The 144179-nt window shown below is 36.4% G+C and overlaps 5 protein-coding genes and 2 long non-coding RNA genes across 8 annotated transcripts in view; 3 read left to right on the top strand and 4 right to left on the bottom strand.

The window, feature by feature from the left end:
• Positions 1-27015, top strand: part of LOC102809148 (uncharacterized) — a 230846-nt gene extending 203831 nt beyond the window's left edge. The window contains exons 17-20 of the mRNA XM_085492918.1: positions 22265-22366; positions 24441-24536; positions 24923-25009; positions 25351-27015. Of these exons, the coding sequence (XP_085349044.1) occupies positions 22265-22366; positions 24441-24536; positions 24923-25009; positions 25351-25356 (291 nt within the window). The 3' untranslated portion in view covers positions 25357-27015. The remainder of the gene's footprint in view (positions 1-22264; positions 22367-24440; positions 24537-24922; positions 25010-25350) is intronic.
• Positions 27016-38644: 11629 nt separating this feature from the next.
• Positions 38645-44325, bottom strand: LOC146731545 (zonadhesin-like). Its single transcript, XM_085492917.1, has 5 exons — positions 44202-44325; positions 40811-41101; positions 40168-40421; positions 39506-39801; positions 38645-38816 (listed from the first exon to the last, which is right to left on the bottom strand). Exons 1-5 carry the CDS (start codon positions 44323-44325, stop codon positions 38804-38806), a joined length of 978 nt encoding a protein of 325 aa, XP_085349043.1. The 3' UTR covers positions 38645-38803.
• A 24279-nt stretch (positions 44326-68604) lies between these two features.
• On the bottom strand, positions 68605-70899 carry LOC144346510 (uncharacterized). Its single transcript, XM_085492916.1, has one exon. It carries the CDS (start codon positions 70897-70899, stop codon positions 68605-68607), a length of 2295 nt encoding a protein of 764 aa, XP_085349042.1.
• A 380-nt stretch (positions 70900-71279) lies between these two features.
• On the bottom strand, positions 71280-85397 carry LOC146731544 (uncharacterized). 2 transcript variants are annotated; one of them, XR_014927001.1, is made up of 3 exons: positions 85295-85397; positions 80504-80574; positions 71280-71570 (listed from the first exon to the last, which is right to left on the bottom strand). It is a non-coding gene; the product is annotated as an uncharacterized LOC146731544 (long non-coding RNA). The 2 variants fall into 2 exon arrangements; XR_014927000.1 differs by lacking the exon at positions 71280-71570 and adding an exon at positions 76935-77166.
• Positions 85398-91855: 6458 nt separating this feature from the next.
• On the bottom strand, positions 91856-100103 carry LOC100371192 (enoyl-[acyl-carrier-protein] reductase, mitochondrial-like). The gene is made up of 9 exons (XM_085492915.1): positions 99919-100103; positions 98803-98903; positions 97551-97682; positions 97258-97401; positions 94396-94498; positions 94142-94244; positions 93556-93629; positions 92866-92999; positions 91856-92423 (listed from the first exon to the last, which is right to left on the bottom strand). Exons 1-9 carry the CDS (start codon positions 100101-100103, stop codon positions 92254-92256), a joined length of 1146 nt encoding a protein of 381 aa, XP_085349041.1. The 3' UTR covers positions 91856-92253.
• A 6408-nt stretch (positions 100104-106511) lies between these two features.
• On the top strand, positions 106512-122104 carry LOC146731543 (t-SNARE domain-containing protein 1-like). The gene is made up of 10 exons (XM_085492914.1): positions 106512-106632; positions 107680-107873; positions 111667-111741; positions 112413-112478; positions 112664-112738; positions 113688-113762; positions 114776-114931; positions 116624-116779; positions 121539-121665; positions 121872-122104. Exons 2-10 carry the CDS (start codon positions 107775-107777, stop codon positions 122102-122104), a joined length of 1062 nt encoding a protein of 353 aa, XP_085349040.1. The 5' UTR covers positions 106512-106632; positions 107680-107774.
• Positions 122105-135830: 13726 nt separating this feature from the next.
• On the top strand, positions 135831-138548 carry LOC146731542 (uncharacterized). Its single transcript, XR_014927006.1, has 2 exons — positions 135831-135922; positions 138369-138548. It is a non-coding gene; the product is annotated as an uncharacterized LOC146731542 (long non-coding RNA).
• The last annotated feature ends 5631 nt before the right edge of the window (positions 138549-144179 follow it).

Genomic DNA, 144179 nt, shown 5'->3' with positions numbered 1-144179 from the left:
ATGTGATTGACATGGCATAGTATGTGGTTGTTATGCACACCATGTCATATTTGACATAGTGCAATAATGTTTCATTATGTGATTACCATGGCATAGTATGTGGTTGTTATGCACATCATGTCTTATTTGACATGGTGCAAACAATTTTCTATTATGTGATTGCCATGGCATAGAATGTGGTTGTTATGCACATCATGTATTATTTGACATGTTGCTATCATGTTCCATTATGTGATTGACATGGCATGAGATGATGTGTTCATGGTCTGTCTCAGCTGTCCGGCTGTTTTATTAAAATGCTAAACTGCTTTTTCTATTGTGTACATGCAGCTTCAGGACTGTAGGTAGGACTTCGTGTCAACTTTTTACTTTTTCGACTTCTTCTTGAAAACTAAAAGCCTGAGTGATTTGATACTTGGTATATACATGTATGTATTTTTGGTAGACCTCTCTGATTGCTTTGATATCATACATATAGGTACTACAGGTAGACCTCTCTCAAATTTGTTCTTTTCATGATGATATCTTAACTATCTAATTTTGGTGAATATTTTTTGAATAAAGTGATATTTTTGACTCCTTGTTAAAAACCGCATGTCTGATTGCTTTGATACTATACATTCTGTACATATTGTTCGTTTTCTAATGATATCTTCAGTTCTTTAATTGCAATGTGCATTGCTAACAGTCGAGCTATTTCAGCCAACAGGCACATAGTGGTATAATTGGCATGTTGGAATGATGTCATGTTATATGGTTGTCGTACACACCATGTCTTAATTGACAGGTTTCAATCATGTCCTAAACGGTTATTAAATTCCTGAATCCTAAATGTCATGTTGCAGTGATTTCACACTGTATGGTGGTTGTACATACTGTCATATTTAATTGGTATGTTGTAATGATATACAGGAACCAAATAGCAAGCACATATTGTGAGACACGATCACACTTGTTGAGACCAGTGGCATCCCTTCAGTCAGATTCGTTCAAATTTAAATTTCAAAAATATAGTAAATCAAGTTTATTCTCAACACAATTTGAGAGAAAAGAGCAAACATTTGACCATTGTAATTGTGTTTAGGTTTGTCAAGGTGACAATAACTTCCTAGATGGCGCTCTAATTACCATTGATTTGATTTATTTGTGGGCATGTCTGTGATTACAGGTAGACATATTCAAATGTCCCCAATGTCTTTAATACCGGATCCTTCCTTTGTTTTTTATGCCAATAACTTGTCAAAGGAACACCATGCATAGCATTATTGATGAAATGACTAGTTTGGCATGCTTTGTTATATTTGACTGTCAAATTAATTAATTAATATATGTATTTTATTTCTTTGTTGCGGGCTTGTTTTAATAAATTGTAACAAATATGGTGTGCAGTGTTTTTACAAATGTTTATTTTGACTGAACCTGATTTTAAATTGTTTAATATCATCACTGCTAAGTGCTGTGGGCTGTGATATCATTCCATAATGTTGGAGTTCCAAAACATTTCATTTTATTTACTGCTCTGATTATGTTGGCAATAAAGTATGTGTTAAGTTAATATGCCGTAGAGGGCGTGCTTGTCTTGTTTGAATGCGGTCATTTTACTCAGGATTCGTTGATACCTTGATTATTTTCTTGTTGTGATGTTTTTGCTACTGTCATATTTATACGCACTCAAAAGTGCTGTAAATTTATCACATGCCATCAATAGTTATTGTACTGGTGTTGAAGTTGCCTTGTATGATAATTTTACCTAATCTGTTGTATTTTGTAATTTCTTGTTTCTACCAATGGATTACCATCTATATTAATATACAAATAAGATTTTCTAGTGGTACATATGCAGAACACATGTAATTGTCTTCAAGTTGCTTGAAGTATTGTTTATCCAATTTACACCAAATAGTCAATTGTCATGGAATTAGAAGTACCTTAATGGACTGTCAGATATGTATACAAATTTCTGCTGAGTTTCTCCATGCCTTTGTTTCCTTCATGTTTTAAGGTATACATAAAATATCATTCAGTTTTTCTCTCATTTAACCAGTTTGCAGGTAAATCTGTATATATGTTTTTTTATTTTGTTTCCTATATCTATATTTTTTGCTTATTTTGTTTTCATTATTGCTTGATGGTATATATCTGTATCTCATTCCAGCCACATTCCAATGACCAAAAGAGAGCAATCTCTGGCCAAACTTATTATCACTATTAGTTGTGTTCTTCTTTGTAGTCACGTTTTATTGGTGTGTGACTATTCTTAGATATTTTCAGTTGTCTTTCTAAATCCCTGATTTCTCTAGATTATATGAACTCACTGAATTATCGATTGCTGTTGTAGAAGATTTATGATGGTGAGGTTCTAATTTTGTTTATAGTGTGTCTGTAGTGGAGTAACATCATTGATTGCTGTTTTGATATTGTTCATGAATGCCGTTGTGCCTTGATATTTGTTGTTTTGTATTCCATTATATTTCATGATGTGGTTACTGATGTTATTCATTGAAATGTGGAACACTTTGTTTTTGTTGTTTCACTTCTTGATTGGAGATACGTGTTTACATTCTTCATAACCACTAGTGCTGCTGTATGCCAGTGTGTACATAGGACATTTCAGAGGAATATGTTTGTGTTTGGTATATTCTATTTAACACAAAGAATAATTCACATTTCACACTTATTACAGTAAGATTAATCTCCTTCAATTGTTATTCCATTCCAGGCTCATCAAGTATTTCTGAAAGTTTGTTGTTTGTAATTACTTGTTTGATGGTTGTGAGTCGGCATCATTTGATTCTTTGCTGTGGGTGTTTTTCCTACATACAATGTATGTTAATTGTGAGTCACTCATTCCAGGGTGTTGTACTAAGCGTGATATACTTCGCAAATTGATGTGCTTGACTCATTATGACTTTTTGGCATCTGCTCTGCAAGGATTGTTCTTAAAATCACTTTTGTGTGTCTGCGTGATATTTTCTTCATGTATCATCTCTTCTGTGATTTCTTTTTTGAGTGGGTCTAATTCACTACGTTCAATTACCCACCATAGACTCCAGTCAGTCAAAATGACTATTTTGAACTGTGGGCATTAATCAGCGATTCTGCCAATGACGGAGAGATAGAATCTAGGTCAGGGGAAGCCCCATGACCCCAAGATTCTTTTCCCTTACGTCAGGAACCACGTGACCGAGCCCATATGGCGGTGCCATTAGGGATGGATACTCACTCTGCTTTTTCTTCGCATAAAGTGGAGATCAAGTCTTGCATCTGTGCCTGGATCGTCTGCTTTTTTCCTGTCCGGGTTTCTGCTTGGGTTGTTGCCGCTGCGCGGCATCGACATTGTAGCTGGTAGGATAAGTTTTCCTTGTCATTTTTACCCTCGTGTCATTTTCTCCTTTGTGTGTAGTTTTTTCACAACAAAGAAATAAAACCCGGGCATCGTAGCTTAATCATTTGTTTCGTTACGTCTCCTTTTCCTACTGTAATTCGCTTCCCTCATGCATGTCGTCTTCATTTTATGCTTGATCTATGTGTTTAGAAATGAATAGATGTAATGACAGCACCAGGGCTCGCTGCCGTTTTTTGGTCTTCTCGTTTTTCAAGTCGACTGTGCAGTGGTTATTATATTCAGAATTTACCAGCATAGAACCCGCATCCGAAATACTTTTGCCGTAGCTGTGTGCGGGGTTTGGGGTTTTTGCCTTGAAGGAGTGTGTTTTTCACTGGAGTTCTGAGGCCCGAGATTTTTTTTCAGAGCCATCAAAATCGCTGAGACTGACCGCGTCGCTCGTATTTTCACAGCAAGGTCGCGCGACCAGTAAAAAGATCGGTTAAAGTGAGTTGCGTGTTTGGCATGAGTGGAAAGTCCTCACGCCCGATGTCGGAGGTACCAATATTTTTTCTCGGTCTCCCCCCACTGATCGGAGGGCATCCTCACAGTTTTTTCAGGCGGTGGTTTACCCGATTTTACCGGCTACAGCGAGGCTGTGCCCCTGGAGGCTTTCCTCTTATGGGTTTTGACTCCCTTCTTATCGACCCACGGGCGTCCCCAGAGAGAACCGACCCTGTCATGAGACGCACAGTCGAACACATATTTAAGTGGAAAGGAGACAGTTCGCTCGCTTCGGATACAGTCGGTACCTTGAGCGGTCCCTCGAGTCTTCCATCTGTAACGACTCGGTGAGCCACGCCTTTGGGGTGATGCGGAGTATCATCAATCCTAGTGATATGATGTAAATACCCTCGCGCTTGATCCTAAGGCCTAAGGTTGCTTCAACGCTTATGGGATCACAGGCGTCGGGATCCAAAGCAACCCCGTCGGCACATCTCTCCCTGTCCGTCCGAATGCGGAGTGGGGTGCAGAGCGCGCAAACAGCGTTGATGGGCAGATGTTGGTCAGCCGCGGAGGAGGTAACACAATCCATCACGCCCTGAGGGCAGAGTTGCTTTAGTGCAATATTGTGCACGCCCAGGACTCTTGAGACCTCAGAGGCAGAACGCACCATCCTCCTAGACCAGGCGACACATTTACTGGTGGGCCACCGGACATCTACGTGTGACATCCCCTAGTGTCACCTGGCTCTCTTGGCTGGGGCCACTACTGTGCAACAAGACGCGGCCTTAGACGCATGTGTTTTCGCCGGCAAACTGAGTCAGGGGGTACGTCCCCATCTCAGTGACGCAGACTCGTCATCTTCCACCCTCTTTGTTCGGGGAAAGGCTAGTACAGTCTCGGAGCTTCGAAGTGCAATGAACCAGAGGGTTCAGATCGAATCCGCTAGCCAGTTGATCCTGCCAAGGGTAAGCGGAGGGCACCCCAAGCACATAAAACACAATGCCCTAGGGCGTCGTCCGCTAGCCAGAGTCAGCCAGGAGGCAAGCGCTCATACCCTTCAACGGGAGGGAAAATTAGTGGCGCGCCCCCAGGGAGGAAAGCCTCCTCAGGCGGTCGTCCACCCTGGCAGCGGGGGAAGCATGTTCGACACTTTCCTCTGCGACTGGGGGAACAGGCATGTGTTCGGCGAGTGGCCAGGTCACATTTAGTGACTATCGCAGGCCTTGGGGAAACTCACCTCATGTGAGAAGAGAGCATCCCGCCCCTCGCAACTGCCGAACCCATGGCCACATATCCCTGTCATACACAGATTGCGCTGGTGTAGTCCAGTTGGGAGACAGTGGGTGACCGATCCCTGGACCTTTCCAGGTGGTGACATTAGGTTACGGAATACTGCTGAAATCTCCATCTCCCTGCTGTATCCTCTCTGAGACCTGATTAGTTTTGGGGTAAATATTTGTGCATATTAATTACCTAATTTGCATAATTAGTTATTTTTTTCAATGAATGTTCCACTGATATATAAAGAACCACTAATTGGATTTTATTGAAACTTAATTAATTAACACTTATCAATTACTGATCATCACATTTGAATAAAATTTGGTACATAAATGCTTTAGGACAGTAGACAGGCCCTATTAATTTTGGGTTGAAATTTGTTCATATTAATTCTCTAATAATAATTCAGTTTTTTTGTTCTAATAACATTTCAATAAAACTTGGTACATAGATATTACATTACACAGGCCTTATCAGTTTTACACTCAAATCTGTTACCTGATTTACATAATTAGTTTTTGAATTAATTTTTAATGTGTCTTCAATACTCTCAGCACACGGGAGTTCTTTCTAAGCTTTCTTTGACTAATATTGCGGATGATAGATTTTAATTCTGGATCTAAAGAATCCATTGAAAAATGTGTATCATTTTCTCATATCGTTGTTTCAACTGCCTATAATCATGATAAATTCAAAAACATGTTGTTTATAAAATGCTTTTTTTTTTTAGCCGAAACTAATATTTTACAAGAGCTACTTTAATATCCACTAATAATTGGTATTTCCCGAGTTCTGATCTGCAATCCAGATTTGGTGAAATTTGTTTACCCCTAATCATTTTTATACATATTATGTAATTTCATAGTCAAGTGAACGTGTGAAATTCGAGATAATGATACATTTAAACAAAATACAAAATTGTTAACTTCCTAAGCTAAAATAGACATAAGTAGACTATTATGACTTTACTAGACTGGCAAAGTCGTGACTTCTTTTTTGTTTTGCAAAAAAATATATTTCATTGTCAGTTTAGCCTTTTTAACGTGATCGAAAGAACTAACGTGACTGCGAAAGAAATCCCGACTGAACGCATCTGCTGTACCATTACTTTCACCATCCGACTTTCCACCATCCTACAGCCAGATCTGAAGGCCTTTGCCGCATTCTGGCCACGCTGTGTGGCGCGGATCGCGTGGACGGGTTTCATGTTCTCTGCACGTAATAAGCTCGGTTATTAAGCATCCTTTTTGGGGGGATGCCCGGTGGCCGAGGGGAAGACGTGTAGTGGCGTGAAGCTAGGGGATTAGGTGCCGTAGGCGAGCGCCGGTTCGAGTCACGCACGCAGTACGTGTTTACTATAAATAGACATAGTCGTTACCTTGCCGTTTATTCGGTGTTATTTGCTTACTATGAATAATTAATATCAGTCAAATGCCCGCAGATGCGTCCAGTCGGGATTTCTTTAGCGGTCAGCTTAGTTTTCACGCTCACACTAAAAGGACTAAAACAACAATTAATTATTTCTTTTTGTAAAACAAAAAAGAAGTCCCGACTTTGCCAGTCTATGGCTTTACTTGTATGGCATTATACTACAGTACAATCACTCACAATAATTTTCAAACTATGAATCTATTCTATCAGGTGGTTTGCATATTGTGGTGGGTTACCATTGCTGCCTCCTTGTCTTGCTTGCTGGTTATAGAATACACGTAGCTATGTCGAACGGGATGTGGTCGATAATGGCCCATTGTTTTCTTATGGATGTACAGTTGTGTCATTTAATTAATAAATTACCTGGTTTTCTATTTAATTTTGTAGTTGTTGGAGTAATTAGGACTTACTAATTGGTATTTAGAATCACAGTTTTCACAACCTAACAGATCGCAAATAATTTGTTCTTGATTTGCTAATAATTCCGCTCTGCTTTTGATTAAAATCTGAACACATAAAAAAATTGGTATTTCCTCTCCATCTTTCATCACATGAGATAGTACTGCCCCAATTCATAGGGTGATGCATCATATGCAGTTTTCATTGGTAGGTCAGGGTAGTAGTGAGCAAGTACTTTATCAAAAGTTATTAAACATTTTGCTTACATAAACATGTTTCCTATTCCACCGGTATTTGCGTTTTTTCTCTAAGAACCTATTAAGTTGGTGCACCACTGTCACCAGATTAGGTAAGAAATGATGGAACACTGCTAAATTGCTGGTGTTGAGTCAATGCTATATACAAGGATTTTATCTGTCAAGTCTCCTTAATGTGTTTATGGTCATCAAAATCCAAATGGTAGTTAGCTTGATGTAAACAAATTCAGGTGAACTTTTGACCTCCCGCAAGCTCAGAAAATGAATCTGGGCAATGGGTTTTGCTCAGCTTATAACATAGAATTGTCAGTTAGCTTGTAGTCACCACATATAGGTACAGTCTCATTCTTTTGTGCGACTGGCACTATCAGGGTTGCCCCTTCACTATAATATTATTTTTACATTTGATTCCCACTAAATCACACAGATGCACCTGAATCATTTGTAGAATTTATCTGCCACCTGTAGGGTAATCTGAATTGTTTGCCTGCATTTGTTGTCAATAGTTCTGAATATCATTTCCGTCACTGTCAGCATTCTAGTCTAGGATATAAGCTTTCTTACCATTCGACATGTTCCACATTATCTGTAAATTGCCTCTTTTTTCTTGCAGTTGTAGGTTCTGCATCTTTAAATCTACACTGCTGTGGTTTATGTCCCTTTTCTTCCACATCTATAACATGGTTTAACAGTTGTAGGTGGCTTATTAAATTTATAAATAACTTTATTTATTGAAGTTTCAATATAACCTCTCCTTTCACCAGTATTAAAGATTATTTTGGATTACATCAATGCAACACATCATTTAAATAGTAGCAACACGCATGAGATGTGCTAGCCTTCTTTATTCAGTAACATAGCTATTGACAGATCTACCTACATGTTGGTGTTGTTTGAAAAAAATGGAATCTCTCTGCTACAAATATTTTCCCAAAATATCCACAAATGTTTTGTCTATTGCTTTGTTGATTTCTCAGAAGGGCAAACATCTTAGGACCCATAAGGCAAAGTAAACCTGGCAATTTCTTGCTCTGCAATATCCTTAGCTGTAAAGTAATGCTTCAGTCTCTCCATATATTTACGATTGCAAATCTACCTAACATTGAAAATGAGGATAAAATGTTATTTTTGGAATGAAAAATACTACTTTTTTCACATACTGGGGTCAAGACAAATGAGGCCAAATGTTTTTAGCGACTGGCTTAATGTTACCCCAACGTTTCAATAAGATTTGTTGGAAACTTGTCTCTTTATTTAGTTTCAAGCAGTGTTCCCTATTTAGTAAATATCGGTGGATTAATCACATTTATCATATTATCACTTGTATGCCAGCTGACTGTGGCCATTCTCAGACTGACCAGGGAAACTACTTTAATATTATCATGCCTGGCGTAACAAAGCAAATCATTCAAGGGAATCCAGAGATGTATCCGGCTACGTAAAATCATTCTATGTCCCTTAATGCAATATGAACTCACCCAGAGTGGACCTGACCACAAGTCGAAGCCAGCAAGATTTGAAAGCAACTGTTCAATCAAAGCCCAAGTAGTTAGCCAATTCGCTAGCGAGTTTACAAATAGGCTGCCCCAATACGTCTGTTACATGCTGTAAATGTTTGAACATTGAATTTATACCCCATGAATATGCCATTTACCAAACATAAATAATTACCCCTAATTTCACTTTTTAGCTCCGCTGTCGACTTTGTCGAGCGGAGCTTATCATATGAGTGATTGAGTTGTTATGCACACCATGTCTTATTTGACATGGTGCAATAATGTTCCATTATGTGATTGCCATGGCATTGTATGTGGTTGCCATGCACACCTTGTCCTGTTTGACATGGTGCAATAATGTTCTATAATGTGATTGCCATGACGTAGTATGTGGTTGTTATGCACACCATGTCTTATTTGACATGGTGCAATAATGTTCCATTATGTGATTGCCATGGCATAGTATGTGGTTGTTATGCACATCATTTCTTATTTGACATGTGGCTATAATGTTCCATTATGTGATTGCCATGGCATGGCATTGTATGTGGTTGCTATGCACACCTTGTCCTATTTGGCATGGTGCAAAAATGTTCTATTATGTGATTGCCATGGGATAGTATGTGGTTGTTATGCACACCTTGTCTTATTAGTCCCCGTTCGGACGCAGTCCGAAAACGGGGACTTATGTTTTGCCCTGTGTGCGTCCGTGCGTCCGTCCGTGCGTCCGTGATCACCTGTATCTCGAACATGCATGGACCGATTAAGTTCAAACTTCACTCATACATCACACATTATATGGGACATATGCACATGCATTTTTTTCATGATCTGATTAACGATAGCCGAATAGCGGCCATTTTAAGGCCGAAAATGCATCAAAATCGCACATTTTCACCATTACGGACCCGGATCTCAGTTATGCATAGACGGATTTTGTTCAAATTTGGTACATACATTAAACATAATAGGACCTTGATGCACGTCATTTTTTTTTGGATCGGGTTCGAAATGGCCGACTGGCGGCCATTTTGTTTTAAAGAATTCAGTTCTGGATCCGTATCTGAGACATGCTTGGATTGATCGAGTTCAAACTTCACACACACAAGGTACATCATGTCACAAATATGTATGTGCATTTATTTCATGATCTCATTAACGATAGTTAAATGGCGGCCGCTTTAAGGCCGAAAATGCATTGAAATCACACATTTTCACCATTCCGGACCCGGATCTCAGTTATGCATGGACGGATTTCATTCAAATTTGGTACATACATTAAACATAATAGGACCTTGATGCACGTCATTTTTTTTTCGGATCAAGTTCGAAATGGCCGACTGGCGGCCATTTTGTTTTAAAGAATTCAGTTCTGGATCCGTATCCGAGACATGTCTGGATTGATCAAGTTCAAACTTCACACACACATGGTACATCATGTCACAAATAGAGTTGTGCATTTGTTTCATGATCTGCTTAACAATAGTGGAATGATGGCCATTTTAAGGCCGAAAATGCATCAAAATCACGTATTTTCACAATTCCAGAACCGGATCTCAGTCATGCATGGATGGATTTTGTTCAGATTTAGCACAATGTGTTGTACATATGCAGGTGCATTTCGGTCATGATCTGCTTTGAATGTATATGTCACTCAAATATGAACGGAACGGGGACGTGTCATTGACAATGACTTGTTTGACATGGTGCAATAATGTTCCATTATGTGATTGCCATGGCATAGTATGTGGTTGTTATGCACATCATGTCTTATTTGACATGGTGAAATAATGTTCCATTATGTGATTGCCATGGCATTGTATGTGGTTGCTATGCACACCTTGTCCTATTTGACATGGTGCAATAATGTTCTGTAATGTGATTGCCATGGCATAGTATGTGGTTGTTATGCACACCTTGTCTTATTTGGCATGGTGCAATAATGTTCCATTATGTGATTGCCATGGCATAGTATGTGGTTGTTATGCACACCATGTCTTATTTGACATGGTGCAATAATGTTCTGTAATGTGATTGCCATGGCATTGTATGTGGTTGTTATGCACACCATGTCTTATTTGACATGGTGCAATAATGTTCCATTATGTGATTGCCATGGCATTGTATGTGGTTGCTATGCACACCTTGTCCTATTTGACATGGTGCAATAATGTTCTATAATGTGATTGCCATGACATAGTATGTGGTTGTTATGCACACCATGTCTTATTTGACATGGTGCAATAATGTTCCATTATGTGATTGCCATGGCATAGTATGTGGTTGTTATGCACACCATGTCTTATTTGACATGGTGCAATAATGTTCCAATATGTGATTGCCATGGCATGGCATTGTATGTGGTTGCTATGCACACCTTGTCCTATTTGACATGGTGCAAAAATGTTCTATTATGTGATTGCCATGGCATAGTATGTGGTTGTTATGCACACCTTGTCTTATTTGACATGGTGCAATAATGTTCTATAATGTGATTGCCATGGCATAGTATGTGATTGTTATGCACAACATGTCTTATTTGACATGGTGCAATAATGTTCCATTATGTGATTGCCATGGCATAGTATGTGGTTGTTATGCACACCATGTATTATTTGACATGTTGCTATAATGTTCTATTATGTGATTGACATGGCATAGTATGTGGTTGTTATGCACACCATGTCTTATTTGACATGGTGCAATGATGTTCCATTATGTGATTGCCATGGCATAGTATGTGGTTGTTATGCACATCATGTCTTATTTGACATGGTGCAAAAAATGTTCTATTATGTGATTGCCATGGCATAGAATGTGGTTGTTATGCACATCATGTATTATTTGACATGTTGCTATAATGTTCCATTATGTGATTGACATGGCATAGTATGTGGTTGTTATGCACACCATGTCATATTTGACATAGTGCAATAATGTTTCATTATGTGATTACCATGGCATAGTATGTGGTTGTTATGCACATCATGTCTTATTTGACATGGTGCAAACAATTTTCTATTATGTGATTGCCATGGCATAGAATGTGGTTGTTATGCACATCATGTATTATTTGACATGTTGCTATCATGTTCCATTATGTGATTGACATGGCATGAGATGATGTGTTCATGGTCTGTCTCAGCTGTCTGGCTGTTTTATTAAAATGCTAAACTGCTTTTTCTATTGTGTACATGCAGCTTCAGGACTGTAGGTAGGACTTCGTGTCAACTTTTTACTTTTTCGACTTCTTCTTGAAAACTAAAAGCCTGAGTGATTTGATACTTGGTATATACATGTATGTATTTTTGGTAGACCTCTCTGATTGCTTTGATATCATACATATAGGTACTACAGGTAGACCTCTCTCAAATTTGTTCATTTCATGATGATATCTTAACTATCTAATTTTGGTGAATATTTTTTGAATAAAGTGATATTTTTGACTCCTTGTTAAAAACCGCATGTCTGATTGCTTTGATACTATACATTCTGTACATATTGTTCATTTTCTAATGATATCTTCAGTTCTTTAATTGCAATGTGCATTGCTAACAGTCGAGCTATTTCAGCCAACAGGCACATAGTGGTATAATTGGCATGTTGGAATGATGTCATGTTATATGGTTGTCGTACACACCATGTCTTAATTGACAGGTTTCAATCATGTCCTAAACGGTTATTAAATTCCTGAATCCTAAATGTCATGTTGCAGTGATTTCACACTGTATGGTGGTTGTACATACTGTCATATTTAATTGGTATGTTGTAATGATATACAGGAACCAAATAGCAAGCACATATTGTGAGACACGATCACACTTGTTGAGACCAGTGGCATTCCTTCAGTCAGATTCGTTCAAATTTAAATTTCAAAAATATAGTAAATCAAGTTTATTCTCAACACAATTTGAGAGAAAAGAGCAAACATTTGACCATTGTAATTGTGTTTAGGTTTGTCAAGGTGACAATAACTTCCTAGATGGCGCTCTAATTACCATTGATTTGATTTATTTGTGGGCATGTCTGTGATTACAGGTAGACATATTCAAATGTCCCCAATGTCTTTAATACCGGATCCTTCCTTTGTTTTTTATGCCAATAACTTGTCAAAGGAACACCATGCATAGCATTATTGATGAAATGACTAGTTTGGCATGCTTTGTTATATTTGACTGTCAAATTAATTAATTAATATATGTATTTTATTTCTTTGTTGCGGGCTTGTTTTAATAAATTGTAACAAATATGGTGTGCAGTGTTTTTACAAATGTTTATTTTGACTGAACCTGATTTTAAATTGTTTAATATCATCACTGCTAAGTGCTGTGGGCTGTGATATCATTCCATAATGTTGGAGTTCCAAAACATTTCATTTTATTTACTGCTCTGATTATGTTGGCAATAAAGTATGTGTTAAGTTAATATGCCGTAGAGGGCGTGCTTGTCTTGTTTGAATGCGGTCATTTTACTCAGGATTCGTTGATACCTTGATTATTTTCTTGTTGTGATGTTTTTGCTAATGTCATATTTATACGCACTCAAAAGTGCTGTAAATTTATCACATGCCATCAATAGTTGTTGTACTGGTGTTGAAGTTGCCTTGTATGATAATTTTACCTAATCTGTTGTATTTTGTAATTTCTTGTTTCTACCAATGGATTACCATCTATATTAATATACAAATAAGATTTTCTAGTGGTACATATGCAGAACACATGTAATTGTCTTCAGGTTGCTTGAAGTATTGTTTATCCAATTTACACCAAATAGTCAATTGTCATGGAATTAGAAGTACCTTAATGGACTGTCAGATATGTATACAAATTTCTGCTGAGTTTCTCCATGCCTTTGTTTCCTTCATGTTTTAAGGTATACATAAAATATCATTCAGTTTTTCTCTCATTTAACCAGTTTGCAGGTAAATCTGTATATATGTTTTTTTATTTTGTTTCCTATATCTATATTTTTTGCTTATTTTGTTTTCATTATTGCTTGATGGTATATATCTGTATCTCATTCCAGCCACATTCCAATGACCAAAAGAGAGCAATCTCTGGCCAAACTTATTATCACTATTAGTTTTGTTCTTCTTTGTAGTCACGTTTTATTGGTGTGTGACTATTCTTAGATATTTTCAGTTGTCTTTCTAAATCCCTGACTTCTCTAGATTATATGAACTCACTGAATTATCGATTGATGTTGTAGAAGATTTATGATGGTGAGGTTCTAATTTTGTTAGGTTTATAGTGTGTCTGTAGTGGAGTAACATCATTGATTGCTGTTTTGATATTGTTCATGAATGCCGTTGTGCCTTGATATTTGTTGTTTTGTATTCCATCATATTTCATGACGTGTTTACTGATGTTATTCATTGAAATGTGCAACACTTTGTTTTTGTTGTTTCACTTCCTGATTGGAGATACGTGTTTACATTCTTCATAACCACTAGTGCTACTGTATGCCAGTGTGTACACAGGAAATTTCAGAGGAATATGTTTGTGTTTGGTATATTCTATTTAACACAAAGAATAATTCACATTTCACACTTATTACAGTAAGATTAATCTCCTTCAATTGTTATTCCATTTCAGGCTCATCAAGTATTTCTGAAAGTTTGTTGTTTGTAATTACTTGTTTGATGATTGTGAGTCGGCATCATTTGATTCTTTGCTGTGGGTGTTTTTCCTACATACAATGTATGTTAATTGTGAGTCACTCATTCCAGTGTGTTGTACTAAGCGTGATATACTTCTTAAATTGATGTGGCTGACTCATTACGACTTCTTGGCAATCTGTTCTGCGAGGATTGTCCTTAAAATCACTTTTGTGTGTGTGTAATATTTTCTGTGTCTTCATGTATTAACTCTTCTGTGTTTTTTTAGCTCCCGTGAAGCTAAAATTTGTTCCACTGATAACTCAGAATCTACAATTTCAATTCAATTACAATTTGACACACATCTAATATATGATGATCAGATGTGCTTATTAGATTTTGGTACAGTCAGTTCGACGAAAACGCAGGACCCTTCCTGATTTTCATTAACGCAGGTTCAATTTCACTTTGTGCGTCATATTCATCAATTGACAAAATCATAGGCAGAATCCCGTACAACTTTCTGCAATCTTAATTGAAAAATGTGCTGCTTACATGTACAGTGTTCTCCTCGGGCCTTTCAAGCACTGTGGGCCCGCGTTCTTAGACAAATAGCCGCGCCGCTTTCGTTTCGCCGGTAATTCTTGAAATCCTGTTTACGATTGTGTTGTTTACAAGTGTCAGCATCGTCTTGCAGATCTTTAAGACAATAAATTGTAATGATCGAAATGTAATCCTGCTATTTTTAGCCTTACAGTGATAACACATCTACAAGAAGTCCATGGAGCGGGGCCTGTAAAGTAATAATTTGCCCATAGCGTCAGAGAGATCTATCCCGATTTGCTGCACTGCGGTTAATTACGGTTTTTACTACTCCATCGCCGGTGACACTAATTACCAAGAATTAAAAGAAAGTGAAATTAAGTCGCATTGGGAAAGAAACGTAAATAAATCGAAGCAAAAATTATTCAACTGCAGACGAGCCGGCAGAAGAAAAAAAGAACCCTCATTTATAAAGTGCGTCATTACTGAGGAATGTCACTGAAGCGATGTAATGCATGTTGTGACATCGCGTCCGATGCATGCTGGGTTACAAAGGGATTCTGATTGAGGTAACAAAGATGGCAGCGCAGAGTGCATGTTTTTACGCGATGTTTATAAATCTATATTTTACCACTATTTACGGATCGAAAGTGTACTGAAAGTCGGACACTTCACTGCGAATATATTGCTCTCGGACAACTGCTACGATAAAAACCAACCAGGCGGTGTCACAAATAACACAAAATACTAGATGTAGCCCAAAACTCTGGAAAAAATAACTTGAAATAAATAAATTAACTCTAAATAAATAAACTCTGGAAAAATTAACGTGAAATAAATAATTTTTTCTGTAAAAAAAAAATACGAGAGTTCTCTATACAAGGAGCTGTTTTTTACATTGATAGCGCTCTAACCTGTTTAATATTTGTTTGTTCTTTTTAAAGTGATCTTTCAGATTTTGTCTCCATTACAGTTAAACTTCACAGTGCCCTTTGGTAACAAGTATAGTGTCCCCACATGTTTTTTCAAAATGCCAATATCAAAATCTAATGTTTCCATATATGTCATAGTTTCTCAGACATCCGATTTTTGAATGCCTTGGCGCAAAATGTATCACTTCCCACCAATCTTGTAATGATATTGTTCAAATGATCAGGCTTTTTTTATTTTGGCTTAGGTGCACACCAGCAAAAAGACACCAGTGCCGACATTGTTACTGTATCAACTTAAAGTACGCCCCTATGCAACTTTGAATGAACTGTAAATGCTGCGTTCACTCTAAGAATCTAAAAAATACAATCGCAAAACAGTATCACGCAATATCTGTAGTTTAGTTTGGATTGTTGTGTAATGTCGAACACTGACCGTAACCTGTCAAAAATGAACCAGTGGTAGAATCGTACGACATTTAAATAATAGTTTTTAATCTATTAAACTTAGTAATAGATACCGTTGACAATATGTAAATAGTGACAACAGCAGTGGAACTTCAGCCAATTCAGGATATGAGCCAGGCAGACTAATTATCACAAGCTCTGCAGCTGAGAATTTACTCAATTTATTTTGTATTTCTGTAGTAGTCAGGGTGTAATGTGATTGTCATACACATAGTGGTATATTTGAATTGTTGTCATGTTTTCAGGTGGTATATTTGGCATATTGCCAGGATGTCACGTTATGTGATTGTCATACACATAGTGGTATATTTGAATTGTTGCCATGTTTTCTGATGGTATATTTGGCATATTGCCAGGATGTCACATTATGTGATAGTCATACACATAGTGGTATATTTGAATTGTTGCCATGTTTTCAGGTGGTATAATTGGCATATTGCCAGGATGTCACATTATGTGATAGTCATACACATAGTGATATATATGACTTGTTGCCATGTTTTCAGGTGGTATAATTGGCATATTGCCAGGATGTCAAGTTATGACATATTGCCAGGATGCCGTGTTATGTGATTGTCATACACTTAGTGATATATATGACATGTCGCCATGTTTTCAGGTGGTATAATTGGCATATTGCCAGGATGTCAAGTTATGACATATTGCCAGGATGCAGTGTTATGTGATTGTTATACACTTAGTGATATATATGACGTGTCGCCATGTTTTCAGGTGGTATAATTGGCATATTGACAGGATGTCACGTTACGTGATTGTCATACACATAGTGATATATTTGACTCGTTTTCAGGTGGTATAATTGGCATATTGCCAGGATGTCACGTTATGTGATTGTCATACACATAGTGAGTTATTTTATTTATTGCCATGTTTTCAGGTGGTATAATTGGCATATTGCCAGGATGTCACATTATGTGATAGTCATACACATAGTGATATATATGACTTGTTGCCATGTTTTCAGGTGGTATAATTGGCATATTGCCAGGATGTCAAGTTACGACATATTGCCAGGATGCCGTGTTATGTGATTGTCATACACTTAGTGATATATATGACATGTCGCCATGTTTTCAGGTGGTATAATTGGCATATTGCCAGGATGTCAAGTTATGACATATTGCCAGGATGCAGTGTTATGTGATTGTTATACACTTAGTGATATATATGACGTGTCGCCATGTTTTCAGGTGGTATAATTGGCATATTGACAGGATGTCACGTTACGTGATTGTCATACACATAGTGATATATTTGACTCGTTTTCAGGTGGTATAATTGGCATATTGCCAGGATGTCACGTTATGTGATTGTCATACACATAGTGAGTTATTTTATTTATTGCCATGTTTTCAGGTGGTATAATTGGCATATTGACAGGATGTCACGTTATGTGATAGTCATACACATAGTGATATATATGACTTGTTGCCATGTTTTCAGGTGGTATAATTGGCATATTGCCAGGATGTCAAGTTATGACATATTGCCAGGATGCCGTGTTATGTGATTGTCATACACTTAGTGATATATATGACATGTCGCCATGTTTTCAGGTGGTATAATTGGCATATTGCCAGGATGTCAAGTTATGACATATTGCCAGGATGCAGTGTTATGTGATTGTTATACACTTAGTGATATATATGACGTGTCGCCATGTTTTCAGGTGGTATAATTGGCATATTGACAGGATGTCACGTTACGTGATTGTCATACACATAGTGATATATTTGACTCGTTTTCAGGTGGTATAATTGGCATATTGCCAGGATGTCACGTTATGTGATTGTCATACACATAGTGAGTTATTTTATTTATTGCCATGTTTTCAGGTGGTATAATTGGCATATTGACAGGATGTCACGTTATGTGATAGTCATACACATAGTGATTGCATTGTCGCAGAGCGTAGAATGGTGTTTCCCGTGACAGAATTTACAGCGATATTTAGACTTGCACTCGTGTACTTTATGGTGTCCTAAGCAATTAAAGCACAATATGTCTCTTTTCACTATAGCCATACGTTTATCGGGCCCAATTATGATTTCACAAGCATGTGCTGAGTGGGCGGCTTTGCAGTATGCACATTTGATGGGTCTAGGCTTGAAATCGGAAGATCTGTTCGACTTGTATCCAACATGAAAGGATGTTGTAGAGGATGAATATCTTTCAGTGGCGTGTTGTTCATTGAATTGGATTACCCGCTTGTCTAGCTTGGATTTCCCTGTGTATGGCTTTCTTCAATTCTGTTATCGACCAGGCGTTATTACCATGTTCGCGTGAAATCTGGGTTCTTGTATTTGCAGGCAACTTCTCGAAAATAATCGGAACAAGTAGATCGCCATAGGAATCCTCCTTTTTACCAAGAGATCGCAATCCACGAATGTAGGTTTCTAGATTGTCGTAAAAATTGGTCATACTTGATAAAGAATTATCGGGTGTTTGTAGCTCCCATAATGCCTTCATGTAGCTAGAAATAATCTTATGTGGTTGACCATACCTTTGTTCTAAGAGTGTCAGTGCTTCTGAGTAGTTTGCGTTGGTTAACTGCAGACGTTCAACAGTTCTTGCTGCTTCACCACTTAGTTGTGTCATCAAGTACTGGAATTTTTGGATGTTTTCCAGACTAGAGTCATTATCTACGGACGACCTAAAGGCGTCAATGAACGTGGTCCATTTCAGTATGTTACCTTCAAACGTTGGTAACTGTAACTTGGGTAGGTTGACCGTTCTTGTTGTTCTTGATGTTATCGAAGTATCGGGTGATGTGGGTGTCTCTGTTACCGGTCTTTGTTCAGTGTTTCTCTCTAGAAAGCTTTGAAAACGCACCAAAGTTTCATTTATCTTGATTCCGTAGTCATCTGCTTCTTCGAATACTTTGGCGTATACTTCATCGTTTTCGGCTTCATCCAGTATTTTGTCATCGCATTCTTGAATAGTCTTTAGACGTTGCCTTATATCTTGTATTGTTGCAGTCATCAAATCTTTATCGGATGTCAGGAATTCGTCTTTTTGCATGAGTTCTTCGGCTTTGTGAATCTGTTTGGTCATCTGTCCTCTGTTGCCCTTACGCTTCTTGCTTGCTTTCTGGCCGTCAGTTTCTGCCATATCGATGATGTCTTGGTTTACTCTCTGTTTCAGTTCAAGATCCTGGTCTCGGCACCATAAATTCTAATGTGGGAAAAGGTTCGACGTATGTGTGTGTGCGAGAGAGTAAAAACAAGGCGATGTTGACTGTTTCAAACCTGAAGAAGAACTGATTTATTTCTCAGTAATACAGAGATAAATAACACGTGTTGTTTATACAGTTGAAGTAAACAACTACTACTAATACTAAATATAAATTCAGACATGAAAGGCGGCATTAAAACTATCTACACACAGGATGTTGCGTAATCTATCTACTAATACCAGCCATGAACAATATGCGGTAAGAGTTTGTTTGATGACGGCAGCGTTTGAGATAATACGACTACACAGATTTTCCGACAGATTAAGCGAACTATATTTTCTCTATGACAACTACAGTGGGCAGATTTGTTCGCATGTTGGTGCACCCCCTACAGTTTATTGATGATCAATGATATATGAAATACTGTTTGATGCCATTGTTGGTTAGTTTCTGGTTCTATTGTGTGGAACCATACACATGTATTACCAAATACAAATGTATACATGAACATATTGATTGGCGCCCTCTATAGACAGGATTCCCAAGATCTTGGAATTAGTACCCATTTATCAGTTTCTGTGGGCATACCTTAGTACAGTAGAAGCTTGGTAAATTTGTATCATACTGTATTTTGCTATAGAATATTCTGGAGTTGTATAAAATTATTTACTGAAACAAAATTTATTGTGTTTAACTTGTTTAAAATCAGAAACCATCAAAAGAACATACCCACATTTTCAGATAAATTTCCTGTACCAGATTCTGTACTTAGAGAGTGAAATCGACCCAGTTTTTACCCCTCACAGTCAACCTCTATATGACATCAGAGGTTGATATCACTCATAGTATTGTCAATGTTTGGTTTTTACCCTTACAGTCCACCTCTATATGACATCAGAGGTTGATATCACTCATAGTATGGTCAATGTTTCGTTTTTACTCTTTAATGAGTTGAACACTGAACACTAGTTTATAATACTATAATAGCAACCTGCAGTAAATGCACCCTTACTAACTAGCTATAATATAAATTTGTGTTAGCTAGTTCATCTACTTATTGATTTGATTTAGGTTTTAATTACTGCATCTACTTAATGTTTTACTGTGGGAACCATGTTGTACCTGACTGCCACCCTCGACATGCACATCCAAGCAGGCTATGTCAATTACATATCCAACTGAAACACCCTACAACCGCACCTTACAAGGTCATACAATTGTCATCACTGCTTCTGACTGACTGTGCAGTATGTGCGTATCTCCAATATTCTGTAAACACATCTCACTTGAGACAGAGCTTTGCTTTTCAATTCATCAATGGTGACTACCTAACCGGCCAGAAGCTCTCACACAGGAGTTGCGTTTACACTCTCCTCAGGGTGGTGTACTTCACATCACCCAATTCACCAGCCATAGCTTCCGAAGTGGAGCTGTCGTCACCCCTGTACGATGAATGAGCGATGCTTACAAAATTTATATTAAGACACTGGAATAAGGATACAACATTACTCGTACCCTCGACTATCAAATTATTCATATGTTCAATTTTCACAAAATCACAGACATTAGTCATGCCAGACAGACCCTATGGTTACTTTATTCGCACCCCTTTTGTTTATAATTAATTCATATCAGTTTTTAAATTACCATATCGCATTCCATTTTGACTTCATGTATCGTTCTATTTGCTCTATCTGTATGTAGTTTACCATTTGTTGCACACAATGTGCATCTCTCTTCACAAAACTGTTGAAAGCATTTAATTTGACTTTGTTCGTCATTTCACTTGCATTTGGTATTCGCTTTATTATTTATGCACTCGCTGTGCACAGAACTTGTATTTTGAGTACTTTTTAAATATTGTTACGTTTGTTGATTGTTTTGATTTTGTTCTAATTTCAATTTTATTCTTGTTTTATCATTTGATTACCATCCATGCTATCATCTCATCAAGATGGAATTAAATCTTGTTTGCATGACTTGAATTTACTAACACAGTCATGCTTGTTGTTCTCTTCATAATTTTGGGGCTGTCACTGCAGCATAAAGGCATACTTGGGGGTACCACAGTGTTCTTGCCGCAGTGTTATTCTAAATTGCAACTCGTACTGTGGCAACAAGCCTTACGACGCATACTTGTAAGCTTGCCGCAGTGATCGACCACCAAACTCAGGTACCACATTTTCCATATCACGATGCAACTCAAACCTGCGAATTGCATCATTGGTTCGGCTGCTACGATGACTGCAGGCGAAGGTGTGATGCTTCCCCAATACCTACCTCCCGGCATCCTTGTCTCCCTGTCGTTTCTTTGGGTTTTATCCCACTTGATTTAACTAGTCCCTTCAGTGTTAACTGAGTTATATAGTTTAATCAATAGTTGAATAACAAAATTAACTTTGAAATATAAAGAGGTATTTATTTACGATATTCATCTGAACATTTGTTTCACACAAGCCTATTTTCCCATTGAACTTATTTTAAATCAAATGGATAAGAAGTAATTCGCTTTGGTTATGTTATTGGAAATGACATTGGTTTATTTTTTCCAGTTTATAATCTGAGAAATGAAATAAACCTTTAAAGGTTTCATAATCTAACATTATCGAGGAAATTTCAATACTTAACTTTAGATTGTGGTTTAGATTGTGATTCACACAGATTGACTTAGTGTATTGTACATTGTGAATGTGGAATAGTTAATACATGAACAGGTTTCAGATCATTTTGTCTCCTGACAGAAACATTGAAATATCATTATGATAACACTATTCTTGCCCTATACCTTGTATCAGTGTAAATAAGATAATTATCACATTGTGTTATATCTTTACAGAATTTATGGACTCCATTACATTACGCTAGTTATTTTGGCAAGAACATAGAAGTCGTGAATGTTTTACTCAGAAACAATTGTAATATTGAAGCAAATTCATCGGTAATTATCTGATTTGTATTTTTTAGTACGGGTATGTTTGTGTGTAAGTTATTACAGTTTTAACCGTATGTCTGGTGATGTATTGATTTCTGTATTTAGCATTTTTATTACAAGGCTCCCATGAATGTAAATATAGGTTTTGAATGTGTTTTCTACAGAAACAATGCAAAATAGAAGTAAACATTAAATAAATACTACTCATTAAATTAGAAAGTGTGTAAAAGTATAAAATATCCCTACTGTAACATCACATGGCAACATTATACGACTTGTTCATGTATGTGTGTGTGTGTAGGTATGTGTTGTTTGTGTAAGAGAAGTTCCATAAAACGTATCACAATTTAATATGATTATTGTATCCATACCATGTGGTCGGTATAGAAACACGGACAATCAATATTTTGAAAGTTGGAAAAAAAATTATCACATGAAAACTTCTTTCAAGAATAGTGGATAAGTGATGTAGTAGGATCAGTACACTAAAGTTCAAATTTGTCCTGACTTTGGTGCCAAAATATGTGTCTACCCTTACCCTTAGTGAATGTAGCACATATACTCAGTGAGGTCAATGTCACAGTTCACTATTAATTCACGATTGAATGTGACATTTTGGGGATCTTAATGAAGGTTGACAGGTGTTTGTATTTGATTCTGCTAATGCCATTATAAAATCAGGATGTAACTTTCAGCGTTAGGAACTCAAGGAGGTTAAAATGTCAATTGTCAAATTATTCAACTGGTTGATGCAGAATCTAAACCAAACATAGATTTGAAAATGTACTGCGTTTTAACATTAATCATGTCTATAAACTTGTATTCTGAGCAATGATGTTGCTTTCTCTTACCCCTATCTCCATCATCATCTCGCCTAACTTCGCCATCATCTCGCCTGCCTTCACGTCATCTCGCCTACCTTCGCCATTATTCGCCTAACTTTGCCAGCATCTCGACTAATTCCGTCCACAACTTACCTTACTGCATCAATATTTCTCCTGACTGTCCATTCTCCTGACTGTCCTATTTGTTTTAATTAGATCAAACATATTAACACAAAGAAATAATTCTAGAATGACAATTTCCATTTTTTATTTCAAATTAACTCTGCCCTTATCTCCACCAATATTCACCTAATGTCAATTCCGCTCCTAAATCTGCATTTACACATCTCACAGATCTCCATCAGCATCTTGTCCGACTGCGTCCATGGTTCTCAAATTTGCTTGCATTTCACCTGGGACTGCCCGAATCATTTTAATCAAACATATTTACGCTCATTGTTTTTAAATGTCAACACTGAGAAAAACAGATTCTTGAATGGCGATGTCAATTTCCGATTTCAAATTAAAATTTACTATGTAGATCATAGTCATAGTGATACAACACATTCTAACTATAGTTAGTTTTAGTTTATATTGATTGCAATGTCACTCAATGTTAATGGTAAATGTTAAAACATAGAAACTTGATTAGTGTAGCCAAATTGTAGTGAAGATCCCTGCCATACATTTGTATAGTTAGTTTTAGTTTATATTGATTGTAATGTCACTCAATGTTTATGGTAAATGTTAAAACATAGAATCTTGATTAGTTTAGCCAAATTGCAGTGTAGATCCCTACCATACATTTGTATAGTTAGTTTTAGTTTATATTGATTGTAATGTCACTCAATGTTAATGGTAAATATTGAAATATAGAAACTTATTCGTTTAGCCAAATTGCAGTGTAGATCCCTGCCATACATTTGTATAGTTAGTTTTAGTTTATATTGATTGCAATGTCACTCAATGTTAATAGTAAATGTTAAAACATAGAAACTTGATTAGTTTAGCCAAATTGCAGTGTAGATCCCTGCCATACATTTGTACCTGTATTGTACCACTTTGAAATGAATATAACAAAACATTAAAATGTCATTCCACCAATTATTTTTGAAAATGTTGTATCTGTTGGGTAAAAGTCATCAACTGAGTTTGCACTTCCATTACGTGTTGGTATGAATCACATAAAATTACCGCTATACAATTATTTAAACATTACTAACACAAATCATTGTATATTATGCTGTATTACACAGGATGGGGAGACAGCTTTGTTCCTAGCAAGTGAGGCAGGAAACGCTGACATCGTCAAACTGCTCATCCAATCAGGCGCCAATCTAGGAGTCACCACAGTAAGTAAAGTATTTTGGTTTTTCACCTTTGTTCAATATTTTATTCAACCACTAATATAAATTTGCCATTTAGTCAAACTGTGTTATTATCATGATATACACATGTTCTATTGCCACAGGCTGTGCGTAGTTTAAATCATTCTAATGTCGGAAATATGTTGACCCGGTTTTATTTTTGTCAGTGGTTGAAACATGTTTTCATCAGCAACATGTTCACAGTATTCAACTACAAAACAGTGTACATTAAGCATTTGTGATTTAAACACATCACTTTAATTTCTGCTGAAACCAGACTTGAAACTTGTATCAACATGTCATGCACATATATATTATGTACAAATATTTGTTACATTAAAATAAACTGACATACGTATTTGTTTTACCAGGAAGGAAAGTCTTGTGTTGATATTGCGCTGGAAGGAAATCATGAAGAGACTGTAAAAATACTCCGTGCTGCAATAAGGGAGAAAATGGTGAGAACAATGTCATTGTTATGTAATCAATACTTCATACATATGATCAGTATCAAAATAATTTTTGTGAAAAGACGCGGAAAGAGTTTTATGAGTTTAAAATAGTGTAGGTAATACTTCGAACATTTAAATTTAAACAGTGAATTTCTAACCCAACAGGGGCTGAATTTAACCTTGGCTAGACGATCAAATAAATATTGCGATTAAATTAGATATTACATCAAATTATTAATAAATATAATACACAACATGATCAAATCAGTGACAGAACTAAGACTGTTTCTTGGTGTTATGTTTCATCATTGACCTATTTTGTTTATCATTGTTTTTTTTCTCTATAGAACTGAAGATGCACAACACATACATCGACTTGGTGTAAAATGAAGCCATCTTCGATTTATGGTGCTGAATGATTTAATGCTAATTTGTTTTCAACATCAGTTACGTCTAAATGTATTGAAATATTAGCATAAATATTTCAACAACAATGACAGGTCTCATGCCACTAATCAACCAATTGCTGTTCGTAGAAAATTACTCGTCTAATGATATTCCATTATATATAAGATCAACAAGGACTTTATTAAACCTTCTTATTTCTCTTAAGGACTCATGCCACTAATCAATCAATGGCTGCTCGTAGCCCCTCAATTTAAATGCCTTGCAAGAATCAATGACATTTTTTAAATATTTTTTTCTGTTTGAGGGCGTGATCACCTGGGTCAAAGGTGAGACCAGCATGTGGTCTTTTGTTTACTACTTAGCGACTTTTATTCTGTATGTATTTGGATGTTCTAATCATGGTGTATTTCCAATGATTTCTTTAGGTGCAATCCAACTACAGTAGGTGTCTCTTGTTTACCTGAGAATTGCAAGAGTTTGAGCTGGCCAACATGTTAGTTTCGTTGAAGTGGCTGATTACTGGCATGTTGATTTCCCATTTTTGGAGCCATTTTTTCATCATTTTCATATAGCAATCTCGTGGTATGAGCCCTGACAACTTGTATATTTAGTAGATTTCAATTTTCCAATAACAGATATTATTCATTAACACTTTATTACATGTATATTGTTTGCAATTTTGTTTTTGCAAAATACTCAGTTTTGAATAAAAAACAAATATTATCAAATTATGAGGTGATGATTTTTGCAGTTAGAATTTATTTTGAATATGAATGCATAAATGAATACATTTATCTGCTTAGTTACCTATTCCCATCATTCACTGTATGTCATACTCTAATACACATTTAACAATATATGTGTATAATGATAACAAGTTTTAATTATTTTAATTATTTAGAAAAGTTCATTCCAGTGATGTATTTTACCAGTGAAATATTCTAATAATGTACTTTATTTTATTCTAATGAAATGTATTACATTCCAGCTTTAATTGATGTACATGTATTGTTCATGTATGATTGTAGTTTTTATATGAAATGAATAATAGGACATAATAGTAAACTAATTCTCATAATTTCATTTTGGACGTTGCATTAAACACATTTTGACACTATTATTTCTCACAAGTCAACAATTTCAGTTACAAAATACTAAATGGGAAAACAATCCTATTTATCATAATTTGAAGTGTGTAGCAATCAGTGTATAACCAGATATTCTACTGTGCATTGTAGCAATTACCCTGACCATTTGTCTGTTATCGCTATTGCCAACACGATATCTCGTGTGGGTGATAGTGATAACACTGAGATGAATGGTCTGGAGTACATAACAATTAGTCAAATACAAAAATGTACCGAAATTGATGAAAACAAGTTTATTTGTAGAAATGATCATATATTCACATTGTGTGTTCATTTTATCATGGTTTCAATTGCTGTAAATTATTCTGTAATAAATATTATATAGAGATAGAAAATTGTTGTAGTATTGATAGTGTAGTTTATATGATATAAAACAAATTCAAAACGTATTTCAAGTTATGTCTGTGTGTGTGTGCTTTAAGCTATTATGGTGTAATAAAGGTGGTTGTTATTGGAGTCAAGTGTGTTTATTTTTTCTCTCTGTGTAAAATTACTTTATTTGTGCAGTTTAAATTTTTTCTTTAGCTTTGTGTCCACCATAATTTGGCAATCAGTTGACTTTTTCTGCCCTAGATTTTGTTTACTCTAATGTCAAATTTGACTTGTCCTTTACCCCTCCCCCTCACGATGCATTGGAAACCTGAGCAGTAACAGACGTTTTAACAGTTTGAATTTGATCGGCTTGAGCTGCCATGAAAGGGTGTAAACGTGAGGTGGGATGGTCACCCTCCCACAATGCATTGCACATATGTGCAGTACTGTACATGCTCACCAGTGTGAAATTTGAATTCAGTGGATGCTGGCGTAAAAAATCAGAAACATGATAAAATGAGACACATGAGAATCCTCCAAGTCTTATGCCACCTATTTGCCTATCAGCGTTCAAATCGTTTGATAAGCATTTTATTTGAAACGCGATGTATGAGGGTGTAATTCAATTACGTCAGCTATTAGTCTTTTGTGTACCGGTCGTTTTGTTTATTGCCAAATATCTGTGAGCTGTGGATCTGGGTAACTCTTGATTAAACACTTCAAGACAAGCGGCTTTTCGAAGAATATTGAAGGATGTTTACATCCATTTTGTAGGAGTTTGAGCTGGCCAACATGTGTTTTTGTCTGGCCAGAATTCTGTTACATCCATTTGATTTCACTAGTTAAAACAATATTTTGATCTTTGTAACTTTTTGACTTCCGTGTGCAAAGCACAAAATGGAAGTCTGTGCAGTTACCCTATCTGTATGTGTGTGTCTGTCCATTCCACTAATATCTTGAAAACCATACTCTGGTTTTTAATGAAACTTGGTGCATAGATGCTCTGGGCTAATGCGCAGATTTGATTAGGTTTTGGTTGAAAACCATGCATATTAATTACCTAATTTGCATGATAATTAGCTAATTTTTAGCTGTTTCATGACTTTTTCACAGATATCTAAAGAGCCATTCATTGGATTTTGATGAAACTTGTTACATAGATGCTCCAGACTAATGCTCAGGTATCTTGGGTACTAATCATCACATTTGAATGAAACTTAAATAAATACATAGGACAATGCACAGACAAATACGTGAAATATTAATTACCTAATTTGCATAATTAATCAATTTTCTGCTTTTGATATTTAATGTACTACATGTATTACTTCATTACTTTTCAATGAAACTTGGTACATAGATGTTCTAGAACAATTCAGAGACTTGATTAATTTTGGGTAATAATGTGTGCATAGTAATCAACTAATTTGCATAATTAGTTAATTTTTGGCTTTTACACTGATATCGTAGGTACTAATTATCCCATTTCAATGAATCTTGGTACATAGATGTCCTAGGACAATGCACAGACCTGATTAGTTTTGGGTTAAAATCAGTGCATTATATTAATTACCTAATTTGCATAATCAGCTAATTTTCTGCTTTTACACTGATATCACATGTACTAATTAATTCCATTTCATTGAAACTTGATACATTGATGCTCTAGAACAATGCACATCCCTGCTCAGCTTTTGGTTAAAATCAGATCATATTAATTACCAAATTTGCATAATAATTCATAATTTTAGGTGCCCTGAAACAATATGCAGACCTAAATCAATGCATAATAATTGCTTAATTTGTATATAATTCATTTGGGTCATTGCAATAACCCAGAGACATGATTAGTTTAATGTTGATAAACATGCATATTGATTATCTATTATTAGTCCATTTCTGATATCTAAAAAATCAGATTTTAAATTGAATTCATCACAGAGGTGCTCTGGAATTAGACTAAAAACCATGGATGAAAAATTCAAATGTATTTTTTGTATGTATTATAATAAATTTTGATAATGTGAATCACATTGTTTTCAATTTGTGCATCTCAAATTGCAGAGCTTGCTAAGCTTCTCATTTGAAAGGCAAATCTTAAATTTTGAATTAATTTCATTGTGTCTCCAATACTCTCAGCGCACAGGAGTTCTTTCTAAACTTTCTTTGATTTTTTGCGAAATTCACCAAAACGCTAACAATATCGTCTATGGAATTTTAATTAGTGGTATGAGCCCCACAATTCATTGTACATATGTGACGTACATTCTCAGTAGTGTAAAAATTTGACAATTTTGGAACTTCAACCACTCGCGTTCTGGGGCTGTGCACTACGCTTGCCACAAATAACACCATACTCACAAATATGCGTCAATGACTACTGAAAACCTAAATTAGACTCTAATTTATAGGTCAGGAAAGATTGACAAATGACGCCTAAATTAGAGATTTCACTGAAAATGAATTAACCAGTCCGACATAAGCGGGTACGAAATTTGTACTAATGTTTGTTAATTTCAATTTATTAAAAACATTTAAAACATCTCAGTTACATAATAAAGTAAACCTGCACTCACTAACAAATATCAATACAGTATATATACAATATTTACAAAAAAAAAACAATTATAAAATACAGAATCAGACGATATTACGTCACAGTGCTACATTTTACTTGGCAGTCATAGCCGCGTGAGGGCGTTTTCTAAAACAATGGTGGTGTACGTAGCTATTGGGAAGCATGTAATAAAACCTATAGAATTCAACACACACAATTTTTGAACAACAACAAATTCATTTTAACAGCACATACATATAATATTGGGCATTGTGTATGTACAACGTTGAGCAAAATAATGTCAATCCTTTTGAGAAAATGACACATCTAGTGTTTGCATTATGTTGAACTTCCACGTCTAACTTTTGTACACTCGCCAAGATACGCTCAAAACACCGTGACGGGTGTTCGTGATATTGCTACGTTGTTGTAATTCGTTTATAAATAAAGACATCACAGTATTACTTGTAGTTTCTGCATTATTACGAGTACCTGTGATATCAGTATTTCAGAGAATACCGTGACTTCCAACAGCAGATAATTTCAATAAGGTAATTGTAATTTGTACGAGATATACGGTGGGTCACAGCGCCCTCTATTATTGTAGATGGGCTGTCATTTGCCGCCAGGGAGTACATTGTGCTTGTAACGTACGAGCTATTAGTAAATACTGTATAATGAAAATATATAATTTAAGTGTGTATATATATATATATAATTGCAAAGGTTCAATCGATAAGATATAAAACATGTGTGTGTCCGCCGTCGATGCATCAACACTCAATGATAGTCAAAGTTTCCTGGTGACAGACACTATACTACCAGCTGAATTTGTATTTTCATTGCTCAGAGCATATTATATACGACAATCTAAAACTACACCCGACGTGAAGTGTATCGCAAAGAACACGTTCAAACTTAAGAACTTCACTGTCCATGTGCAATGACTTCAAACGTAAGGTTTTGCGTACGGAAGATATTTCGCATGACACAGGCACCCGTACGGTACGATCACATTGACCATTGCACCCAAGATTTGTTAATTGTAGAACGCTACTGATTTTGGCGGTAGCCTGGTGATAATTTTACAGCATAGTAATTTTAAATGAATACAAATGTTCACCCGATACACAGGCGGGTAAGTTACAACCCCAGCAGCTAGCTTTTACATTTCTTCAGTTGAAGCCGAACTTTCCCGAATTAACCCGAATAGCCGCCTGGGTCGACATGACCATTGCTACTGTGTGTCACCCTGATCTTAGTTAACATGTGTACACCGTGAATAATTACAATGTAGACATTTACAACATGATTGATAACCGAAAGAATGTACATTTCAAATATTCCAACGTTTGAATACTAGAACATTACCGTGCCATAACAGCTTGTAAAAACGTTAACAAAAAACGACACTGTAAGTGTTAATTTTACACCGTGATAAACAAGAGTTGGAATTACTAGATAATTTAAATTGCTCTGACCGTGGAATGCTAGAATTAAACAAAGACAAAGTCAAGCCGTAACACATATATAACAGTATGTGTTGACATGTTATTTTGTGATTTTTGAGGAAATAACTCCACACCTCTCTACAATACGGTGGAAACACCGTGGGTAGTTTCTCATTATTGCAATAAATTACGAGCTGCAACACAGCCGTTGATTGACCACTCATGCGTCTGTTCTGGAGAACGCTTCAGGTTTCAATTTATTGTCCATTGAGTTTTGAATAATTTTAATTAAACGTCCACTAAATATTTTCAGGATTTCAGCCTTTATGACTCATCAATTAGAATTTCTTAAAATTTGTTACTGCTTTACTAGTACCATAGGTTTCATGTTCCCTCAAACAATCAATGATATTGGTGTCATTTGACAAATGACCCTCTGAAACCACGGGATCACTTGACAAATGAACCTCTGAAACCACGAGATCACTTGACAAATGACCCTCTGAAATCTCGGGGTCACTTGACAAATGCCCCTCTGAAACCACAGGGTCACTTGACAAATGATATGTCAAGTTGATATGAACATGCCAAATGCAATTGCACCCATAACTCAGTGCGATATATAAAGCAACGATTTGTGCAGAGTTCACCATTACCTAAGAATCCTGAAATAGTTCTAAATGTGTTCAATATAGGTAACATTTCAATGTAAATCAGACAACTTTGCATGAGTTTTTAACAACTTTATAAGGACTTTGTTTATCATTTTACTTTTTGGTAGTGCAACAATATGCTTATATAAATGGCTTTATTTTAGAATTTTACAGTTTTTTTTTTCAAATGTAACTGCGGGGTTCCTTACGAAATGACTTACAAGCAAATACACACATTATCTTTTTTTTTACATTTTACGGCCGGCTCATATAACAGTCTACTAATATAGGAGGCTTCAAATGGATTTTATTCATGTTTCATACTATATAACTATAACTATATTCTAATCAAATCTGCCAACTTTGCAATCGCTTTGCAAAACTTTGCACGCCGTTTTTAACAGCTTAGAGTAATTAAACGCAAACTGAAAAAACTGTTTTTGCATTGAAAATACGAGCATATTTTAAAACTTTCCATAAACATGAAAATTTTCAATAATTATTACGAATTTCCAAAAAAAAAAGTTCGTCATCAAAGTAGGAAATATTACACAAAAATTGATTTATTGGCTTTTACTTTTGTGATCGATTGATCAGCTGATCACTCAGCTATGATAGTCATTCTATATTTATATTTAATATGTATTGTATGTGACTGTGTTGACGAATATTTTGTGTAAAATTTCGAAAATGGCCTTTAATGTTGAGAAAAATACAATAATTTGCGTGTAACGTCAATATGATATTGTTGACTGTTCTCTGCAATGGTGGCATCAGTCTGTTTAAAAGAATTTGCCAAGTTGTGGAAAGCGATTTAAAAGTTGGTAAATTTGACCTAAGGGATTGTCCTACAAAACCTTGCAGTTAAAAGTCAAAAAAATAATAAAAAGTCGAGAGAAAGTCCCATATGAATTACCCGGCTGTTGTCATCTCAGCTCAACATAAAACACAATAAATTTCGTGCAAATTTGTGAAAAGCGATTGAAAAGTTCTTAGATTTGATTGGAATTTCCACATAAATGGTATCGTATCGAACCCCGCAATTAAAAATTTGGAAATATGTTCAAAAGTCGAATGAAAAACCAATATTTACGAGCGGTTTTATTATGTTAAGAAATAGCGTTCAAAGCTGTTGTCATCTTAGCCTAACATATAAGGTAATAAATTGCGTGCAAATTTGTGAAAAGCGATTGAAAAGTTGGAAGATTTGATTGGAAGTTCTACATAAATGGTATCGTATCGAACCCCGCAGTTAAAAGTTTGGAAAAATGTCCAAAATCTAATGAAAAACCAATATTAACAAATGGTCATACGAACCGAACGAATAATGTTAAGAAATATCGTTGTGGAAAGCGATCGCAAAGCTGCTAAATTTGTTTTTGTAAGTTTACCTAAATGACTGTCTTTTCAAACTCCGTGGTGGAAAGTTCGAAAAAGCGATGAAAAGCCTGGTAAACGACCCACGAATAGTCGAATTGTCGTCCGATGCAAATAGAGGTCATAGATCAAATCCGAAACATACAAACGCCATCAATATTAGCTTAAATACTTTGTGAATGATGATTAGTTCTTGTGTTATCAGTAGAAAATCCGAAAATTGACTAATCATATTATGCAGATTAGTTAATTAATATGCATTGATTTTAACCGAAACCTAATCAAATCTTTGGATTAGCCCAGAGCATCTATGCATGAAGTTTCATCACAAACCGAAATATGGTTCTTGAGATGTCACTAGAACGGTAGAGACACACAGACACACAGACGCACTAACCGCAAAGAATCCCATTGTGTACTTCACAAAAGGAAATCAAAAATACCAATAGACCAGAAAAAGTGAATCTATTACTGGGAGTATTTGGTTATTTTTTTTCTTCTATTTTTAATTTAATTAAAAAAAAATACTTTTGAAATATGTCATTGCTTTCTGGTTCTGGAGAAAATTCCACAACAATAACAATTCTGTATTCTGAGATGAGCGTAATTTGACATTTTTTGGTTGTGATATTAAATTTTTTATCAATTTTGATTGGCTGAATAAATGAATCATCAAATTTACAGTATATACTAGAATGCCAATGTTTAAGGGTTGAATATTAGAAATCATGGGGGAGGGCTGAAAATTTGATGGAATCAAATTTCAAGCTGGACACCGAGGAAAAAATATTTTTGTAATTTCTGTTAAAAGTGATACTTTCGATTTCTTGTTGAAAAGTGCAAGTCCGATTGCTTTGATATTACACATAGTTACTACAGATGGGCCTCTTTCATTTCATATGAAATCATTCTAATTTTCTAATGATATCTTCAATTCTCTTATTGAATTGTGCATTGCTAACAGCGGAGCTGTTTAGCTTTGTGTTGACCAGATTTTGACAATCTTTTGACTTCTGATTTGATTTTTACTCAAATGTCATCTCATACAATGTGAACTTTTCTCCCATATTGCATACTGTACATGTGCAGTAACATGCTCAGTAGTGTGAAATTTGTGTTCAGGTTCAAATTCTTTAAAGTTTATAGGTCTGAAATTCGTAAATAGAGTTAATCTAATAAATAACTGCACTGTACCCATTTACAACGCAATTAATATCCATGATAACTGAATGTGTGTACATTTCAATTATACCTACGTCGAAATGAACACTACTACATGTGTTAAACCATAACATCATATAAAATAGCGTGGAATCCAGCCATTCGAAGTGCCCTTCCCAGTGAACTCAAGAATGGCACGGTGAATTTAATATGTAGACGGCACAGAATTCTGTGTCATCGCTAATCGGGTGTTTCCACAACTTCAGTACATTACTATGGGAGCCCGCACAGATATACGTAAGACCGGCCCTCAGCCCTCCAGACAGATTCACTAGTCTATTATTCATGGATTTTCAAAGTATAATAGCGATAATAAGCTGCATCTCGTCCATATGTGAAACCGTACACTCACTAAGTGGTGAGATTTATACCGATATGTATATATATGAGTTGAATTTACTCGAGTATTTAATTTATTCCAACCACGGAATTCTCAATCAGAGCTCAATTGCCACATCTCACCTAACTATGTTAACATCTCATCTAACTCTGCCAGCATCTCACCTAGCTCTGTCAATATCTCACCTAACTCTGTCAACATCTCACCTAGCTCTGTCAACATATCACCTAACTCTGTCAACATCTTACCTAGCTCTGTCAACATATCACCTAACTCTGTCAACATCTCATCTAACTCTGCCAGCATCTCACCTAACTCTGTTAACATCTTACCTAGCTCTGTCAACATATCACCTAACTATGTTAACATCTCATCTAACTCTGCCAGCATCTTACCTAACCCTGTCAACATCTCATCTAACTCCGCCAGCATCTCAGCTAACTCTGTCAACATCTTACCTAGCTCTGTCAACATATCACCTAACTCTGTCAACATCTTACCTAGCTCTGTCAACATCTCACCTAACTCTGTCAACATCTCATCTAACTCTGCCAGCATCTCACCTAACTCTGTTAACATCTTACCTAGCTCTGTCAACATCTCACCTAACTCTGTCAACATCTCATCTAACTCTGTCAACATCTTACCTAGCTCTGTCAACATCTCACCTAACTCTGTCAACATCTTATCTAACTTTGCCAGCATCTCACCTAACTCTGTCAACATCTCACCTAGATCTGTCAACATATCACCTAACTATGTCGACATCTTCCCTAACTCTGTCAACATCGCACCTAACTTTGTCAACATCTCATCTAACTCTGCCAGCATCTCGCATAACTGCTCACATTTAATCCAACTATGACCTCATCCCATATCGCTGCCCACACCTCATCTGACTTTACGCAGATCTTCTAATATATCTGCGAAGAGAATGTAATCACTAACTAAGACAAAGTTAATTGCATAAAACGTATATCACAAACACCAATACAGTAAGAGTTGAAATTAATGATGAATGAGTTGGAACTATTTTACTGCTGAGCGCATTCAAAGCGCGATTCTACCCATGAGCCTTTGCGTTTTATTGATCATTGTTATCGTTGCTTAGGGGTAAATTACTGCACGTTCATGAGTGTTTTTGATAGATATGCAGAATTTGATTGCATGCTGCCCTCTATGTTTTATCATTGTCAATACTGTGTACTTACATTTTCATCGTGGGATCACGCCTATAAATTATAGAAAAAACGTTAGCTGTAGCTCTCAAAAATGAGTCTATTTAAATAGTTCATTCTGATAATCTCTAAGTGTATCAGAGAACAATGGTTTACTGTATAATGGCTAGATATAATGTGAGGATTGACTGCATTGCAATATAAAGCAGGAGCTGGGTGCTTTTTATTACTAAGTTTGGTGATGTCATGTTATCCAGACAGTAATTTGACAGTTTTGCTGTTATGTAACTTTTCCACTTTATATCCTGCAATAAAGATTTAATAATAATAATAATAATAATAATAATAATAATAATAATAATAATAATAATAATAATAATAATAATAATAATAATAATAATAATAATAATAATAATAATGAACAATGTTTAAAGTTTTGGTCCGGGAATAATTACATGTACAATACACCTGAAATTAGGCATTTAATAATTACCTATGTAGTCCTTTGTGATGTGTTCCTATTTGAAATAAATACACGTAATTAAATAGCGACGTGTGGTCTTGTTACGATCATGGTACTCAGAATCACAGGCATTTGAATCGATGAATTTGATTGTAGATGAAATTAAGTATATATGAAAGTTAAATAATCTATTTTTTGTAATTAATTCTTTCGTTCAAAGTCAAACTCATTGATTCAAATGCCTGTGCTCCGTACCCATTAATCAGAAGTTAACGTTGTTCGTTTGTTTGTTTCGGTTTTTGTGAACACGTGACTCCTCTTCGGAATTTAGAGGATTATTTATACATTTGATATTTCAAGACGATTTGAAGTATATCATGGCTGCAATAAAAGTCTCCGCGTAACGTCGAAATCTACTCGATGAAGTGATCACATTTATATATGGTCGCTATTTGTTTCGCTAACAGCGCCATCTTGTGCATTAGCTTGCATACTCGTTCGTTTTTATGGTAGAAATTCAAATTATTAGGTCTGTTGATGATGCGTTCATCTCAAATACAATACAATATTGAATTAAATGGAGAAGTTATTATTCCCAATAAATTCCCCTTATTTTAGTGATTCCTCAATATTGTTATTGATGTTCCGAAAACTCTAATTATGCCTTGTCATTGCATGAACTCACTTAACTAAGTTTGTATTTTGTTTGTATTTGTATTTTGCGTAATACTGACTCCATCTCACACAACTATGCACACATCTCATTCATCTGTCCACATCTCACCTAGCCTACCCACATCTAACCTAACTCCAAAATCGCAAAATCGCATAACTCTTATCACAGCTCAATTAACACTTCCCGAAGCTCACACAACTTTGTCAAAATCTAACCTAATTTTGACCACATCTCATTCAGCTGCCCACATTTAACCTAACTCTGCCCATCGAAACTAACTCTGACTAAGATCTCACTTCACGCTAACATACCTCCTCTTGCTTTTCCCACATCTCATCTATTTCTGTTCACATCTCGCCTAACTTAGCTCACATTCAACCTAACTCTTTTCACATCTCGTCTAACTATGTCCCTGATCTGATCACCTTCAATGTAACTTTGCCAAAATATCACCTAACTCTCTAAATCAGGCGCCAATATACGAGTCATGTATGTAAGTAAAATATTTTTGCTTTGGCTTCATGTCAGAACAGCTATGTATCAAGTTTGAACATTTAATATACAGTTATAATACATTACTTGTTTAATGTTCACTGGGATTCACTATCAGTGAATATCAAAAGTAAATCCACACGAACACGCAAATTTATATGAGAACCAATTGTATCACTGAATACTTTATGCATTTTAAACTAGACAAATGCTAGTGAAAAGTGAAACACTATATTTGCTTATAGAATTCTGTCACTATGAATAATGTGTTGCACAAGAATTTCAAACAGCGCCTCCAACTACACTTGTTGAAAACAATACAGTGGACCAAATAAAGCTGGACCAGGTTGAAGCACCAGCATACTAGGAAGTAAATTCTAACCTCATGCATTAATATATCAGAAAAGATATTTTTACACGAATTCATTAACAAATATGTCACAAATCATGCATCATTAGATGATTTCCTACTTATCATAGATGAGATTTGAGCCAAAAACAAGATCCGAAAGGTTTAAACGATCAAATCTTACCTGATATTATTGATCGATAAAAATGTCAAATTGGAAGTTGATGTCTGCTTGTTCAAACGAACCACTGAGTGTGCATTTTACCTCTCAAATTTAATGTTATCGCCTCTTAGCCTTATGAATATCAGTGAGCAGGAACATATTTTAAAGAGCAGATTGTCAATAAAATAGTTGCGCGAACTGCTAAAAAAGGGGCGCTGCCATTTCAGTAAGCCAAGACAAAAGTAGTACTTGGCAAGGCTGTAATATTGTAATGAAAATAAGCAAGGGTTTCCAGTAAGACAATACGAGTGTGTTGATTATCACAGATTCTTTGGACATGAGTTTGTACATTTATAGGACCTTGATTTAATTCGACTTTTGGTCTCTGTATTATATTTTGAACATTATGACTGCATCCACGTGTGTGCAAGGATTCAATTTTCATATATATATATATTGAAATTTACGCTATACGGCTTGCCTTTATTGTGCTCCGTTATATTGCATTGATCTGACGTTGTGCCACCAGGTGGCAGATTTAAATACCATGCTAGCATGTAAGAATACATTCATATGGTGTCAGCAGTCAGCAATACGTACACTAATAACCTACTGAAAGGGCCTAACCGATACCCAACCCTCTCAAAACATCAACAGATATCTGACATCTCTCAATAATTCTGAGTGGCGATTCCTTCAATGACATCTCAGGAATCGAAGAAAGATTTGTCACATTAACAAATGTAACAATATTGCTCCAAATGCAGTTAAAGACCGTCACCCAGCAACGCAGACATATTCGGCGGCTTAGGTAGGAACATGTTAAAATGAGAGACAAATACTATAGATCTAATTCAATATCTCGAATAATATATTTATTTTGACAGAAACATGTTCCTATCAGATTACTATGCTAGCCAAATTTTAAATATAACTTCGCTCTAAATAATGTATATAATAAGACTACAAAGAAAAAAAGGTAATCAATCAGGTAATCAATTAGGAATCATCGTTAATACTGGCATCTGAAAAAAAGAAAATAATAAGATTAATGTACATTGTGTCTATTATCTTATTGATAAAGGACAACCCGCAACTAAAACACACATACAAATGAATTCTTAAAATGCAAAAAGTGAAAACAAGAACATCAATTAGATCAGGTTACCACAACCACATGGCTCATACATATGAAACGCCAAAATATATGGACTAGTAGGTTTAAAGTAAATATTCCTTTCTACTAAAAAAAGATATTGTCACTATTGAGATTGAGGTCAACAAGAAGTATCAAACATCAATGCAAAATGATACTAGTAGTTTTCAAGAAAAAAATCCAAAAATGACTAAAAATAAAGATGTGATGATATTCTCATAAAATTAGGGTCGCGTTTCTAGAAAAAAGCATGAACAAATAATCCAAATGTTGCTCATTTTGGACAACACAGTATTCCACAAATAACTGACTACCATAGGTTGTCCTCACAGCATCACATACTATTTTAGCATAGGTTACCGAACGAAATGTTGAGATACGATGGAATGTTTTTTCATCAGAACCAAATGTAAACTACTAAAAGGCGCATTTCCAAGATCGTTTTGTGGGAAAACTTTCTTCGTTAACCATATTTTTTCTTTTCTGAATTTTGAAATTGTGAATAACTCAACCTCTCTCGCTGAATTTCGCGGATTTATAAGAATTTGTTTAACTTACTCGCGATCTAACACTCTCCAGCTCTCGCCGGAGTCATTTACACTCGTTGTTAGGGTTCCATCGCGTTTCTGGAAATCATTACGCGGATCACCATCTGAATTACCAAGGAGACCACACACTTTACCACTATAGTCAGTATTGGATATAACAGCACTGAACGCATGCTTACGACCATCCCATAATATATCCATCAAGTAATGATTTACGGAAATGCTGACTGTTGAATCATCAGAGTCTATTCTTATGCTGCTTGGTTTTGCCACAAGTTTAGCAACCCAAAATGGCTTGTCATTTACCTAAAGAAAGAATAAGATTCATCAATTTCTTATTAAATTTGACAAAAAAAACACCTTTAAATACATTTCTTACAAATCGCTCACTTTATCGTTGAAACGTTTCTATGCTGTAAATTGGGGGGGTTGTTACACAGTAGATATTGGTTCAGTCAATATTCGTTAATCACTAAATTATACATTATTTTCATTCATTTACGTCATTATGACATCATAGAATCACTCGATGGCACGATTTATAACAACAAGTGTAATGATAAGATATTTCTAAATCAGTGGAAGACGTGGAGAAAATTCACTTTATTGTAAAATTATCTACGTGAGCCAAGTAATCGTTATTTTGCACTGGTCAAATGAAAAAAGCTTTACCAGAATATTGTTGTTCCTATCAACACTAACACGCTCCCCGTCCACAGTCACATTAAGAGTTACTGCTCTAGTTCTAATCTTTGAATCGACCATATCGCGTGGTTCAAATTCGGCGGTGATTTCAAACTTTGGATTTTCATGGCAGTGCTTAGCCAATGTGTACCAACACAGACCATGGAAGTTGTAGCTGCGGCCATCAAACGTTTTCATATGAGGATCTCCACGTGTACTGCCAGGGAAACAGGAAACATCATCTTAAAAACAAGAAAAACATCATATATTAATGTAGCTGATCAGTAGGAGAAACAGAGGATGACAGCATACTGTAGAAAAAGAAATTAAACAATGAAAATTATGATATCAAATATATGTTGTTTGTAGCGATGGACATTCTATCAACCTTATCAAGTGCGATGAGAAATAGTTATGGATAGGGGGTGCCTTTTCATAATTGATCTTGACATTTTAAATACATACATAAAACAAACAATGGCGCGCATCAAATATATAATCGAGAAGTTGAGTTGAGCTATATGAACACTGACAACTGTGACACAGCTACAATAAGTAGATATAATCATAATATGTCGTATATATGGGTGTAATGGTACACGTATGAATATATTTCCAGATTAATACCAACCTATCCCGTGTTGTTCCACGGTGCCTCCTTCTGTAGCTGACACCTCTGTAACACCACTGACATCAAACGGAGAAACGAAGTCTTTTGGTGGTGACCAATAAAGTATTGCAATTTTCTCATCGGATGACATTGTTTTTGTGCCTGTGACAACTGGTACAGCAGCTAGGTATACACTGTCGTCAATAGCATAGTGAATAAGCATTGGCAGAAACGGAGCTGTAGAATCGGCTCTCATGAAAGTTATCTTGTAGTTACAGTCTCCAAGTCTTTCATGTGAGACGACCACATTGTCTGAGGGGGTGACAAAAATACAAGTAAAGCTAAAAGAATATAAAACTTAACTGCATCACAATTTCATAAAAAACTGCATTTCTGATATTGAAATATTTCAGAATTAGTGAATAATCAAAGATGTCGTGAGATGGATTTAGACAGCACTATTAGTAGCTTGCGGAGATAACCTGCCAAAACAATCCTAAGCGTAATCTTTTTTGGCGAATACATGTCAGTTATAGCTTTATTAAACATTGTTCCCACTGTAACACCTAATTCCAGGGATTGTTAATCAAATAAAGGTATAGTTAAAGTATGTAAATTGCAAACCCTGACATCCCTGACCCGAAGCCTAGCCCATCTGAATTTTGCTAACTGCGTCTTTAAATTTTCTGAATAACATTCATGTAAATACAATACCATGCATTAAATTAAAGGGTTTAGATTACATATTATTGCATAAAATAAATTATAAATGAATTTCACAGAGTAATATTTACTTACATTTTGGAGATCGCGAAATACTTAAATTTTCATTTTCCTGAAGAAAAATAAAATAAAGTCACAATACTATGAATGAGTGTTACATAACTGTTTAATGTATTGCCTCTACGTGTATGATTATTAATTTGAGTGAGTAATTGATCAATCAAGTTCAATCAATATGCCCTAGAATTGTATTGGCTGTGTTAAAACTAATGTTTGCATATGAAATCATCTTTAATAATAACTTAAGTAAAGGTGTAGAAAATAGTTGAATAGAAAAACAAAAGTAAGTAAGCTCAGGCAAATTTCGAAAATGTAAACAGATAAAAAACGAGAGTCTTTTCGAGCAGACGTGTATATTACTATGACAAAGTTACCATCAAAAACGAACATCTTCATATTCAGGTTGTCGAGGTTGCATTGTTAGGTATAAAAACTAATGTGGCAGCTCAATACAACCTAGACATACTAATGTATAGACAGGCACGTTAGAAAAACGCGCCTCGCCATCCTATTTCGATACACTCTCCGCTCCGATACAATGCACTGACCTAAAGGGGCAGTTTGAATTAACGTGCAATTAATGAATGCGACTTCCAATAACTAGATGGAGTTTGAACTCCAAAACGGCGTCACGGACAACTTTTGGAATATATATTCTGCACACATATAAAGCCATGATATCATGGTCGGAACGACTTATACCAACTTATGTTTTTTTATCAGGACGAGTTATATCATATCAATCAGTTATTACAGGCATAATATGAACACATAAACAGACACAAAGTGAAATTCAAACTCAGCAAATGCGCATTATAAGCAGAAGCATTTTCCATTGAGCTACAATGAGATAACGTGCAACAAATGCGTAATTCTAGTGATTAGATGAACGTGCACAATTGGAGTCTCTGGCATCACAAACAACTTGTAGAATGCATTCTACACACATATAAACCATGGTATTATGGTCAGAACGAATTATCCAGTTATGTTTTGATTAAAGTGACAGATGGTGTAGAACATAATGTCATCATGGAAATAAAGACCCTTCAGTGGTATCATAGTTGTCGACCCAGGGCTGAGTAGTATGGAACCACACGAGAAATGCAAAAGCATTCTTTCCCCTGAGCTGGCCGTAAAAACATCCCAGGGGGGCAGTTGATACATAGCTGGGTAGGTAGGTGCCCCTGAGTGCTCAAAAGTGTGACCATTTCTTATACCTGGATAGTGGCAAAATATATACCCATATTTATACCATTACTGTCATCACTGTTTATTCCAGATAAAACAGTTATCGATATTTATACCTATCTTGACAAGAAATAAGACCGATACTCATACCTAAGATTCTAAGATCACACTCCACCTCTATATGACATCAGAGGTTGATATCACTCATAGCATGGTCAATGTTTGGTTTTGACTCCTTAATGAGTTGAATAACTGGACAACTTGCATGTTCATACACCCTCACTGATCAGCTATAATTCAAATTTGGGTTAGCTAGTTCACCTACTTACTGTGTTTATTCAGGCTTTAATTACTGAAACTATTTATTTTTTTACTGTGAGAACTATGTTGTACCTGACTGCCATCCTCGACATACACATCAAAGCATGCTATGTCAACTACATATCCAACTGAAACACCCTACAACAGCACCTTACAAGGTCATACAATTGTCATCACTGCTTCGACTCTGTGCAGTATGTGCGTATCTCCAATATTCTGCAAACACTTCTCACTTGAGACAGAGCTTTGCTTTTCAATTTACCAATTGTGACTACCTAACCGGCCAGAAGCTCTTACACATGAGTTGCAAATCACCTTGCCCAGGGTGGTGTACCTAACATCACCCAATTCTCCAGCCATAGCTTCTGAAGTTGAACTGTCACCACCACTGCAGTCGCAGGAATTCAAGATTGGTTAATTAAGTGTCTTGGACGATGAAGGAGCGATACTTTCATTTTTTTTAAGACACTGGAATGAGGGCACAACATTACTCATACCCTTGAACTATCAAATAATTCATATCAACAATTTTCACGAAACCATGGACATTAGTCATGCCAGACAGACCCTATGGTTACTGTATCTATTGTTCGCACCCCTTTGTTTATAAATAATTCATATTAAATTTCATTATCGTCATTTTATTTGACTTCATGCATCGTTCTATTTTTATGTAGTTTATCAATTGTTGCACACAATGTGCATCCTTTCGTGCACATCATTTAATTTGCATTTAATTTAATTTAATTTAATTTAATTTGTCGTTTAATTCGCATTCGTGATTCGCTTTATTATTTAGTGCAAAGAACTTGTATTTTGAGTACTTCAGATACATTTTGCAATATTGTCACATTTGTAGATTGTTTTGGTCTTTTTCTAATTTGAATTTTATTCTTGTTTTATCATTTGATTACCATCCATGCTATCATCTCACCATGATGGAATTAACTTTTGTTTGATTACTTGCATTTACTAACACTGTGATGCTCGACGTTCTCTGTGTAATTTGAAGGTTGTCACTGCAGCATCAAGTTATGCTTTGGTACCACGGTGTTCTTGCCGCAGTGTTGGTTTGAATTGTGACTCGTACTGTGGCAACAAGTCTTATAGCGCCTACTTGTAAGCTTGCCGCAGTGACCACCAAACTTGGGCACCAAGTCATGATGTAACTCAAACCTACGAATTGCATCATGGGGTTTATCGCTCGGGTGTGACGCTCCCCCATACCTTTCTACTGGCATCTCTGTCTGTGTCATTTATTTGGCTCTTACCCAACTTGATTTAACTAGTCCCTTTATTGTTAACTGTGTTAGATAGTTTATTCAATAGACGAATAACAAAATTAACTTTGAAATATAAATAGATATTTATTTACGATATGCATCTGAACATTTGTTTCAAACAATCCTATTTTCCTATTGAACTTATTTAAAACAAATGATTAAGTTATTGAAAATTACATTGGTTTATTTATTCCAGTTTTTAATCTGAGAAATGAAATAAACCTTTCAAGGTTACACACATTTTTGTACTAGGTTTCATAATCTAACATTATCGAGAAAGTTTCAATATTTATCTATATATTGTGCTTGACAAAGATTGACTTAGTGTATTGTGCAATGTGAATGTGGAATAGTTAATACATAAATAGGTTTCAGATCTTTTTGTCTCTTGAAAGAAACATTGAAATATCATTATGATAAACACTATTTTTTCTTTATATCTTGCATCAGTGTAAATAAGATAATTATCACATTGTGTTATATCTTTATAGTATTTATGGAGTCCATTACATTACGCTAGTCATTTTGGAAAGAACATATAAGTCGTGAATGTTTTACTCAGAAACAATTGTAATATTGAGGTAAAGACATCGGTAATTATCTGATTTGTATTTCTTAGTACGAGTATGTTTGTATGTAAGTTGTTAGTTTTAACAGCATTTCTGGTGATGTATTGAGTTCTGTGTTTAGCATTTTTATTAAAATGCTCCCATGAATGTAAATATAGGTATGAATGTGTTATCTACAGAAACAATGCAAAATGAAAGTAAAATTTAAATAATCACTACTCATTAAATTAGGAAGTGTGTAAAAGTATAAAATATCCCTACTGTAACATCACATGACGACAGTATACGACTGTTCATGTATGTGTGTGTAGGTATGTATTGTTTGTGTCAGCCTTAAGTACAAGAAAAGTTCAATAAAACGTTTTACAATTTATTAATTATGATTATTGTATCCATACCATATGCAATAACATGGGCAATAACAATTTGGAAAGCGGAAAAAAAATTATCACATGAAAACTTCTTTCAAGAATAGTAGATAAGTGATGTAGTAGGATCAGTACACCAAAGATACATTTTTCCCTGACTTTGGTGCCAAAATATGTGTCTACCCTTACCCTTAGTGAATGTAGCACATATACTCAATGAGGTCAATGTCACATTTCACAATTAATTCACGATTGAATGTGACATTTTTGGGATCATAATGAAGGTTGACAGGAGTTGGTATTTGATTCTGCATGTAACTTGTCTGACTGCGTCCATGATTCTCAAATCTCCATTTCACCTGGGTCTGCCCAAATCATTTTCATTAGATCAAACATATTTACGCTTTCTGTTTGTAAGCATCAACACTGAGAAAAACAAATTCGTGATTGGCGATATAAATTTTCATTTCTTATTTCAAATTAAAATTTACTATGTAGATCATAGTTTTATTAATACAACACATTCTAACTATAGTTAGTTTTAGTTTATATTGATTGTAATGCCACTCAATGTTAATAGTAAATCTTAAAACATAGAAACTTGATTAGTTTAGCCAAATTGCAGTGTAGATCCCTACCATACATTTGTATAGTTAGTTTTAGTTTATATTGATTGCAATGTCACTCAATGTTAATGGTAAATGTTAAAACATAGAAACTTGATTAGTTTAGCCAAATTGCAGTGTAGATCCCTGCCATACATTTGTATAGTTAGTTTTAGTTTATATTGATTGTAATGCCACTCAATGTTAATGGTAAATGCTAAAACCCAGAAACTTGATTAGTTTAGCCAAATTGTAGTGTAGATGCCTGCCATACATTTGTATAGTTAGTTTTAGTTTATATTGATTGTAATGTCACTCAATGTTAATGGTAAATGTTAAAACCAATAAACTTAATTAGTTTAGCCAAATTGCAGTGTAGATCCCTACCATACATTTGTATAGTTAGTTTTAGTTTATATTGATTGTAATGTCACTCAATGATAATGGTAAATGTTGAAACATAGAAACTTGATTAGTTTAGCCAAATTGCAATGTTGATCGCTGCTATACATTTGTACCTGTATTGTAGGACTTTGAAATGAATATAACAGAACATTAAAATTTCATTCCAGCAATTATTTTGAAAATGTAGTATCTGATGTATAAAAGTCATCAACCGAGTTTGCACTTCGATTACGTGTTGGTATGAATCACATACAATTACCGGTATACAATTGTTTAAACATTACTAACACAAATCATTGTATATTATGCTGCATTACACAGAATGAGCGTACGGCCTTGTTCCTAGCAAGTGAGGCAGGAAACGCGGACATCGTTAGATTGCTCATCAAATCAGACGCCAATCTAGGAGTCACCAGAGTAAGTAAAATATTTGGACTTTTCACCTTAGTTCAATATTTTACTCAACCACTAAAGTAGATTTGCCATTTAGTCAAACTGTGTTATTATCATGATATACACGTGTTCTATTGCCACATACAGTGCGTTGTTTATATCATTCTAATGTCGGCAATATGTTGACCCGGTTTTATTTTTGTCAGTGGTTGAAAAATGTTTTCATCAGCAACATGTTCACAGTATTCTACTACAAAACAGTGTACATTAAACATTTGTGATTTAAACACATCACTTTAATTTCTACTGAAACCAGACTTGAAACTTCTATAAACCTGTCATCCGTGTATATATTATGTACAAATATTTGCGCTGGAAGGAAATCATGAAGAGACTGTAAAAATACTCTGTGCTGCAATCGGGGCAAAATGGTGAGAACAATGTCATTGTTATGTAATCAACACTTCATACATATGATCAGTATCAAAATAATGTTTGTGTAATATTTCAGACATTTAATTTTAAACAGTGCATTTCAAACCCAGAAGCGGTGAATCTAATCTTTGCTAGACAATCAAATAAATATCGTGTTGAAAGTAGATATTATATAAAATTATCAATAAACATAATACACAGAATTGTAAAATCAGTGAGAGTAAGAACTAAAATGGTTTATGGGTGTTATGTTTCATCATTGACCTATTTTGTGTATCATTGTTTATTAGTCCCCGTTAGGACACAGTCCGAAAACGGGAACTTATGTTTTGTCCTCTGTGCATTCGTGCGTCTGTGCTGCCGTTCGTGCGTGCGTGCATCCGGACCTGTATCCTAGAAATGCCTGGTCCAATCACAATCAAACTATTATCGAATTATGAGGTAGTGATTTTTGCAATTACAATTTATTTTGAATATGTATGCATAAATGAATACATTTATCTGCTTAGTTACCTATTCCCATCATTCACTGTATGTCATACTCTAATACACATTTAACAATACATTTATCTGCTTAGTTACCTATTCCCATCATTCACTGTATGTCATACTCTAATATACATTTAACAATACATTTATCTGCTTAGTTACCTATCCCATCATTCACTGTATGTCATACTCTAATACACATTTAACAATACATTTATCTGCTTAGTTACCTATTCCCATCATTCACTGTATGTCATACTCTAATACACATTTAACAATACATTTATCTGCTTAGTTACCTATTCCCATCATTCACTGTATGTCATACTCTAATACACATTTAACAATACATTTATCTGCTTAGTTACCTATCCCCATCATTCACTGTATGTCATACTCTAATACACATTTAACAATACATTTATCTGCTTAGTTACCTATTCCCATCATTCACTGTATGTCATACTCTAATACACATTTAACAATACATTTATCTGCTTAGTTACCTATTCCCATCATTCACTGTATGTCATACTCAAATACACATTTAACAATACATTTATCTGCTTAGTTACCTATTCCCATCATTCACTGTATGTCATACTCTAATACACATTTAACAATACATTTGTATAATGATAACAATACATTGTGATTATTTACATAAGTTCATTTCAGTTATGTATTTCTACCAATGAAATATTCTAATAATGTACTTTATTTCATTCTTATGAAATGTATTACATTCCAGCATTAATTGATGTACATGTATTTTTCATGTCTGATTGTAGTTTTTATATGAAATGCAAAATAGGACATAATAGTAAAAGAATTCTCACAATGTAATTTTTGACGTTGCATTAAACACATTTTGACACTATTAAGTCAACAATTTAAGTTACAAAATACCACATGGGAAAAAACATCCTATGCATCACAATTTGAAGTGTGTAGCAATCAGTGTATAACCAGATATTTCCATCTACTGTGCATTGTAGCAATTATCCTGACCATTTGTCTGTTATCGCTATCACCAATACGTTTTCTTATGTGGGTGATAGTGATAACACTGAAATGAATGGTGTGGAGTTTGTAACAATACAAAAATGTACCGAATTTAATGAAAACAAGTTTATTTGCAGGAATTATTTCTTATTCACGTTGAAAAAACCATAGTCAAATTTACAAGTGTTTTGTAAATTTTTGTAAATTATTCTGTAATAAATATTTTACAGATAGAAAATTGTTGTAAACACTGACTAATTATACGTCAATCTATTTGTAGTATTAATAATACAGTTTATATGATCAATCATTTGACTAAAGAAATAAAATATAAAAAAATATTTCAAAACGTTTCTCAAGTTATGTTTAATGCATGTCTGTGTGTACGCTTTGAGCTATTACGGTGTAATAAAAGTGATTGTTATTGGAGTCAAGTGTTTATTTTTCCCTCTGTGTAAAATTACTTTATTGTGCAGTTTACAGATTGTTTAGCTTTGTGTCCACCATAATTTTGCAATCAGTTAACTTTATCTGCCCACAATTCTTTTACTAAAATGTCAATTCTTACAATGTTCTCTCACAATGCATTTCGCATATGTGCAGTAACATGCTCAGTGGCATAAAATTTGACTTCACCTTAAAAATTTAATATGACCGAAATTAGATTACCCGATACACATAAGAACCCTTCCGACAATGCATTGCACATTTCTGAAGTGACATGCTCAGTTGTGTGAAATTTGAATTTGACTTCAAATGACTTAATTTGTCTAGAAAAAAAAGTCTGATATTTGTTAAAATGAAAAACATAGAAACCTTTGCATATAAACCTCCCCAGAATGCATTGCATACCTGAGCAGTAACAAACGTTTCTAAAATGTGAATTTACTTGAGCTGCCATAAAAGGACAGAAATGTAAGGTGGGGGGAAGAATGGTCATCTTCCCACAATGCACTGTACATATGTGCAGTGACATGCTCAGAGGTGTAAAATTTAATCGGAATCTTGATAAGATGAGACACGTGAGAATCCTCGCTCAAGCCTCGTGCCACATATTAGCCTATTAGAGTTAAAATTGTATGGTTGTTAGACAAACGTTTTATCTGAAACGCAATGCATGAAGGCGTACTTCAATTACGTCTGCTGTGTGTCTTGTGACTTGTGTGTCTACCGGTTGTTTATTGCAAAGTATCTGTAACCTGTGGATCTAGGTAACTCTCAATTAAATACTTCAAAACAAGCTGCTTTTCGGGGAATATTGAAGGATGTTTACATCAATTTTGTAGGAATTTTAGCTGGTTAAAACTGTGTGTTTTATTTTCTGGGCAGAATTATGTTACATCCATTTGATTTCACTAATTAAAATAATATTTTTATTTTTGTAACTTTTTACTGAGAAATTCACCAAAACGTTAACAATATCGTCTATGGAATTCTAATTAGTGGTATGAGTCCCATAATTCATTGCACATATGTACAGTACATGCTCAGTAGTGTAAACATTTGCGTTTGGCGTCAACTAGTACTTAGAATTTGAAAATATCGGTACGTCAACCAGTCGCGTTTAGGGGCTGTGCACTATGCTAGCCACAAACAACACCATCCTCTTGAATAGGCGTCAATGACTACGGAGAATCTAAATTAGACTCTGATTTAGGCGTCGGGAAAGATTGAAATGTTCGAAAAAATGACGCCTAAATTAGAGATTTCACTGAAAATGGATTGACGAGTCCGACATAGTCGAATACGAAATTTGTACCAATGTTTGCCTCCCATGCAAGACCCTTTTTTAAGACACGGGAAAGTAAAAACATTTTTTTTTTGCCATGCTGGTCCTTGTCCTTATGCACCCATAATATTTACAGGTCGGCATCTCTCTGGAACACAGCTTTGTGTAGGACCGTGAATAAATTCAATGGTTTCCAAATAGTTTGCTGGCAACTAGCAAGAATCTTGACTCCCCAGAGGGTTTTTGAGTGAATACCCCATATGTTGTCATAGATTAATCAGACGATATTACGTCACGGGGCTACATTTTAATTGGCAGTCATAGCCGTTTGAGGGAGTTTTTATTTAGAACAATGGCGATGTACGCAGCCTTTGGGAGGCATGTATTAGTATACATTTACAAATACATTTTAATTAAAAGTACATAATATTAGGCAACTATAAAAATTCGCAACATTGACCTTTCCTTTAAGGTTAGCCCGAAACAATTTCAACTGGCACGAACTCAATTTGCCAGATACATGTACTGATCGTGCAACTGTGTCTAATCGTCGTCACACGCATCATACATACGTGTATAGGGAAGAAATGTGTTTACCAAGTACCTTCCATGGTATTAGGTTTTACAAAGGATTGTGCGGTAGGACATTAAACTGTAGAGGGCGTTTGAGGTGGAACTCAGTAGAGCCCTATGTTAAAATCTGCCTTTTTCCTCTCCTGTTTTCAAGTAACTTGTCTTTGTTCTGTTTTAAATTATGGTTATATTGTTGGACATTCCATTACTTTTACTGGGAAGATTGTTTTGAGAATTTTTGGCTGCAAGCTGTCTAACTGTCGGAACCATAGACATATGTATGTGTATACAATTTCTACTCATTCATTCATCCTAATTTATTCTATTTTTTTCCGTATCACAATTGAAAAAAAAGAACATGGATCTGCTGTCTACTAAAAAGTGTTGGTTGATTTTAGATCAGTTTCCGAAGATGTTTTAAGTAGAGGATTATCTATACAGGAAACGTTCCAGTAAGGAATTGTTAAAATTGTTTGATTGACATATTAAAATCCTTGAATAGAACATGTCTATAGTCACCAAAAACAGCGGTGCCATGTTTCTAAGCACTCAACGAACTCGAAACAAAAGAAGCCGTCCAATCCCTTGTGGTTCCAAGTGAAAAAAGGTCGTAGTCAAAACATTCAGCCCATTCATCTATAAGAGGCGCCCAGGGAACAAAGTTTTGGGACGTGAATCGTGAAAAACATGGCGATAAAGGTCAACACTAATGCTAATGCTGTTATGCTAATGGCGTTCACGATTTACAATAGTTCGAATTCCTTTTTTGAATTTCCTCAGTGATAGCTACGTAAATTGGGACCAAAACGTTATCACAAGATTCCAGGGACGTCAGTGACGACCATCAAAACGTAATGAAAGGCAAGTAAACACGGGAAACATAAACAATTGTTTCAAAACCTGGTATGAAATACGGAACTGAACCATTGTTTACTTTTGAGGGGGTGGAAACTACTCGCTTTTGAGGGTGTCATAATAAGCGAGGGTGAAAACCGTATTTATGCTAGGAAAAAGTGAAGATCATTTTATCATATACTTTAGCACAGCGTAATTTTTTGTTTAATTGTCTAACACTTTTAGGTTCATGTGCAACATGTTAGAGTGTACATACTTAAGTGGCCGTCCCTCAACAAATGTTTTAGCCCAGATATTTTTCGTGTCAAAATTCGTGTCCGAATTACTAAACGAAGTACAGGAAGGCGAAGCTGAAATATCCTAGAAGCAACACATACCAAATATTATATTTGGTATATTTTATTCGTCAATCGTCAAATCAAGTTATTCATATTTTAAGATTATAGTGTAATTAATGTTGGAAGAAAGTTATCTATAAATCCACAATGTAACTAGCTTCTTATGTGTTGGTGTTCTTGAGAAACGTCAGTTTATCTCAAAAAACAGAAAGTCAAAAGTATTTGTATATGTAGATAGTTGATGTTAAAAGAATTTACGAGTGTGAATAAGATCGGTGACGGCGATGATAGTTATATGGTCGTATTTGAATAGGAAATAAATAGGGCGCCGATTAACGAGTAAAAACAATGAGAGTGGGCTGTTGATAACCCGGGTTAATAAGCACGTTCAGTCCGGTGACGAAGATTGTCACGTGGTCGCTAGCGTATTAGGTAATTATGGAGGTTCACACAGGGAAATGATGAACTACTCACGTCAATACATGGACGTCTTTGGGGCGGAGCGACTATGTCCCAGTACAAGGCCATCCCTTGCTCAAAATAATGGTAATCATACAATTAACACAGTTTGGTAAAGTAAAGCAATACTACCTCATTAAATTGAAGTATCAACGATCCGAAACCCCGAAAATCACTAATACAGTTTTCCGGCCGATCAGCCTGCACTATATATATGACAAGGGATGAAACAAAATATGCACATGTAACCCGGGCTTACTTTGGGCATTTTAGACGCATGCTATATGGCATTGTTGCCCATTGTTCGTCTTGTTCGTATGCAGTTTTGTGATATTGTGCCCTCTTGTGGTAGACTAGTGCTAGCCTTGCGGTTTTCGATATTTTGTGTGATTTATTATTTATTTGTATGCATTTCGACTTTGTAATTCCATAGTTTTGTAATTCATTGCGTACTATGTATTATACATGTCAAATTATGAAATTGTTTATTCTGGAAAATGTCATCATCTGCCTCACCCCGTCGGAGTCCCATGAACGCCGGAGGGCGGCGGTGGTACACACATTTTTTTAACTGCCGAAAATCATCCCTCAAAATACAAAATATCTTGTCAAAATCAGTTATGAGTGCTGATAAGATACTCGGTTATTGCATACTGTCGTCCGATTACATATAAATCATATATTTTTCCAGATTTCACGCATTTATAACGAGATTTTACAATTTCTGTTTCTTGTGATACCATATACCACTGCGCATGCGTAGAGCGCCCTCAAGTAGAGACAATTCGCAGTCCTATAGATTGAGGGCGCTCCATGCATGCGCCGATTGATATAAACATCAGTATCTGGTATCACAAGAAACAGAAATTGTCAAATTTATATGTTTGTGTGCTATGAATTTTTGACAGCAGATGGCATCGAGGTGTGTTTAACTGACCTTGCTTATTATCTGTATATAGCTACTTGAATTTGAACCAAAACGTTATCGGCAAGACTCAGAATACGACAGTGACAGCCAGCAACACGTAATTGAAGGCAAATGAACACGCGAAGCAGAAAGGGCTGTTTCGAGTCGTAAAATAGAGGACGAAACCATTGTTGAGTTTTGAGGGGAATGGAAATCAGTCGATTTAAGAGTGTCATAAAAAGCGTGGGAGCACATCGTTTTTATGCTATGAAAAAGTGAAGAACTTGGACGTACTTTTTTACTTCAGTACAACGTCTTTTTTGTTTTATTACCTAACGCTTTTAGGTTCATGTGCAGCAAGTTACAGAGCACATACCTAAGCGACCGTCCCTCAGCAAATAATTAAGCCAAGGCATTTTTCGTTTCAAAATCGGTAAACTGTCCCTTTTTTACGCTGTCTGGGAAGTTCGAATTACTAAACAAAGTACAGGACGACGAAACTGAAATATTCAAGAACCAACACATACCAAAAATTATATATGAAAAGTGAATATTCGTGATGCATTTTAAGTCTTACCGGATTGGAAGTGGGAATTTGTTACTACTCTGAATATCCAAACATATTTTAGTTAATTACTACCTTATAATAAAATATGTTTGGATATTTAGATAAATTCTACACGGAATTAAACTACAATGGTAAAACTTTTTAAATTTATTTATCACTTTATTCCCTTCCATTCTGATTCCGGGCCGGAATGTTTAATGTTGTAACAGATACACTAGTATGACATTATGTCCGGAAATGAGAACATATACTTGGTGATGGTAAACTATATTATACTATTTACCATAATTTATTCACTATGCGATAGATTGAGAAATATATTTATGATATTCGTGATATATAAGCAGATAGTTACTCGATTATACGATTCGACTGTTGTACAATCACGGCATGTGCCGTGAATAGGGAATATTGCAAGGTGTTATATATAAAACATATAGGCCGATTTATCAGAATACTACACTCAAGTACTTTGTCCACATAAACACATGGTAATTCATTAAGAAACTTTTAGGTGGGGGGGTCTTGCAAATCTTGGATTTTAAGGACCCTTGACTGATGTTTAATACTTTTAAGAACCCTCGCCCAAATAAAAACAATCCGGTTGTTTAACCGTACTATATACACTTGGAATTCCAATAACACAAAGCATCATAATATTATAAGTTTTGATATAACTGTTGCTAGGAATATGTAAAGTCATCACCAATATATTTAAATGGATCGGTCTGGCACGCAATCCCGTCGAAATCATGGCCTTAAAGTTATTTATATTATATAAAATAATTACATTGAAGCAGATGACACTTGGTTTACCGTGATATCATTAGCATGAAGCTCATGACACAACTGATTTAAATGGGCTTGAAGATCGAGTGGGTGTGGCCGCAGAAATGTTTAGCACATAATCATTGAACTGCAGCAGCAACATTTCAATAAAATGCAGATAATGTGCGATGAAATATAACCGACATTCATTCTATAATGCATAGTTACAATATTAGATAAGTATGTCTTAAACGTTTAGATTTCCCTTTTTTGGTTTTGTTCTTTAACACATGCAGTAATAAACTAATACATTTCAGTTTAAGGCAGTTTATATGAATTTATACTGCTTTACATAGATTCTTCATGACTTTATTATATTCAAGAATGTTATCTGTAGGTGTATGTGCATTGTATCTTCTATATGTATATACAGTTACACGTATTCAGAGTCTTGTTGATTGCACAATCGCAATTAACTAGACTCTGGATCAAAGTTTGGCTATATATCTGTACACCCACACTTATTGAATGGCCACGTCTATTTCCCCCGAAGGTTTGAGACTTACCTAACAAATATTGGACGTGGACTATGTTACTGATAATGAGTTATACGAATTGCTTCTGTTAGTACAAAATGCAGACTGTTCAATATCCGCATGTTTATCACACGCATGACGTGGGTATAGTCATAGTATGACGTCATACATGGGCAGATCAAAAATAATGCGACGACACTAAACGGAACTTTTTATATTTTGTATCCGGTACAAGTATGTTGTGTACAGCTTTTGGGCTGCTAAATAGTTCAAAGAGTGCGGAATCAAAAAAACAAAGTCTATGTATTTGGATTTTGTGAAGTATTAGTCCGTCTTTTAAAATACTTGGTTGATTTTATGAAAAATGTTATGCGAAATAGAGCAAAACCGCGAACGAAAAACCCATTCGAGTATCGATATTCGTGATTAACAGCACTGCACATCGATCCCCGATGCGGCTAGGATTCTAACAGAACTCTGGCAGTAATCACACGTGTCTGCTGACTTCAAATACATAGAAGATTATATCTAAATATATATTTACAACGTTTTTCTGCTTTGGAAGTATGTTTTGTTTTCAATATATGCGTATTTTAGCAGACACAGCTTTGTAAAGAACGTTGTTCTATGTATAATCGCCAAATTCTTACATCTTACTATCTTACTTGAGTTTCAATGTCAATATATATCTAAGGATAATATTGTCCTTTATACGCGTTAAGCAATTATAGAAATGTTAACGGTAGAAATAGTACAACATGTCATTATTCAACGATCCCTTATGGGCACTCATTATACGTGAATTAGTCATGTTAGTTAGTACTAATTGCAAAGAGCAGTAAGTGGAAGATATATTTACAACTAAAAAGCGTTATAGGCGCCACGGTAAATGAAATAAGTATTCAATTTAAATATCCTTATTGTATGAGCGTATACGAACGCTGAATTGAGTCTGCTACTAACAGTAGTAACGCATAGAAAACCATATTATTCTACCCACGAACTCGAAAATTGCACATTCGTATTCGGTGTGTTCTTCAGTAAACTAGTTCAAGTCGACTATTACCAGTGATATATCAATAATAACCTGTCCGTGTATTATGAATAAACTATTCAGGAGGCGTAGTTCAGCAAAAAAGATCTTCTGGCGGAAGTAAATATTTTAGACTAGACATTTTCTCGTTGCTTTATCAGGTCATGACAGGCAAAAGCTCATAACTTATTGAATTGAATTGATAATGTTCTCTACACAGCGCAAATAAAATACATATTTCAAGGAAGCTCGTGTATAGGGAGATACATAAGATTACATAAGTCTCTTTGTTCATTTCATTATTAATAAATGTCTTACATAGAAGCTTGAAGAGAACGTTATGAGACCCAAGAGTACATTTTTTCCAGTCACTACTTTGATTTGATATATATCTAACTTTTCCGAATTAAGCCGAACGCGTCATAATGCCACTCGGCCAAAATGATTCAACCAGACGCGTAAAAGAAATTACGATAAAAAACAATTAAAAAAATGCATTTTACAAATTGATATACTGTGCCGGTCGCAGGTGTGGCGGCATACACTCTTTAAAGACTGCCGCCCGATATTCCCGCCAAAAAACACGCCTGAGACGAGCTAGTAAGGAACGACGGACCATTCAATAATTGAGGGGAGGCTCACTATTAAAGATGAAGTGAATTATTCGCATATGTATAGATTGTCTTCAATTTACAGTCTCTACTCTCCGTTACTCGGCTGTGGCTTTTTACTAAGCCAATCAAAATTAATAACTGTGTCTTGGACAATAAGTTGTATCAAGTGTTATTTTGGCGGGAAATTTGAACATTCTTTGATGTCTGTGTGACGACGACAGACGCGGTGGACCAAATTGTAAAAACACATTTCATATTTGAAATTGAATATTCAAAAAATGGCGAAAAACCTGTATAAGTAACATCTCAGTATTTCATATGTATGATTACGAAGTTTGATATAGGTTATTACCGTGGCCGCAAATTACCACGGATCGCGTACACTATTGGGACGTTGTATTTGAAAACACAATGTGCAAAGTGTAGTTTGAAAATGAATTGAGAGCGTTAGTTTGGTAAATCATAATGTCAACGAAACTTCTATAGTCGTACACCCTTAAGACAATTTGTGAAACACGAAAAAGTTGTATGCAAATTAGTAAATAAATACGCACCACAATCCACCACAATCTAACGAGTTTTGTACGTACCCCCCTAATTCCAACAACCAATCATTCAAGTTCATGCATGCTATCTTTTATGGGAGTTTTAACACCGTTGATCAGTAAAATGGCTATCAGGCGACCATCTTGAACCGAAAATTTAAAAATCAAAGAAAGTTTAGAAAGAATTCCCGTGTGCTGGAGACACATTGAAATTAATTCAAAGTTTAATTTGCTTTTCAAATGAGAAGCTTGGCAACTAATATTTGTCTGCAATTTGTGATGCACAACTTGAAAATAATGTGATTCACAGTATCAAAATTTATAATACATACAGAAAATACATTTGAATTTTCATCCATGGTGTTTAGCCTAATTCCAGAGATTTAAATCAGATTTTTTTAGATATCCGAAATGGGCTAATAATAGATAATCAATATGCATGTTTATCAACATTAAAACTAATCATGTCTTTGGGTTTTCACAATGAACCAAATGAATTATTATACAGTGAGCAAGTATTATGCATAGATTTAGGTCTGTATATTGTTTCAGGGCGCCAAAAAATTATGAATTATTATGCAAATTAGGTAATTAGTATGATCTGATTTTAACCCAAAAGTGAGCAGGGATGTGCATTGTTCTAGAGCATAAATGTATCAAGTTTCATTGAAATGAAATAATTAGCACATATGATATCAGTGTAAAAGCTGAAAATTGGCTAATTATGCAAATTAGGTAATTAATATGCACTGATTTTAACCCAAAACTAATCAGGTCTGTGCATTGTGTAGAACATCTATGTACCAAGATCCATTGAAAAGTAATGAATGTAGTACTTTAAATATCAAAAGCTGAAAATTGATTAATTATGCAAATTAATATTAATATTTCACGTATCTGTCTGTGCATTGTCCTATGTATCTAGTTAAGTTTCATTCAAATGTGATGATTAGTACCTGAGATATCAGAAGACGAAAAATTGACTACTGTAATATGACTAATTTTCACTGGGTTTAAATTTCGCTGATTTACCATTTCAGGCATATTCGCTGGGTTTAAAATGCATGGTTTTATCATTTGAATAAAGTGTTCTATGCTAAATTTTACATATTCACTGGGTTTTAATTTGGCGCATTTTCCAGTCAGCGAAATAAGCAAAATTAAAACCCAGTAAATAATTAACCCTTTTACTGTTATCATTATGCAAATTAGGTTAATTATATGCATGGACTTTTATCAAAAACTGATCAAACTTGTGCATTAGACAAGATCATCTATGTACCAAGTTTCATCAAAATCCAATGAATGACTCTTTAGATATCAGTGGAACAGTCATGGAACAGCTGAAAATTAGCTAATTATCATGCAAATTAGGTGATTAGTACCTGAGATATCAGTGGAAAAGACGAAAAATGTACTAATCATTATGCAAATTAGGTTAATTATAAGCATTGATTTTTACCAAAAACTGATCAAATCTGTGCATTAGACCACAGCATCTATGTACCAAGTTTCATCAGAATCCAATGAATGGCCTTTTAGATATCAGTGGAACAGTCATGGAACAGCAGGAAATTAGATAATTATAATGCAAATTAGGTAATTAATATGCATGGATTTCAACCAAAACCTAATAAAATCTGCGCATTAGCCAGAGCATCTATGCACTAAGTTTCATTAAAATCAGCATACGGTTCTTGAGATGTCAATGGAACAGACACACACACACATACAGACAGGGCAACTGCTTCGCACACGGGAGTAAATTAGAAAAATATCTGGGTTCTCTATTGGACATTATATTTTACGAGTAGGTTAATGAAGTAAATCCAGCAATAAATTTAATTGGTCAAAACACAAAACTAACATCAATTGTATAGTGGCTGATAATCCACAGTTGACCGTCTAACATTAATTGCAAGGAATAATAATTCTCGCAGTCAAGTGAATCGGCTAAATATCATTTTTGCACTACGAACGTAGAGCAAAATGATGGATTAACGGCCTCAAAAAATGTGTTGCCGTCTGTGGCGTTTGCTCGAGCAATTTGCTCAAGATCTTAAAGTTATACTTGTGCTGTACGATTCAGTAAGGTGTTTGGTACTAATGGACGTTTGTATTTTTCTCGAAAGTATGCTGACTGAGACAAGTCAAAAAACGGGCATGCAATAACGCGTTCGCTCAATGTATATATACTTACGATATACTAACTCAATGACTCATTTAATTAACCACGAATGTATGCAGGACGTTCTAGTTGCTGTTTTATTTTGTCGTAAATATATGTTGTGGTCAAAAATTGTTTTCACTGACAGGCCACAGTTATATTGTGGTTGGTATAATATAATAGCAATAAAACATCCACTGGCATGGTATACTACATCGATTTTTGCACAGACGCTCTCGATATACGAGCTCGTGAAATTAAGTGCTGAGTGAGTTTGAAATAATTCAGGTGAAGAATTTCCGACATAAAGCCACGAACGGAAGGACTGACTCACGGGGCGGATGCATACCCCACCTCGTTACACTAGCCCCAGGAGAGAAACATAGTGTCGCATACGACTTATTTACCACTTCCGTGTCACTGAGAATGTTCTAGAACCGTACTGCGTCTGGGTGGAATATTCTATATTTTTTAGAAAATGGTTGAATAGGTAATAGAACACTGTAGGAGGCAATAACAGGTAATGGAACATTCTAGAAAGTTGTAGTAAGTCCCAGACTCATTATGTATGCTGATGTAATGGTCTATTTATAAACAGTGGGGGTATATATAGGGGAGTTGTTCAGCACTGAGATCAGATCGGAGATCTCGTTGAATTGTATTCGAGTCTAAGAAGTGGAGTTTTACCGCGTTATTGTACTTGATGTTTGCAGAGTATAATAATACCAGTACCAGTTGAAACATCATCTGTTGGCTCTGTGTTCGTATGTTATCATCACCGCCAGGGAAGTCTTTCTGTTACTGTTGCCATTTTAGGTATTTGAACCATCACACCTGTACTATACCAATTACAGTAATATTACGTTGCGTGTGACACATAGCCGTATCTGTAGCGTAATTGTAAATGATTGATATAAACACAATGATAATGCGAATAATTTGGGGACTGGTCTTAATTACTGTTTTAGTACCACTTTAAATTCGACCACTGGCGCAAGCACTGGAGATATGATGGTACTGCTTTTTCAAACTTGTTTCATAAAGTAATAAATGCAGTTTTACAACCATCCGAGTTGCCGTATTTAAATTATATAATTACTTATTTCAAGTATCATCTTTCTAAACTCATACATATAGCAAAAAGTATTGATGATGTCATAAGGTAATCTTATTACATGAATATTATTACAAAACGCGTAAGTTATTACAAAACGCTTCTATCCCCTATTACAAAACGCGTAAGTTATTACAAAACACGTCATTATTACAAAATGCTACAGTACACATCAATCCAAATAAAACGACTTTATCAGAATACACCGGGAGTTATATAGCAAATGCAGAAATATGTATGTACCACATAAACAAATTTCGGTACCTCAATGTGAACCTAATATAAACACCACCCCCGCAAACATACTTAGAGTGGCTAAAATGTCAATCACCTCCAGGCGGCAGAAATTGAATAAAAATAGTATACTGCTAGGTGTAGAACTGATTTAAAGCAATAAATGTACTTGAATGAAATGAATGTTTGAGGAAAACTTAATAATTAGTTAGCTATTTATTTAATTACCAGAAAATACTAACATATCACTCAAATAATTACGGCAATCTTTAAAATAATTCAATGACAGAGTAATATATGCCTCTGCAAATAAACTTAAACATACTGGGTAACAGTAACAAACTAAAGCAAACAACATGAGAAATATTATAAATACATTATGTGTATATTTTCAAGATGTTCAAATTACTCACACTGTGTTTATTGTTTATCTCACTTGTATTATATTCCTGTCCATTATTCAAACATTTTAACGCAACCAATAATCCATATTTGCATTGAAATGTCTTCACCTCTGTATATGTACTCATGCATTCTTTCAGATCGGACGAATGAGTAAAACTCGTCTCACATTGTTTGCACTGAAATTATTTTAATCCTGTATGTGTAAGCAAGTGCGTTTTAGTCTACCAGACTGAATAAAGCATTTGTCACATTGCTTACACCGAAATGGCTTCAACCATGTATGTATACGCATGTACTGTTTTTAAATAGCTAGACGTAGTGAAACACTTCTCACATTGTTTGCACTGAAAAGGCTTCAACCCTGCATGTGTGAACAAGTGCGTTTTTAGCTTACCAGACTGAGCAAAGCATTTGTCACTTTGCTTACACCGAAATACAGAGTACAGAGTATACAGAGTAAAATGACCGCATACAAACGAAGCAAGGCTGCCCTCCACGGCATGTTAACTTAACACAAACTTTATTGCCGACATAATCAAAGCAGTAAATAAAATGACATGTTTTGGAACTCCAACATTAGGGAATGATATCACAGCCCAAAACACTTAGTAGTGATGATATTGAACAATTTGAAAATCAGTTTCAGTCAAAATGAACATTTGTAAAAACACTGCACACCATATCAACAAGCAAGAAGGACAATTTAACAAGAAGTCAAAAATATCACTTTTTACCAAAAATGAGAAAATAATTCACCAAAATTAGAGAATTGAAGATATTATCATGAAATGAACAAATCTAAGAGAGGTCTACCCAAGATACATACACACTTTTTGTCATTTTCAATGAAAAGATTATTACCAAACGCTTCAGTGTGCTATTACCAAGGGTAATACCAAGGAGGAAAATTGTTGTACATATGGGGGTAATTCCTGGAATTGCAATAAAGAGGGTTCAGGCAGAAATACAATATTTAGTGTTCTCATGTTTCGTCTGGTATTTTTGAGGCATTCGGCTGTTCTAACTAAAGCGAGATTTGTTTCGAAATTCTGTGTATTGTGTGCGCTCCAGGGTTTTTGCTGATTCGAACCAGTTTCACTCTCACTGGAAAAACTGCATTGTTGCTTGAATGAGAGCTAATTAAACACATTTTACAGACCGGCGGAACAGTATGTAACAGCCAATTTGAATAGCGTATCCCTTGATTTTACTCAGAATGTTGACAAGGAAAGGGGCTATTCCATATTACGCAGAAATAATTGGGAATAGAATATGTGAGGAATTGTATCAACAGAGATGTTTATACTGAAATACCGATGTACATACCGATATCTATCCTCCTTTTGCATCCCTAAACATTTCTGTTTTAGTATACTGGTTTGAAAATGTTGAATTTGCATGCTTTGCGATGTTTGTTTACTGAAAGGCTCCTAATGGTAGAATCCCGAGTTTGAACAGCGAACATGTGATTCATTTGAATACAATGGTGAAAGATTGGCACGACAGGGAGCCGTCCGATCTCAGTGGAACGTTTCAATATCAGTCATTCGTAGGCAACAACGTTCATTTTACAATGAAATAAAATAACAACTTAGAAACATCACATAATAAAAGGCTCTAAAATTATGTCTATTGTAAAACAAATCAACCGACAACTAGTTTGACGCGGCTATTTCTTGCTGGAGCCTGAGTTCTACGCGTGATTTTAATGCGTTCAAAAAATTTCAATTTCAAACTTCGCATACACGCGTGGTTTATCGAAATGCATACTAATTATGTAACTTGTCACTGGTAAAAGTTACTGAAAACATTTTGAGCAATAGTACCAGAGTGAAATATATACTATGATCACGGTAAAGAAGAAAACTTGTGGTTACTTTCAACAGTTTGGATCACAACCGTGTCTCAAAAACACTTTTAGTTTTCAGTTTATTTTTTGGAGCTCGTAGCGATAGAATCAGTCACTGTAAAACTATTATGCGTGCTCACAGAAAACATTTTGGTACAATTTTACTGAAAAGACGATTTTTTCATTGCACATGAATATTAATTTATTAATTTCAACCAATCGTGTCATGCATCCCCCCCGGGTGAAAGCAGTGATTTATTTTTTTCAAAAGTGTTAATGTATTCACCGATTTCATTTTTGGCGGGGCGGTGAACTATGTCATAGAGAGGGTTTGTACTGAATATGCAATATGTAACGTTCTCCAGGAAGGCCCAGCATTGCTCTAGTATTATACTGTTAGTTGAATTAATAATGAAGTTCTCTCTAATTTATTAAACTGCTCAATATTTATTTTATTTTTAACATAGTGTTTCTGCTGGGAAGTTGAAAATGTTATTTCCCCCAAAAATATATATAAGGATGTTCTAGTTTTAACATTGCTGAAGTAGTTTGTATTTTATAATTTACAAGGATTCTGTCCACAGATTTATTGAAATTGTCTATTCTGTTATGTACTATCTAAATATTGTATTTTGGCTATACAAACACTTTTGTCAAATTACGTAAGCACATGCGCTGGTAATAGAGAACACACGGTATCAAAATATTATCATTTATTTAACATTACTATATATGATAATCCTTTTTGTTTTTTACGATTTATTTTAACTCAGGATTAGTATTAAATATCATCTCTGGCCTTATCTAATGAATTCTTATCACTCGCCCATTACCTTGTACATTGTGCTGCAATACCTTGAAAAGTTTAACCTCAAAGATTTGTTAAACCTCTTAATTGGGATTGTCTTCCAATTTTTATCAAAAAATTATCATTCACTCAATCTTACTTTCAGTTTGAAGTTATATTTTACACCCACACCCACTTCCAGAACATCCTTTCACCAATGTATTCTATGTGACTTCAGGAGAAATAAAGAAATTATATGACAACGAACGTAATTATAAATTCAGCCTCTAGTTCAGCACTGATTAAATAAACTACCTCATCTTTATGCCAAGTAATTCATTGCCTACATCAGTGACTACAAAATTGATGTTTCAATCCGAGGAATTTCACTTTCTATTAATTACATGGAGCTGCCAGTCTTTTATTTTCTATTGTAATGTCAATTTCTTGCGATTACTCGATTACAGACCGCCTAGGTGATGTAACTAAATCCTGGTATCAGCACCGGTTAGGCAGGCTTTAACTATGCATGTGAAGCAAGCTGATATATATATATATCCAATCCTATAGATTTCTCATGTTTTGGTAACTATTTGATGCAAATGCAACAAAAATCAATATAAAAATATTACCCACACAGCATTATACAGGTTACTCGTTGTGTTTAGTATTGTTTACTACCAATTTGTATGTCCCAAGAGCGTGCACGTGGCGATAAAAACTGTACTCCGGAAATGGAACAGCCGTTGATGGTAAATACAGCAGGGATTATCCTCGGACCGCACGAGCTCTTGGGTTGCCGATGACAGACCAATTATGTTACATGTGACGTATTCATTTAGTGGCGTCTTGTCGGTTATGAAAAATCCTGTTGGAAACGTGTACCCACGTGCTGGCTTCTAAACAGGCCAAATTGTGACAATGTTTGTTTACTTCATATTTTTTAACGTGACTACCAAATCTAGCCTTTGCAGTTACGCTAAAAATAGGTGAACAAATGACTAAAATATTTATTTTACATAATACAAGTTTCGACTTACTTTTGTAAAACCGGCCTCATGTACATTAGGAAATGTACATTATTTGGTATATAACATTTGTTTTGCGTTACAAGTGGCTGTGGCAGGTCTCCGGGTTCTCGCCGCACGAAGTGATGCATTGTCTCAAGTTTATTATCTTTACTATTTCCATGTGATAGTAGCTGTATTTACGAGAGTGGAATTGTGTTCTTCGTGTAGTGAATATTGTTTTTAATTGTTGACTGCAGTGTACATGACAACACCCTAAGCATACGGGCATCGTGGACATCGCTGTGGTATCGTAGTTCAACGATACGAGGGTGGCAAAATGTACATGATACGACAAATCTGAAATTATTGATATAAACACAATTCAAAAAAATGATCAATGCGACATGACCTTGTAACATGTCCCATATTAGTTCCTTTATTAATTTTCTCATTGGAATGCCAAAGTAGCTCATGTCTGTGCAATATGGAAGCAAGTCTTATTGGCTCGTTATACACTTGATACTTATGATTATTAGTACATAACGTAATTATCGAAAATCAGCCACGTGTAACATCACACTTTAGTTTCTATAGTGACGATCCCCTGCTCCACAACCGCCTTCCTACAGAGTTACATTTATTATTATCGTATCGCAATGCAAATACTCATAGGTACCACCCAATCAGTGGCCTCGACAAATTTAAAAGCACACGTGTGTTTAATGAAACCACGTGCTTGTAGGTACCATCAAATCAGTCCTTCCACGCGGTTAGAAATAATTCAGCAATTCAGCAACATTAATTTAGTCAAATATCGGAACTCTTAACATTATAGTTACATAAAAAAATGAACGATGGCCTGTATTTGAATGGACTGAAACGTCCAGGGAATAAAGTATTGATGTATATTTTCCAAAATCATCAAGAATTCAAACTACTGAATACGATCCACAATGTTCACAAAACGTCAATCAAGCTTTCAGAATGCAGCTAAAAAAATTAATGTTTTTTTAGAGTTTTATTGTCAGCACTAATTGATTCAAACTTGTATGAGATATAATACTGTTATTGTTGACAGTGTTAATGCCAAGCTTAAACTACAGGTGTTGGAATCTCATAAAAATAATAAAATGAGTAAATTGTGGTTCTTGCCTACAAGGTGTATTTCTTACAATAGTGGAAAAAAGAAAATATTTTTGTAGATATTGGAGTATTGTGTGAAAGACTTGGCAAAGCCAGAAGTAAGAAGGTTCTCACAACTAGAGTGAAGGTTTTGACAAGGTCTCAGCAACAAGTGTGAAACTTTCTTCAAAAAGAAGGGAGATCTCGATTTAGACTGTCAACAGTCCTCGGGTCTAATGTAATTGTGTTTCCTGGACAATCGAAAGCCGAAGGCGTTTGATGGGAAATGCGAACCATTTCACGCGAGGGACTTTAGACCCGAGAGACTGTTCTTTTCTGCAGGTTTCTAGTTGATATGAATAATTCATAGTTAATTCTGACGTCACGAAATCAATTATATTAACATAGTGTAAGCAAATTTATTCTAAATGACCCCCTGAATGCGTTTGTTGTTCACGTTATGAACACAGTGAATACAGTCACTCCAATCAAAATAGCAAAGAAAACTATTAACTCGCATTAACAACGTGCATTGTTTGAGACAGTCAAATAGAAAATATAGAGAACCGGAGGAGACTGTTTCGCGGGATTAACAGAACTACGACATGCGAATTTCTTGTGGCAGAGACGATCGATCTACACCTTGCCAGTTCGTATGCGTGCAGAAAATGTGGACTGAGAGCGTCAACTCTGCATAAAAACATGTTCAGGAACGAATTTCAACAAACTAAGCGAGAGTTATTGGAAAGGTCGCAGGCATTTTCCTCTAAGAGAATGGCAACTGAAAGTGGGGGATCCCTGCTTTCGAAACAAGTTCTTTTTGTTCTTAGACGAATGTCAACACGGCACGCAGACGAACACATCTCTCCCCTCTGTGTAGTTTGCGATATTGTCTCGCTTGCATTCTTTGCAAGAAATATCATGGTAGTCTAAACGGTCCAGCACTTTTATAATGCATTCGTCAAGATTTGTTTGTGTTATGATATCAAAAACTTCGCGTAAGTCGTTATCGATCCTAGTAGCCAGCGACCCCTGACCCTTTTTCACGATTGGCCACTGTAAAATGATAGACATCTGCGTGACTATTGATTTGCATATGAAAGTACCCGGATCTGGTAAGACATCTTACCAGTGAATTGCAGCACCGAACAGCCGGTCGTGCCCAACGGCACTCCATACTTTCTGTCCCGGCGTTTGCAATTTATTCACGCCTATTACGTTTATACACAGTATTTATTAATAATAACAGATTAATATCACGTACGATCGACTGTCGACTGTCTAATCTCGATTCTACTATACTGAAATATCCTGGTTAGTTGTTTCACACAATTCCGGGAACTTTGTGGAAGACCTTAAACTTTCATAAGGGATGCTCTCAGTCCAGTATACCCATGTACTTCCGGGCTAAAAATATCAATGACCACAGCATGGTATGAATTCAATACGAATAATATACCACGAGTTTCCGCTGATGAGAATGTCACCATACTTGTCCATGTAAGAAAAGTATAATCAAATTTAAAGCATTACATCCACTTGATGTACGAAAAGAATTAAAAATTAAATAAATAGCTAACATATCACACAAATAATTATCAGCCATAGAATGAAATAATATTGTAATTATCTTTAACTATTGTTATTAATAATAATTCATTGAGAGTGTACTAAATGCCTCTACCAGCAGACTTAAGTACTGGGTAACAATCCAAAACAAACTTTTTTATATTATTATAATTATATTATGTGTATATTTTCAAAATACAAATTTACTCACACTCAGATCCCTGTTTAATGTTGACATTTGTTGCATAAATGTATCTAGATTGGAACGTATGCAGTAATAAACTGGAAACTTTTCTAATATTGCATAATAAATATGACAGTACAAAATAAAATTAAAATAAAAGTTGTTTTTCAATGATACATGACTAATAATAATCCTACTGTACCAATACCTATACTGTAGAATACTTTATTTTCGCTTGGAATTTATTTTCGCTATTTCCGCTGAAGGGATGATTCTGTGAAAATAAAATCCAGCGAATAAACCTTTTTTCCTATATTTCACATTAAACTCATCAAAAATCAGTGAAAATAAATTCCATACAAAACGCCCAAAATGTCTTTTCAGCGAAAATTAATTTCAGCGAAAATAAAGTATTCCACAGTACCTTGGGACCAGAGGTGAATGGCAACACACACTATATTGCTATCCACCATATTTAAAAACAAACATGTACATGTTTACAATCCTATAATCATCTTTATTCAATAAAAAACATTGTCTGTTCTATTTCATATCAAAATATCATGATCTAAATGTCATCACACGTTTTGATACATGACGAATTAGAAAAATACCACATGTCTGAAGGTTTCTGTGTCTTTACTTTTTACAAAATTTTGGTCCAGTTTATCAATTTTATAGCTCAACTTCTCATTCCCATTTAATGCCTTCTTATTTCTAGAAAGAAAGCACATTCTGAATGTCTCTGTTCCCTGACTCACTTGTTCAATGCCACTCCTGTTATCCTCTTGAGTACTTTTCAAAAAATCTAACACGAACAATGATCCCTTCTCCACCTGATTAGCGTTCTTTATGGACTGGATATTTCGAGTGTGCATTTGTTCTCCTAGATCGCTTGAATATACAAAACTCTTTTCACATTCTTTGCACTGGAATAACTTCAGCCCTGTGTGTGTAGTATGCATGTGATTTTTTAGACCACCAGACTGATTGAAGCATTTCTCGCATTGTTTGCACTGAAATAGCTTCAATACTGTATGTGTACGCATGTGCTCTTTTAGACTCAGAGACAGAGTGAAGCATTTCTTGCATTGTTTACACTGAAATGGCTTCAATCCTGTATGTGTAAGCATGTGAGTTTTTAGACCACCAGACTGATTGAAGCATTTCTTGCATTGTTTGCACTGAAATGGCTTCAATCCTGTATGTGTAAGCATGTGAGTTTTTAGATTACCAGACTGATTGAAGCATTTCTTGCATTGTTTGCACTGAAATGGCTTCAATCCTGTATGTGTACGCATGTGATTTTTTAGACCACCAGACTGAGTGAAGCATTTCTTGCATTGTTTGCACTGAAATGGCTTCAATCCTGTATGTGTACGCATGTGCTCTTTCAGATTCCCCGAATGAGTAAAGCACTTCTCGCATTGTTTGCACTGAAATGGCTTCAATCCTGTATGTGTAAGCATGTGATATTTTAGACCACCAGACTGAGTGAAGCATTTGTCACATTGTTTGCACTGAAATGGCTTCAATCCTGTATGTGTACGCATGTGCTCCTTCAGATTCCCCGACTGAGTAAAACACTTCTCGCATTGTTTGCACTGAAATGGCTTCAATCCTGTATGTGTATGCATGTGATATTTTAGACTACCAGACTGGGTGAAGGATTTCTTGCATTGTTTGCACCGAAATGGCTTCAATCCCGTATGTGTAAGCATGTGATATTTTAGACTACCAGACTGAGTGAAGCATTTCTTGCATTGTTTGCACTGAAATGGCTTCAATCCTGTATGTGTAAGCATGTGAGTTTTTAGACCAACAGACTGAGTGAAGCATTTCTTGCATTGTTTACACTGAAATGGCTTCAATCCTGTATGTGTAAGCATGTGAGTTTTTAGACCAACAGACTGAGTGAAGCATTTCTCGCATTGTTTACACTTAAATGGCTTCAATCCTGTATGTGTACGCATGTGCTCCTTCAGATTCCCCGAACGAGTAAAACACTTCTCGCATTGTTTGCACTGAAATGGCTTCAATCCTGTATGTGTAAGCATGTGATATTTTAGACCACCAGACTGAGTGAAGCATTTGTCACATTGTTTGCACTGAAATTGCTTCACCCCTGTATGTACAAGCATGTGCTCTTTTAGATACCTTAAACTAGTATAACGCTTCTCACATTGTTTGCACTGAAATGGCTTCAATCCTGTATGTGTAAGCATGTGATATTTTAGACCACCAGACTGAGTGAAGCATTTGTCACATTGTTTGCACTGAAATGGCTTCAATCCTGTATGTGTACGCATGTGCTCCTTCAGATTCCCCGGCTGAGTAAAACACTTCTCGCATTGTTTGCACTGAAATGGCTTCAATCCTGTATGTGTATGCATGTGATATTTTAGACTACCAGACTGAGTGAAGCATTTCTTGCATTGTTTGCTCTTAAATGGCTTCAATCCTGTATGTGTAAGCATGTGATTTTTTAGACCACCAGACTGAGTATAACACTTCTCACATTGTTTACACTTAAATGGCTTCAATCCAGTATGTGTAATCATGTGATTTTTTAGACCACCAGACTGAGTATAACACTTCTCGCATTGTTTACACTTAAATGGCTTCAATCCAGTATGTGTAAGCATGTGATATTTTAGACTACCAGACTGAGTATAACACTTCTCGCATTGTTTACACTTAAATGGCTTCAATCCTGTATGTGTAAGCATGTGATATTTTAGACTACCAGACTGAGTATAACACTTCTCGCATTGTTTACACTTAAATGGCTTCAATCCTGTATGTGTACGCATGTGATATTTTAGACTACCAGACTGAGTATAACACTTCTCGCATTGTTTACACTTAAATGGCTTCAATCCTGTATGTGTACGCATGTGATTTTTTAGACCACCAGACTGTGTAAAGCTTTTCTGACATTGTTTGCACTGAAATGGCTTCAGCCCTGTATGTGTAAGTATGTGCTGTTTTAGATGGCACGACTGAGTAAAATACTTCTTACATTGCGTGCACTGAAACCCCTTTTCCATGGACTGCACACATTTAGGTTCTCTGTTAGTTTTGTCAACACCTCTACTGGTATCTGGCTGTGATGGCATTTTGCAATCAGTATTTACTTCCATTATGAGGTTATATAAGTATAGCTGAGTGAACGGGTTAGAATGCAGTATGAAGGTAATCTTATTCGATGTGGTCAGTTTGAAATATACTAGATTGTAATAAAACAACAAAACTCAGCAAGCAATCACATTACACATTTTACGCCAATGAACTAATATGTAATTCTAATATCGCACATTTAAATTGTGTTGTTGTTTTCATTAATAATTCAAAGCATACCATGTGACATTGAAAGCATAATTCTCCATGCATATATGTTGGTAACTTTCATATAAATTTTCAGTGAGTATATAAGTGTTTAGGAATTTGTATCACTTCTCTGGAAATCTTGAAAATCTTGGGAAATGAAATGTACTACATTGTAATCCAGGGCTTCATTGTGTGAAGTGTTCTTCATCTATAAATTGGCAGCAAGTTCAGTTTTCATCTACAAAATAACAGAATGAAACAATATAACAAAATATATTTGGAGTGCAACATCATGAAATGATGGATATCTAACTGCAGTTTACCATGTCTGTATGTGCTTCTACATAGCCTAGCCTTAACCTATCAAAATATTATTAACTGGCATTGTAGAATATTAGCTGACAAGAATGATTCCAGCATAATAAGCGGGTCTAGCTCGAATGCTAGTTTTCTATGTGTCTCTACAGAACCTAGGATAAAGTGGAATGTATCTAAATAAAAATACGGTGTGATAACAATGCAGCCTATCTATCTATAATACAACATTTCTATGTGTCTCTACAGAGTTTATCAACATAGCTACATGTAAATACTATTTAGAGATAACGTATCAATGTATAAGTATTATGTGATCACAAAGCAGCATATCTAGCTAATTTTCTGTGTGTCTCAGAGTCCACGAAAATAGCTACATGTGATACAATAAAAAATAAAAATAAAAGGAAGGTGTGATATCAGAGCAGCCTACATAGCTAGAATGCTAGTTATATACGTTTCTGTTTAGAGCCTGGAATATTACCTACATGTAGATACAATGTATTAAAGATCGACATGGTATATAAACAGGCGCGGGCGGAGTTTATTATTCAAATAAAGTTGCCCTCGCCAACATCAACAATGGTGTCTAAAAGCTCCACAAAAAATACGAGCATTATATTTTCTATTTTTTAAACGTAAGTGGCGCCATGATGGTAGTTATAAATAAAATAAAAAGGATTGAATTTGGCAGGTAGACCATTTACTTTTGCCGGAAAAATGGGTTTCAAAAGCGTCGAGTTTCGAATTTGCCGGCACTGTAAGCCCCACCCACATCGTTTTCAAAATGCCTACTTTGAATATGAGGTGAAATAAACGCCACTAGTGCGTTGCTGATACATACAATGGAATGAATTACAAGAAAGAAAACAGAGGTTGTCAAAACCAGACAGAATATAAAGTGTATGTCTGAAAACACAGACGATGGTTGAAGTCAACTTGTCCACGATAAACGGCATTCATAAGCCGTTCCTAACAATTTTGCCTGTAGTTATGATATACTAGTATATGCACTCGAGGTACATTTTTATTTATTCAACAATCTTCGCTCACTGCGCTCATCAGGAAAAGTCCACACGATTGTGTGTGGTCGATCGACAATCTCATTCCATTCACGGTTATTAGTAATCGTGTTCAATGTAGAATCGCTTGGAATGAAATGCTATGCGCATGTCATGAAAAACAATCAACAATTTGTTGATGCTTTCCACATGACTATTACAGTAAAAGTATGACATGATGTGATATCAGATCAGCCTCCATAGTTAGAATGCTAGTTATCAACGTTTCTGTTTAGAGCCTGGAATATTACCTACATGTAAACGCAATGTATTAAAGTAAAAGTATGGTGTGATATCAGAGCAGCCTATCTAGCTAGAATGCTAGTTTTCTATGTGTTTTTCAGTGCCTACAATATTACCTACACTTAGATGTAATGTATTAAAGTAAAAGTATGATGTGATATCAGAGCAGCCTATCTAGCTAGAATGTTAGTTTTCTATGTGTCTTTGTTAAACCTAGAATATTACATACATGTAAATACAATGCACTAAAGTAAAAGTATTGTATAATGTGATCGGCTTAGCTTACTAGAATGCTCGTTATATATTTGACTTTCTAGAGCCTGGTTTATTACCTACATGTAGACGCAATGTATTAAAGTTAAAGTATGGTGTGATATCAGAGCAGCTTAACTAGCCAAAATGCTAGTTATCTATGTGTCTTTTTAAAGCCTGGAATACTACCTACATGTAGATGCATTGCATTAAAGTAAAAGTATGGTGTGATGTAATAGGCTATCTAGCTAGAATGTTCATTATATATGTCTTTTTAGAGCCTGTAATGTTACATATATGTAGATACAATGTATTACAGTAATAGTATGGTGTGATACAATAGCAGACTATATAGCTAGAATTAGGCAGAGTGTTTTCAACCCATCTATTCACATAGTTCATACCCACCATAGACTCATGTCAGTCAAAATTATCTGCGATTCAGCCAACGACAGAGAAAGAAATCTAGGTCAGGGGAAGCCCCATGACCTCATAGATTTTCTTCCACAGTAGGGACCTTGTGTCTATGTTGGGTAAGAACTGTGTGAATAGGCGGGTTGAAAACCCTCTGCCTAAATTCACTACGTTCAATTACCCACCATAGACTCCAGTCAGAATGACCATTTTGAACTGTAGGTAGAGTCAGATGCCGAAAGTTGGTGGGTTCCCATGCAAAAAAGAGTGCCCCAGCCCGGCACAATATTCCCTACTTACGACTACCACCTAGATAAGACCAGTGACGGTGTCTTAACTTGACAGTGTCGTGCCCATAACACAGCAACTGCAGAAAGGGTGACGGGGTTGCCCAAGGATGCTAGACCCAAACCCAGATGTTTGGGTGACTAGCATTCCAAAGAAAAAGAGGCTGAAACAGTTCTGCATGAGGGCATAGGCCGAAAACGAGACCTGGACATGTCCAAGAAGTGCTGACAGGAGAAACTTCTCTGCACAAATCTGTAGCAGAGACTACTCTTTCCCCTATGCGCAGTGATCCATATGTTCATCTGGGCTTGGTCAGTACCCAAAGTCTTACCCACTAGATTGGGACCCACCTTAAAAGGAACTTCCTCAATGGTTTGGGAGTCTCTTTGGTAATAACTGGTAAACCCGTTTACGTTCTCCAGAAGCCCGCCCTCAGTATATGCTAGAGGGGGGCACCTGATGTAAGAGCCAATGATTCAGCGATCGCACAAAGCCCATGTGCTCGTACTCTGTGTCTCTCTAGACCCTGTGTCTGGATGCCAGATGGTCACCTTGCACACTGTCGCAGTGATCCACCTGGAAATGGAAGTCGGGAGACAGTTCTGTCCTGCTTACCCTGGTCATAACATATAAACATGTGCTTGCTGCCATGCCTTGATTCCTTAGTATGATTCTCGTAGTAACTCAACACTCGAACTGGGCATAGAGGCAATTCTCGATGGTGGGTGACAAGGTCAATGGTCGCTGCATATGACAAGCCCAACTCGTCAAACAAATGGATGAAAATGTCAGCTACATGGCCAACAGAGAGATGGCATGGATCAATCTCCCTTCCACTACACCAACGTACGCCTGCCATTTTAGGACGTAGGCTGCATTGGTGGAATCCCTATTTGCCCTGGCCAGAACGTTGGCAGCTCGCTCAGATAAACCTGAGCAAGTCAACTGAGAGCCTTGATGGTGTGAGTGGTACACCGCTGGGCGCATTTGCAGTGCGCCACCTGGTCGGGACAGCAGATCTGGTAAGTCCGGAAGCACTACTGGTGTTTCGACTAACATTTCCAACAGTAGTGGAAATCAGGCCTTGCTTGGTACGCTGGGCGCCCCTGTGTCAAAATACAGGTGCGCTCTTGTCGAGGTTTCTCCAGTACCTGGTGAATAACGGGAATGGAGGAAAGTCGCACACAACAATGTTGGCCTATGGGATCAACATTGCGTCCATGGCCCAGGCTTGACAAGAGTGTCACATACGTCGGGAGCCTGGCATTCCAGGGTGTGGTGAATGGGTCTAACTTTGGATCGTCCCATCACCGAAAAATTCTTGAGGCTACCCCATGGGGTATCTGCCACTCTGTATTCTGGAGACGGAGCTGCCGTGATAGGGCGTCCGCTTGACTGTTCCACACGCCTGGAAGATGGTGTGCAGCTGGCTCCACAATGTATTCCAGGTACCAAATGAGAATGTGCTCCACCAGAACTGTGTTGTCCGTGTGAAGCACGACTCTGTGGCCTAAAAGTATGGTTATAAAGTGTATCAGTGCTAAGTGCACTGCTTTCAGTTCGAGCCAATTGATATGGCTGCCCTGAACCCAATGCAGGGCTTGTTCGTCCAATAGGTGTGCTCTCCAACCTGTGAGGGAGGCATCTGTTATCAAAGTCATAGCCATGGCGAGTAGGTCTGTTCCCATAGGTGAACCCAGTGCTGCAACCAAGTATGCTGTACCGGGCGGCTGCATAACACAGCTTGGGCAACTACCCAGTGAACTGAGGTGATCAACAATGCGTTCCAGTGAAACCGCCACAAACTCGAAATGTGAGCGGTACCACTCTGCTCTCAGGGCATGGATTGTTTCCGACTGAACTGCTGAAATATTCTATTAATGAGGCCATTTTGACCGTCCCACCAAACCAACAATTTGTGGTACCGGGGACGAGGGAGTAACTAAGAGATCTGGTCTGGCGTGAGATTTGGCTCCAGAATCTGATGGCTCCGGTCCCAAACACTGCATCGGCTGGGTAGAGCTTGGTCCAGTGGAAAGGGTTAAGAATGATATTACCCCACCCTAGGGACTTAGGCCTCTATTCCGCAAGAGACCAAGGTCTGCCCATCAACACCGTCTGTGCATTCCCACTGCATCCAGCACCCAGCCGGACCAGGAGAGTTAGGAGTTGGTGTTGCTTGGATCCCACTGTCTGAATCCCAGAAGCGACAGCACTACCAAGAGTGACAGCTTCAGGATTGAGGATGAGGGTCAAGCATCAGATCACTTGGATCAATGTTTCCCACATCACTCCCTGGCATGATTCACGGAGTCGTTGAAAAGAACAAACTCCAAAGGACCGCCCAAGGTTGCACCAACCGATTCAGATATCGCCTAACCCCCCTCATTTTTCAAAAAAAAAGTGAGCAAAGTTGTGTCCGAGACACCTCTGATGGCAGGGTCGGTCCCCTCAGGGAGTGTCTTCAGGATCTCGCTCGAGGAGTGTCTCGTAATGGAGGCAGGACACAGGAATAAAATAATCCCTTGTCACTGGATCCAACCGATGATCCCTGGCTGGCAGAGTGCAGGGGGGTACTAAACCAATATCATGCCCTGCTTGGTCCCCTTCGAAATCGGAGGCCTGACAGCCAAACCCTCCCCCGCCACTGGTTGACAAGGTCTCAGCTGAGACCCGGTACCACCAGCTTGTGTCCCACATTAAACAAGTCATGAATGACACTGCCTTCGCTAGTTGTCATTCTAAAGTTGCATGGACATAAATTGGCAAACGTGATTTCTATGGCATTTTCAAGTTTATAGCACTCTCCATCCAGGTCAGCATTATTCTCAGCAAGGAAACCAGATAGCACCAAACCAGTACAACATGTAAAATGAAGTATACAAATCAGATCTGCAAATATGTAGAGTCAGTGTTGTGTCTGTTTGGATAAACTAGTTTGTGGCCCTGGATTAGTTTCAATATCTCTAATAAGGACAAGATTACTTCTCATACGACAATGATACAAATAAAGTGCAAAAATCAAGAAAAATATTATCAAGTTTTTATTATCATACATTAATATTAACAAATCGTGTGAAATTTTATGTACAGAGAAACACATATTTATGCTTTGATTGACAGAACTTCTCAAAGTAAAAAAAAGAGGACCTGCGAAACTTTATACAATTGTAAGACACACAGTGAATAGTACCGGTATGTTTTTGTAATACATGCAGTTCCAGTGGCTTTGCTTTCTGAGAAACAAATCTGGCTCTGCACCTGAAAAAAGAAGAAGAACATTTAGTCAAAAGTAAGCAGAGGTTGTAGCATATGTGCTCCCATTGGCTGTTAGATTTAATTAAAAAATGATATTTGAGTTTTTTAGTACGAAAAAATATTACTTAATAAATTTATACCAGCCAGAAAGAAATTGCAGTTCACACTGTACTATTTTAAACATGTTCTACCAAAATCTAGGATGAACTAATTCACCAGTTTGTTTCCACTCTACAAAGTTGTCAAATTAATATTCACGGGATTCTGCAAAAATAAAATATTAAGAATGTGCAAAAAGCCAGAGTACTTGTGTTTTCAATTTCATTAAAATCTGACCAGGGATATGCAGAACATTTCACTTGAGCTGAACCAAATGGATGCCAAGCTATCAAAAGAAATAAAAAAAAACTATTGAGAAAAACACAAAAAAATACATTTAATATAAAAGCAGATAGAAGTGCATAAAAAACTAATCAGCAGAGGTAGTGATCATGTAACCTAAGTGTATGTCAAATTTTTGTTGAACTGGATTGCATTGTCTCAGATTGGCTGCTAATTTGCATATTAATTTGCATACTAATTACCATATTGTAGTTGTATTAAAATAATATATAAAATAATATCCGGAGTTTAAAAAAAAAAATATGACTATTAAGTCAACATCATTAAAATTGAGGATTACGTGAATTTGACCCCCTCCCATAATATTGTTTCACATATCCCTTAAAAACATGGCCGCCGTTAAATCCATCTCAATCGAGGTCCGTAATTTACTTTCCTGCTCATAATGGAGATAAATTATGGAAGCTAAACATTGAAATTGCCACCCTGACTTCAGTACCGAAATAAATAGCTGATTGGGAAAATATGTCTCTGTTGACAGAGGTTCAATTTACCAATAAACTTCAACACCGCATGGAGCATGGAGGTCCCGGTCACGAGTGTAGTAACGCACTCGGGTATCATATTTACTTCAAAGGTAATTTAAAAGTGATGATAGATTCATTGATATTGAATTACAGTACTTTTCAATTTCATCATTGTTTTCAAGCAGTCACGGTTGGCCGATCTTGACTTGTGTTTTTTCTCGATGATTCTAGTCTAATATGTCGTCACGAAACCAATGAACACCGGAAATAGCAATCGTACATAACAGAATCACGATCAGCGTGTTCTAAACCTTTATGTTTTTATTATTCCAGTATTTTATATGTCAAACGTTATTCCCAAGCCTCCTAAATGACGAGATAAACTTTCGATTTACACGTTTCATAACCAGTTCTTGAACTAATAGCAGGACTGTTTTTCTGGCAAAGTGTGACACTGTGCGATCGCTAGTTTCTCACTAAAGTCAGGACACAAAAGGATAAATCAAAGTTCATAATAAATACCATAAGCACAGTTTCTTAACTTTGAGATAGAATTTAATCTATATAAGCCTTGTGCAAAGTAAGATACAGTCCCGGAATACAATATCCTCAGACGAAATTGACGCCGATTTCCTCAGCGGTTAGACTGGCGCATGCGCAATACGGTATGTCAGTTCTCTTGCGAGATGTCGTTAAAACTCGGATTTTTCCGGCAAATTTCGGCATTTGTACTAGTAAAATGTTGAAAATCACAGAAAAACACAATGAAACTTTGGCGAATCAAAGAAATACTTGGGCGTGTATATGTATGGCATTGAGGATTTGAGAATTACATTTGCACCAACTTGGAAAAAAATTGGACAGAGCATATCAAAGTTATAAGAGGTAAAAGACAGACGAACGGACGGACGGACAGAACCCAATCTATAAGCCTTCGGCAGACTTCGTCTGCGAAGGCTAAAAATTATGGGAAGGTCGCACTGGGAACAGGTGGATCCCAGGAGGAGCATCCCTAGCACACGAATATCGCTTGCTGGTGTGCTTCTTCGATTTGCTGAACAAGGAGCAACTGCAACCTGCTCCACCTGCATTTGGTCTACCTGACCTGCAAGCGAAGCAATTCCCGGCAGGTCCTCAACCAAAGCCTGAATCTCATAGGCAAACTCCAGCATGCTGTGAGGAGTCCACAAAGGAACCCGTTACAGGACCCACAGGAGCAACAAGCTGCAGGGCACAGCCTCACCATTGTATGATCGGACAAAGCTCGGCCTGCATTAGCAGACTGCAATGATGTCCTCCGATTAGGAGGGTGGGGGATGAGAAACCGTGGATCCACTGTTGGTACCGATAAACAGATAGAAGGACTTTCGTTCATGCTAGCATTCCACTCACTCACTCTTACACGGCCCCGAACTGAACGATCAATGCGTTCAGTCTCGGCAACACGCACACGATCCTTAAAAAACATTCCAGACCTCAAAATCAGTTGGTGTCAACCTCAGTTGGTTTACACAATTTTGTGACAAAACCCCTAACTCCAAATGTATTTCAAGCACAGATGATGTTCGCTATTGAGATTACTAATTCGGATACTCAAAGGCAATTGCTGCATGACCTAATCAGTTCTGGGGAACAAACGAGGAGATCAATGGACTGCTCCCTCTTCCTGTCCATTTTGAAAACCACACTAGTAAAATGAACAAGGCATGCATGAGTGAAACAAATTTACAGTTAAAAGCAGACACAAAATAACCCGACAACATGGTCGAATGCATCATCAGAGTTCTTTTGCACACACACAAAATAATTCACGGGCCCCAACATATGATAAAAACTACGTCTACTGTTACCAACGGTTCACAGCTTCTTCAGAAATCTCAGTCGAAAAACTGGAGACTGAATCACACTGTTTTTTGCTACGATGCTCACTTGATGTGGAGAAAAACAGAAGTGATCATAAGGCAAAATAGTGTCGTCTGCTTTGCCTCGGTCATGTGGTTCGTGATGTGGAAGAAAAATATATGAAGTCATGGGGCTTTCCCTGACATAGATTTTTGTCTTCGTCCTTGGTTGAATGGCAGATTAATGCCTACATTTTGACTGACCAGAGTCTATGGTGGTAATTGAACGTAGTGCTTGCTTGTTTTCTCCGTGTCTTTACAGAACCATGGATAATATACAATGTAGATGCAACATATCAAAGTAAAAGTATGGTGTGATATCAGAGCGGCCTATCTAGTTAGAATACTAATTTCATGTGTGTCACTGCAGAACCAATATGTAGATACAATGCAATGCAGATGTAAAAGTGTTGTGATATCTTTCTATAGAACGCTAGTTTTCTATGTATTCACAAACCTAGCATGATAGCTACATGTGGATAAAATATTGGTGGAATGTATGCAAGTAGAATAAGACATAACCATCTACATGTATACATATTTAAAATTACCGAAATGAACTACACTTACCTGAAGTGGATTCTGCATGTGAAACCTTTACTCAGTACACTATACAAACTGATTCTAACCAAAATATATATCTATGTTAAAAGAGTATAAAAGATTATGTTGTTATGAAAGGAATTCAAAAATGTATGGTAATAAAAACAAGTGTTTAGCGTGCCAAGAGTGGCGAATAATTCGCCTCATATTTAGCAAGCAATTTGCTTAATTTATTTTTAAGTACAAATAGCACTTTTATATTCAACACCAGAATTAGTATTACTTGAATTTTATTTTTCAAATCAGATGTTGGTCACTACGAGATTTCTGAAGTATCGTAAGCATATTATACATTTTGGCATAAATTTTCTATATTTCATTTACAATTTATTTTCAACATTTCCTTCAAATATGTTGTTTTTGACATTGAAATGATCATCCATTTACGTAACAGACTAATATACATATACATGTTGAACTAATTGAACTTAGCTGCTTTCTGACTTATAGAACAATAATCAATTGAAATTATTAACAATAGAAATGGTTTTGAGCGTGGCATTGACCACCAATCATGACAGTGCCACACACTGTTTATAGCCTTGGGAAAACACTGATTACACACAAATGATTAATAATAATGCAAAAAATCATCAAAACTACAACGAGTTCATAGATTTGAATGATGAACACAAGTCAATGTTATAACCCAGTCTCCAACATTCTACAGTGAAACACATTAGTTAATTAAAATATGATACATAAATATATTAGTTATATTGTTAATTGCTTACAATTGTATACGATTCTTATTAGTAGTTTTGAAAAAAAATCACAACTTTGAAATCATCATTACAATTGGGGTGTGAATTATGTAAATTTGACCCCTTCTGTCACTAAGCCTTTGTTTTACTGCTCCTATAATAGCGTTGAACATGTAGTGGTAATTTGCATACCACATATCTACTGAAAAACGTGGTTAGGAAGTATCCATCTCAGTCGGAGATTGTTAATTATTTTCCTACTCAAATTGAAGGTTAATTGTGCTTGCTAAACAATTAAACCGTACTCTTGACCTAATCAGTGAGCAAATATATGGCTGAATATTAAAATGTGTCTCTGGTGACAGAAGCTTCTGTTTACCGATAAACATCCGTTATTGTGTCTAGTCTTCCATGGGCAACGATGGAGGTCGGCCACAGATGAAATCATTTCCCCAGCACTCTCGGGTAACACCTTTACTTCAAAGCTAATTCAAAAGTGATGGTAGATCAATTGATAGTTAATTACTTCTCAATTTTATCATTTCCTTTCAAGCAGTCTCGGTTTTAGTCCATTTTGTTGTCATATTTATTTTCTTTCTACTTTTGAACGCAAGTTGTTAAATTGAGAAGAAAATATCAACGAATATTTGAGACTTATTATGGTGTAAATAACTCGTTCAATTAATTTCCGCAATTGCATTAGATTGGATATTTGATGTTGAAAAAAAATGTTAACTCCTGAATTCAAACCCTTAATGAATTCCACATAGGGTATAATACCAATATACCGCAGAGGATATTCCTCTCTTTCCTGAATTGTTTTAGCATACCATTGTGACACTTTAATTTAATATCGAGCAAAACTAACCTTGTTTCTTTCAGGTAACTGTCAGTTTAATTATCATGACCTAGTTTTAAAATCTCGGCCAGGTTGCATGACCTTTGGCTTGACCCGAGTGACTGTATGATCGTTCTGCTTAACAAGCTAGGATTTATTACCGTTATTATCATTATATTATCACTATATTTTTTTTTGTATACAGCAATTCATATATAACGACCCCTATTGAAGAGCATTTTTGTGACATCAGCAATTCGTACGGTGTGGATTTGGATTCTCGAATTGTGCCTGGACTTTTTAGCCAGTGAAAAGAGGTATGTACGACCAAGAAAAAGTGCCATATGCGAGTACCAAGTTGCGAGTCGCAAGTAGCAAAATATGCCATATGCTAGTGGTAAAAACGGCAGATGCAAGTGGTAAAATGTATCATTTGCTAGTAGCAAAAAAGCCCTATGCGAGGGGTAATACAAAGGCCAGGAAAACTGGTGTATGCGAGGGGTGGAGTCATTTGCCAGTTTGCTCAACGGTTGGATTCGTTTGCTTATAATATAATAACGTGCGTAAAAATTGTCTCTCTATCCCGATCAAGCAACGGCAGAAGCTTCTTTGTTTCAATTTGTTTCAATTCAAATTTGATCCGGGTTGCGTGTAAATACATTCCATGTGTGAGGTATGGTTTATTGAAACACTTAAACTTCTCAGAAAGAATTAAAATGGTTACACCAACTGCTAAAACACATATATAAAACATACAAATTTTACAAGAATTACTGTCTAAAGCACGACAATGAGGGACGTTGCTTTGAAACTAGCCATTGTTTCCATTGGCTCGCGTGTGAGTTCCTGTTCAGCGAGTCTACTTGTACTGATGATAACTGTACTTCTATGATTATTTCAACGCTAACATGTCCATTCTTATTTTAACGAAACGTAAAACTTTTTCTACTTGTACAAGTAAAGTGGTTAGGTCGAAGTGTTTAAGGCATTGAGGCTAAGTCTTCTACTAGCATTTACCCGTAAAAATTGTCTCTCTATCCCGATCAAGCAACGGCAGAAGCTTCTTTGTTTCAATTTGTTTCAATTCAAATTTGATCCGGGTTGCGTGTAAATACATTCCATGTGTGAGGTTTGGTTTATTGAAACACTTAAACTTCTCAGAAGGAATTAAAATGGTTACACCGACTGCTAAAACACATATATAAAACATACAAATTTTACAAGAATTACTGTCTGAAGCACGACAATGAGGGACGTCTCGTAAACATGCGGACTTATCACTCAACATGCACTTTATTTCTTTACGTATACTATCAATTCGTGTCAATGTATTTTTATGGAATTGTGTGCTAGTTAACACTTGGGTTGTGGCAAATTTAACACCTCTCCGAGGTGTGACTACTTTTGAAACCTGCCATTGTATTCATTGACACAAGAATTCTGTGACCCTTCTGTGAACACCCGTTTTTACTAACTACAATTATAATTCTATGATTCTTTAATCGCAGACCAAGGGTTCATACTAATTTTACCGAAAGAAAAAACAATGTTCACATGTTATGTGGAGTGTGCTGGCTGGTCATGGCAGTTTATTAAATTATTGTACTGTCACGTTTACTGTGGAGTGTGTGAATAGCAAACATATAGATTCTATGCAAACGACTGAACGAACTTTTTGATATAAGCACTTAAATGAATAATAAACAAAAAGCACTGGAAATAGTAGTTAAAGATGCTGTTATTTGTGACGTTCGCAATGTAATCCGCACACACTGGTCGACTGTAATGTTGAGTACCGGGCGGCATGCGCCGGTTGACACCTAGGCTAAATCGCGTTGACACCTATTTGCTACCATTATTGTAATATATGAATCACCTCTAAAGTAAAAGCCTCAACAGCATCACGCCAATCTTAACCAACCATGTACACATCATTTCATAACCATGGTAAATATTTGATTTTACTGTGATAAAACACATTTGAACCTACGTTATTATATTATAAGCAAACGAATCCAGCCGTTGAGCAAACTGGCAAATGACTCCACCCCACGCATACACCAGTTTTCCTGGCCTTTGTATCACCCCTCGCATAGGGCTTTTTTGCTACTAGCAAATGATACATTTTACCACTCGCGTATGCCGTTTTTACCACTAGCATATGGCATATTTTGCTACTTGCGACTCGCAACTTGGTACTCGCATATGGCACTTTTTCTAGGTCGTACATACCTGGTGTAAACGGATATTGCATGTTCTACTTTCGCAGCCTAATCGCAGTTTTTTCGAAAAACGTCGAAAAAACACAAGAATTAGTAGAAATGTTCCTGTTTTGGGCGGATTATTGATAGAGAATAATGTCTTTATTACAAAAATGTTGAAAAACCGTGAGTTTTTGCCTTAGTTATTTTTTTATCGGCGAAAAACTGCGAACTCGGCCAATTTGGTTGCACAACTTCCCTCTATCATATACACCCAGCGACACCGATGCTAGCCCTGAGTACAGTCCTGTAGGTTGGCCTCCTTCCGCTGATCATTCGGCCCCCACAGTCCTGAGAAGTCGCATAGACCGGGGATTCGACACCCGCCTACAAATTTATGGCGGAGAACCGTTCTGCAGTTTACATGATTGTAACCAGCTAAAACATCTATCGATCAAATCCAGCGATCACAAATACCCTTTTTGTGGCCGAAAAACGAACCTACAGCACTGGAACGTTGGCAAAAACTAGTTTTACGCAACGAAACAACGTTTTGTTTATAAATACGTCAAGAACAAGATGGCGGCGTATACTTTCGGTTGACGTTGGAAAATGTCGATTTGATCGACTAGAGTGGGAAATCTTATGTAATTTCACTTCCAGTTAAGGCATTCAGAATAGTTAGACGTGACGACCTGCTTATTTTTTAACAGCAAAGCTGAATGCCTCTTAAATCGCCCAATACATTCCTTCACAATAGTGTCGAATCCCTGCTCTATGCGACTTCTCAGGACTGTGGGGGCCGAATGATCAGCGGAAGGAGGCCAACCTACAGGACTGTACTCAGGGCTACACCGATGCCAGCTGACTGTGGTTCATACATACATTTTTGCAACAAACGCGATCTGTTCATACATAGTGTTCACAGGTATTATTTAAAATGTCACGAGTTCTATAACTCCACAAACATGAATGTCTGACGAGTATACTTTAATCGTAGATATATATCACTTACTTCGCTCGGAATATTCCTCAATCCTGACATACGCTCGTCCTGTAAAATCGTTTCATGCACTCAATCGCACAATGGCGGTAACCCCGTTGACCTCAAATTAATGCCCTCTATGGTGATGACAACATTTTATTAACAGTGGTATCGCCTCCAGATGGCGCTCTTGTTAACTGTATTCGTATCCGGCACAGGTTATTACATCATAGGTTGATTCTGCATAGTAGTAATGTCCCAGTACAAGGCCTTCCCTTGCTCAAAATAATGGAAATTATATTATACCAGTATATTGATGGTGTTAATCCATTGATTTGATTGGCCCAAACACAAAATTTGCATATGCAATCCATGGTATATTGGCTGATAATGCACGGCTAAACCAAGTGGCCCTGGAACATGAATTGACTACAGGTTTAATACGGAAATACATAAAACCGGTATTATTTGATTTTTAGGGAAATATAGTGGTTGAATTTTGGAAGAATATTGAAAAAAATACTGAATTAAAAACATCTGAAAAGTTATATAACTATAATATTGATTTTTGTTAATGGTGGGATCCAAGTTGTGAGCGTCCGTCGTTGGGTGATTGTCGTTCGCCACACAAACCTAAACCACCGTCCCTCAACACCGTGAGGTGCCTACACGAACGCCAGAACGCTATGTTCTCAATGTTGTTACTTTGAGATGGATTGCGAACTTCCAACAAAGAAAACATGATCTTTAAGTACAAGATATAATTGAGGGATTCAATGACATAAAAATGCAAAAAACTATGAGTCACAGGCAAAAATGTATGCCACCAATAACAACCGGTGTCCGGTAGCGGCAGCTGACAAAATTGCAGTGCACCCGGGTAATTGCCATCTGTTTCAAAAAACACGGGACAACGCAGGATTCGACGACGATATATGGTATTGTAATTCTCCACTATGGGTAAATAAGTTACAGGAGATGATGAAGGTAATTTCGAAAGCTACAGATTTGTGACGAGTGTTCACCAACCACTGTATTAGAGCGACGGCGTGCAAAGTCTTTCGGCCGGAGTTGAGACAAGGCATATCATGTACGTGTCACAAAAACGATGCAAAAATCCGATCTTACACCATCAAACTTACCCCAGAACAACGAAAAAACTTGTCAGTCATACTGTCACAAAACTTTGGCTATACCAAAGGTATCCAGGTCAGATGTTGGAACTGAGGTCGCTGTGCCGGTCGCCGTACATGATACACCGCGTCCCGCCGCGTCTCAAATTTCGGTCGAACCAAGTACCGCTGAACGTCAAATATCCACAGTTACAAGTAGTATGTTGAGTCACAAAACCGGTTTATTTCACAACTGTACTTTCAATGGGCAAATTACAGTCCACATTGTACAAAAACCGGAATGAAAACGTGGAAAATCCGTTGTTTAAATGACCCAAACTGTACACGACCCTGTATTTCAAATCGCGTTGTGCGTCAGTAAAAGGTCAGAAAGGTCATTCTTTGTTATGCTAATTTGTGTGTTTACGCTGCTCTATTCAACGTGGATATGTTTCATTTTCATGTGGAATAAAAATTAGTTTGTATTCAATTTGAACTGTGTTGCGCATGTAATTTTTGTATGCATTCAGCGTACAACTACATACTATTCTTATAAATATTCATGTTCAAGGGCCATAATCATGATCTTTTAGTAGATGAAAGTAAACTCTTTTTTTACAAGTTTTATCGAATTGTCAATATACTGGTATAATATAATAGCAATAACCCCCGCCGAAGTTGGGTATACCACTTGATATTGCACAATTCACTCCATATATGCACTCGCCCGCGGCTCGTGCATATATGTCGTGAATTGTGCAATATCTCGTGGTATACCCGCCTTCGGCGGGGGTTATTGCTTAATTATATAATTAATACAGTTTCGTAAAGTAAAGCAATAAGACTTCATTAAATTGAAGTATCAACGTTCCAAAGCCCCGAAAATCACTATTATTGTTTTCAGGCCGATCAGCCTGCACTATATATATGACAAGGAATGAAACAAAATATGCACATGTTACCCGGGCTTACTTTTAGCATTTTTAGACGCATACTATATGGCATTTTTGCCCATTGTTCGACTTAAATCGCTTAAAGATCCACGTATGCCGTTTTGTGATATAGTGCCCTCTTGTGGTACACTAGTGCTATCATTATGTGGTTTTCGATAGTTAGTATTTTGTGTGATTTATTATTTATTTGTATGCATTTCGACTTTGTAATTCCATAGTTTTATAATTCATTGCGTACTATGTATTATACTTGTCAAATTATGAAATTGTTTATTATGGAAAATTTAGGAAGCGTTGCACTGGAGGAGAGAAGCTACGAACGTCTTTCTAAATTTTATTTTTTAGGGGGGCCGGGGTTTTGAGCTGGCAACGTCCTGCTGTGGCGTCGGAGGAGGAAACTGTGTTGTCGCTGAGTGAAGATCGAAAGCGGATTCCGGAAGAAGTGCTGGAAAAGTACACTGTTGTTGTGGTGCATCTATGGACTTCTAGTTCAACCCGTGTTTGAGTTCCATCGTGACTGGTAGGTGAACCGTAAGGGGTCCGAAACGTCACTGATTGCAATCGAACGTTGAATAATTATCGCATAAACTTTTATTGCATCAAGGCTTTATAATTTATATCTGGATTTGATGATCAGCTACCAACAGGACTGAGTTGATTTACTTAAAATGTAACTGAAAGAACAACACAACATATTGCTCAGTACATAACACATATTAAATATGGTCAACTCGTTCCGACATAGCGTGGGTTCACGACCACTGTACCACTGGTTGAGTTCTTGCAACTACCATCTGAATTTGATGATCAGCTACCAACAGGATTGTGTTGATTTACTTAAAATATAACTGAAGGAACAACACAACATATTGCTCGGTACATAAAACATGTTGAATACGGTCAACTTAAGTAGACATAGCCTGGGTACCCGACCACTGTACCACAGGTTGCCTACTTGCAACTACCATCTGGATTTGATGATCAGCTACAACATGATTGTGTTGATTTACTTAAAATATAACTGAAGGAACAACACAACATATTGCTCAGTACATAAAACATATTAAATATGGTCAACTCGTTCTGACATAGAGTGGGTACACGACCACTGTACCACTGGTACTTGCAACTAACAAGTGGAGTGGAAGATAAGAATCCAAAATGATTATGTTGAGTTACTTAAAATAAAACAGGTGTAACAACAAAACATATTGCTCAGTACATAAAACACATTAAATATGGTCAACTTATGTAGACATAGCCTGGGTACCCGACCACTGTACCACTGGTTGCCTTCGTCCAACTACCATCTGGACTTGATGATCAGGTACCAACAAATTAAGTTGATGTACTTGAAATAAAACTGATGTAACAACAAAACATATTGCTCAGTATATAAGACACATTAATTATGGTCAACTTATGGAGACATAGCCTGGAAACTCGACCACTGTCCCACTGGTTGCCTACTTGCGATTACCATCTGAACTTTATGATCAGGTGCCATAAGTATCGAGTTGATTTTCTTAAAATAGGACTGATGTAACAACAAAACATATTGTTCAGTACATAAAACACATTAAATATGGTCAACTTATGTAGACATAGCCTGGAAACTCGACCACTATACCACATGTTGCCTACTTGCAACTACCATCTGGATTTGATGATCAGCTACCAACATGATTGTGTTGATTTACTTAAAATATAGCCGAAGGAACAACACAACATATTGCTCAGTACATAAAACACGTTAAATAGTGTCAACTTATGTAGATATAGCCTGGGTACCCGACCACTGTACCACAGGTTGCCTACTTGCAACTACCATCTGGAGTTGATGATCAGGTACCAACAGGATTGTGTTGATTTACTTAAAATATAGCCGAAGGAACAACACAACATATTGCTAAATACATAAAACACGTTAAATAGTGTCAACTTATGTAGATATAGCCTGGGTACCCGACCACTGTACCACTGGTTGCCTACTTGCAACTACCATCTGGATTTGATGATCAGCTACCAACATGATTGTGTTGATTTACTTAAAATATAGCCGAAGGAACAACACAACATATTGCTCAGTACATAAAACACGTTAAATAGTGTCAACTTATGTAGATATAGCCTGGGTACCCGACCACTGTACCACAGGTTGCCTACTTGCAACTACCATCTGGAGTTGATGATCAGGTACCAACAGGATTGTGTTGATTTACTTAAAATATAGCCGAAGGAACAACACAACATATTGCTCAGTACATAAAACACGTTAAATAGTGTCAACTTATGTAGATATAGCCTGGGTACCCGACCACTGTACCACTGGTTGCCTACTTGCAACTACCATCTGGATTTGATGATCAGCTACCAACATGATTGTGTTGATTTACTTAAAATATAGCCGAAGAAACAACACAACATATTGCTCAGTACATAAAACACGTTAAATAGTGTCAACTTTTGTAGATATAGCCTGGTTACCCGACCACTGTGCCACTGGTTGCCTACTTGCAACTACCATCTGGAGTTGATGATCAGGTACCAAAAGTATTGAGTTGATTTACTTAAAACAGGACTGATGAAACAGCAAAACATATTGCTCAATATATACAAAACTTTAAATATGGTCAACTCGACCATTGTACCACTGGTTGCCTACTTGCAACTACCATCTGGAGTTGATCATCAGGTACCAACAGGATTGTGTTGATTTACTTAAAATATAACTGATGTAAGAACAAAACATATTTCTCAGTATATAAAACACATTAAATTTGAAATGTTCTTGCATAAATCTCATTGTTTTATCCATAGTTACTTTTACAGTGACCGACTCCATCTCATCTCCCATCTGCAGCAGCTGAAAGTATCCTGGTCGCAGCATGTTAAAGAGAAATTGAAAATGCAAAATGAATGAGGTTGGAACTGGAACAGCAATAACATGTAGGGATGAGAGTTAATTGTTATTGTGAATTTAATGTCTTCCTAGTTCACAACACCATTTACAGCCACATCGTCCAAATTGCATGGTTTCATATGTACACCCTTACATGCCTCTAATGCCTGCACCCAATCACAGTTGGCATAGCTCATGGCAATGAAATTAAAACAAAAGGTGAGATGTGAGCTGGTGAAAGAGGGCGCACAAGCCACAAGAGGCCGGTAACTAGTAACGAATCCGGCATTCTGATTGGTCCATCACTTTCTCGTTGCTTGTTCCATTTTCCTTGGTTACGTGACGTCAGCGCTTACACTCAGGGCCGTTCAGGGGTTTCGTTTTACTTTCGAAAGTTGGGAAAATAAAAAAATGTTTTTGTTATAAATTTGCACAGAAACAGCGTGGAATGTCAGGAACATCTCAAATATGCAAGTCTAAGCAGGCAGAATGTATGAGAATGGCGTTCTACTTGCCATTCGCAAAGGACGCCGGGAACCAGCGAAACATACTGGTTGAACACATTGTCATTTTTGTAAACCCATCCTGAAGATAATAAAGCTTGTCTGTTCCAGCATTATTTAATAACTTAAGTAACTTTTGTATGTTTAATAAGGTGGCTTTAGTCTCCCTTTTGTTGCAAGTTTGGATACCAGACTTCTAGAATTCCAGTGGAAACTTTCGCATAACATCATCTATACAAACTGGACATTGTATCATATGACACCACCACGTGTTCAGTCCAGTCGTTGTACCTTTTGTGGAACAGCAGAGGAAACTATTTTACATATAATTGTGAATTGTTATGTTAAGTCTCTCAGGCGTGGTTTTCTAAATAAATGGGGTCATCAGCTGGGCGCTCCCTCTGCCCTTACCTATAAGCAAATTTTGCTTGGTGGGCAAGATTTCAACATTTTATTGAATCATTTGATAATGTTAACAAAACAATTTATATGACAGCAAGCTTAAAAAATATCCTCCAACACTGAACAGCCTACACGTCAACATGACGCATATTAAGCAGATTGAAGAATACATTGCTAAAAGAAACAACTGTATAGACAATTTCAACAAAAAATGGGGAATATTAAATATCTAATTAATATATCTAATCACCTCATTCATCTAGTCTCTTTTTCGGCTTGGTCTTGCTTTTATTGTTTTGTCTGTATTTTCTCTGTGTATTGCGAATCTGTTTAGCATTGAAAATAAATAAATTAAATGTTTAAACATTTAATGTTTAAAAAAGAGTTATGTATTTATTGTTATTTCTCCCTTTGCAAGGCAACTCAGTAAAATATTTAAATAAATTTGAATTCCTTTCAAAAAAATCTACTCATTTCTTTTGCTGGTGTTTATGTATGCGTTTGACCTGCTATTCATGCACTGTATATCCTGATTTCATTTAACTCCCTCTGTCAGCCACAAATAAGACCCCCCTCAAACATATACTCAGTCAAGAATGACATCAGAGTAAATTAAATGATAAAAAGAAAGGCATTTCATCTTTTTATTCAAGAGATTTATTTTACAAATGTGATCACATTCTTTTTACATGTTATACATGCAAAGAAAAACATTGAAATAAAAGTTTATAAAGTAACTAATATTTATTTATATCAAGACCAAAATGGCTGCCATTTGGTCGTATTGAATTACATATTCCAACAAATGAAAGTTCATGTATTCCATTTCTACCAATTTCTATAAGTCAGATCAACAGAGACAAAGATGATTCTGTGAAGACAAGTAGTGAAATGAATGGGACCATTATTAATGGTCTTGATTTTGAGATGTTTTGTGTCTGGGAGGTTTTGCTAAAACACACTAGTTTTATTTTTTATAGCTATACAAAAGTCTATAGTACAACACTAGGTAACAACTGCACAAATTACAGCAAAAGCATAATTTTACCTCAATCAATAAATGTTTATCACCATGGTTTCCATGCATATTATTAAATGAGTGTAGGCATAGAAACGGTTACAATGATTCCATGGATAGAATCTGTTTTTCTGTGCTGTAGGGTCTAATGGTGATTTCAATTGCTGATTTGTAGTCCATAAGCGGTACCATTCGATGTCTTGGTAGTTTCAACTTTCCCTTTTTACTCCAGTCACATAATTCTGATATCATTGTTTGGGCTTCATCAGCTGTGAATAATATTTATAATTAATCAGCATCACATGACCATGTTGACCAAACTGATTGGTTGTTGCTTATTCAGGTGCTATCCTGAACAGTGAGTACAAAAAAGCGCCCTCTACAGCCAGTCCATGAACACAGAATTAAATTAAAACACATTTGTAAATAGATTAGTTATCACTGGGTTTTATTTTTGCTAGTCTCTCTGATAAGTGAAATTTGGTAAAATATAGTAGAACACCGTGTTACACTGGAAAATATAAGAATTTAAAAACACAGTTGATATGGTCAAATATCAATATAGTGAAATTAAATACCAGTGAAAATAATTGTTTTTACAGTACAAGTCCTAAAACTAATAAGATGTTTCAAAGAGAAATACATCATGCTAGAGTTTTCATATGAAAACTGACATGTTGACAGATTCTAAAAAACAGTCTCTGTACTCACATTTTCCATTTTTATCATGCCATCTTGACATCCAGTAACCCACAACTTTGATATCATTAAATATCAATAATCCAGTTGGCAAGGTGATTGGTTGCCGTGACATCCCACCATAGGTTACCATGGTACCACCATGTCTGTGGTTTAAAGAAATAAATAATTTGGAGTGTGTGTGCACTGATTTCTTATTTTCAAATACTATCAATATTTCATAAAGTGATATCAGCTTTACCTATATTATAATGGTTTGTTCCTACTTTCCAAATACCCACTCTGAATATTTCAACAAAGTGATAGCTTTACCCATATTATAATGGTTTGTTCCTACTTTTCAAATACTCTAGATATTTCATCAAAGTGATAGCTTTACCTATATTATAATGGTTTGTTCCTACTTTTCAAATACCCACTCTGAATATTTCAACAAAGTGATAGCTTTACCCATATTATAATGGTTTGTTCCTACTTTTCAAATACTCTAGATATTTCATCAAAGTGATAGCTTTACCTATATTATAATGGTTTGTTCCTACTTTTCAAATACCCACTCTGAATATTTCAACAAAGTGATAGCTTTACCCATATTATAATGGTTTGTTCCTACTTTATAAATACCCACTCTGGATATTTCATGAAAGTGATGGTAGCTTTACCCATATTATAATGGTTTGTTCCTACTTTTTAAATACTTACTCTAGATATTTCATCAAAGTGATAGCAGCTTTACCACCAACAGCATTCAGGGCAAGTCTGGGTTTGCCATGGTCCTTAAAAACAAGTGCAAATAATTAAAGATCAAATAGTGATTCTGTCCAAACTGTTCTTCATTTGAATAGAAACACAACAGTAAATATAGAGAAAAATTTCTATTTCCTCGGTTGTTTTTTTGCATAATTGAGCTAAAATGAATAGGCATGAATGTTTTTTTATAAACATTTATAATCCTTTTATAAATCTCAAATGATGGTTGAAAACAAGTTGAAGTAAACACAATCCATCCACAAATGAATACCATGAGTGTAGCATTTGACACATCATGACAATTTCCCTGCTACCTGAAAATGAATATGTCATATAACATTTTAAATGTTCACCACCAAACTGAACAGTTATTTTGAATACACTGACAGCATTTATGCTTGAGAGAAAGATGCAGACATTCAGCGGTAATGTGTGTTAGCAACTTTCTACACTTGGCATTAAATAAACTCCACAGAAAGACACAACTTTGAATTTGTCTGAAATTTAGAAATTTCATTATCTGTTTAAGTATTCTCACTTTTAACAGCTGTTTAATTTCTCCTTTTTGAGCCGAGAAATCACTGATAACTTCTGTAGCACCAAGGTCTTTGAGATGTTGACAAACATCATCAAAATCTGACCTATGTAACAAAAATAATTTATTTGCATTAATTATCTCATCACACGAGTGTACTGATAGATTTCATTCAAAACTATTGCATCATCTGACCACACCCACTATTAGCTGCATTTTGTATAACCACATCACCTATATGGACAATTGTTACTTACCGTTGTCTGACTATATTGATAGTTTGTATTCCCCTAGCTGCAGCTATCTGTATAGCAGCCTGACCACACCCACTATTAGCTGCATTCTGTATAACCACATCACCTAAAAAAAAAATAAGAAACATGCCTTGAAATTTGTGTGACATAAAACAGATTTTATTATATATCACATCATTGTTTGTAAACAAGGTGTCTGCATTCAACTCTACATCAATGAAGTCACTGTTTGTAAACAAGGTGACTGCATTCAACTCTACATCAATGAAGTCACTGTTTGTAAACAAGGTGTCTGCATTCAACTCTACATCAATGAAGTCACTGTTTGTAAACAAGATGTCTGCATTCAACTCTACATCAATGAAGTCACTGTTTGTAAACAAGGTGTCTGCATTCAACGCTACATCAATGAAGTCACTGTTTGTAAACAAGGTGTCTGCATTCAACTCTACATCAATGAAGTCACTGCTTGTAAACAAGGTGTCTGCATTCAACTCTACATCAATGAAGTCACTGTTTGTAAACAAGGTGTCTGCATTCAACTCTACATCAATGAAGTCACTGTTTGTAAACAAGGTGACTGCATTCAACTCTACATCAATGAAGTCACTGTTTGTAAACAAGGTGTCTGCATTCAACTCTACATCAATGAAGTCACTGTTTGTAAACAAGGTGTCTGCATTCAACTCTACATCAATGAAGTCACTGTTTGTAAACAAGGTGTCTGCATTCAACTCTACATCAATGAAGTCACTGTTTGTAAACAAGGTGTCTGCATTCAATGCTACATCAATGAAGTCACTGTTTGTAAACAAGGTGTCCACATTCAACTCTACATCAATGAAGTCACTGTTTGTAAACAAGATGTCTGCATTCAACTCTACATCAATGAAGTCACTGTTTGTAAACAAGGTGTCTGCATTCAACGCTACATCAATGAAGTCACTGTTTGTAAACAAGGTGTCTGCATTCAACTCTACATCAATGAAGTCACTGTTTGTAAACAAGGTGTCTGCATTCAACTCTACAACAATGAAGTCACTGTTTGTAAACAAGGTGTCTGCATTCATCTCTACATCAATGAAGTCACTGTTTGTAAACAAGGTGTCTGCATTCAACTCTACATCAATGAAGTCACTGTTTGTAAACAATGTGTCTGCTTTCAACTCTACATCAATCAAGTCACTGTTTGTAAACAAGGTGTCTGCATTCATCTCTACATCAATCAAGTCACTGTTTGTAAACAAGGTGTCTGCATTCATCTCTACATCAATGAAGTCACTGTTTGTAAACAAGGTGTCTGCATTCAACTCTACAACAATGAAGTCACTGTTTGTAAACAAGGTGTCTGCATTCAACTCTACATCAATGAAGTCACTGTTTGTAAACAAGGTGTCTGCATTCAACTCTACATCAATGAAGTCACTGTAAACAAGGTGTCGGCATTCAACTCTACATCAATGAAGTCACTGTTTGTAAACAAGGTGTCCACATTCAACTCTACATCAATGAAGTCACTGTTTGTAAACAAGGTGACTGCATTCAACTCTACATCAATGAAGTCACTGTTTGTAAACAAGGTGACTGCATTCAACTCTACATCAATGAAGTCACTGTTTGTAAACAAGGTGTCTGCATTCAACTCTACAACAATGAAGTCACTGTTTGTAAACAAGGTGTCTGCATTCAACTCTACATCAATGAAGTCACTGTTTGTAAACAAGGTGACTGCATTCAACTCTACATCAATGAAGTCACTGTTTGTAAACAAGGTGACTGCATTCAACTCTACATCAATGAAGTCACTGTTTGTAAACAAGGTGTCTGCATTCAACTCTACATCAATGAAGTCACTGTTTGTAAACAAGGTGTCTGCATTCAACTCTACATCAATGAAGTCACTGTTTGTAAACAAGGTGTCTGCATTCAACTCTACATCAATCAAGTCACTGTTTGTAAACAAGGTGTCTGCATTCAACTCTATATCAATGAAGTCACTGTTTGTAAACAAGGTGTCTGCATTCAACTCTACAACAATGAAGTTACTGTTTGTAAACAAGGTGTCTGCATTCAACTCTACATCAATGAAGTCACTGTTTATAAACAAGGTGTCTGCATTCAACTCTACAACAATGAAGTCACTGTTTGTAAACAAGGTGTCTGCATTCAACTCTACATCAATGAAGTCATTGTTTGTAAACAAGGTATCTGCATTCAACTCTACAACAATGAAGTCACTGTTTGTAAACAAGGTGTCTGCATTCAACTATACATCAATGAAGTCACTGTTTATAAACAAGGTGTCTGCATTCAACTCTACAACAATGAAGTCATTGTTTGTAAACAAGGTATCTGCATTTAACTCTACACGGTTAATGATATGACATTCAGTTAACAAATACATGTAATATTTACCCAGAAGAGTCATCACAATACAGGTGTGTATGACCTAATATGGTAGTCAGTAAATAGATGATATTGACGAAGTGGATTCATCACAATACAGGTGTGTATGTCCTGATATGATAGTCAGTAAACAGATGATATTGACGAAGTGGATTCATCACAATACAGGTGTGTATGTCCTGATATGGTAGTCAGTAAACAGATGATGTTGACCAAGTAGAGTCATCACAATACAGGTGTGTATGTCCTAATATGGTAGTCAGTAAACAAATGATATTGACCAAGTAAAGTCATCACAATACAGGTGTGTATGTCCTGATATGGTAGTCAGTAAACAGATGATATTGACCAAGTAGAGTCATCACAATACAGGTGTGTATGTCCTAATATGGTAGTCAGTAATCAGATGATACTGTTTTGGTTGTGGGAATCACATAGAAAGGGTATATCAGTTGTTACCTGCTTCTAACCTGGCAAAGTCTTTTAACATTCTGTAAGCTGTACAATTATTTACTCTTAAAGTTGCTGCGAATATAGTAGGTGTCCCTGGTGGTATTTTCAACCAGTCATTCTCATTCTGTACTGTATGGCTACACCATGTACCTGAAATAAAACATGTTTTTGAGCACAGACACACCTCCCTGTGTATGTAAGATTATCTGCTACTATAATGAAGTAAATATGGTATATTGACCAATAACAGACCTCAGCATTACTACAGCAGTTTTGTCAAAGTGTTTAAATATACTTACCTATGCCATTTACACCGGGAATAACAACATCACCAGGCAGCAGTTTTGTAACTTGTTTACCAATTTCTTGTACTACACCAACCCCTTCAAAGCCTCCCACAGCCGGCAAAGATGGCTTGATTGGGTATACACCTAGTAAATAATAATGCAAAGGTGAATCAGATCAGGATAAAAATGAACTTGACACATCGTGCTAGTTTTGAATTCAAATTCACTGTCAATGGGAATTTGATTATTTCACTTTTAATTTTTAATTTATCATAAAAATCATAAATTTGCGGCCACTCCAAAAAGTTGCCCGCGTAATTATTTGACAGATTTTTGTAATTTATTGGCATCAAAAATTTTAACCAATTTAGATTTTCATCTAAAAAACACACTAGTTATGAAAGGAAAATTTCCAGACTTTTCCAGCTAAACAATCCGGGTAACATATGAAGCTATTTTTTACAGAAATTGGAGAAAATTCAGCATATTTTAGTGAAAAAAATGTTCACATATGAATATTAAACACAGAATCTAGAACACTCCCCCAGGGTAATTAAAATCGTAAATAGAATTTTTTTCCCTCAAGCTGTCTCCATTTTTTTTAGGTAGGTGCCTGGAGTAATAGAATTTGTAACTGAATACCAACATTTTCACAGTGCAATCTCATTAAATTATTACTACTAGCAGTGAAAAGGTGTATAATAATAATCTTATCTTGAGAATATCACAAAATATGCACTCGGACAGTACATATGTGATTGCATTGGACAATAAGATTACCATATTGTCATGGCTATGTGTCTTCTTTGGAGTATTCTTATATGATGTGAAACTATTACTCAATTAATCACATTTTGCAGTGTATGTACATTGTCATATAGAATACTCTAATAACGTTTTCTGTCGCTAGCAGACACAACACCGACCTACACTCTGTCTCCACACATTATCTGTAATAGGTTATTAGGCTGGTGGTCATAAAATGAAATTTCACAAAACCTGAGTTTGCACATGATGGGCAAATTTTATAAATGTTACCATTCACGTGAAGCAGACTTGCTTACAGAGCACATATTTTGTGACTTTATCTGGAAAAACAATCACACATATGTAAAATAAAACCTACATAATATCCTATGCAGGAGTGGTATTCCTAATATTAGTTTGGTTACATCTGAACATTTCATCATTTAATTGCACCCAGTTTTGAAATCACTTATCAAGGATAAAAGTGATATCAGAAAATACTTAAAAGATGTCAAACCTTGTATTGTGTTAATATCAGCAGGATTAACAGGAGCTGCAATCATCTTGACAAGAACTGAATTTTCATCCACAATGTAGGGTAATGTGATTTCAGTTTTTCTGCAAAGTAAACACATAATATAATACATTGAGGCATTCCTATTATGTCATTGATGTTAAAATAGATGTGTTATACCATAGACCCTCTTTTTAGAGGGTCTATGGTTATACCAAGGATCAACAGTTAATATTGAATCCCAGAAAGTTATGCATGATTAGATCTTATACATGTATTCACCAAGATGGTTAAATCAAAATGATAGTTAAAATAGTTGAACACATGATTAGATCTTATACATGTATTCACCAAGATGGTTAAATTAAAATGATAGTCAAAATAGTTGAATACATGATTAGATCTTAAACAACAATGTTAAATCTTAGGACTTTAAGTTCAAAGGAAAAATCTCAGATGCATGTTCCTCTCATTTATGGTGTGGTGTCAACAAGACAAAATATGACTGTCCATCTATAATTTAAATAAATTCTAAAATATTTAAATACAATTGACAGAATTAAAACAACTGAATATTAGCAAGACACTTTTCCCGAAATGGAGATTATCTCTAAATCGAGAGACATTCTTCTGATCACAGTATTCCATAACAATGATTATTTTTAACAAACATTTCCGAGGAGTGAACAATTGGGTTGAAATGCAGTAAAAATATCTCCCAATCAAAAAAATTGTATTTTATTTTTCTCTTTTCAAAAAAATTGGTAACGACCGACCCTAAAAAAATGAACGCAAAGTTTGTTGTTGCACTCCACGGTTTTAATTGCGTACGAATCTCATAAATTGAACATGTTGGAGTTGTCAACAAATGAATTCACATCGGGTGATTGTCTCCTGATCAAGAACTAAATTTATCTCCCGATCTAGTGAATTCTCCTGATTTGGAGATAATCTCCAAAGTTAAAGCGCGATGGTCGTCGCGAAGCGCGTGTTCGAATTTCATGTAAATAAACAATGTATTTTACACGCTATACGTCGCTATGAGTCCCATATCGAACAGGACGCGGCGACGACTGCCGCCCTTTAAGTTACTGAATGTAAACAACTTGACTTACTCACTGAACAACTTTAGATGGATCACCATATTCTGAATATTTCAACGCACATGGATTACTATACGCTCTCACATGAGATTGAATAACTATAGCGTGTGTACTTGAAATCATACATCTCTCCAATAGGCATAATTTCCACAGAAATCGACATCGATGATAACAACACGTTTTGATCATGGGAGCGGCCATTTTGGATATGTGACCGGCGGTTGACCCTAAAGATTGCTGCCTTCAAACTGACTGACGTGCGCATTATATAAGCCCCGCATCAAATGCAGTTTTTACCACAGGCAGTTAGATACACATGGTAGTATCATTTATATAATCACAAAACCGCAAAACCTACAAAACCAATCGTATCCAATCCGTGACTGTTAACCTCCACAAAGGAGAATGGATAGCGCCGCTAACGTTAGTATAATTAAATTACTTTGTTTTTATTTGTTCTAATAATATTTGAAAACGAGTTTCCGAAAGCGTTGATTCTGTGAGTGATGTGTATTTCAAATTACACATTGAACGCACACCATACACACTCCGTGGTAAATAACGGCTATAGCGTGTAGCGTTTAATTTGTGACTTAATATGCTAGCATGTTTGTATGTTTGACATTTTTTTCAAATTCATAGTCATATAAATGTTTTCAACTACTAGTATTGGGTTTTAGACGGATGACTTTTAATTACTACAAATTTTGAGCTGGCATAATGACAGCCAAGTTTATTTTAAACTATATTCGTCCCACTTAATTATCTCAATGTTCGTGTTTATTTTCATTTTGTGTCGGACAATTGAGATTGATTACAATTTTAAGATTCTGACTGAGATTTGGCCAGCCAATGAAATTGTTTTAATTTCAACCAATCAGCTCGTTTATCTTTTTACCAAACATGTCCAAGGACAATATTTACTTGTGAGAATATAAATAGGATACGAAACGTCTCTTCTTCAGTTCGTTTTGTTCGTTCTTCCTTCAAAGTTCGTTCAATAAAGTCATCTATTGCAGTCCATACGCGGTTTATTCTTCCTTTCCTAAACTTGAACCTACACTTCTTAACAATTCCCATATTCTTTTGGTACCGAGACCAGGATACAGGATGGCAGAATCCGCTCAAGCGACACGTCTACTGAAGCTCAAAGGTACCCGCAGCACACTGCGGTCAAATGACAAACTCCTCAGAAAAGCCGAAGAAATCATCAAGACGCTTCCTCAAGATTGTAACGACGATTTTTTAGATAAAATCATCGGTACCCGTGAATTGTTACACGCCAAATACGAACTCCACGTTTTTGTAGATGCTAGCGATAAGGCCTACGGTGCAGCCGTTCATTTACGTCGTGACATGCAGTCCTGAACTTGAATCTACTCTTTTAACAATTCCCACATTTTGTTAATGTTTAATAACAGATACAAGACTGTCTGGTTATGTATATATTATATTCCATGGTAGTAAATGACAACTATTCGTTTACGGAACAGCGCTTATACGTAATTTGATATCATGCTATGATCACCTGCATCGACTATATTCGAAATACTAGGACGTTCATTAAAGGGCGCCATCACACGGTTGATGCATTGTGTCAACACAGGTGGCGCTATTCAGCACGGCGATCCACGTGTCAATGGGGTGTGATGAGTTCTTGACAAACCTATTTTAATAATGTTTTAATATTTTAATAACTGTATACTTTTTGTTCCTGATGATATATTTATTTAGTGATTGGTACACATTGTATTGAAATGCTAATTAAATGTACACCTGGTTATGCCAGTAAATCTGATAGGTGCGTGTATAAGAAAAACGCGATTCAATAAATTGTACTCAGTGTTCTTGGTCGTATTTGTGTCTCGTCAGTTGTATTGTGTATGTGCGTGTTATTACCACAAGTCCACCACAGAATACCACATCTAAATCTACAGTAAGGTATTATTTCCCAAATATATTGTGCGCCAATTACAGGGAATAATTGCGTCAGTCATTAGTGAAATGGCCGCGGGGTATACATATTGACTTTTATTAAGCATAACAAACAGAAAATTCAGCTTATCACGATCCATGCCATGGCACACACACTGGCATTACTGTTTTTATCTTTGCTACAAGCGTGAGATTATCCCAACATTTCAGTCGTCTGTGCATTTCGTGGCACGACGAAACAATCTACACAGAAAACAAGTCTCTGGCGTATGTATGAGTCTATGAAACCTGTCCACAACTGAATGCTATGAAAATTGTTACTTTCTTGACGATGACTAGTTCACATTAGACGTAACAAATATTTTAGGAAAAGCTAAGCGTGAATCATGTTGACCTTCAGTAAAATGACACGCCCCTGTATAGTTTCGGACTTTTAAGAACACCCCCAGATCAAAGTAACTGTCAATGACGGCTTTGTTGCACCTTTTAATAAACGAATTGACCAACTTAAAGTGGCATTCAGCCTTCGTAATGTTGTTAAAACTCGCTATATAGAGTCTATTGAGAGGTATTTGGGCTTGTGAAAATGCGCGGATAGCGAGAAAACAGTCCATAACCAGCGGAATCACCAGCGGTACACTCACCGACGCCTCCCGATCGTTACCGATTCAACCCGCGTACTTCCGGTGCTTTGTTATGAGAGTCACATTTTAATAAACGAATTGACCAACTTAAATATCAAAATCAATTATAATTAATAATAAAGCAACGATTCAAATAATGGCTCCTGTTCAACTTCTGGCATACGCGAATTAATTACTACAATAATTTATTCACAATAACAAAACAATTACGAAAACTGGAATATTTAATAATTATTATTGTCATGTTAACGACACGGATCCATAAGTCTATCAAATTTAGACTTTGATACATGCAATACGGTAGTCATTTGCCAAAACACTATTATGGTGAAAATTAATTTAAATAAAATTATCTTCGTGATATTACTGCACTGTACACAAATATAATCGAACTTGACAGAATATGTAGTCATCAGGTTATTAAATTTGTGGCACTTTAGATACTAGTACGACCATTAATATATCAGTACGAACAGTACTTTTTAGCAACATGTAATTATTTGTCCACGAATAATTCTCTTCGTCAGAAGAAAATGCGAACAATATAATCAATACCGCACAAATTGATCAAAAATTGCTAACAGTTTTAAAATCACTACAAGATTACGTATAAATGTTAATGGGACAACTCGGGGAAATATTATCTCTTTCGTGTTTGGGACAATTAAGGGATAATATCATCTGCTGGAGCCCCCGGACTCGGGGATAATATTATCTTCCTTGCTGTTAGGACAACTCAGAGACATTCGTATGTACAGATATTCCGGGCATTAACTCATCCTTACATTGTCTAAATATATTTCATAAATTTTTTACCCAATGTTCACTCACATGAATCTCTCGTGTAATCTATAATTTGAGCAGCGTATTCCTATAAGACCACACTTTACTATAAAACTAAATTACGTCACGATATTATGTTATTCCTAGAATACATCTCCCGGACCACACTTTCTTATAATATTTAAATCGACGTCACTCTGTCCGTGAATGTTTTAAAAAAATAGTTTTTATTTATACGTGGATATCCGATTTAAATCCATTTGGATATCCACGTATCTATGAATTTATATCGGACATACATTTGTATCTGCGTATTTTTAGCTCTCATGAACAGTCCGATGTGGATCTTTACAGTATTTTACAGTCTTTCTAATTTTCTAATTTGTTCCAAACCCGCAATATTCACCCGGTAAGTACATATAGGTTCAGATGGGTAAAATATGGGATTTAATATTCTACAATATCCCGTAAGGAAATCTACGTTGCCTATAGATACATTTTCAATTAGAAATATCAGGGACTGGATGGTTTTAGTTTTTAGCAAATATTTTATTCACATTCCCTGCGACATTTTTTAATCACTTTTTCCCAATTCTTTTACAATATTTAGTCTTCGTTGAAAGATTTTTTTCACCCATGGCAATTGTTTCTTCGAAGGCCCAATTCACCTGCCCCGGGCATGGAGGTACTTAGTAATGAGTCCTGTTAATCACTTGCATAACCTTTGTTTACACGACCCCGCCGAGTTATCGAAGGTGTGGTGCGATGTTTTTATAGTGCGCCACGAAGCGTCAAGGTTTGACAGTTTTACTTATCCAGGTCATAGCAAATAATGAGCAGAGCAATCATTCATAGTCACCACGTGTTGTTGCTTTACACTTTACATATCCAGGTATCGATGGTAAACTTACTATTATATAGTGGGGGTATGTCCTAGTTTCTTTATGGAGTGTCTGTTGCAGTTAGTGACGTAATTATGACGCGAAAGGAAATTTGACAACCTCGTGATCCCCTGTAAGTATATGTGTTCACAGTCTCTCTATTAAATGGACTGTGATATATAACATTGTGTGTTTATTTAGAATCTGTCTCCCATTATTTATCCTGTAATTTATTAACTAGTCAATGTGTGTCCATTTCACTGTGAAAGGAAAAGGTAATGTTGACGGGGACTTTCAGTTTAGTTCCATTACGATAAATTGACAACTTGGATATAACCATGGACTTATATTAACAGTTTAGAAAATAGATTTGTTCTCGTAAATTTTAACGCTATTTTTTTCCACGGACCATGGAGAGATAATAAATATCCGTGTTTATCTTCGTGCGCAGACAGACTCTCACGAGAGTCTCAATGCCACAGACAGAATGTAAGCCACTGAGTCAATATAAACCATTGAATTCTTGGGTAAATAAAGACACGTGACTAAATATTTAAAAAAGCAATAACCATACGTATCATGATGGAATGATATGGATTACTTCAACTTTATAGAAGTACAGTCTATAATGGCATTCATACGTCTGATTATTTTCTTTAACATTTCTGAACTTCTTTCATTTGGGAACGTAACCAATCTGATTAAAATAAGTTTGGGCTTTATTTTTTATTTTTTCATATGTTTTAATTAATTAATTATTTATTTATTTATTTATTTATATCATACACTTTCTTTTTACATTGTTTTTTTTTTAATTTATTATTTATTTGCTGGCAGTTTTACTTAATGTAATACAAAATATGATGTACGTAATAATAATAACAACAATTAAAACATGCAAAATAATAAAAATATACCGTAAAAATAAAATAAAATAGATCAAAATTAAATTCGTGCCGTACAATATATCATATTTTAATCAGAATGTAACTAGATAAAAGATACTAGTAGGAGTTAACATAGTGACGTCATAAAATGTTTTTTATTCATGCGACAATGCCGACCACTCTGAGTTTAGTGCAATAACTGTTATATCCAATATAAACGATATATTACATTCAAACTTTAACATTATTTGTTATCAATGTTGACAATTTATTCGCATTTTAACAAACTAGAAAAATGGCATTATTCAAAATTTGGCGAAAGTTGGCAAATATTGACGATATATTGATGTCTGTCAGTGACGTCAATCTCTGTTGCATCACGAGTAGTAACCATGGTTGCATTGAGATTACTCAAATATTAACGAAACTTGGAGAAACTTGGCGGCTGCATCATTGCCATTATAGTTTTAATAAATCTTATTATATCAGTAAATAATTAATATTAATTGGTCATGTTTAGCACTCATAGTTGATCAAACTTGAGGTCAGTCTCTGTTTTTTTATTTTTTTTTTTTCGGTTCCGACCATGACGTGTTGTCGTGGGTGTTTTTCTTTGACTTTCGGCATTATTACTTGCCATTTTACTATCTCGTTGATTGAACTCGGCGTTGCTAAGAAAAAAAAAACTTTCTGAAAAGTTCGGGATTAATTCATATTTGAACAACCATGGCCGAATTCCTGTGACTGAAAATACCTTTTGTAATACTGTGAATTTCATAATGAAAGTATGAACAGCTTTTATGAAACATTTATCCCTCTAGCTTCTGACCAATTCGATCATCGTGTTCCACCAAAATCCAAAGAAATACTTATATTGGTTATAGAACTATTCGGTAACTCTATTACCCATGAGTCTTTGCGGGGTTCCTTCAGTCATTGTCCGATTTACTCCCATGCATCCCTAAATGTGCTGTGATTGGTCTAGTTTTTTTCAACCATCATTTATAAAACATTTATAAATATATTATATAAAAGAAATTCACATTACTTGCATGGTTGGTTGGTTAGTCTGCTAAACCATAAATAAACCATTAATAATCATAAAAGTTGACTATATGGAAAGGCAACATTCTTACACGTGTTTTCCTCATTTTAATACCTGTATACAATTAATACAAATCTAACGATTTCTCAGTTAAATTTAACTTCGATGAAACCCACTCCGAGTTGTACTGGAAATGTTTAGCGTTAAAAACGAGAGTACTTCAGTGACCGAGAGAGGGAGTCATTTCGCTAGCGTCCATCAGTTTATTTCAAACATTTCTGTTTTGTTCATTTCACGTACTCGCATGAATACGCAATTATTTTTATTTATAACTGTCAAGATTTTGTCCTGCTACAGTGAGACATAGATAGGATAAGTAGTTTTTTGGCGTTGGTCAAGAATCGCGAGAAAGTAAGACAGATGCCACGCATGCGCAGTACAGTAGCGGAATCGTCCACAAAGCGAAAATGTTGATGCCGGGAGATGTTAGTGTATTTTTGAAACGGGTTTTGTCGAGTGTCACTGAAGTGTGTGAATGGGTCGGTACCATTACCGGTGAGTTTTTAAAATATGCCGTTTCATTTCATTAATCTTTTGATCATCATGTACTCGCTTGACATTGGCCTTGAAGTTCATGACCCGCTCTCGCCCTGCGTACGGTGCTGTCTGTACGGGGACGCGTTTGGTTGATAGATGTCCCCCACAGTCACTTAGGGGCTGAAAATCAATAAATACTCCAATTCGACCGACCAAAGACACGACGTAAATTTCCGCTAAACGATCAAAATATGACCGAGAGTCCAACAACAACTTTCAAACAGCCGCCATTACTAAATTCTTCCTCTCAAAATCACACTTTCTACAAAGTTTTGCTTTGGTTTATGCGTATTTCTATCAGATCTATATGAGATACATTTTGTACATAACTTTACTAAGTCCTAACAGTAAAGCAGATGCTTAAAGGTTGAAGATGCTAGACCAGAGTCGTTTGCACGTGACCCTATTTTTCTTGTCTCATAATTGTGATTAGACATGTCAATCTTACAGACAGCGAAATCCATGGAAAGTCTAAATTGTGTGCAACAACATCGACAAACTTCAGGACAAAGCTGTAGGGATTTTGTTGGTCGGTGATAGTGATGCCGACTTGGACTTTGAGGGTTTTGACTTTGACGAAGATGACAATGAACATGCAAATGGAGATCTGAAAAGTTTATTTAAACTACTGTGTAAATCCGTAAATTATTATTGTTCGTGTATGACTGTTGATCCAGTATTTGTCAAAACCGTAAATAATTTTATGCAGTTTAACCCCCTGACATTTTAGTTCATTTTGAGTTTACGTGTATTGGGCGTGTTTGTCGTTGGAGAAATCATTATTCAAATGATTCCTCACTGTCGACTTATATTGTTTCTGGTTTATTTGTCACATTGTCAATTTTGCAAATTTTCATTTTTTTTGGCAATTCTCCATGTTCAGGACCCTCGGTGCTTACCCGGACAACTATGGTATAAAATAAACTATATAACTTAAATTTGATAACTAACTGGGACTGTGCATGGCTTGTTCATTTGATGATTTCATTTCTGTTTTCTATGCAGATAACATTACAGTATGAATCGTGGTGAGTTTGGTTCATATGGTGCTGTAGATAATGATGGCAGCTCTGGCGCTCCTGGCAATATAAATACTTTGTATGGACATGGTGGTGGTGGAAGTTACCAAGGAATTGGTGTGGATACAGGTTTTTGCAATGATAGGGGAATATACAAATGTTGGCAGCACTGCTTGGAAGGTGGAGATACCGTTATTTATTAAAGGGCAGTTGCCGTTAGAGTAACCAATGTAATTGCATTGTATCCATTACATGGGACCCATATTTATTCAAGTTCAAGTACATTGGTACCACCATCAGTGTTTAATGCTAAACAAATTTGGGCACAGATCTAGAAGCAGTACCTACACACGAATTGGTGACGTCATAAAATACATGACCTTCAATCGGGGTCGTTTCCTCGGTATATACGAATTGGTATATACAAATTACAATAAAGATACTTAAGACATTACACATAAGGTAAAACAAATCACGTGACAATATAATGATAATAACGGTAATAAATCCTAGCTTAACAGTTGAACAGAACGCTCATATAGTCAGTCGGGTGACGCCGAGGGTCACGAACTGTGTTGCAAAATGGCCGTGTGGTTGAAACTGGGTCATGGCGTGACGGGTGAGGAAGACATCATTAAACACTCAAAATCACAATAAAACGGGGAAGTGGTTGCATATTACGGCGTAGCTAACATGGAAAATAAAAAAACGCCCAATACAAACGACATGGGTTCGAATCACACTAGATACACACTCACCAGAACCGAAGCAATCAGAAACCAGCAATCGTTTTGGCTTTTCCGTTCAACTCATCGGAACACTGGAGTAGTTAGAAAAATGAACACCACTTAACGACCAACGTCGTGGCGTGGTACACAAGCGTGCCATCAAAATAAAACAAAATTAGCTTGAAAAAACAGTTGGTTCGAGTCCCGCTCAGAGCTACCGTAAAAACGTAAATCAAATAAACTGAAATCTCTCAAACCGTAAACAAGTAAACAAAGAACGTCGCAAAAAATAATAAACCTCACAAAACTCCACCATACAAAACTGAATGAATAAATAATAAAATAACTAACGTCTTAAACTGGACGACGCGCAATTTGTTCAACAGTTTCCAGATTGTGACAAGAGATAAACAAGACCCAAGTCAAGGTAAGTTTTGTTAAAGTGTCGATGGCGTTCCCTATATTACGAAAACAATTCAGGCAACAGACGAATATCTTCTGTGGTGTTGTGGAATTTATACCGTGTCTGCGGAATTGTTGATTGAGGGTTCGAAGCCAGCAGTTAACATTTTGTTAGAAAGTTTCACAATTAAATCAAATATCCAATGATACCAGTATATTTATTTCATTATTTTAACAACTTGCAATGGTGGAAGTTGGTCAAACACGAGTTCTTACACCTAAATAAGTATCAAATATTTGTCGACACATTTATTCTCTCAACCTTGTAGAGGTGGAAATTAATTAAACAACAGGTATTTACTCACAAATATAATGGTCATTATTTGTCCATACATTCATTCTGTCAATTTAAGAACTTGTAATTGTTGGAATTAATCAAATGAGAGTTGTCTACACCAAAATAAGTTTCAAATACTTGTCCATACATTTATTCTCTCAATTTAACAACTTGTAATGGTGTAAAATAATTAAACGAGAGTTGTCTACACCAAAATAAGTCTAAAATATTTGTCCGCACATTTATTCTCTCAATTTAACAACTTGTAATGGTGTAAAATAATTAAACGAGAGTTGTCTACACCAAAATAAGTCTAAAATATTTGTCCGCACATTTATTCTCTCACGTTAACAACTTGTAATGGTGTAAAATAATTAAACGAGAGTTGTCTACACCAAAATAAGTCTAAAATATTTGTCCGCACATTTATTCTTTCAATTTAACCTGTAATTGTGGGAATTAATCAAACGTGAGTTGTTTACATCAAACTAAGTATTTAATATTTGTTGAGACATTTATTCTCTCAATTTAACAACTTGTAATGGTGTAAAATAATTAAACGAGAGTTGTCTACACCAAAATTAATCTCAAATATTTGTCCACACATTTATTGTCACAATTTAACCACTTGTTAATAGTGGAAATTACTTAAATGCGACTTGTTTAATCAGTTGACATCAATGCAACTTACTGTAAATGGGGTAATTATTCACTGGGTTTTAATTTAGCTTATTTCGCTGACTGGAAAATGCGCTAAATTAAAACACAGTGAATATGTACAATTTAGCATAGAACACATTATATAAATGACGAAACCGTGAATTTAAAACCCACTTAATATGCCTGAAATGGTAAATCAGTGAAAATTAAACCCAATGAAAATTAGTCATTTTACAGTACCCGCAGACAGTGCACAACAGAGTATCATTATTGAGCAATTATTAACAGGAACGTGTCTTGACATTAGGGTTAGGATCGGGTCAGGTATGGGCAACGCAAATGGCAAACACCCAATTGGCAAGATGTACACTAACGGGTTATGGCATGCATATAGTTTACACAAGTAAAAACACAAAATTGGCAATTTTTTGGACAATTGTAACTCAATAATAGAAATATGTTGTATTTCTATATATATACACACTATATAGTCTTATCAAATGCAGACACATCCAGTTAATCCATTGTGGTCTTGTGGGTCAGTTCTTTACATAGTGATCAGGAGGACCTGGGTTCAATTCCCTTGCCTGCCCATCTTATTCTCGCAAACACCATTTGGCATTAAAGCTAAATATGACAACAAATTATTTAATTTGCATGACTACCCACATAGCTCAGTTGATTTGTACTATGTCAGCAATGTGAGCGATCGCTGGTTCGAATCCAGTATGTTTAGTTAGATTTTTGAATGCTAGTGAAGACAGTGCTCCTATGAATAGGACTTAAATCCTAACTCCTGTGTGAAGACTCTCGTGGTACAGTGGACAAGACAGTGCGCTGGGAACTCAAAGATCGCAAGTTCGAATCACGGATTGGACACTCCTACAAAAGACATTAAAGACGTTAAAAACATAAACAGCGGATTCAAAAACTCAAGTCAGGAAAACAGAACACAAGAATACTACCCCACATGGAAGCCAGTCGAAGTGTTCGAAGAACGAACACAGTCGAAGAACGAACACTGTTGACAGCTGTAGGTCACGTGCAACAACAGACACGAGGAGCATGGCTGCTCTCCAAATGGGTCCCTTCTTTTGTATTGACCCCCTAAGGATTGCTAATCCCCCTTTTTAACTCTTCCCCCCAAAATAATATATCGCCCCTTTTAAAATGTATTGAGCCACAAATTAATGAATATTCATGAGCACAGAAACTGCTACGTCATGAATAAATTAGCATAATTTTAAAAAATTTGCATAAAGTGTAGGTACTCCTTCTGGAGCTCTGCCCAAATTTGTTGATGTGATTATTAATATTTATTTAATTATATTGAGAAATAATGCATTCATACATGTATGCTGATTAGTAATATGGAAATAAATTGTCATTCTGCAGCTTCAACCTGCAGAGAACATTAAATGTTGTGATCCTTTGAACAAATTCATGTATAGAATCCAATTGCAACATTGGAAATGTTTACCTTTCCTAACACCTGTAACAAAACATGTGGTGTATATTTACCAGTCTTTTAGTGGTAACTTTAGTGTCAGGATAGACAGCTGTGAGGAACCTCCAAGTGATTGAACTAGGGAACTACACCAGTAAATAACATACACTCTTGATTTCTATTCATATGTATAGAAGATGATTTTCAAGACTATCCTCGAACACGATTGTAAACATACATTTGGCTTGTTTTTTGTGAATGTTTGTTTAGTAGTTCTGACACAAAGTGTTCCTCAACCCACTCGTACTATAACATAATTGTAACATATGAATAGAATACTGAGCATATCACACAGATATTCATAATTTGACACTTGTCTTTATATCATTCTGTTTACAGCATCTGCACTTGAGAAGACTCTCCGACAAATTGGAACCAGTACAGATAGTAAAGCACTCCGAGATAAAATGTAAGGTACCGGTATATGATGAATATAGTACTTAGATTGATTCAATTTTCTTGCAAATTATTGATGGATACATTCTATGTTATTGTAAATAAATGGTAAATCAATGCTGCAACATTACATGTAGGTTTATGTTAGTGTATACTGTAAAACCATTTATTTTTACTGACATTTATTTTCACTTTTTGAGCATATTCACTGTGTCTTAATTTCACGAAATTGTCAAGAAAACAACGAGTTATATTGTTATTTTACATGTTCAGTAAATTTAATTTAGTAGATTTTACTTATCAGTGAAATTGAAACTCAGTGACTAATTAATGCATTTACAGTAACTATACTCGTGGAAAAAGATGTACATTTCTATAATTCAGGGCTAGATGGTATCAACAAATGTGATAATGACTGGCTCCATGTGTGTTGTCATACTGATATCTGTAGATTTTTTTTGCTCTGTTGGAAACTCATCCCCCAAATAGAAATGTACATATATGCTGGATTATTGAAATGTGACATATTTTGACAATAGCTATAACTCATTTATATGCAATATTAATAGAGCAGATCTGGTCTATTTGTTAGTTTGAGCAGAATTCAAGTTTTGTGTCTATTGAACAATGTTAATTTGACAATTCGCAAACATTTAAATAATGCACGTTTTTTGTCTTATTCTCTTTAGTCATCACACGCAACAAGTAACAAACTATTGAAAACGCTTGCAAATGCATCAAGAAAGAAAACTAAGGTAACACTATAATTATTACAAATTATACAAGTTCAAAAAAGGGAACTTATAATTTCACCTCTGTGCATACATCAGTTCTGTGAATGAATATTTTGTGATCCGATTCAAGATTTCCCAATGACTGTCATTTTTGTGTTAAAAATTCATCAAAATCATTCCAGAGGTGGTGTTTTTGTTCTTTTCAGCAACAAAGGCTGCAAGTTGACAGGCTTGGAAGTGATTTTAAAAGTGCAGTAAGAGGCTACAGTACAACACAAAAGGTGAGTTAAGTCATGCAGAAAAACATGGTGGAAATTGTCTTGCATCAAGAGTTTGCGCACAATCAAACTAAGATATAATGATAAAGATCTTGCCTTTGACTGTTTTCCCAAAGACCCCTATCATTTTTACACTGTAAGTTCAGACAGTATGTAAATTGTCTTGTAGTAAAATGTGCAAATTTTTATGATCATGTAATTTTGTTTCTTCATTTTAAAAGTATTATGGAAATCAATGACATGCACGGTGAATGAAATGTGTAATTTGGATAATTTCACGAGGGTGGTAACATGGTTACAATGTTAAGCCAAACCTTCTTTATGAGGTGGTTTCTCGGGTATACGCCTTCCTCTTACTTTCCTCAATTTCACATGGTGAGGAAATGAAGTAATTAACTTTTAAAAATGAACTGGGTTCTCAAATTAGTATAAAGTTTAAATTAATCACAAGCTTTTTGCAGTAACAATAGTTTTGTAACTGTGTTAACCTCTCTGAAATATATCACAATTTGTAAGTATAATCTTACACCACTTACTGACACCACTTTGTGAAAGACAATTTTTTTGGAAATCTGTGAAATTCACTGGGTCCTTGTTGCCTGGTTACCAGAGTACTTTCTCGTAAGATTTTGCTGTGTATTACTATCTTCATTAGCCGATTAATGGCACAGTCACCCATCATCTGGAAGTAGCAATCTTATTGGAATGTTCAGACTTCAGAAGAGGGAGCGGGTAACGAGTCAACTATAGTCTGATACCTCCTTCTAGAGTCCTCAATACATTGAGTCATAGTGACTTTCACAAAATGTTAATCTATAGCCTGGTACATTGTTAGAGATCTAAAACACCTCACAGTGTATATTGAGAAAATATGTCTCCTTCAACCTGGGACATTTCCCCTTCTAGACACTGTTGTATATAATGTACATTTCTTCTATTTGAATCATTGTAGAAAGTAGCAGAAAAATTGAAGACATCTCCTGAACCACCTGCCATGGAACGACTGCCACTTGATGGTTATGGTGGAGTAAGTATGAACTCATTTTTAGTTATTACTTACTGGTGACCATTCAACAGACAAATACAAAGTTCTCACATGTCAGTGTTAATTTCACTAAGGGAAGTTAATTTTATGACCAGTCTGCAGCATTGTGAATGTTTGGATACATATACCAAGTTTGGTTATTTGGCCTGCATCATATGTATGTGAAAATAAGAGATAGATAGTTTTATAGTTTTCAAAAATTTAGCTATCATTCAAAAAGTAATCTGTGTGACAATAAAACAAATTTGGTGCTGAAACTGAAGCAGGTATAAACCTCTATGGATAGGTGGTCAGTTCGAGAATGTGTCCAGCGTCACCTAGAAATAAAAATGACCAAAGATTTCTATCTGCATCTGATTTTAATCCAGTTGTGCAAACCTACAAATTCTTATTGTAAACTGTAATTAAAATAAACTGACAGTTCTCGTTTATGCAAAGACATAATATGTAAACCAATATGCAATAAATTCTATGACTCTTCTATGATTCTTTGAGATAGTTGTGCAACTAAACCTGATAAGGTCAAATCTTTTTTGGAGGGTGTGCTGTTCGGCAATATGTGTGCATTTACAATCTTTATGACATGCAACATACACACCAGTGACTGTGTCCTGACATTTCTGTATGTGTCATTGCATACATTTTGTTTGGGTAACTTTGGCATTTATCATATAGAAATTTATACAATTGAAAGATAATTCCATCATGATCTTCTATTTATGTTCAATGAGTTTAAGTTCCCCACTATTAGTTTGACATCTCCTATTGAGGATGGTTTACCCAACAATCTTGAAACAGTCTTATAAAACCAATCAGCAACTTGACTGACATTGTTGCTGTTTTGCTTTTTGGAACCTTTTACTTTTAAGCTATGTCTTAGTGTCTTTATATAAACTCAAATGTCAAAACACTTAAATTATGACTGTCATTTACCATGACTTATTACAACTGAGAACCTAACCAAGCAATCTATGGTGTTTTATTGCTTCATATAGCCAGGTGCTTTTGATGACTATGGAGATGACAAGGCAGCACTTATGGAAGAAGAAAGCAGAAGACAACACTTAGCTCAATTACAAGAGCAAGAACAAGTTATTGAGTTTGACCAAGCATTAATGGAAGAACGAGAAGACAGGATACGACAAATAGAGGTTTGTGTTTCTTTATCTTGGTTAGACAAATCAAAATATAAAATTTCATTAAAACACACAGTACAGTGCTAAACTTGCTTTCAAAACCATCTTCTATCTAAACTGCAGAGTACATGTATATCCACAATATGTTGATCAGTAATTGTGAAATAATAAGTTACAGTGTTCAGTAATTTTATGGTATTTTATTTTCATCCTAACATATATGAAATGCAAATTCTAAATATGGAATGATTCCGCGCGTAAGCGTCCAGCTGCGTCCTCTTATAATGAAAACAAGCATGGCTTCCACCAGGGTTTGACCGGACTCCACACAAAGCAGTTCGCTGATTCTGTTTTTGGATTTCAGCATTCCCATGATGTATCATTGGGAGGAAATAATAATAACAAGTCATTGTCAATGACACATCCCCGTTCCATTCATATTTGAGTGACATATACATTCAAAGCAGATCATGACCGAAATCTCAGACCACTTTCAGTGGTCTGATCTGAAATGCACCTGCATATGTACAACACATTGTACTAAAGCTGAACAAAATCCATCCATGCATGACTGAGATCCGGTTCTGGAATTGTGAAAATACGTGATTTTGATGCATTTTCGGCCTTAAAATGGCCATCATTCAGCTATTGTTAAGCGGATCATGAAACAAATGCACATACCTATTTGTGACATGATGTACCATGTGTGTGTGTGTGAAGTTTGAACTTGATCAATCCAGACATGTCTCGGATACGGACCCAAAACTGAATTCTTTAAAACAAAATGGCCGCCAGTCGGCCATTTCGAACTAGATCTGAAAAAAAAATGACGTGCATCAAGGTCTTATTATGTTTAATTTATGTACTAAATTTGAACAAAATCCGTCTATGTATAACTGAGATCCGGGTCCGGAATGGTGAAAATGTGCGATTTCAATGCATTTTCGGCCTTAAAGTGGCCGCCATTTGGCTATCATTAATGAGATCATGGAACAAATGCACATACATATATGTGACATGATGTACCTTGTGTGTGTGAAGTTTGAACTCGATCAATCCAGGCATGTTTCGGATACGGATCCAGAACTGAATTCTTTAAAACAAAATGGCCGCCAGTCGGCCATTTCAAACCCAATCCAAAAAAAAATGACGTGCATCAAGGTCCTATCATGTTTAATGTATGTACCAAATTTAAACAAAATCCGTCCATGCATAACTGAGATGCGGGTCCGGAATGTTGAAAATGTGCGATTCTGATGCATTTTCGGCCTTAAAATGGCCGCTATTCGGCTATCGTTAATTGGATCATGAAAAAAATGTATGTGCATATGTCCCATATAATGTGTGATGTGTGAGTGAAGTGTGAACTTAATCGGTCCATGCATGTTCGAGATACAGGTGATCACGGACGCACGGATGCACGGACACACACAGGGCAAAACATAAGTCCCCGTTTTTGGACTACGTCCGAACGGGGACTAATAATGTATAATAATAAGGTTATTACAAGGATACCTTAAAGTATGCCTGAAGACAGTACATCAGGAGTCATCTAATATTTCACATCATACTTACATGACCTGCAATATATCTTTCAGAATTATCTCAAAATGCAATTTGTAAAATATGTCATACATCTCCGTTTATTTGCTATACAAGCTTTTTCTGACCCGTCAGTAACCTGCACTGTTTTTATATTTTTTTCAGGCAGACATTTTAGACGTTAATCACATTTTTAGAGATTTAGCTTCTTTAGTATATGAACAAGGTGAGATGGTGGATACAATTGAAGCTAATGTTGAAAAGGCATATGATAATGTAGAATCTGGAAATGTACAACTACATCAAGCAAGTCGATATCAGGTAAGTGACATTGACATTATTAATTATGCCTACAAAACTAAAACTAAGCTGATGTATTGTTTACTGGTAAGTGTGTCTGCTCAACATCAGATAAATTACAGGTTTATCTCTCATGGTTGTCTATCTCAGCAGGGAAAGTATCTCAGTGCTGTATCCTTGTTGCCAGGAGTAGTGGATTGTCTGTTTGCCGCGGATAATTTGAACTTGTCCTCATTCCAGATCTGTAAATGGAATGCCCATTAATTTTTAGCTCCGCTGTCGACTTTGTCAAGAGGAGCTTATCATATGAGTGATAATCCGTCGTCTGTGTTAATGTTTTACTTTTTCGACTTCTTCTTGAAAACTACAAGCCTGAATGCTTTGATACTTGGCGTACATGTACCTTGGGTAAACCTCTCTCAGATTTGTTCATTTCATGATGATATCTTCAATTCTCTAATTTTGGTGAATATTTTTGTCATTTTTGGTAAAAAGTGATATTTTCAACTTCTTGTTAAGAACCGCAAGTCCACTTGCGTTGATATTACATATATAGGTACTACATGTGGACCTCTCTCAAATTTGTTCATTTTGTAATGATATCTTTAAGTCTCTAATTTTGGTGAATATTTTTGTCATTTTTGGTAAAAAGTGATATTTTCGACTTCTTGTTGAAAACCCCAAGTCCAATTGCTTTGATATTACATATATAGGTACTACATGTGGACCTCTCTCAGATTTGTTCATTTCATAATGATATCTTCAATTCTCTAATTTTGGTGAATATTTTTGTAATTTTTGGTAAAAAGTGATATTTAGCTCCGCTGTCGATTTTGTCGAGCGGAGCTTATCATATGAGTATTGTCCGTCGTCGTCCGTGTCAATGTTTTACTTTTTCGACTTCTTCTTGAAAACTACAAGCCTGAATGCTTTGATACTTGGTGTATATGTACCTTGGGTAGACCTCTCTTAGGTTTGTTCATTTCATGTTGATATCTTCAATTCTCTAATTTTGGTGAATATTTTTGTCATTTTTGGTAAAAAGTGATATTTTCGACTTCTTGTTAAAAACTGTAAGTCCGATTGCTTTGATATTACATATATAGGTACTACATGTGGACCTCTCTCAGATTTGTTCATTTTGTGATGATATCTTCAATTCTCTAATTTTGGTGAATATTTTTTGTAATTTTTGATAAAAAGTGATATTTTTGACTTCTTGTTAAAAACTGTAAGTCTGATTGCTTTGATACTATACATATTGTTCATTTTTAGCTCCGCTGTCGACTTTGTCGAGCGGAGCTTATCATATGAGTGATTGTCCGTCGTTGTCGTCGTCCGTGTCAATGTTTTACTTTTTCGACTTCTTCTTGAAAACTACAAGCCTGAATGCTTTGATACTTGGTGTATATGTACCTTAGGTAGACCTCTCTCAGATTTGTTCATTTTGTAATGATATCTTTAATTCTCTAATTTTGGTGAATATTTTTGTCATTTTTTGTAAAAAGTGATATTTTCGACTTCTTGTTAAAAACCGCAAGTCCAATTACTTTGATACTACATATATAGGTACTACATGTGGACCTCTCTCAGATTTGTTCATTTCGTGATGATATCTTCAATTCTCTAATTTTGGTGAATATTTTTGTCATTTTTGGTAAAAAGTGATATTTTCGACTTCTTGTTAAAAACCGCAGGTCCGATTGCTTTGATATTACATATATAGGTACTACATGTGGACCTCTCTCAGATTTGTTCATTTTGTGATGATATCTTCAATTCTTTAATTTTGATGAATATTTTTGTCATTTTTGGTAAAAAATGATATTTTCGACTTCTTGTTAAAAACCGCAAGTCCGATTGCTTTGATATTACATATATAGGTACTACATGTGGACCTCTCTCAGATTTGTTCATTTTGTGATGATATCTTCAATTCTTTAATTTTGGTGAATATTTTTGTCATTTTTGGTAAAAAGTGATATTTTTGACTTCTTGTTAAAAACTGTAAGTCTGATTGCTTTGATACTATACATATTGTTCATTTTTAGCTCCGCTGTCGACTTTGTCGAGCGGAGCTTATCATATGAGTGATTGTCCGTCGTTGTCGTCGTCCGTGTCAATGTTTTACTTTTTCGACTTCTTCTTGAAAACTACAAGCCTGAATGCTTTGATACTTGGTGTATATGTACCTTAGGTAGACCTCTCTCAGATTTGTTCATTTTGTAATGATATCTTTAATTCTCTAATTTTGGTGAATATTTTTGTCATTTTTTGTGAAAAGTGATTTTTTCGACTTCTTGTTAAAAACCGCAAGTCCAATTACTTTGATACTACATATATAGGTACTACATGTGGACCTCTCTCAGATTTGTTCATTTCGTGGTGATATCTTCAATTCTCTAATTTTGGTGAATATTTTTGTCATTTTTGGTAAAAAGTGATATTTTCGACTTCTTGTTAAAAACCGCAAGTCCGATTGCTTTGATATTACATATATAGGTACTACATGTGGACCTCTCTCAGATTTGTTCATTTTGTGATGATATCTTCAATTCTTTAATTTTGATGAATATTTTTGTCATTTTTGGTAAAAAATGATATTTTCGACTTCTTGTTAAAAATCGCAAGTCCGATTGCTTTGATATTACATATATAGGTACTACATGTGGACCTCTCTCAGATTTGTTCATTTTGTGATGATATCTTCAATTCTTTAATTTTGGTGAATATTTTTGTCATTTTTGGTAAAAAGTGATATTTTCGACTTCTTGTTAAAAACCGCAAGTCCAATTACTTTGATACTACATATATAGGTACTACATGTGGACCTCTCTCAGATTTGTTCATTTCGTGATGATATCTTCAATTCTCTAATTTTGGTGAATATTTTTGTCATTTTTGGTAAAAAGTGATATTTTCGACTTCTTGTTAAAAACCGCAAGTCCGATTGCTTTGATATTACATATATAGGTACTACATGTGGACCTCTCTCAGATTTGTTCATTTTGTGATGATATCTTCAATTCTCTAATTTTGGTGAATATTTTTGTATTTTTTGGTAAAAAGTGATATTTTCGACTTCTTGTTAAAAACCAATAGTTCAATTGCTTTGATATTACATATATAGATACTACATGTAGACCTTTCTCAGATTTGTTCATTTTGTGATGATATCTTCAGTTCTCTAATTTTGGTGAATATTTTTGTCATTTTTGGTAAAAAGTGATATTTTCGACTTCTTGTTGAAAACTGTAAGTCCGATTGCTTTGATATTACATATATGGGTACTACATGTGGACCTCTCTCAGATTTGTTCATTTTGTGTTGATATCTTCAATTCTCTAATTAATTTATTTTGGTGAATATTTTTGGTAAAAAGTGATATTTTCGACTTCTTGTTAAAAACTGTAAGTCTGATTGCTTTGATATTACATATATAGGTACTACATGTGGACCTCTCTCAGATTTGTTCATTTTGTGATGATGTCTTCAATTCTCTAATTAATTTATTTTGGTGAATATTTTTGTAATTTTTGGTAAAAAGTGATATTTTCGACTTCTTGTTAAAAACTGTAAGTCCGATTGCTTTGATACTATTCATATTGCTCATTTTCTAATGATGTCTTCAGTTCTTTAATTGAAATGTGCATTGCTAACAGCGGAGCTATCTCAGCCGATAGGCTGCTTGTCTAATGATGTCTTCAGTTCTTTAATTGAAATGTGCATTGCTAACAGCGGAGTTATCTCAGCCGATAGGCTGCTTGTCTAATGATGTCTTCAGTTCTTTAATTGAAATGTGCATTGCTAACAGCGGAGCTATCTCAGCCGATAGGCTGCTTGTTTCAACTTCTTGTTAAAAACCGCAAGTCCAATTGCTTTGATATTACATATATAGGTACTACATGTGGATCTCTCTCAGATTTGTTCATTTTGTAATGATATCTTTAATTCTCTAATTTTGGTGAATATTTTTGTAATTTTTGGTAAAAAGTGATATTTCCAACTTCTTGTTAAAAACCGCAAGTTCAATTGTTTTGATATTACATATATAGTTAGTACATGTGGACCTCTCTCAGATTTGTTCATTTTGTAATGATATCTGTAATTTTCTAATTTTGGTAAAATTTTTTAGCTCCGCTGTCGACTTTGTCGAGCGGAGCTTATCATATGGGTGATTGTCTGTCGTCGTCGTCCGTGTCAACGTTTTACTTTTTCGACTTCTTCTTGAAAACTGCAAGCCTGAATGCTTTGATACTAGCTGTATATGTACCTTGGGTAGACCTCTCTCAGATTTGTTCATTTCATGATGATATCTCCAATTCTCTAATTTTGGTGGTGAATATTTTTGTCATTTTTGGTAAAAAGTGATACTTTAGACTTCTTGTTAAAAACCTCAAGTCCAATTGCTTTGATATTACATATATAGGTACTAAATGTGGACCTCTCTCAGATTTGTTCATTTCATGATGATATCTTTAATTCTCTAATTTTGATGAATATTTTTGTAATTTTTGGTAAAAAGTGATATTTTCGACTTCTTGTTGAAAACCACAAGTCCAATTGCTTTGATATATTATACATATAGGTACTACATGTGCACCTCTCTCAGATTTGTTCATTTTCTAATGATATCTTCTGTTCTTTAATTGCCATGTGCATTGCTAACAGCGGAGCTATCTCAGCCGACAGGCTGCTTGTTGTAATAAATTTATACATAAATATAAACTGTTTTTACAGGGTGATTAACAGGGCTTAATTTGATATTTTGAATTTTAAGGATAAAACAAATAAACAATGGTATTTGTGGTCATGTGCTGACATCAAGTTATTGAGAATTCTAATTTTCCCAACATTGTTAACCAGAATAAACCTTGGACGTAAACAGACACAAACTCCTATTGAGAGTGAGAAAACCACAAACAGTGTCCACTGTTCCCCTCACCTGTGTAACCATGGTAATTTAAACAGTGTACTTGACAGTAGAGAATGGAAAATTTTATCAGTGGCAAAAACAATTCTTATAGTTCTCTCACTTTCAACAAGATCTGAAATGCCCGTTTGCATCTACGGTTAATTATTGTTTGAAGATTCTCATATTGATTTATTTCAGAAAAAAGCACGAAAAAAGATGTGTACATTGGTGGTGATTCTTGTGGTAGTGGGAGCTGTTATTGGACTTATCATTTATTTGTCAGTTCGCAAGTAATATGTCAAAAGAAAAGTTATTTGTGGAATTGGCTTCATGGTACTATGACTGGACTGAACTTGACATGGAGTATCTCTATCATAGACAAGTACTGGACTGACATGGAGTGTCTTCAGTATGGACCAGTACTTCACTAGACTGACATGGAGTGTCTCCATTATGGACCAGTATTACACTGGACTGACATGGAGTGTCTCCATTATGACCAGTACTACACTGGACTGACATGGAGTGTCTTCATTATGGACCACTATTACACTGGACTGACATGGAGTGTCTTCATTATGGACCAGTATTACACTGGACTGACATGGAGTGTCTTCATTATGGACCAGTATTACACTGGACTGACATGGAGTGTCTCCATTATGACCAGTACTACACTGGACTGACATGGAGTGTCTCCATTAAGACCAGTAGTACACTGAACTGACATGGAGTGTCTTCATTATGGACCAGTATTACACTGGACTGACATGGAGTGTCTCCATTATGAGCCAGTAGTACACTTGACTGATATGGAGTGTCCCCATTATGGACCAGTGCTACACTGGACTGACATGGAGTGTCTCCATTATGGACCAGTACTACACTGGACTGACATGGAGTGTCTCCATTATGGATCAGTATTACACTGGACTGACATGGAGTGTCTCCATTATAGACCAGTGCTACACTGGACTGACATGGAGTGTCTCCATTATAGACCAGTGCTACACTGGACTGACATGGAGTGTCTCCATTATGAGCCAGTAGTACACTGGACTGATATGGAGTGTCTCCATTATGGACCAGTGATACACTGGACTGACATGGAGTATCTCCATTATGGACCAGTATTACACTGGACTGACATGGAGTGTCTCCATTATGACCAGTACTACACTGGACTGACATGGAGTGTCTTCATTATGGACCACTATTACACTGGACTGACATGGAGTGTCTCCATTATGACCAGTACTACACTGGACTGACATGGAGTGTCTTCATTATGGACCAGTATTACACTGGACTGACATGGAGTGTCTCCATTATGACCAGTACTACACTGGACTGACATGGAGTGTCTCCATTATGGACCTGTACTACACTGGACTGACATGGAGTGTCTCCATTATGACCAGTACTACACTGGACTGACATAGAGTGTCTTCATTATGGACCAGTATTACACTGGACTGACATGGAGTGTCTCCATTATGGACCAGTATTACACTGGACTGACATGGAGTGTCTTCAGTATGGAGCAGTACTTCACTAGACTGACATGGAGTGTCTCCATTATGGACCAGTACTACACTGGACTGACATGGAGTGTCTCCATTAAGACCAGTAGTATACTGAACTGACATGGAGTGTCTCCATTATGAGCCAGTAGTACACTTGACTGATATGGAGTGTCCCCATTATGGACCAGTGCTACACTGGACTGACATGGAGTGTCTCCATTATGAACCAGTACTACACTGGACTGACATAGAGTGTCTCCATTATGGACCAGTACCACACTGGACTGACATGGAGTGTCTCCATTATGGATCAGTATTACACTGGACTGACATGGAGTGTCTCCATTATGGACCAGTATTACACTGGACTGACATGGAGTGTCTCCATTATGGACCAGTGCTACACTGGACTGACATGGAGTGTCTCCATTATAGACCAGTGCTACACTGGACTGACATGGAGTGTCTCCATTATAGACCAGTGCTACACTGGACTGACATGGAGTGTCTCCATTATGAGCCAGTAGTACACTGGACTGATATGGAGTGTCTCCATTATGGACCAGTGCTACACTGGACTGACATGGAGTATCTCCATTATGGACCAGTATTACACTGGACTGACATGGAGTGTCTCCATTATGACCAGTACTACACTGGACTGACATGGAGTGTCTTCATTATGGACCACTATTACACTGGACTGACATGGAGTGTCTCCATTATGACCAGTACTACACTGGACTGACATGGAGTGTCTTCATTATGGACCAGTATTACACTGGACTGACATGGAGTGTCTCCATTATGACCAGTACTACACTGGACTGACATGGAGTGTCTCCATTATGGACCAGTACTAGACTGGACTGACATGGAGTGTCTCCATTATGACCAGTACTACACTGGACTGACATGGAGTGTCTTCATTATGGACCAGTATTACACTGGACTGACATGGAGTGTCTCCATTATGAGCTAGTACTACACTGGACTTGACATGGAGTGTCTCCATTATGGACCAGTACTACTCTGGACTGACATGGAGTGTCTCCATTATGGACCAGTGCTACACTGGACTGACATGGAGTGTCTCCATTATGGACCAGTGCTACACTGGACTGACATGGAGTGTCTCCATTATGGACCAGTACTACACTAGACTGACATGGAGTGTCTCCATTATGGACCAGTGCTACACTGGACTGACATGGAGTGTCTCCATTATAGGCCAGTGCTACACTGGACTGACATGGAGTGTCTCCATTATAGACCAGTGCTACACTGGACTGACATGGAGTGTCTCCATTATGGATCAGTATTACACTGTGGACTGACATGGAGTGTCTCCATTATGGACCAGTATTACACTGGACTGACATGGAGTGTCTCCATTATGGACCAGTACTACACTGGACTGACATGGAGTGTCTTCATTATGACCAGTACTACACTGGACTGACATGGAGTGTCTTCATTATGGACCAGTACTACACTAGACTGACATGGAGTGTCTCCATTATGGACCAGTGCTACACTGGACTGACATGGAGTGTCTCCATTATAGACCAGTGCTACACTGGACTGACATGGAGTGTCTTCATTATGGACCAGTATTACACTGGACTGACATGAGTGTCTCCATTATGGACTAGTATTACACTGGACTGACATGGAGTGTCTCCATTATAGACCAGTGCTACACTGGACTGACATGGAGTGTCTCCATTATAGACCAGTGCTACACTGGACTGACATGGAGTGTCTCCATTATAGACCAGTGCTACACTGGACTGACATGGAGTGTCTCCATTATGGACCAGTATTACACTGGACTGACATGGAGTGTCTCCATTATGGACCAGTACTACACTGGACTGACATGGAGTGTCTTCATTATGACCAGTACTACACTGGACTGACATGGAGTGTCTTCATTATGGACCAGTACTACACTAGACTGACATGGAGCGTCTCCATTATGGACCAGTGCTACACTGGACTGACATGGAGTGTCTCCATTATAGACCAGTGCTACACTGGACTGACATGGAGTGTCTTCATTATGGACCAGTATTACACTGGACTGACATGGAGTGTCTCCATTATAGACCAGTGCTACACTGGACTGACATGGAGTGTCTCCATTATAGACCAGTGCTACACTGGACTGACATGGAGTGTCTCCATTATGGACCAGTATTACACTGGACTGACATGAGTGTCTCCATTATGGACCAGTATTACACTGGACTGACATGAGTGTCTCCATTATGGACCAGTATTACACTGGACTTGACATGGAGTGTCTCCATTATGGACCAGTGCTACACTGGACTGACATGGAGTGTCTCCATTATGGACCAGTGCTACACTGGACTGACATGGAGTGTCTCCATTATGGACCAGTATTACACTGGACTGACATGGAGTGTCTCCATTATGGACCAGTATTACACTTGACTGACATGGAGTTGTCTCCATTATGGACCAGTACTACATGGGACTGAGAATATGCTGATTTAGAATGCAGAATCATATAAATTTGAACACAAACATAACATTTGTGCAAATTGAAAGTAAATTTACACTTGTGCATTTACTGTGTACCATTTTCATAGCCTTGAGTTATGTTGGAATGTACCCAAACTTACAAGAATAATGTATTTGCTTCATTAGAAAAGCATCTCTAATTGAAGCGCACAAACCAAACATTACTTTCAAAGTTATTAAGATAATGTATTACTCCTGTCATTTAAGTAAACACAACAACTTTATATTTTGAACAAGAATATTAATCTAATACTTTCACCAGTTTTCAAAGGTACATATGCCATCAATATAATTCTACTGATTCAATGAGAGTAGTCAATATGTTGACTTTCTGTAATAACTGTATAAACTTGTGAAATATAATATGTAGCAACCAAAGTGTTCTATAAATTAAAAGCTAGTAATCTGTGCTGTATCAGTGTCGGAGAAGCACTGTTTAGCAACACTATTTGACATTTTTCTGATGGTGATGCATTCTTTTTTTTAACTGGAATTCCTGTTGTGAAATCATGTAAATATATTGACCTAATTATTACTATGGTTAAAAATTAAAAGATTGTTAAAGTAGGAGTATGGTCAAATATTTTATTTATTTTGTTGAAACTGTGATGCAAGGTCAGTATACTTAATTGGTCAGTGATTTTAGATGTGATGCTATGGAAATTTATTTAGGTATGCAGTGGCTGATACTAGGGCCATATATCTGAATGTGGTTTGACAGCAGGTTGGAATAATGACATTACTGTTCAGAAGCAAGAATCGTCCTGTGAAGATAGAGCAGAGAGGATGGATGACTCAAGAAGCATCTCAAAATGTGTGATGATGCCAGTTTCTTGCAAATAGCATATGTTGTAAACTTAACACAAACTGCATTGAAATGTCAGCAAATGATTTTCGAATCAAATTATTCCCAGCACTTATCTCACTAACTAAGTGGATATGCCATCCGTTGTTGACATTTAACATGGTAAAGTAAAACCATATAAACTATGAGGGCAGTGTTGTTTATTTTGGTGGAATCAAGTCTATAATTTGTCTACAGCGTTGCAAAACAATCAGGACAATGTTTATAAAATCAGCCAAAAACTTTATTGACTATAAACAGAGCAGTGATTTTTGTTGTGATGCTATGGCAATTCAGTGTGACGCACATTAGGGCAATATTACAGGCAGGGCTGTTGGACGATATGAGCGTATTGGGAAGGCAGTATATCGGATTGAAGGTTGGGATGAAGACATTACGATTAGTGCAAGATGATGGGTTGGGTCATTGATTAAGTAGAGGATATTGCAAGGCAAGGTTGCCTTGTGGTTGAAGTGTGGAGGCAGTAAACAGTGTTCTTGGTTTGGCTTTAGTGAAAGCTTAGTATACCATGTGTGGGTTTATGGTTCATATGAAGCCAGAATATCTGGTTCCACATGGTTGTGGTGTGAAAGTAGTATACCTGGTTGGGCTTTGGTGAGAGGGCAGTATACCATGTAAGGCCATATAGGTATGATGCGAGGCCAAGATATCTGGTTGCCATGTGGTTGTGGTATGAAAGTAGTATACCTGGTTGGGTTTTGGTGAAAGGGCAGTATACTACGTATGGCTATATAGGTATGATGAGAGGCCAGGATATCTGGTTTCTATGTGGTTGTGGTGTGAAAGTAATAGACCTGGTTGGGCTTTGGTGAAAGGGCAGTATACTATATATGGCTATATAGGTATGATGTAAGACTAGGATATCTGGTTACTATGTGGTTGTGGTGTGAAGGCAGTATACCTGGTTGGGTTTTAGTGAGAGGGCAGTATACCATGTTTGGCTATATAGGTATGATGTGAGGCCAGGATATCTGGTTGTCACGTGATTGTGGTGTGAATGTAGTATACCTGGTTGGGTTTTGGTGAGAGTGCAGTATACTATGTATGGCTATATAGGTATGATGTAAGACCAGGATATCTGGTTTCCATGTGGTTGTGATGTGAAAGTAGTTTACCTGGTTGGGTTTTGGTGAGAGGGCAGTATACCATGTATGGCTATATAGGTATGTTGTGAGGCCAGGATATCTGGTTTCCATGTGATTGTGGTGTGAAGGCAGTATACCTGGTTGGGTTTTGGCGAGAGTACATTATACTATGTATGGCTATATAGGTATGATGTCAGGCCAGGATATCTGGTTTCCATGTGGTTGTGGTGTGAAAGTAGTTTGCCTGATTGGGTTTTGGCGAGAGTACATTATACTATGTATGGCTATATAGGTATGATGTGAGGCCAGGATATCTGGTTTCCATGTGGTTGTGGTGTGAAAGTAGTTTACCTGGTTGGGTTTTGGTGAGAGGGCAGTATACCATGTATGGCTATATAGGTATGATGTGAGGCCAGGATATCTGGTTTCCATGTGGTTGTGGTGTGAACATAGTATACCTGGTTGGGTTTTGGCGAGAGTGAATTATACTATGTATGGCTATATAGGTAAGATGTGAGGCCAGGATATCGGGTTTCCATGTGGTTGTGGTGTGAAAGTAGTTTACCTGGTTGGGTTTTGGTGAGAGTGCAGTGTACTATGTATGGCTATATAGGTATGATGTAAGACCAGGATATCTGGTTTCCATGTGGTTGTGGTGTGAAAGTAGTTTACCTGGCTGGGTTTTCGTGAGAGTGCATTATACTATGTATGGCTATATAGGTATGATGTGAGGCCAGGATCTCTGGTTTCCATGTGGTTGTGGTGTGAAAGTAGTTTACCTGGTTGGGTTTTGGTGAGAGGTCAGTATATTATGTTTGGCTATATAGGTATGTGAGGCCAGGATATCTGGTTTCCATGTAATTGTGGTGTGAAAGTAGTTTACCTGATTGGGTTTTGGCGAGAGTGCATTATACTATGTATGGCTATATAGGTATGATGTGAGGCCAGGATATCTGGTTTCCATGTGGTTGTGGTGTGAAAGTAGTTTACCTGGTTGGGTTTTGGTGAGAGTGCAGTATACCATGTATGGCTATATAGGTATGATGTGAGGCCAGGATATCTGGTTTCCATGTGATTGTGGTGTGAAGGCAGTATACCTGGTTGGGTTTTGGCGAGATTACATTATACTATGTATGGCTATATAGGTATGATGTGAGGCCAGGATATCTGGTTTCCATGTGGTTGTGGTGTGAAAGTAGTTTACCTGATTGGGTTTTGGCGAGAGTACATTATACTATGTATGGCTATATAGGTATGATGTGAGGCCAGGATATCTGGTTTCCATGTGGTTGTGGTGTGAAAGTAGTTTACCTGGTTGGGTTTTGGTGAGAGTGCAGTATACTATGTATGGCTATATAGGTATGATGTAAGACCAGGATATCTGGTTTCCATGTGGTTGTGGTGTGAAAGTAGTTTACCTGGTTGGGTTTTGGTGAGAGGGCAGTATACCATGTATGGCTATATAGGTATGATGTGAGGCCAGGATATCTGGTTTCCATGTGATTGTGGTGTGAAAGTAGTTTACCTGGTTGGGTTTTGGTGAGAGGGGAGTATACCATGTATGGCTATATAGGCATGATGCGAGGCCAGGATATCTGGTTTCCATGTGGTTGTGGTGTGAAAGTAGTTTACCTGGTTGGGTTTTGGTGAGAGTGCAGTATACTATGTATGGCTATATATGTATGATGTAAGACCAGGATATCTGGTTTCCATGTGGTTGTGGTGTGAAAGTAGTTTACCTGGTTGGGTTTTGGTGAGAGGTCAGTATATTATGTTTGGCTATATAGGTATGTGAGGCCAGGATATCTGGTTTCCATGTGATTGTGGTGTGAAAGTAGTTTACCTGATTGGGTTTTGGCGAGAGTGCATTATACTATGTATGGCTATATAGGTATGATGTGAGGCCAGGATATCTGGTTTCCATGTGGTTGTGGTGTGAATGTAGTATACCTGGTTGGGTTTTGGTGAGAGTGCAGTATACTATGTATGGCTATATAGGTATGATGTAAGACCAGGATATCTGGTTGCCATGTAGTTGTGGTGTAAAAGTAGTATACCTTGTTGGGCTTTGGTGAGAGGGCAGTATATTATGTATGGCTATATAGGTATGATGTGAGGCCAGGATATCTGGTTTCCATGTGGTTGTGATGTGAAAGTAGTTTACCTGGTTGGGTTTTGGTGAGAGGGCAGTATACCATGTATGGCTATATAGGTATGTTGTGAGGCCAGGATATCTGGTTTCCATGTGATTGTGGTGTGAAGGCAGTATACCTGGTTGGGTTTTGGCGAGAGTACATTATACTATGTATGGCTATATAGGTATGATGTCAGGCCAGGATATCTGGTTTCCATGTGGTTGTGGTGTGAAAGTAGTTTACCTGATTGGGTTTTGGCGAGAGTACATTATACTATGTATGGCTATATAGGTATGATGTGAGGCCAGAATATCTGGTTTCCATGTGGTTGTGGTGTGAAAGTAGTTTACCTGGTTGGGTTTTGGCGAGAGTGCATTATACTATGTATGGCTATATAGGTATGATGTGAGGCCAGGATATCTGGTTTCCATGTGGTTGTGGTGTGAAAGTAGTTTACCTGGTTGGGTTTTGGTGAGAGTGCAGTATACCATGTATGGCTATATAGGTATGATGTGAGGCCAGGATATCTGGTTTCCATGTGATTGTGGTGTGAAGGCAGTATACCTGGTTGGGTTTTGGCGAGATTACATTATACTATGTATGGCTATATAGGTATGATGTGAGGCCAGGATATCTGATTTCCATGTGGTTGTGGTGTGAAAGTAGTTTACCTGATTGGGTTTTGGCGAGAGTACATTATACTATGTATGGCTATATAGGTATGATGTGAGGCCAGGATATCTGGTTTCCATGTGGTTGTGGTGTGAAAGTAGTTTACCTGGTTGGGTTTTGGTGAGAGTGCAGTATACTATGTATGGCTATATAGGTATGATGTAAGACCAGGATATCTGGTTTCCATGTGGTTGTGGTGTGAAAGTAGTTTACCTGGTTGGGTTTTGGTGAGAGGGCAGTATACCATGTATGGCTATATAGGTATGATGTGAGGCCAGGATATCTGGTTTCCATGTGATTGTGGTGTGAAAGTAGTTTACCTGGTTGGGTTTTGGTGAGAGGGGAGTATACCATGTATGGCTATATAGGCATGATGCGAGGCCAGGATATCTGGTTTCCATGTGGTTGTGGTGTGAAAGTAGTTTACCTGGTTGGGTTTTGGTGAGAGTGCAGTATACTATGTATGGCTATATAGGTATGATGTAAGACCAGGATATCTGGTTTCCATGTGGTTGTGGTGTGAAAGTAGTTTACCTGGTTGGGTTTTGGTGAGAGGTCAGTATATTATGTTTGGCTATATAGGTATGTGAGGCCAGGATATCTGGTTTCCATGTGATTGTGGTGTGAAAGTAGTTTACCTGATTGGGTTTTGGCGAGAGTGCATTATACTATGTATGGCTATATAGGTATGATGTGAGGCCAGGATATCTGGTTTCCATGTGGTTGTGGTGTGAATGTAGTATACCTGGTTGGGTTTTGGTGAGAGTGCAGTATACTATGTATGGCTATATAGGTATGATGTAAGACCAGGATATCTGGTTGCCATGTAGTTGTGGTGTAAAAGTAGTATACCTTGTTGGGCTTTGGTGAGAGGGCAGTATATTATGTATGGCTATATAGGTATGATGTGAGGCCAGGATATCTGGTTTCCATGTGGTTGTGATGTGAAAGTAGTTTACCTGGTTGGGTTTTGGTGAGAGGGCAGTATACCATGTATGGCTATATAGGTATGTTGTGAGGCCAGGATATCTGGTTTCCATGTGATTGTGGTGTGAAGGCAGTATACCTGGTTGGGTTTTGGCGAGAGTACATTATACTATGTATGGCTATATAGGTATGATGTCAGGCCAGGATATCTGGTTTCCATGTGGTTGTGGTGTGAAAGTAGTTTGCCTGATTGGGTTTTGGCGAGAGTACATTATACTATGTATGGCTATATAGGTATGATGTGAGGCCAGGATATCTGGTTTCCATGTGGTTGTGGTGTGAAAGTAGTTTACCTGGTTGGGTTTTGGTGAGAGGGCAGTATACCATGTATGGCTATATAGGTATGATGTGAGGCCAGGATATCTGGTTTCCATGTGATTGTGGTGTGAAAGTAGTTTACCTGATTGGGTTTTGGCGAGAGTACATTATACTATGTATGGCTATATAGGTATGATGTGAGGCCAGGATATCTGGTTTCCATGTGGTTGTGGTGTGAAAGTAGTTTACCTGGTTGGGTTTTGGTGAGAGTGCAGTATACTATGTATGGCTATATAGGTATGATGTAAGACCAGGATATCTGGTTTCCATGTGGTTGTGGTGTGAAAGTAGTTTACCTGGTTGGGTTTTGGTGAGAGGTCAGTATATTATGTTTGGCTATATAGGTATGATGTGAGGCCAGGATATCTGGTTTCCATGTGATTGTGGTGTGAAAGTAGTTTACCTGATTGGGTTTTGGGGAGAGTGCATTATACTATGTATGGCTATATAGGTATGATGTGAGGCCAGGATATCTGGTTTCCATGTGGTTGTGGTGTGAAAGTAGTTTACCTGGTTGGGCTTTGGTGAGAGGGCAGTACATCATGTTTGGCTATATAGGTATGATGCAAGGCCGGATATATGGTTCTCCTGTGGTTGTGGTGTGAAGGCAGTATACCTGGTTAGGTTTTGGTGAGAGGGCAGTATATCATGTATGGCTATATAGGTATGATCCAAAGCCGGGATATCTGGTTTCCATGTGGTTGTGGTGTGAATGCAGTGTACCTGGCTGGGCTTTGGTGAGAGGGCAGTATATCATGTCTGGCCATAGATGTATTATGTAAGACCAGGATATCTGGTTTCCATGTGGTTGTGATGTGAAAGTAGTATACCTGGTTGGGCTTTGGTGAGAGGGCAGTACATCATGTTTGGCTATATAGGTATGATGCAAGGCCGGATATATGGTTCTCCTGTGGTTGTGGTGTGAAGGCAGTATACCTGGTTAGGTTTTGGTGAGAGGGCAGTATATCATGTATGGCTATATAGGTATGATCCAAAGCCGGGATATCTGGTTTCCATGTGGTTGTGGTGTGAATGCAGTGTACCTGGCTGGGCTTTGGTGAGAGGGCAGTATATCATGTATGGCTATATAGGTATTATGCGAAGCCGGGATATATGGTTTCCATGTGGTTGTGGTGTGAAAGTAGTATACCTGGTTAGGTTTTGGTGAGAGGGCGGTATACCATGTATGGCCATATAGGTTTGATGCGAGGCCAGGATATCTGGTTTTCATGTGGTTGTGGTGTGAAAGTAGTAAACCTGGTTAGGTTTTGGTGAGAGGGCGGTATACCATGTATGGCCATATAGGTTTGATGCGAGGCCAGGATATCTGGTTTCCATGTGGTTGCGGAGTGAAAGTAGTATACCTGGTTAGGTTTTGGTGAGAGGGCGGTATATCATGTATGGCCATATAGGTTTGATGCGAGGCCAGGATATCTGGTTTCCATGTGGTTGTGGTGTGAAAGTAGTATACCTGGTTAGGTTTTGGTGAGAGGGCAGTATACTATGTTTGGCTATATAGGTTTGATGCGAGACCAGGATATCTGGTTTCCATGTGGTTGTGGTTTGAAAGTCGTATACCTGGTTGGGCTTTGGTGAGAGGGCAGTATACCATGTTTGGCTTTATAGGTATGATGTGAGGCCAGGATATCTGGTTGTCAGGTCGTGTGTAGCTATTTTCAATAGTTACTTCCTAGTAGGACAACGATTATCACATGCGTTGTCTACGTCGCTACAAGTCCCATATAGAACAGGACGCGACGACCATCGCCCTTTAAACAATACAGTTTGACTGTCTAGTTTACACAGTTGGCCCAATGTAGGGTAACTCCGCCCTTCCAAAACCAGAAAATAAATTCCACTTTCTCAAAATTGCGTGAAAATGTTTAACCTTTACAAACAAGGTTTATTTCCATCATTTGTTTTGTATGGTGCAGGCCATTTCTATGGCTGTTAAAATTGATTTATCACAGAGTGCAGAGTTCATGTGATGTATTAACTTATTCTTGTTTATCGCCCACCAATTTATCTAGATCACATGTACATCTGCGTTGATATTTGCTCCTTGAATAAGGGGTGAACCATTTGAATTCCTGGGTGGGAACAGGAATATTGCTGGCTGTACATTAGTCCGTAAAATATGTATTAGAAGCCGCATCCCTAATAGCAGTCGCATCCATTCTTTTTGAATAATTAGGAACCAAAAATTCACCTTTTCTCATATGTGTGGATGCTCTAGTAGAAGCCACATCCCGTCTGTTAGATTGTACCATTTTAATAGAGGTCGCGGGTTTTAATGAGTAAAATAATGGATTATTGTCATCTTCGCCAGTTATCCTGTCCCTCCCTATATTACAAATTACCCACCCCTATGCGAGGAATGACCTTCTACTCTGACATGAACGGTAGTGGCGTAGAATCAGTATTTTCACGATTAATAATTTTCTATCAGCGCCCACTACACCCATCGTCGTGGTCATTTCTATACTGAGTGGAGAAGTGCGGCAAGTACTACCCACCACCCACAATTGGATTTGGACAGCCAACACCAGTTTTCTGCTACAGCGAGAAATCATGGAGTCGACCCTAGTTCGCCTTTGATAAAGCTACAGTCAATAAACATGTTAGTACAAGCATGAAAGTACAAAGTTCGTTTATACACAATTGACGGCGAGTCCAGGACAGACTACGTTTTACACTATTCATTCCACAGTAGTCACGCCCGATATCTCGCCACGAGGCAATGTATATTTTCACAACGTGCAGCAGGTTCATTTCAACCATGAATGTTTCATAGCGGGTTCTGCAAGCAACGATAATGCCAAGTCCAAGAAGCCGTTGAAACACTGAGGTGAATTGTTGCAGTTGCTTGTGCCTTGTTTTTTCGTTATTACCGTTCTGAGTTGCTGCTGTTTGGCAGCTCTTATTGGCCACTTAGGCTATTCTGACATTACGTTGCAACGCTTACCACGACCAAGAGAGGTGCATAAACTGCAGCAACGTTCTGAGGATTTCTCCGATTCAACTCCGTATAAGGTCAAGTCAAGACGCGTAAAATCCTTCCTGGACTGCAGTATGTGTCTATGGGCGGGGGGGGGGGGCAATATCGTGTACTGGAAATTCATTGTGTGTCAATTCTTTATTATATTCCATTTCGATTATTACTAATCCTTTTTCTTTATCGATCATGTGTATATTTATACTGCCTGTCTTATTTAGATTGGCTTTCCATACATGTTATGTGCAAGGTTTTAATTCCCGTCGGCAATTTATTGTTTGTGTGAATTGATAATAACGCATTTATCATAGCTATATAGTTACAATGTTCTCTCATTTAAATTTCTTGCCCATTTCTATTTATTATATTCGCTATATTTGCTAAATATTATATTATATTATATTATATTATATTATATTATATTATATTATATTATATTATATTATATTATATTATATTATATTATATTACTGTAGAATACTTTATTTTCGCTATTTTCGCTGAAGGGATGATTCCGTGAAAATAAAATCCAGCGAATATACTTTTTTTTCCTATATTTCACATTAAACTCATCAAAAATCAGTGAAAATAAATTCCACACAAAACGCCCAAAAAACTAAAAACTTCAAAAATAAAAAATAAAGTATTCCACAGTATATTATATTATATTTGTTTGGGTACCATTATCTTGTTGCTCTTCGTATACCGCTTAAGTCAAGTTATTTATATTTTCATCATTTTATGTATATTTATTATTTATTACTATTAGAAATATTGGAGATTAAAATTATATTTGTTTGTAACCAACGTTTCATTATTTCGAAGGCTGTTGAGTGATCCCCACCTTTAGATTTACGTAACACTCTGTCTGCTTACATTCATGCATTACGTGTACAAGCAAAGACCCTCTTCAGTAATGGTCGTTTATCGGCTTCGGCTGGACTGTCACTCAGTTATCGATCAATAACTGATATCTCGATAGAGACGACCTAAACAACGCAAATATTACTTAATCTCAGTGTACCTGTAGGGCGGTTGATGGTTCACGGCTATTCCAGTCGTTACACCGTGACGGTGCTGCCGTTGTTCTTGTTCTGCTGATGTTGGTGTAAGGTGAGTAGATGAGCTTGAACTGATTTGAAATTAACTGTACTGTGATAAATGAAGACTATGTATTATCAAACAGCGTGGTCTGTGTGTACAACGTCTGTCTTGATATAGCCGTGATATAGCCAATGGGCGTTCTATAATGTCTGTGGTTTATATTCCGTAACCTGGTGAGGGCGAGTAGATTTACATATTCACGACAATTTGAATGACTAAAATTCCCCAATTTGCGGCAGCCGTTAGTTAAATCGTGGTCAATCAGTCAATCGTATTTAGAGAATGTTTTCGTTTCGACTACACGTAGCATGTCACTGTGGATTGAATCCCCCCCCCCGAGTTAAATCGTGGTCAATTTACTTAGCGCACATAGGGGGCCCACCATTTGAAATCTTAATCGATGTCTAAAACTGTGTTACCAATCTGTACATTTTTATTTTTATTGAATGTGCCAACATTTATTTCCTGCAACGCATTGCATCCATTTTTTCCTGTTGAACTTTTCTTATCCAACAGATCCTCCGGCCACCCCCTTGATTTCAAATGACCAGCCCCTTAGACAATGTTTCCGTTACGACTACACGTAGCACATCACACTTATTTCAACTCCCTAGTTTGTAGAACGCTATACATTTTGATGGTTACCGGTAGCAGGATGACACATTGTTTCAGACAATTTAACAAAAAGTTCCACCCGATACCCAGGTGGACGACTTACAACTATATAGCGAACACGACAAGTTGTGACGCTTCTGCGTTACTCAAAGTCGAACATTTCCGAGTTTACCCGAATAGCCACCCAAGTATATAACCAAATGCAACACTATTTTGCTATGGTATAATAAGATTGGTTGGTGTACTTTTTGCTTTAACCACGCGCTAGCTTGCCACTTTCCAGTTTCAGTGTGATTACAGTTTGAAACTCAAGTTCGCGGTAATAAGGCACAGACAGCGCCTGTTATTGTTAGTTACTATACTACAGGCACTGTAGTCTTAGCGTGTACATTATACAACGTTTGAATGATAGAACATTGCCGCACCATAGCAACCTGTAAAAACGTAAACAAATACCGACACTGTAAGTGTTGACATTCATACTGTGATATACGAGTTGGTATTGTTTGATTATTTAGATTACCCCAACCGTAAAATGCTAGAAGAATGTTATCACAGACTTGGGCAATGTGTTGAACTGTAAAAACTGTACAGATCAATATTTGTTAAAATGTTTAAAAACTCGAGTACAGGCCAGTTAAACAAGCAAAACACTTGGTTACAGTAATTTAATAGAACTTATATCACAAATGAAATATTATTTTACTGCAATATGACGATTTGATTCAAAATGGCTGAACGGTGGTTTGTAACCTTTTGAACTATAACATGCACGCTGTCATTTTTTGTAAACACTATGTCACGTAACTTTTATTTCGACCTTTTTTTTTGGTTTTGAAGCTGTGACGGTTGGGACTATCAACTATTTTTCATGACATTTTCATTCACGGAACTGTTTAAATGCCATATGTGGTGTATTCATGACAACATGGTCACTATGCCGTTGGATAACGATGAAGGCCAAACCCGAGGTGCCAAACCAGTCATCTCTCAGTAAAAGTTGTATCAACAGTTTTAGCATTCATTACTGTAATTATTTATATAAAGCTCAATTATTAAAAAAAATTATGGAAATCGTTAATTTTTGTAGAAAAATGACTAATGTAATTCATCATTTGTAACAAAAATGAATCTGAGAAGCGGTATAAATTTTAAGCAAATTATCTGAAAAAGGTTTAGTTTTTCACATTTTGATTGTCTGGAAAAAAGAAGGGGGTCAGTCTATTTCTTTCTTTCAAGCTACAACTGCACATATATTCAATCAGTCCTAAATACAGGGTAGTATGAATAGAATAATAACAGAGCTGGGACGGGATGTTCGCATAAATAGTGGTTATTGCACGCCTCATCGTCTTTTTCATTTCCAACATAAAAAATAAAGGACGTCCTGCTACTTATTATTGCGATTTAAATATAAATCACCACTATCATAATTAGAGTTTGTATGACGTCATAGTTTTACATTATCACACGGTGATATAAGTAAATTTATATCAACAAAAAACCTCCAAATTTACCTAATTTTTTTAAAACTAAATTCCTATGGTGGTGATTTATAACAGCAACAATGAATCTCCCACAGCATTGGATTCGATGAAAGGTATAGAATCGATTATCTTGCAATAGATCCTTCTCCTCATCCAATGTGATGCTTCGGGGATTCAGATTATTGGTCCAAATAGAAGTGTAATAATGAATAAAGTTTGTCAAATGTTTCCTGTTTGGAGCATTCTGTGACTTACTGAAAAATGTCATCGAAACTAGACCAATGTTTTGATCAATACATTAGATATGACATGGTGTAACAAATATTAAATTGAATTTATTACATTTTTAACAGAGGACCTGAAAATGACTGCAACCGACACTGATATTGGTCATATAGTTGACAAATATGCCATAACAGAGGAAAAATTCATTGGTGGTGGCGGTTTTGGCCAGGTGTATAAAGCATCTCACGCAGAATGGGGTGTTGTGGCTGTTAAACGGATATTCAAAGATCTGCATAGTATCACAGAAAGGTAGATATATAGGTTCCACACCACAATTATACTTTGCACCAATAAACGTAATTCTATTTATTTGTTTGTTATACCACTCTAGATCACGTGACGCATTGTTCTGGCTGTTGGTTTATTAAATCCACACATGTCGCTTTGTCTTAGACTGGCACAGTCTGGGCGATTTATTTCTTTTTAAATTTAAGATTAAATGAAAAAAACAATAGCGAAATGAAGGTATTAACGCAAAATCCTCTTCGCAAACCTATTTTTCCCCATTTTTTATTACTATCATTTAAATGAAAAAAATCACCACAGCTGGCCCAGTCTACTTTGTCTTTATGCAATCGTAAACCGGCACAGTTCCTTAGCATGGCCTGAACACGGTTAGTAATCGTGGCCTGAAAGATCAAATACTTAGTACATTGGCTCGTTCTAAGAAAATATACATGAACGCTTAGCACGGGCTAAGACACGCTAAGTACGGATTAAATCTGGCCCGTCTTTAAGACCCGGCACAGATCCTTAGCACGGGCTAAGTGTGCGTGCTCGCTTATCTCGGGGTAGGCGCACAAAACGCGCTTATATTCAAAGTATATTTGGAAGATTTACTATATTCATAACTACTATTATATTCATTTCGGTATGCCACTTCCGATATATCATGATGTGTTGATTTCATGTCGGAAATGGCTTATTATGAATATACCCGGTAATGGCGCTTTCAAATTTCGAGTTACGGGCATTATAGTGTTTTGTTCTGTTTAACGTTGTATGTTGACCGTAACTCGAAGTTCAGGTAACTGTTAATTAAAGTTCGAGTTACTAAATTTGAACGTTAAACAACACGAACATTCTATCTTGCCCTTAACTCGAAATTCGGATAACTATTACAATGTGGGCGTGGCAAAGATACTTCAAGCTGACGGGTCCTGTCGATTGCCAGGCGAAAATATTTAAACAAGCATAAGCACTTCGTAGTATTGACGAATAACTCGTCCTACTACCACTCAGTTTGTGCTACGGAAAGTCAAAAATGAGCTTCTCACTTTGAAAATATCCAGAATCTACTAACATCGCGGACGCTTTCACCGGGCTCGAAAATCACCAGCATAGCAATGTTTTAGTAGGTGTCTTAGTAGTAGCACTGTGGCGCGTCGACCAATCAACGACGAGCATAAGATCGAGTGGTGCCAGAGATAATAGTAATTAAAAGTTAAACGACACGGTTGGCGTACCGCGTTGGAGAGCACAAGAAAATGGAAAGTTAAATCAGACAATGGATAAACAAATTTATTTTAAGTTAATGTAACCGAGGCTAGTTTTTTGCAATTTAAATCTGCACTGCATTGTATTGCCATCTTTGTTTATCAATGTTGTGTCAATAAATAATATATTGTTTGTCATTTGTTGGGCTTACTTAATTATGCACGTATGCAGTTTGTGTAATATGGCGCCCTCTTGTGGTAACCTCATATGATTTTAGATGAGCATTTCATATAGTTTATTGTCACACGCAGATCTTGTAATTTCATAGTTTTGTGATTTATGGCGTATCGTGCATTGCCCACGTGAAAATGTGGAATAGTGTTAGTTGGCAACATTCTGAAGACGTTACATTGGAGGAGAGAAGCAGCGAACTCAACAAACTCTCTCTGGCTTTTTCCATGGAAACTTGCTAATCTATCCAGTTCTAAGCAAACACAATATGTGGTCACGGATTCTCGGAACATGGAGGCGAACAACGAATCGTCTGGAACGGTAAAGTATAAAGTCTCATGGCTGGGCGATCGCGCCAAATGTACATCAGTCACGGTTACGAGAAACCGTGCATCGTTGAAATGCCGTCTAGAGCAAGTTACCCGAGTCACAGTTTCAACCATGCCCGAGTTAACGAAGAAACACGTTGGTAAGCGATCATTATCCTGTCTTATCCAACCATTTTGTATATTCTGGCAAAGTAGAAACACAGTGGTTCATAGCTCTCTTGGCGATTCACAGTCACAATTCGTCTCAATTCACATTCGACCCAACACAAGTCCTACAAGTCGATTCGATTAGCCAAATTGCTGTCCGCGGAACTCGGCCGACGGCTGAACTCGGCCAGCGATTGAAGTCGGCCAGTTTATCATGTTCGTGTTGATTTCAGTCATATCATATAAAATACTGAACGATGTTGTTGATTTCAGTGACGCAGCAGTGCTATGTCATATCACGGTAAAAAATAAAATACTGTACGATACACGGGCGACCAGCATTATTTGTGCTGTTTTTACATAGCAGAGCCTACCCCAGGCGCTGATGAGGGTTGTAATGTTCCGCCCGCCCGGTAGGATAATGCTACACAAACAACACTCCAGTCTGACTGCTATGGGAACTGAGTGCACCGTTCATAAAATAGATGTAGCGCTGATTGGGTGAGGCAAGTGTCAATCAAACGCCCACTCTATTTATAGCAAATGTCGTAAACAAAATCACCTGATTGGCGCCATTTTTAATTCTCTGTGTTAGCGTGCGTCTCGGTTTAGACTGATGTGTGTAACTGTTCATAACGTGAAAATTTGGCCACGATTGCTAAGGAAAAGCTGAAATTAGCCGTAAAGACTATTTTAGAAGACATTCTTGGTGTGCCATCTCTCGAAGATGATCAGTTTACGGCAATTGAAGGGATTGTAAACCGCCGTGACACTGTTGCATTTTTGCTGACTGGTTACGGCTTGATTTGTCGTAATCATGTTTATTCTGTTTTGCAACATCTTATCAATTTCTATTGATAAAATCGCCGACAAACCGCTGAAATCGTGATTTCGTGTTTCTTCAAGATTATCACAAGAGCAAATTAATAATGATAAAAGCAAAATAATATCCAATGCCTGCGATTAATTACGCTGGTCCATAAAATAACAAGTTTGTCGATGAACTAAATCCGAATCGTGGTAGAAAACCGTACAACACAAACTCCGACAAAAATAACTCTCAAATGAACTCAACCACTTACGATCGTCGACAGCGATGGAGAAACTGGGATAAAAACACCAACATGATCAACGTTGATTTTACCCGCCATCTCCCATATGTGGTTAGTTAATATATTCAGTTGTTTATTAACAGCTACGTCAAGAGTCGCATGTGGTTGGTTATCGTTCAAAGTGCAAAGATCGCATGCATTTAATTAGTGAGTGGGCGGAACTCAGTCCCGATAGCAGTCAGACTGGAGTGTTGTTTGTGTAGCATTATCCTACTGGGCCACGGGACATTACAACCTCCAGCGTCTGGGGTAAGCAGAGCCAGATGGGGTCGCTGATGCAATGCCTGTGTTTCGATTTAATGTTTGTGTCTTTTTGTAAACTTGCGTCACTGAAATGGACAACAGTCACGGGAATTATTGAAATCAACAATATGTCAAAGGACAGTAGTTTCTGGGTGTGTTGTGTGGCATATCTTTTTTTGTGTAAATTTGTGTCTCTCTTTCGCATTTTTTCCTCAAAAAGACGTAATAATTCTCCGAGACTAGTGCTGTGAACGGGAAATGTAATTGGATAATTTTTCATGGGTGGGAAGTTGGTTACAGTTTTACCCCCTCCCAAATGATCCTTTCTGAGGTGGTCCTCGAGTATAAACCCCCAACCCCCTACCGATTTATGATCGGGAAGTATGGTAATTAGAACTTGTGACGATAGTGGCATATCATTTCTGCATTTGAATTTTATCAGTCATTTTGATTGATTTAAAAATTTATATTCATAAAATGTTTAAAACATGCAAAAACAATTTCTTAAACCTTTTCCTCAGGCTTACCTGGGGCACTTTCTTTCAAACAAGTAACACATGATATGTTTCTGATGCACTTGAGTTTGTTTTGTTATTTGATTCAAACTGGTAAACTGGCAACCATTTATGTTTTATTTTTAAATGTGCTTAACCATTTATCAGACATGTTTTAATTGATTTTGGTATGAACATTTGTTAATCTTTAATTCTCTAATTTTGATGAATATTTTTCTTATTTTCGATTAAAGTGATATTTTCGAGTTCTTGTTGAAAACCACAAGTCTGATAGCTAATGATATTGAGCATATGGATGCTTTGTTTTGATATTGAGAATACCTTGGATTGATCTCTCTTTGATTTGTTCAATTTTTGATAATATCTTTTGTTCTCTAATTTTGATGAATATTTTTGTATTTTTTTAGTAAAAAGTGATATTTTTCATGACTTGTTGAAAACAGCAAGTCTGACATTTTCAACTTAGTCTCATCAGCTTTGCTTTTTTTTTGTAGATGTAGTTACCTCGTGTAGAATCATCTAATTTTTTTTTCAGATTGCTGACAGTGGAGCTATCTCAGCTGTGAGAGACTGCTTGTTAGGTGTTTTGTATGTAATTTATTTTCACTGATTTTTGATGATTTTTGAATTGACTCCATCAGTCCGTCCGTCCTTCCATCCATTCGGAGTCATATTTCAGAATCCTCTAGGCTGAATCTTTGCATGGTTTAGTGATTTGATTGGCAGCCATTTTTTTTGGCAAATATTATTTACAATCATTTGTGTGTATTTGTCATGAAACTGATCAAAATGGTATATTCTCCTCAGAAAAGTAATAAATTAATATGTAACATAATGCTGATTTTTTTGTAAACTGTGAATATATAGGCTGAATATACAAAATGTATAACACATTTGTTGATTGTTTAGCGTTTTTTCACATCCAGAGATCACAAGATGCTGAAAGACGAGGCACGTACAATGACTAAGTTCCGTTCTCCGTATATAGTCCAAATATTGGGTGTAGTGATGCATCCATCTAACTACGCACTTGTATTGGAATACATGTGTCACGGCTCATTGAGGGAATACCAAAAGAATAATGACGTCAGCTGGCCAACAATATTAGGTCTTGTGCACGATGTGATACTGGGAATGAATTATCTGCACAAAACTGTAGGGCTTGTGCATCGTGATGTGAAGATTGACAATATACTTGTTGACAAGGGACCTAAAGCAAAGGTAAATGAGATTCACTACTTAAACTAGATGCATTTATTTTCTGAATGCTGTATACAATTCACATGGCAGATAGTTTTAAGCATGATAATGTGTTTTTATAATGTTTATAAGTTTAACGACTTGTATATCGAGTTGCTGCACTTCTTCAACGAGGTTTTTTTTCTGTGTTTAATTTTTCATCTTAGCGATTATCTATTTTCGGGTAAAACATGTTAAAAATTGAACTGTGATTCAGACATTCCAGGGTTCTCCACGGTTTGAAAATTAAACAGTGGAAAGTGGGCGTGGCACATTTGTAACGTGCATCATTGGCATGGATGTTGAAAAAATAGAAACCAAGAAATCTATTAATCTACATATGTTTTACATATGCATTATATATATATATATATATATATATATATATATATATATATATTATTACAAAATAAATGAGAATTTTGAAGAGCTATTATTAAGTAAACGTCAGCACGTACAATCAGCTGATTTTAGCTGCACAATTCATCACGCGGCGACATCAGTTGTTTACCAGTATGATCGCGTCCAGAAAAGGGTAACAAGTTTGTTAATTTATTTTACCAAATAGATACATACATGCTTTATTTAATTTTTTTAGCAACAATTGTGATTTATATTTATTTGGA

The sequence above is a fragment of the Saccoglossus kowalevskii genome, chromosome 18 (assembly GCF_978046115.1).
Source record: "Saccoglossus kowalevskii chromosome 18, keSacKowa6.1, whole genome shotgun sequence".
In the NCBI taxonomy this organism is placed as follows: domain Eukaryota; kingdom Metazoa; phylum Hemichordata; class Enteropneusta; family Harrimaniidae; genus Saccoglossus; species Saccoglossus kowalevskii.
Note: the sequence above shows the minus strand (reverse complement) of the source record. Positions and strands in the feature narration are given on the sequence as shown.

Excerpts from the sequence above, each read along its gene's own strand:
- LOC144346510 (XM_085492916.1), bottom strand. The coding sequence starts at position 70,899 with ATGCGTACACATACAGGATTGAAGCCATTTAAGTGTAAACAATGCGAG.
- LOC146731543 (XM_085492914.1), top strand. The coding sequence starts at position 107,775 with ATGGACATGGTGGTGGTGGAAGTTACCAAGGAATTGGTGTGGATACAG. Across the intron at positions 107,874-111,666 it reads TTGGCAGCACTGCTTGGAAG|CATCTGCACTTGAGAAGACT; the intron begins GTGGAGATACCG and ends TTCTGTTTACAG. Across the intron at positions 121,666-121,871 it reads GACACAAACTCCTATTGAGA|AAAAAAGCACGAAAAAAGAT; the intron begins GTGAGAAAACCA and ends GATTTATTTCAG.
- LOC146731545 (XM_085492917.1), bottom strand. The coding sequence starts at position 44,325 with ATGCCAGTAGAAAGGTATGGGGGAGCGTCACACCCGAGCGATAAACCC. Across the intron at positions 41,102-44,201 it reads TCACTGCGGCAAGCTTACAA|ACAATGTGGTCGTCTCACAT; the intron begins GTAGGCGCTATA and ends TCACCCCCTCAG. Across the intron at positions 40,422-40,810 it reads CGTGGAACAACACGGGATAG|ATGATGTTTCCTGTTTCCCT; the intron begins GTTGGTATTAAT and ends CTTGTTTTTAAG.
- LOC100371192 (XM_085492915.1), bottom strand. The coding sequence starts at position 100,103 with ATGGCCGCTCCCATGATCAAAACGTGTTGTTATCATCGATGTCGATTT. Across the intron at positions 98,904-99,918 it reads GATCCATCTAAAGTTGTTCA|AAAAACTGAAATCACATTAC; the intron begins GTGAGTAAGTCA and ends TTTACTTTGCAG. Across the intron at positions 93,630-94,141 it reads AAATTAAACAGCTGTTAAAA|GACCATGGCAAACCCAGACT; the intron begins GTGAGAATACTT and ends CTTGTTTTTAAG.